General features: G+C 38.8%; 3 protein-coding genes across 7 annotated transcripts; 1 reads left to right on the top strand and 2 right to left on the bottom strand.

Annotated features, from left to right (window-relative positions):
- Window positions 1-7,127: 7,127 nt before the first annotated feature.
- Window positions 7,128-8,301, bottom strand: LOC119557964 (ras-related protein Rab-21). 2 transcript variants are annotated; one of them, XM_037871007.1, is made up of 2 exons: window positions 8,097-8,301; window positions 7,128-8,052 (listed from the first exon to the last, which is right to left on the bottom strand). In XM_037871007.1, exons 1-2 carry the CDS (start codon window positions 8,158-8,160, stop codon window positions 7,427-7,429), a joined length of 690 nt encoding a protein of 229 aa, XP_037726935.1. In that variant the 5' UTR covers window positions 8,161-8,301; the 3' UTR covers window positions 7,128-7,426. The 2 variants fall into 2 exon arrangements, with proteins under 2 accessions (XP_037726935.1, XP_037726936.1); XM_037871008.1 differs by having other exon boundaries at window positions 7,128-8,031; window positions 8,097-8,299.
- Window positions 8,302-11,140: 2,839 nt separating this feature from the next.
- Window positions 11,141-13,429, bottom strand: LOC119556207 (cytochrome c oxidase assembly factor 7 homolog). The gene is made up of 3 exons (XM_037868166.1): window positions 13,267-13,429; window positions 12,831-13,120; window positions 11,141-12,147 (listed from the first exon to the last, which is right to left on the bottom strand). Exons 1-3 carry the CDS (start codon window positions 13,364-13,366, stop codon window positions 11,740-11,742), a joined length of 798 nt encoding a protein of 265 aa, XP_037724094.1. The 5' UTR covers window positions 13,367-13,429; the 3' UTR covers window positions 11,141-11,739.
- Window positions 13,430-19,842: 6,413 nt separating this feature from the next.
- LOC119556205 (sodium/potassium/calcium exchanger 3-like) lies at window positions 19,843-105,786 on the top strand. 4 transcript variants are annotated; one of them, XM_037868163.1, is made up of 9 exons: window positions 19,843-20,084; window positions 29,021-29,419; window positions 76,094-76,267; window positions 76,337-76,524; window positions 76,596-76,782; window positions 95,423-95,503; window positions 95,642-96,157; window positions 104,832-104,933; window positions 104,990-105,786. In XM_037868163.1, exons 2-9 carry the CDS (start codon window positions 29,386-29,388, stop codon window positions 105,325-105,327), a joined length of 1,620 nt encoding a protein of 539 aa, XP_037724091.1. In that variant the 5' UTR covers window positions 19,843-20,084; window positions 29,021-29,385; the 3' UTR covers window positions 105,328-105,786. The 4 variants fall into 4 exon arrangements, with proteins under 4 accessions (XP_037724091.1, XP_037724090.1, XP_037724093.1 ...); XM_037868162.1 differs by having other exon boundaries at window positions 19,843-20,152; XM_037868164.1 differs by lacking the exons at window positions 19,843-20,084; window positions 29,021-29,419 and adding an exon at window positions 74,947-75,100.
- The last annotated feature ends 15,087 nt before the right edge of the window (window positions 105,787-120,873 follow it).

Genomic DNA, 120,873 nt, shown 5'->3' with positions numbered 1-120,873 from the left:
TTAATCTGCGACGGCTATAATTCTTTATATAAAAATATTAATGTTTTTACTCAAAATATTTTATTGGACGCTCACTGAAAAACATTTCAATTTAATTAAAAGGGTACAGGTAGTCTGCGCATTAACTAAAATTTAACATTTTCACAAAAAGAACAATACAAATGTGCTTAAACGTTTTTTTATTTTATTTCTTTTTAAAAATATGTATACCCTTGCAGAGTTTTTTATTATTTCCGTCAGAAGTTTGCAATGCAAACTATAAAGTTTACATACATATTCTTGATCTATCCATGTCCGGCCGTCTATACGTTTCTACATAACCTAGTCTCTTAGTTTTTAAGCTTTAGGGATAAAACCTTCTCAAAAGTATTTTTCTATTGAAAGTAGTTATAAGTCAGAAGAAGCAACTTTCAGGGGTGCCACAAAAATCGCAGAGAGCCCATTCAGCGTAAGTTTCATACGTGCATCAATATACATTTTACAGGACTTAGCGCTGAAGTAATTTTTGTTGCTGTTCAGTAAAAAAAAATTTTGTAGCATGAAAATTGTAGGCGCCACAGGCTTAGGTGGTTTGTGGGCGTGGCATATTCGCGTAAAAAAAACTGCGCTGCGCACAAGACTACGGAATCTAAACCTTAAATCCCAATTCTCTATCTTTGATAGTTTCCGAGATATCCGCGTTTATACTTACGATTTTTTAAAGTTTTTGGGCGGTATGTGGGCGTTAAAAAGGACGTGGGAAACTTTTTTTGGGTCAATCGATAGGTATTGATTACATTTATGAGTTAAAATTTTTATTCTAGCACTTAAACTGTAGGAGCCACAGGCTTGGGCGGTTTGTGGGCGTTAGAGTGGGCGTGGCACCATGCTGAAACAAACGTGCGCTGCGCAAGAAGCTCAGAAATCTACATGCCAAGTCCCAACTAGCTTTCGTAGTTTCCGAGATCTCAGCGGATAGACGGACAGACGAACATGGCTAGATCGACTCGGCTAGTGATCCTGATCAAGAATATATAATCTTTATAGGGTCGGAAACGCTTCCTTCTGCTTGTTACATAGTTTCCGACGAACCTAGTATACCCTTTTACTCTAGGAGTATATACGTTTTAAAAGAATTAGTTTTAGCACTAATATTGAATCAAACAAAAACACCTCTTAACGAGGTAAAAAGTAGTGGCGAACGCGCCCTTAAAAATTTCTGATATCAACAATTGTGACGAAAAATTATATTACATTCGATAAAATAAATAAACTATATTAAATTTATGATTTCGGCCCGCAACAGTAAATATTTATTTACCTACACTAAAATTTTCTGTTGCAGCGTGCCGAATACATAAATTTAATATAGTTTATTTATTTTATCGAATGTAATATCATTTTTCGTCACAATTGTTGATATCAGAAATTTTTGTTAAAGGCGCGTTCGCCACTACTTTTTACCTCTTTAAGAGGTGTTTTTGTTTGATATCAGAAGTTTTTTTTGCACAAGAGTTTAAGTACCCCAATACCATGACTAGGAGTCGTCCCCATATGGTTTGGCTATTGAAAAACCAAACACACAGATTCGACCCCTAATCTTAGCTGAACGCCACCTTAAATTAGGCACAACAAGTTTTATCGCTTCAATTACCTATTTCAACAGCACAAGTTTGGAATCTCAAGGGCTGTATAGTTTCAGATTCCAAAAGAAATCTGTCGTTTCTTACATTTCCCGCCGAACAAGCGGGGGGTTTCCAAAGTGGTAGAACAAATAGATCAAGTTTTCTATTTCGATTAGCTTCAAGCAAGTAAAGGACCCTAAAACCATAACTGATTTTCCGTGTTTTGAGTGTTTTGAATCAAAAGTTGAGGAATCTCAAGGGCTATATGATTTGAAATTTAAAAATAAATCGTTCGACTCAATTTTGAGAAAATAGTCATAAAGTGGTTTTAAAAAATAGCTTTTTGTCATAACTCTAAATCTATTATATTCAGACAATTTTAATATATAAAGAGTAATTAGCAAATTAAATAATCTTTTCAGAGATATATAGCACGTTTTTGTAGCGTTAGTTGTTTAGATACTATAAGCATTTTAATTCTGGCTTTTTTTCCGCTAATCTAGCGGGTTTTTCCAAAGGTCGTAGAACAAACGTTTTCTATTTCAAGCTACTTTATACACCCATAGGGTTTACAAAACCCTAAAACTAAGATGGGATGCATACAAACCCACAAGAAAATCTTGTTTTTTGAATTACTTTTGAACGGGACATCGGATTTCAACAAATAAGGTGTCATTCGACGCGTATTCTCAGTAAGAAACTAGCTAAACAGCTGGGGCTTTTATCCCCACCGTATCCAGAAGCTCCAATTTTCTAAATTTTTACTTTTACACTTTCACCGCTTTTTCTCCCAAACAAATCTATATTTTGAAAGTCTTGGTATGCAATCTTCTTAGTTTTTGCGATACCTTTTGATTGGGGTATCACTCGTTACGATCGGACCATAATGGCAGATTTTCAATACTGCGGCTATATATAGTAGTTGTCTTCGCACGCTCTCTTGCGCGCTTCGCCACTACGTGTACTGCCGTCCACAGTGATTTATTAGTATTAGCACTTTAAATCTAAGTCGTAATATAAATGTTTTCAGTGTATATTCAGCTCCCGATGTGGACCTTAATACGTTCGAGCTAAGCTTTATAAATATTCGAACTTTTGCTTCTTCATTAAACGGTGCTTCTTTGATAGGAGGTGATCTTAATGCTAAATCAATAGTTTGGGTAATCTTTTTAAAAGGGCTTTAGTAAACTCGGAATTTTCCTGTAACAATAATGGCTCGCCAGCTTTTTCAATACATCCCAACTATTCATCTGCTATTGATTTATCTTTAGTAAATAGAATCAACTACAGTTTTAATTGGTCCGCAATCAACACAAAAATAACAAATAGTATTAATTTCCCAATAATAATTGAAATTTTCAATAATAACTCCATTTCTGAACATAAAATTTTATATAAGAAAGTTATCGGATTTTTCGAAAATTCATCTCAACTCCTCACAACCTGTACAGTACAACTAAGAACATTGTTTCTAAAAACACCTTAGATATCACTGTGGATGGCAGTCCACATAGTGACGAAGCGCACCAGGAGGGCGGGCGAAGGCGACTACTATATATTTACATGAGTCGTTCTTCGCCCGAATAAAAAATCAGGAGATTTTTTATATTTGTTGGTTATTCTTTATTAGAACGTTGGAAAAAGACTAATTGTATGTTACAGAATTGGTTAGAATGAAACCTCGGTTTGCGTCTTAGAATTTACTGTTAGTGCATTAGGTGACGCAATCGCAAGTGGATGATGCGATCGCCACTTCTTTGTTTATGTTTACATAATTCGGTCTTATTAGATTTTGCGATCTTATTGGATTTTTACGTTTATGGAATTACGTCATTGTTCAAATTCGGACTTAATCAATTTTCTTTGTTTGTTTGCATTGCGGGATCTCGAGCTTCTGTATCGTTTTTAATCAAAGCCGAAATTGGCGATTCTGTTTTTTGCTGTAATCGTTAGAAGGGTATTTTGAAATACTTTGTACGCCTTTCTAAAAAAAATTGTCTAAATACCACCGTTTTGAAATTATGGGCCAACGTTTTTTTTATTTATATTTTTTAGCTTTTTTCTGATTTCTCAAAATCGGCTCTAACGATTTCAAATTAATATTTATATTTATTTATTTAGCCCTTGAGATTCCTCAACTTTTGACATACGACACATTGTTGTAAAAAGTTATTAATCAACAAAAACGACTTTTATTCCTTCTATGCGTTAAAAACTTTTGACGTAAACTAAGTTTGCACTCTTTTCAAACATCCGATTACACTGTGAAAAAATCTTTCAGTGTGCGCTCCTCAGAATTGCATGCGAAATCACAACCTTTACAGCGGAAGAAATTAATAATCACTATTGTATTCATTTTTAATTTAAACGTGACTTCTGATCATGGAATTGAGGTACACTAATGTGAAAACTTACATGACTGTGGACGGCAGTCCACTTTGTGACGAAGTCCACTTCATCACTGCTGTGGTACTACTAAGAAGTGGTACAACAATCATAAGATATTGCAAAACCTAAAAGGATTGCATACAAAGACTGTAACAATTTTAATTTGTTTGGGAAAAAGATCGGTGATAGTGTAAAAGTAAAAATTAAGAAAATTGAAGCTGTATGGAAATGAATTTTGTGATTGATGTTTAAACAAAAACTTCTGATATCAAACAAAAACACCTCTTAACGAGGAAAAAATCTAGATATTAACTTTTGTGACGAAAATGTATTATACGATCTACTAAATAAATACAATTTCCTAATTTTTTTAAATTCGGTACGCTGCTATTCAATATGCTTAGGTTTAGCTGTACGATTTTGATAAAGCGTGCCGAATGTAAAAAAATTAAGAAATTGTATTTATTTAGTAAATCGTAAAAGTTGATATCAGAACTTTTGTTTGCTGAAGGTGCGATCGTCACTAGATTTTTACCTCGTTAAGAGATGCTTTTGCATGATCTCCTTACACTTCTAAGAAATATTGGGATGAATCATGTGATAGATTATTTAGATTAAGAAACGCTAGTCGCCAAAATTATTTTAAAAAAAATCTTTTTTTAAACAACTATCTTTATAAAGTAAGGAAATTGAATATGAACGCTCTATCTGACGCTTTGTCTAATTCAACATCACCAAAAGATATGTGGCTAAAGATTAAAAACCTTAAAATGTATAAACAAATTAAACCGGTTAAAAGCTCTTGGAACGAAAGGAATTTTTGGAAGGAATTTTTTCATCAAATAGCAAATAATCCAAATACCTCAAATTGCGCTCAAACCACGACTCCAACAAGCTGGGATCTTCCTAATTTTAGTCTTAATTTTAATTTAGATGATCTTATTACTTTATTGAAATCTAGAAACCCTAATTCAGCTAAAGGATTGGACAACATTTTATACAAAATGATTTTGTATCTTCTAATAATCAATCAGAAAATGTATTATCTCTTTTAAATGAAATTTTAATTAGCGGAACTATCCCTGATAGTTTGCGAAAATTAAAAGTGTTTACAATGCCGAAAAAAAATTTAGACGCCTCTATTTTATCAAACAATAGACCGATTTGCCTTCTTAGTATTTTATTTAAGTGCTTAGAAGGTATGACTAAAGTGCGGCTTGAATCTTTTATTCATTTTAATCACCTGTTACCTAATAGATCTTACGCTTTCAGAAAAAATCATCCCACCTTGCAATGTATTAATGTCGTAATAAATAATAAAGCAAGTCTTTAAGCAAAAAATTAAAGATTTTTATTAAGTAATAACCAAGAAATAGTTGTAAACAAAGGTGTATGTCAAATAGTTTTCTGTGTCCCATTCTTTTTAATATATATACTATATATTTTCGTTCCATCAACGACGAAAACTGTATACTCTTTCAGTATGCAGATGATTTCTTTTAGTGCGTTATGATGACAGTTTGCAAAAGCTAGAGATATATTTTAGAACTTAAGTTAAATGCTTTCAATAACTTGTGCAATATCAGCAACCTTACTTTTAATTCCAATAAATCAGCAATCATACATTTCAATAGAAGAAGGCTGCCTGCAAACATAATCTGTGATATATAGCAATATCAGAAGTAGAAAAAGTCAATTTTAGGTAGAAGACATTGATCAGATTATTTCTAAAGCCAATAAAACTAATATGTTTCTGCAAATGCTCAGTGGATTTTTGTTTGGTGTTTACCCAAATAAATCGCTTTCATTTTATAAAACCTTTGTACCCTCTAAATTAGAGTATTCATGTTTGTCTTTTGCTAATATTTCTGCTGTTGTTTTTAAAAAGATAAAAGTGCATATAAATTTTTATTTACGACGTGCCCTTGGTTTTATAAAATCAACTCCTATAAATATAATTTATAATTTAGCGTCTGAACTCCCCTTGGAATTTAGACAAAAATTTATAACTGCTAAAGAGTTAGCCATAATTTTTGCCTATGGTTTACCAGCAGCATCTCTTTTTATACCCGTTACTCGTAGAGTAGAGTTTGTTTCAGCAGGCTGCCCAACCGCCCAAAGTTGAGAGTAACTTAATACCGAAAAAAAAATGTACAATGTTATAGGCTCAGATAAACTTTGCCGAAGATTTAAATATTATAATAAGGTAACAGTGTATAATTCGTTAAGTTTGCGTATAAGGATGTATCAAACAAAAACACCTCTAAACGAGGTAAAGGCTCGTGACGATCGCACCTTCAACATAACAAACTATTGATATCAAAATTTGTGACGAAAAATTATTATTATTATATCAGTAAAACAACGTTTTGGGACAAACTGACAAGCAAAATAAAATTTTAATTCTAAGAAGTCCCCCAAAGTCTTGTTTTGCGTATAACTTTTGAACGGAGCATCGGATTTGGTATCGGATCGGATGAGATGTCATTCGACACGTATTTTGAGTAAGAATACAACTAGACTAAAAAACTTGACCACTTTTCCCTTACGATCTCAACAGATCAAATTTTCTAAATCGTTTCTTTTAAATTTTCACCGCTCTTTCTCCCAAGCCAATTGGTTTTACTTAAGTCTTTTACGATACCTTTTGATTTATGTATAGCTTGTTACGATCGGACAATCACAGTGGATTTTCATTTTTTTCGTGTATCTACGGTAGTTGCTTTTGCACACTCTCCTGGTGCGCTTCGTCACTACGTGGTTTTTGAGAGTGATTTTTTCTCCAAGAAAAACAGTGCTTTTCATTCTCGTATGCACCGTTAGTTTGTTTGGCAATATTGTTCACAATCAATCCTTTAAAGATAACGTTCCCCCATACGGCTTGCCACTCTTTAGTCCCATACGAATCGACCCGCCCCAAAGTATAATTTTATTCTATTTATCTCAACAAAATTCATAATTTTGATATGCTCTTAAGTTGTAGGGAGTACTATGTATATAAATCAGTAATATTGACTACTATGAAAAAAGCTGTTTACATTGCTAAAAGGTGTAATCACTGGTGACTTATCACAATGTTGGTTGCAATTAGACATGCATCCTCCCGAAAAATTACCGCCCCAAAAACAAGATAAGTGCAATTACAAAATATTTTATTGCTTGGCGCACATAAAGAGCGAAAAAAATCAAATGTCGGAATGGGCGAACACTACATTTCATACACAAACTTGGTGCCGAAAAATCAAAACAAAAATGTCTGCGCAATTTGGACAACAATGAAGATCAACAAGAATACGTGGAGTCAGTTTGGGTTACTGGAGTTAATAACAGAAACACACGCACTATAAGTAAATATATAATATACATATACACAAAATGAACATCGGCTATAGGGTACTAGTAAATAATTATGATTATTATCACAATGGAGACGGCTAAATGCCACAGCAGGATCTCTGGCCCGCAGGATCGCCGGAATCCGGGACCTCGGAATCGTTGGAGCTGCGAAGGCCATCCGTATCCGCGTGCTCGAGGCGCAGTGGACTCGCATCCGGTTCACGTTGGCTGAGCTGCTCCAGCATTAGATGGGTCAGCAGATCAAAGAGCTCGGCCACGCCCTCGTTCTCCTTGGCCGAGGTTTCCACATACTGGGCGCCAACCGTGCGCGCATATTGGAGGGCCTCCTCGTGCGCCACCGCCCGCTGTTCACTTAAATCAGTCTTGTTGCCCACGATTATCAGGGCAATCTTCGTGCCGCGCATTTGCCGGAGTTCCCGCACCCAAGACTTGACCTTCTGGAACGAGTCCTGGTCGGTTATGTCGTAGACTAACAGGGCGCCATCGGACCCTCGGTAGTAAATGGGTCCGAGGGCATGGAATCGCTCCTGCCCAGCCGTGTCCCATATATTCAACTGAGCCTTCCTTCCGTCCTCCAGCGACACTTTGCGGGTCACAAAGGAGGCCTGTAGGGTGCTTAGGTGGTGAGCATTGAACCGGTCCTCCATGTAGCGCAGCACCAGCGACGTTTTGCCCACACAACCTGCAATTAAGGGATGCAATTCTACATAGCGTAATAGATTGGTTTATCAGGCCACCGAAACGCACCTTCGCCCAGAAGCACCGCCTTGAAATTTAGCGTTGGACTGCTCTTTGATCTGCGCGCGCTCATTGTGGGTCTCCGAGTTCTAGATGTCCTGTCTGGATGCACATCGGTTTTCAGAAGGGTCACGGAAAAACAAAAAAAAAAACAAGGAAATGCAAAATTTAGATTATATACGTCCGCCAGTGTGGCTGCCGTACAGCACTAATGGAATGGCACTTGGCGTTACTTTATGATAAATATGTTTGTCAAATTAACGTCGGCCAGTTAGCAACGAAAGTGGGATGGTGGAATTTGGAACATGGGGGCTCCTTTTTTTTAAATCTCATCTCTATTTAAGCCTAGTACTCACATCGACGAAAACCGCGAGCTAACCATAGGAGTGAGCGAGAGGCAAACAGGCGGCTAAAGGTTTTCGTCGGGTCTGTTTTTCAGCGTGGTACTCAGATGAGCTAAGAAAATACCAGAAAAAATACCAGATTTCCCGAGTGAATTTTCGATGAACGCCGTTAGCCGCGGCCCAAAGAATAAAGCCTAGTACTCAGATCGGCTAAGAGTTTCACTAGTCGAAAAATCTTATTCTTTGTAGTGTGACCGAAGTATTCAAAGTTCACCCGCAATGCACGTAGCATGGTCTTACTGTCAAGCGGCTGGGTTTGTTGCCAAACGGAAAACAAATCAATTGGAGAAATTTAAAAAGGAGGAGTCTGCTGGTAGACAAAGAAAGTAAAATAAAAATAAATGGAATGTTCAACGAATGTTTTTATTTATGTAAATTTGTAGTTTAAAGCTTCCTTAACGTCCCACGAATGCTTCGCCATCTTTCCCGCGCCACCGCTGTCCAGCTCCGAGTCCCAAAGGGCATATTGGACCTTGAGGAAGTCGGAGCCGGATTGGGAACGGGGTTGATCCGCTGATGCTGTAGAAAGTCGCCCAGCATCCTGGCCTGGCTTAGCGGGCGCCCTATTTTCCTCCTCCCTATAGAAGCCACCGCAGCCTCCAGCTCCGCTTAAGCTGCCAAGTAGCTGGTGGTGGTGGTGTACGGAGTCCTAATGGAGAGGACTTCGGAGATCATATTACTGGTGGTTCTGCTAAAAAGATCCTTCTATTAGTACAAGGCAACCAAATTACTTTGGCCAGATCTTACTTTCCTTGCGAAGACTCGCTCGGCAGGATGTTAATGTAGATAGCGAAGTCCCACTCGGCATGTTCCTTCCCACTGGGATTCTCTAGAGGATCTGCTTGGATTAGGCGTCCATTTTCATCTGCACTGACCTCCTTTAACCGTGTTTTGGGCTTTTCTTCCATTTACAATTATTAAATTCCCCACCGCTTCTGCACGAACACCGCCAAAGATTAAGTTTCTTATTCTTTGGGCCGCGGCTAACGGCGTTCATCGAAAATTCACTCTCGAAATCTGGTATTTTTTCTGGTATTTCCTTAGCTCATCTGAGTACCGCGCTGAAAAACAGACCCGACGAAAAGCTTTAGCCGCCTTTTTGCCTCTCGCTCACTCCTATGGTTAGCTCGAAGTTTTCGTCGATGTGAGTACTAGGCTTAAGAAATGTAATCTTTGGCGGTGTTCGTGCAGAAGCGGTGGGGAATTTAAAAATTTTAATTTATTTTTAATGAAAAAGGACGCATAATCCAAGCTGTTGCCCATTATTGTGGGACTTGACCGACAGGAAGCAATACCAGAACAGGGCAAATCCGCAGTGCTGGAGGAGATCCACCATGGAATCCCAGTGGGAAGGAACATGCCGAGTGGGCCTTCGCTCTCTACATGGACATCCTGCCGGGCGTGTCCTCGCAAAGAAAGTAAGATCTGGCCAAAATAATTTGGTTCGGACTCCGTACACCATAACCACCAGCTATTTGGCAGCTTAAGCGGAGCTGGAGGACGCGCTGGCTTCTACAGGGAGGAGGAAAATAGGGCGCCCGCTAAGGAACAGTTGGAGAAGCCATGTCCAGCCACTGCCAGGATGCTGGGCGACTTCCTGCAGCATCAGCGGATCAACCCTGTTCCCAATCCGGCTCCCACTTCCTCAAGGTCCAATATGCCCATTGGGACTCGGAGCTGGACTGCGGTGGCGCGGGAAAGATGGCGAAGCATCCGTGGAACGAAAAGGAAGCTATAAGCAACTAATTTACTTAAATAAAAACATTCGTTGAACATTCCATCTATTTTTAATTTAATTTCTTTGTGTACCAGCAGACTCCTCCTTTTTAAATTTCTCCAATTGATATGTTTTCCGTTTGGCAACAAACCCAGCTGCTTGTCAGTAAGACCATGCTACATGCATTGCTGGTGAACTTTGAAAACTTCGGTCACACTACAAAGAATAAGATTTTTTGACTAGTGAAACTCTTAGCCGATCTGAGTACTAGGCTTTATTCTTTGGGCCGCGGCTAACGGCGTTCATCGAAATTCACTCGCGAAATCTTGTATTTTTTCTGTTGTTTCCTTAGCTCATCTAAGAACCGCGCTGAAAAACATACCCGGCGAAAGGCGTAAGCCGCGTATCTTCATCTCGATCACTCCTATGGCTAGCTCGCGGTTTTCGTCGAAGTGAGTACTAGTCTTAAATGAGCAATTATGCGATGATTTTTGGAAAATATCACTGTAGGTTCAGTGATGCCAGCTCGATCCAATTAATTGGGCGCTCAATTTAAAATGAATGTTACACGGCACACATTTTTTGTTTTCCTCATAAAATATTAAGGAACAAACTTAATAAACACGAAAAAAGAATTTCAATGGCCTGTTTTCAAGATATAAGGAAAATAATCAACAGCATTTTGTTTCAAGAAATCTTTCTTGTCGCCAATTTTGTACTATTTGTTCGTAATCAGGACCTATGATAGGACTTAAGCGTTTCAGACGTTTATCCAAAATTAAATAATAAAATAAATTGGATATTTAATTATACATACACATATAAGAGGATATGCAATTAAATAACTTGACTTTTAAGCCCAAAAGGCACTGTACTCACGTATGCCTCTGCGGATATTACACTAAATGATGTATAAATTAAAACACATACAATTCGATTTTCGACACCGTACTATGGTCGGGCTGGTTTGTATTTTGTATATAAGGTATCAACAAAATGGCCGCGTTCAGCAGAACAACGCACATAATATATAGTCATGATGCAAAAAGTGTTACGCTTAAGTGACTCAAAAACTTAGGACATGACAAACTTAGAAGCATTTACACTTGTCTGGTGCAGTTTATAAAGTAACAAATTGTACTTTTTTGACGTCGTAACGTACTATGAGCGTTGAGCACAATAAACTTGGTTGCATAAAACTGATCCAACATTGATCAGTGATCATGTTGTTCTGCTGAACACGGCCAATGCTTTAAGGGTTTTTTACTTGTTACTTGATAACTTTAACAATTAAAACTAGAAATTTCTTTTCGTTACGCCTTTTCTCTCTCACTCCGCCGCATGTAAATGTCGGCTATGTACACAGAAATCACAAACAAATGTTAGTTAGTTTAACCACTAATGTTGGACCGACCGAAAAGGGGTAAATGGATACCTGACAAAGATACACGTGAATACAAAATATGAACATTGGACTAAGCGAAGGTGAGAAGCAGCAGTACATGGTAAAAGGAATCAAACAGAATCTAAATCAATTGGGCATTCCCACGCCCTGTTGGAAGCCTAGCGTCTCCTGCTGCTTCTTCACCTCGTCCTGCATCTCTAGAGCCAGCTTCTTGTACTTCTCCGCCTCCTTTTCGTTTTTCTCAATTCCATCGCCACGGGCGTACATCTGGCTGAGATTGGCGCAAGCATACATGTTGCGAAGCTCACACGCCTTATGAGCAAACTGGAAAGCCTTCTTCATGTCTTTAAGGACAATGTAGTCAGAGTCCTTTAATGGTGTCTTTCCGGCGGGCGGAGCTGGCTCATTTCCGGCCGATTCAGTCGCCGCGCTCTGATCCGGCTTCTTTTGCACTCCCGAGATATGCATGCCAGATAGATAAAAGCAGGCGGTAGCGTTGTTCATGTCGCAGCTCTTGGTCAGGAATTCCAAGCCCTGTGGAATGTAAAGAAAATTAGTATATCTACACTGTCGAAATTATGGCATGATAAACTTAGTCTTTTTTTAGGGAGAAATTGTTTTCATATAAAAAGTCAAATGGCAAATAAATCTCAAGTAATTTGAACTTGCAATTATTACCATCCATTTTGTTAGCAACTAAATGAGCAAAATGTAGATTACTTAACGCTGGTGGTGGTTCTTACTTTTTGACCAAGAGTCTCCTTGGGTTTAACTATTTGAACGCTAAATTCCAAAACCTAATTCATTTATACACTGAACTGCAGAATACTACTAAGATAAATAATGTTTGTATAGTGTTACTTTTCGTTTCCGTTCAATTTTGTTTATGACTGCAATACGAGTGAGATCGACAATGTTCTATGTATTTTAGTCGTTGGTTACGTTGCCTCGATTTTAATTATTTTGAACACAGTTGAGTATGTCTATGAACAGTTTTGGTGACTTTAAAAGGTAAGAAGTGAATATAAAAGGTCGCAAACCAAATGTTTAAACACTAAAAACATATGTACATATGTATGCCGGCAAAACAAACGAGGTATTCCGGTCATTATGATGAGTACGGTAATATTGGTTTATAAACATAATCGCCTGCTCCAAGAAATCACTCGTATTTAAATGGCGGTTTAAGACCGCGATCATCATCCTGCGGTCTTTACCTTGGGTACATTTCTGTCGATCTCCTTGGGCATGGACCTCGAGACGAGCAGCAGCCCGGAGTGGAGGCAGGCGTCCGAGTCGTTCAGGTTGCAGCCCTTCTCGTAGTACTCGTAGGCCACCCGGGGATCCCCTTTGCTCCCACTCTTTCCCTTGCCTAGGAAGCAGTAGTTTCCATACTTGTAGCAGGACTTTGCGTAACCGTAGTCGTCGCACGTCGATTTATACACCTTGGAGGCCTTCTCGAAGTCCTTCTTGATGCCCTCCAGGTAATCGCCCAGCAGGTGGCAGGCTGCAATGCGAAGCGGTAGTTAGCTATATCATATTTCGATTCCTTGTTATTTGTTTTGTAACGTTCTATTCCCTTCCCGCGCAACAGAGGTTATAGATCGCAATCGTTTTTGCCGCTGCCGGCGTCTCCGCCGACTGCGCACCCACCTTCCGGCTTCTTTTCGGAATAACAACCGAATCGGTACTCCACGCCCAACTTGTCCACGTACTCCTTTACGTCCGACTCCTTCTTCAGATCGTAAGCCATGACCAGCGATGTTTAATAGATAACAACCAAAAAGTATTATGTTATGCTTCTGCGTGCTACAGTGTTACCAGATAGTGCAATGACTTCCCCACAATTTTTTGCGATACTTATCGCCTAAAATTATTTCTACGATGATTTTAACATCGTCATTTGTAACCTCTTCCCACTATCCAAACATCCGTTCAAAAGATGGTGTATTCAAGTTTTGAGGTACGAAAATTTCCCAGTAATAGCCTGTTTGGACGGAAGAAGCTTCAGCAACAGCGCTAAAATTCCGCACCAGCGAATTTTGGTTCCATAATAAATGCAAGTGCTAGAAAGGGACAGAAGACGGTCGCTAAAATTCGAAGCAAATGTGCAAAAAATTCAGTATTTCAATTTAATTCATCATTTTTACGAGCTTAGGTTATTTCTGTACTTACCGTTTTTATACCCGTTACTCGTAGAGTAAAAGGGTATACTAGATTCGTCGGAAAGTATGTAACAGGCAGAAGGAAGCGTTTCCGACCCCATAAAGTATATATATTCTTGATCAGGATCACTAGCCGAGTCGATCTAGCCATGTCCGTCTGTCCGTCTGTCTGTCCGGATGAGATTTGGCGTACAGATTCCTGAGCTTCTTACGCAGCCCAAGTTTGTTTCAGTAGAGTGCCACGCCCACTCTAACGCCCACAAACCGCCCAAAACTGTGGCTCCTACAGTTTTGATGCTAGAATAAAAATTTAAACTGAAATGTATTGTTCTCATCAATACCTATCGATCATTTTTACGCCCACAAACCGCCCACAAACTTCAAGAAATCGTAAATATGAACGTGGATATCTCGGAAACTATCAATGATAGAGAATTGGGATCTCAGATTTAGATTCCGTAGCCTTGTGCGCAGCGCAAGTTTGTCACGCAAATATGCCACGCCCACTTTAACGCCCACAAGCCGCCCAAGTCTGTGGCGCCCACAATTTTCATGCTAGATACAAAATTTGAACTGAACTGTATTGGTCTCGTCAATACCTATCGATTGACCCAAAAAAAATTTGCCACGCACACTCTAACGCCCATAACGCTTAAATCTGTCTACCGCCGATAGGTGGCGCATTTCAATCTCGCTTTGCTGCTTGCATATCTCCATTTCCCTTTGGTCCCTTTAGCTGAGTAACGGGTATCTGATAGTCGAGGTACTCGACTATAGCGTTCTTCCTTGTTTGTATTTGTATTATTTGAAATAACGCTTATCAGTGATGAAGTTTGTACTGCTGAACGTTCATGATACATAACGACGTTAAAAAAGTAAAACATTTTAGCTGAAAAACTGCACTATGTATTTAAATGTCGTTTCGTCCTAGTGTAAGGGTTTGACAATCACTTTATAAATGTTGTAAAGAATATAAATTAGTTCATGGTTTTTTAAAAATATTTATGTTAATTCTTATCGATACTTCACTCATCTATGCACGCCAGCAACAATGTATCATGTATCACGAAAAGCTAGCGTACTATTTTTACGCTCCTTTTTTCTGATCATGATGCAAAAATTCTTGCAAAAATTCTTGCAACATGATTATTTATCATATGCGTTTAGCAGAACTATCGTAAGAATTCCATCAGTGATCAGGTATCATGTTGTTCTGCTGAACGCGTCCAATGCTATGGCATATATACTATATTTACTATAGCACTGCTGGGAGTACTTTTTACTATATAAATGCTTTGCTCCAAAAAAATATAGTTTTATATACGGCTAAGGCTTAGTTTAGCATTACGTTTCAAAATGCTTTGATCCAAGCTCCAAAGAAATTATTTCGGTCGCAGTAGTAAAATATTTTTGTAGTTACTTTCACTGCTACATTGTAGTGTTTTCAAAAAGTATTGCCAGCATAAACAAATACAGTAATCTACAACTCTTAAAAACCCGTTTAATTATGATTATAGGTTCAAACTTTTAGTTTACGTCATTGCGAATAGGACAAGACGTGTATGTCAAGAATTCATGGAAAAATAGATTTATTGTGAAATTATGGAATTATATTTTCTCGGTTTTTTTCGTTGAAAAATCTCCGAAATTAATTTTTATCCCAGGAGGCGACTTATATATTAAAATGAGTGTTGCTGGAAATCAGGTCAAAATAAACTAAAAGTAAATTAAAATGGCATTAAAAAGCTCGAAAAAAAATTAATCCAAAAAACCAATTTAATTGTTTAAGATAGCGTAAACAATTTTAAAACGCCTTCTTTATGATTATGTGTACTTTAAATAGGTACCATTCTTTCCTTTTTATTTTTTTAGTAATTTATGTACCTAGTCTTTTTCCCACCGGGAAATTTTTCTACAACTCGCTGCAGCTTGAAATGCGGTCCGCACACGCAAATCGATACAGTATTTTAGTGATTTATTCAGTATTTTTTTACGAGTCTTTGAATTCAATTCGGAATTCAGCAATTGATCTAATTTTGAAAATAAATATTGCTAGGTACTTTTTTAAGGAATGACCAACCTCCAGCTTATGTCCCTCTAGGCAGGACCTGGCACCTGTTAGACCAAAACGTGCATAATTTATTTAAAGAAAGCCCCATTTAAAGACGCATCACCCTCCCAAAATTGTTGTTTAAAATTGGATTTAGCAAAAAGACCGTATGCGAGGAAGGTGCTATAAATACTTAAAAGGGCCTAAACGGTTCTAACTTGTGAAAATTATCGTGGCGTTACTGTTGGCTCACAATAGTCCCTATTCATTTTAAAACGCTTGCCTGAATAGAAATCGAATCCTTTATAAATTTGCTAAAATAATATATTATCATTTGGAGCTGAAAACATTCCACATGCTAGCGTTCGAATTGTATTTAGTTTTGCGTTGTTTTGTATTTTTTCCGAGCAATTGAATTTGGGAGCTTCTCCCTTCGAATACGGTTTGCTTATGCCGATCAGCTGTTCGGTTCAGCGATTCTCTATGTAAACAGAAATCTGCTTAAAGCCTAGTACTCACATCGACGAGCTCACAGCCGCGAGCTTACCATAGGAGTGAGCGAGAGGCGAATACGCGGCTAACGAAAAGCGTTGGGTCTGTTTTTCACCACGGTACTCAGATGAGCTAAGGAAATACCAACAAAAAAAAACGCCGTTAGCCGCGGCCCAAAAAGTAAAAAATGTAATCTTTGGCGATGTTCGTGCAAAGGCGGTGTGGAAACTAAAAATTAAAAATGGAAGGAAACCCCCAAAATCGACTTCAGGAGGTCAGTGCAGATAAAATAGGACTCCTATTTCAAGCTGTTGCCCTTTTTTGTGGGATTTCACCGACAGGAAGCATAGTCAGCCACTGTAAGGTCAGCATAGTCAGCCTGCAGCATCAGCGGATCAACCCCGTTCCCAATCCGGCTCCCACTTCCTGAAGGTCCAATATGCCTATTGGGACTCGGAGCTGGACTGCGGTGGCGCGGGAAAGATGGCGAAGCATCCGTGGGACGAGAAGGAAGCTATAAACTACTAATTTACATAAAAAAACATTCGTTGAACATTCCATTTATTTTTATTTTAAATTCTTTGTGTACCAGCAGACTCCTCCCTTTTAAATTTCTCCAATTGATTAGACTTCCGTTTGGGAACAAACCCAGCTGCTTGCCAGTAAGACCATGCTACATGCATTGCGGCTGAACTTTGAAAACTTCGGTCACACTATAAAGAATAAGATTTTTCGGCTAGTGAAACTCTTAGCCGATCTGAGTACTAGGCCTAAAATTGCAACATCGATTTTAAGCGTCTGTGTGCAGAGGGCTTATGTGCGTTACTCTATCAAACAAATTTAAGAATTCAAAAATTTCGCATATATGTATATAACGGCTGGATTTGTTGACAAACAGGAAACAAATAAATTGGAGCATTTTAAAACGTCCAGTCTGCTGGTGTATAAAGAAATTAAGTTAAAAACAAGGAAGAACGCTATAGTCGAGTACCTTGACTATCAGATACCCGTTACTCAGCTAAAGGGACCAAAGGAAAATGGAGATATGGAAGCAGCAAAGCGAGATTGGAATGCGCCACCTACCGGCGGTAGACAGAATTAAGCGTTGTGGGCGTTAGAGTGGGTGTGGCAAAGTCTTGGATCAATCGATAGGAATAGACGAGACTAATACATTTCAGTTAAAATTTTGTATCTAGCATGAAAATTGTGGGCGCCACAGGCTTTCGCGGTTTGTGGGCGTTAGAGTGGGCGTGGCATAGTCGCGTAGCAAACTTGCGCTGCGCTTAAGCCTGCGGAATCTAAATCTGAAATCCCATTTCTCTATCTTTGATATTTTCCGAGATATCCGCGTTCATATTTACGATTTTTTGAAGTTTGTGGGCGTTAAAGTGGGCGTGCAACTATTATCTAAGCATTTTATAGTTATTATCCTTTTACCTGTTGCATACTTTTCGACGAATCTAGTATACCCTTTTAGTCTACGAGTAACGGATGTTTTACCAAGATCTAGGGTCACCAAAAAGAAAATTTAATAACAAATTAGTCTCGTTTTTACGTTTTTTAATCGTGCTGGCCAAACCGTAAAACCGTATTTAATTTCGATCTGTTTGACTCTAGCTCCATTCGTTTTGTAAATACCTTAAAATAAAAACGTATTTCTAAATTTTTGGTGAGATTCTATTCCTCGCAGATTTTGTAACTATTCGTATTATAAATAATTTAGTTTAACAACAACCAACTGCAATTTTCCTTCTTATTTGCCTTCTCCTGGACAGATTCCTAATAGGCAGATAAAATGTTAAAAAATCTAGAAAATAGTTCTGAAACATGGATCAACTTATAGTTCTGAATGGCACTGTCTTTACTGTGTCAGATCATCATGTTTAGTGCTTTGGTAATCGTCTGATCTGCCTATTTTAATAGACGGACGCTTAATTAAAAACGCTCTTGTCCAATTAGTGACTGTTTAGATAGATGATGATGCCCCCGCCCGCTCTAAATATATGTACTTATGTATTTGTGTTTGGCGGATAATTTTTGCGGATCTCGGAGAAATCTCGGCAAACAAAATAAAGTTGTCCACATGTCACTTAATCCGGAAATAAATTTTAAACAAATACCAAATTGTTTGAAGAACCCTTCTGATGGACTTCTGAGTAAGCTGTAAAGCTGTATGTAGAAAGGTTAATCAGAACGAATGATTTCAAAAGATGAAATAATTGTTTTATGTCAACGAAAGTAAGAAGAGGTTCTTCGATTTTAGTTACGTTACTTAGATGGATTCATTTACGTATTGTGTTTATATTATTAATATTTAATATTTCAGGTATGGTTTTCTTTTGATTGCAACCTTGTAAACGAGCATTCCTTTTTTTCGGTGTAGGACCAGGAAAATCTGGATGCGAAATTTATGGACAAGGTACCAAGCCCCGAAGCAATGGCACGAGTCTGTGCTTAACTCTAATTAGTTGATCGCTCTACCATGACTTGACCTTTGCCGATCGCCAATGCCCTCAAATAAAACCGACCAAATGAAAATAAAAAACGGGAAACTGAATAACTGAAACACTGACAAACAATGCACCCCACAACCAGCAAATACGATCTTTGAAAAAATAAAATACAGACACGCATACCAGACAGCAATTCGCCTTTGAATAACTGCTGGCATTAGTCTATAGTCAGTTAAACTGTATTATAGTGGTACACATAGTACCTACATATATAGACACACACGCTCGAATCCAGAGCCAAATCAAGCTCGGCAAAAAACATAAAATAAGAAAGAAAGCTAGCCTAGGCAAGCCAAAGTTTATATACTCTTGCAGATTAAAGAACATTAGGGTTTTAAGCCGTATTATTAAAATAAAAAATATATATGTGTTTTAATCAGATATTTTTCAAACTCTATAAAAAAATTATAATTTATATTAATATGCCAGTTTGTAAAAATGTTATTTTGTGGTCTGTTAGCTAAATTTGTTAAATTAAAAATTTAATTATAAAATATTAAAGAAATGTTACATATCGATTTATATACTTCTATGTGAAAAACAACCAATTCTGGCGATTAGTAGGAATACTGTATGCCTTAATTTTCCAATTTTGTATATGGCATTTATAAAAAATTTATTTTTTTAAACACTTTAATAAAATTCTTTAAATCTTAGAATATAAAAGAAGACCATGATAAAGCGATGTTTTAATATAATTCTGTTAGTTTTTCGACCAATAGGACATAGTTCTTTTATCCGGCTCGTTTCGACTTTAATACTTTCTCCTATAGAAATACGATTTTTCTGAAAATTTTATGCTGGTTAAAATTAAAGACTAGTTTCTGCAGAATCGGACAGACGGACATGGCTATACCAACTTGTCAAGTGACGCTAAACATGAATATATTCTTTTTATAGGGTCATTGCAAAATTATAATACTCTTTGTAAGGGTATAAAAATAGTGAGCTCGGTTTGGACTAAAACGCTTTAAGCACTGATTCAGAATCAGTTTAACGTCAACGTCGGCGGCATCAAGACAATATACACACAACCCCACAGGCCAATCCATATAAAAAAATTCCAAAAAAAACAGAAATATAGAGAAAGAGAACCAGATATATGTACCAATCAGAACATTTTAGACAACGATAAAGGAACGAGAACGGAAACGATTACGAAAAGATCGAGATTAATGTCAGCGAGTATAAAATCGCGAGTGAACGTGGAACCTAGCGAATCAAAACGGAACAAATCGGGGAAAACGCTACGTAACGGGATTCGCCTTAGTGTTTTTGTTGTTGTGCCATAACCTTTAAGTGAGAGTGTCAAGAGCAAGGTCCAAAAACAACATAGATACTGCAGTCGGACTCATACTGCTCGGTATCCCTAATATAAGACCTAATAATTCGCATTGTCGTTTACTATATTTCGAAAATATTTATTTAAAGAATCCTTAAACTCTATATAAAGGTTTCATAGCATTACAAATTTCAAATATTTAAAATCAACTTAGACTTTGGAATATTTGAGTTGAAAATCCATCCACTTTTTTCTTTTCCCCTTATACATTCATGAAAAATATAATAGACACGATCTGGTTTGGATTCGTTTTCTTTAAATATTTCGTAAAATCAACATTTTTAAAATTATTTGCTTTAATATGTGCATTTTACGTGTCCTTGAAAACAAAGTACAAAACCATTTTTAATTTAATTAAGTTTTCCATTGCAGGAAAAATAATATATGTATATTAATTATAAGACTGTTAGGACTCGACACTCAAGTTTGTTATTCCTCGGTGCCGCGCCAACTCTAAAGCCCCCAAACGCGAAAGCTCAAATTTTTTTGCCGCCCACATGTTTGATTTTGTAAAAGCTTAAAGAGGGTATTCCTGTCCAGCGGGATTATAAATATATATTTTTTTATTGTCCAATTTTGTTTATTATATGAGCAAAATATTTTTAAAATGCGCTTTTCTCGAAACCACGTTAAAAATAAAATCGGTTTCTTATTTTCAAGGGGCTGGGTCAAAAACTCGGGCCTCTTTGGAGTCCCCGAAATTTAATCTATTTTCTAAATCTTTTTAGATTTTTCAGCTATGTTCATTTTTGTGGGCTGTAGTAGCTTTTTTCATATGGAGCTAAGCCGTCATTTTGTTCTTTTTGTATATGGTGATCATTAGTTTAAAGGTGAATAACAGGAATGGTAACAAGAATATTCCAAAAAAAACCTTTGAAAGGAAGTTTCGATACCCTTGCCAGTCGTTCCCGTGGGAGTATTGTATACACAGAGCTTTCCGATTGTTAGTTTATAAAAAACTAAGTACAGAAATTGTAAGATAATGTTTCACTTTAATTTACTACAGTATATGTTAGTCGACAACGAAATATAACGGTCTTTGTATTATTTCGACATTAATTATCCGAACGTTTCTGTGGCAGCTATATGATAAATTCGAATTCGATTTATTCGCAGTTCTAAAATATTAAAAGATTGATATCCCCAAGAGTAGAAGTTAATATGTCAAAAATTACCGAAACTTAAAATTTTTTTAGAAATAGTTTCTTGATCATTCCTATGGGAGCCATAGGTTATAGTTGTCGGATCCGGCTTAAACTGAGAGACTAGTTTGCGTATAAACGGGCAGACGGACGGACAGACGGCGGAACCGACGGACGGACAGATGAACGGGCAGACGGATATGGCTAGATCGACTCGTCTAGTGATGCTGGTCAAGAATATGTATACGAAACGTCTCCTTCACTGCGTTGCAAGCTTCAAGTACAAATATTTAAATATTAAATATTTAGGTAGCTGGACGGGAATCCCCCTTAAATTGAATTTTGAAAACAGTCGATTTGCTGCTTGTCTTTCTACATATTTCCGTTGCATTCCCTTTAGATAAGTAGTAAGTATTTGATAGCACTAGTTTACAGCCAAAATTCCCCAAGAAGGAGGATGGTCGTTCTCGTTAGAGTTGGACCCCTTGATCACAAAAAAGAAGACTACAAAATTTTAAATGGATACGTTTTTTTAAAGATTTTAATAAGAAATGGGTTTTTGGTATCTCTGTGTTTATTATTATATATCGAGTTGCGCTTAAGAGACATAGGTAATTTATGATTTCGTTTACAATTATAATGTCACTGTATATTGTATATTGTGAGCTACAACTGGGACCACTTTGAATGTGTAAAATTTTCTTACAATTTAGTGACTGTAAGGCGTCTGTAGATATCGTAAAAGCTCGACCACTAATCGAGACGTGAAGCACTTTAAAGTTTCCGTTCATACGAACCAAACAAGCCATACTTTTACAAAATCCATGGTAAAATAAGTTACATTTTATTTTTCATTGCTTTGCATTGTTAGACCGATAATAGAATTGCGCCTGATATTAGAATTTTAGTATTGACTAACGTAAGGAGGTTCATAATAATCCTATAGGAAGTGCTGTGAAACTTTTGTTTTAACGTCACTAAAATCGACTAAAATCGGTAATTGATAAAAACTATTTAAGCAAGTAAACATATACGAATTAAATTAATATTATATAAGTATACATATACCGAAATTTATATAAAAAGTGAGTATTTGTAATTATTACATGTTTTTTTTATATTTTTACCAATATTTCCGATATTTCGTAAAAAAAAATGTTTCAAAACATTGCCTAAGGGAATAATATGAACCTCCCTACGTTGGTCAATACTGAAATTTAAATTTCTGCTATTTTAACATGGATTTTGTCCATACTTGGCTTGATTTGTTTGTATGGACGGTAATTTTAAAGTGGTGCACGTCTCGATTAGTGGTCAGATGTTTTTCGAGTTTCTACAATATCAGCAGACGCCTTACAGTCACTAAATTGTTAAAAAATTCTACATTTTCAAAGTATGCTGAGTTGTTGCACAAAATATACTCAATGTAGCCTATTCATATATTTGGCTAAATTAAAGGGTGGCATTATATTTGTAAACTTATTCATATATCACCTACATTTGATAAGCGCAACTGGAGATATAATTAACAAGAAAGGAAGTTAACTTCGGCAAGTCGAAGTTTGTATACTCTTGCAGTTATAAGAAATAATCAATGTTAGTAACACCATGTTACATTTTTAAGGATTGTTGCTAGCTTCATTGATATTTGTGTAAAATTAAAATTGTAATGCTGAAAAGTTAAAATATTCTATATCCCAGAGTAAAATAAATTACGATCAAAATCAACAAAGCAAAAATTTTTTTTAAAATTTTTATTTCATTATTTCTCTGACCGATTCTTTGACAGCTGTGTGTTAGAGTCGTCCGATTTTTATTAAATTTAATTCGAAATTCCCAAAAGTACATAAAATGATATTTTCAATAGTTTAAGATAATATGTCAAAAAACACCGAAGCTATAATTTGTATCATCTTATTTCCCCACCAATTTTCCGATCGTTCCTATGACAGCTATATGATATTGTCGTTCGATTTTGATAAAATTATATTTGAAATTCAGAACTAATTAAAAAATGTTATTTTCAAGCGTAGGAGGTTATATGTTAAAAAACACCAAAGATATAAAAAAAAAATTTTTTGTATACAATTTGCAAAAGAAATAAGACTTTTGGGAAAGTTTCAGCCCGATAGCTTTAAAACTGAGAGACTAGTTTGCGTAGAAACGGACGGACAGACGGACAAATGGACATGGCTAGATCGACTCGTTTAGTGATGCTGATCAAGAATATATATACTTTATGGGGTCGGCGTCTCCTTCACTGCGTTGCAAACTTCTGACTGAAATCATAATACCCTCTGCAAGGGTATAATAACACGTAGATACCAAAAAATTTTTATTAAAAAATCTTTTAAAAAACTTACTCATTTAAAATTTTTTTAGTCTTCTTTGTTCTGATCTAGAGGTTCAACTCTACCAGAAACTATCATCATCCTTCTTGGGTCAGTTTTAAAACATTATTTTGTAAGCTAGTGTAGTCGAGATACTCGACTTAGTGTTCACTCTTGTTATACCCATTACTCATTGAGGAAAAGGATATATTGTATTAGTATGTAACAGGCAGAAGAAAGCGTCTTCGACCCTATAAAGTATAAATATGGTTTATTAGGAGCATTAGTCGAGTCAGTCTAGCCATGTCCGTCTGTCGGTCTATCTGTCCGTATGAACGCTGACATCTCGAAATCTATAAAACCTGGAAAATTGGGATTAGGCTTACCGATTCTTGGTCAACATCGCAAGCTTGATTTAGCTAAACCCATAACGCAAAAGCCTGTGTGGCGCCCACATTTTAGAAAACTTTTTTAAAGTGTAAATGGGATTTGTTTCATTATCAAAAGCCACATACATGGCAAACATTTGTCAAATCGGACCATTTATTAAAAAGTTATAAGCAATTAAATTTTTACCACAAGGTAGAGCCAGTTCAGGAAATCGTAAACAGTGGCTTTGTCGCTTGCAAATCTATATCTCCGGCACACTCCCTATAGTGTTCCCTCTTCTTATACCCCTAAAGAGAGTGTTATAATTTCAGTCAGATGTTTGTAACGCAGTGAATATAAAGATTATATGCTTTTGATCAGTATCACTAGACGTCGGTCTAGTCTATGCGCAAAGTAGTCTTTCAGTTTTAAAGCTAGAGGGATGCAATTTTCTCAAAAGTTCTATTAATGTCGAAACGAGCCGGACCAGACAACTATATCCTAAAACTTTCATACAAACGACCTCAAAAAAATTAGAAAAAATGCCACATTTATCATGTACCCGTTTCTCAGATAAACAGTTTAACTTATTAACTAGTAGTCCGATTTAATCAACTTTTGGCACATCAAAAGATATTGAAAAATGAAGTGTTAATTAACACGGGAAATATATCTTTACAAATGTGGACGCCACAAACTTTTGCGATCTGTGAACGTTAATAGCGTTAGCCCATATAGTTTCCAAGATCACAGCGTTCACATGGAGAGACAGAGGGACATGGCTAGATTGACTTGGCTAGAAATCTCTATCAAGAATGTACATACATTTTATAGAGTCGGACACTTGTCCTTCTACCTTTTACATACTTTTTCCTATTACAATATACCTTTTTATCATATTGATCATATTCTGTTACATTGTGGGGCATCACGATTTCAGAATTTCAAAATTTTAAATGCAAAAATTATAGCTGACATAGGAACTATCGGTATGTTTATATACTAATTAAGGTTTAAGCTGCATGGCTTTATTAACTATATTGCTTGGTTATAACTTTTGAATGACTGGTCCGGACAGACGGACATTCTAGTATACCCTTTTACACTACGGGTAATGTGTATATAAAGCCTTTTACCTTTCATAACGCAGGCAAAAATTAGTTTTGCGTAAACCGAAGCACCAATTTAAGCATTTTGAAAAGTAAAACGAAAAAAAAATTGTGAAAGTAAATGCCGGAGCCCAGCTGTATATTATAAATTATTATTTAAACAATTTTAGTTAATTTAAGGCATGCAAATTTGATAAAAACGAATACGAACCAGATCACTTTTTTTTTATTTACTGTAGCCGAAGATTATTTTGGGACATTGATCGAGGGAATCAAACAAATTAGAAATTGTTATGTCTTACCCGCGCTTACGGTGCTCTATTATGCATTTAAGGCTTACCATAAGAACCGCATTGGTATCATATTTTATCACTGATACTTACTGTTGTCTTTAATCACAAGTTTATATTAAACTTCCCAAACATTTCTTATTTTGTCCTCCCTTTTTTTAACAATGAAAGCTAATTCAATCAGTGATTTAACCTTGTTAGAAACGGAAAATTCTAACTTGTTATATACACTTGTACCGCGGAAAACAGATTTCTGTATTTTTTTATATGGATGTAACGTTTTATTCAATTTAAATAATATATATAATATATACAATTTAAACATAATAATATAATAATAGTTTCAGTTTTTTTAAATAGAAAATATTGTAGTTGTAGAAACTGACCTTAAATAATTTCAAGTTCTCGCGACGGCCCCGATTCCCGGAGAACGGCTTATGCGAATCAAAAATGAACAACAAATTAGTTAGTCATTAATCCGTTACTCGTAGAGTAAATGGGCATTCTAGATTCGTCGGAAAGTATGTAACAGGTAGAAGGAAGCGTCTCCGAACCCATAAAGTGTATATACTTTTGGTCAGGATCACTAGCCGAGTCGATCTAGTCATGTCCGTCTGTCCGTACGTCCGTCTGTTCTTCTGTTCTTCTGTTCTTCAGTTCGTATGAAAGCTGAGATCGGAAATTATAAAAGCTATGATGTTGGGATTTGGCATGTAGATTCTTGGCTTCTTGTGCAGCGCAAGTTTGTTTCACCAGGGTGCCACTCCCACAAACGACCATAACACTAAAACCTTCTAGCGCCCACATTTTTTAATATTTTGTAAATGAGATTTGTTTCTTATTATCAAGACCCACCTACAAGCTAATTATTCAATGCGGACAATTCATTATAAAGTTATAACGAAATAATAATCAATATTTTGCAAATTCAATCGAGATTGCACGCTACGTGCAGCAAAACGCCTGTTTTTACTTATACGCCAACAAGCCGCTAGGGGCGCTATAGGCTAGTTGGCGTTATAGGCAAGGTGTCGCTATAGAAGAAAAAGATAGCTGGCGCTATAGGCTAGGTGTGCTAGTGAAAAAAGCAGAGTTGCTTTAAGCATATCTCCATCCCTCTCGCACTCCCTTAAGCTTAATAACGGGTATCTAATAGTCGAGGCCATTGACTATAGCGTTTTTTCTTGCTTTAAGTATCAAGTCACTGAACCAAGGAGTTTCGCATATTTTCGATACAGCGGAAATGGCGACGGTTTGAACAAAAAATTTATTTTTCAAAATAATCAAATATTAAAAAAATGAATAAGCCTTTGTTTTGCGATTAAATAGATCTTTATCTTATATGAAGCAAGGAAAAGCGATAAGACATACGCGGAATCGTGACCGTCGCAAAAACCATTTTCGGGAAAATACCTTTCCGAGACTATCGGGATTAATATGCCAGTCCTTAGGTAGCCAGAGCTTTTTATACCCGATGTTCGTAAAGTAAAAGGGTATTCTAGATTTGTCGGAAAGTATATAAAAAGTGGAAGGAAGCGTTTCCGATCCCATAAAGCCGAGTCGATCTAGCCATGTCCGTCTGTCTGTCCGTCCGTGTGAACGCTGTGATCTCCTAAACTATAAAACAGAGTTGAGAATATTAGATTTAGATTCCTTAGCTTCGTACACAGCGCAAGTTTGTAACCCGAATATGCCACGACCACTTTAATGCCTACAAGCCGCTCAAAACTGGCTCTTACAGTTTAAGTGCTAGAAAAAACGAACTTAAAATATTGAGTTCAACTTTTAAAAAATTGAGAGAGATATGACGATACTTGATAAAATCTTTATTATTTCTGCATTCATATAAGTAAATATTGTTATCTACCAAATCTACAATATTCTGTATGTATTTGTAGAATCTAGTTAAAGCATTCTTCAAGGGGTTACATGGGGTTTAAAAAAATAAGATTTTTGTGTTTTTCTACCCTTGCATATGATACCCTCTGATGATTTCAGTCAGAAGTTTGCAATGGAACGAACTGGGTCGTAACGAAATAATCGGAAAAGTAATGAAAAATATTTTCTTTTAATTATAGCTTCGGTGTTTTTTTGATATATTATCTTCTACGCTTAGAAATATCTCTGTAGGTCTGTATATACATTGTTCCCACAGGAACGACCTGCAAGGGTCGGCGCTAGATGAGTTTTATCGTTATGGTCGATTGGAAGCATTACAACATTCTAGCTCTTATAGTTTCCGAGATCTCAGCGGTCATACGGACAATCGGACATGGCTAGATTGACCGGCTAGTGATCCTGATCAAAAATATATATGTATATACTTAATGGGGTCGGAAGCGCTTGCTATAACATTCTTTCCGACGAATACAGAATTCCCTTTTACTCCACGAGTATCGAATGAATTTATATGTCATTCTACAGAATTGCTAGTTTAAAGATAGTCAAAAATCGATTTTTTATTCAGGAATAAATATTTTTCTTCCTGAAGCCAGCAACAAAAAGTTTTTGTATAAACATATATGTATATATATGTATATACTTTAGGGCGGTCAAAATTCTTGTTTTCACTTCTTCACATGGTTGAATAAAATTTGCAAAAAATGTATTCAATAATTACAATTTTTGGTTGTCTATGCTATGGGGAGTGCGAGAAGATGGAGATATGCAGAAAAGCGACCGTTCACAGTGGCACACCCCGCAACGATGCCACCTAGCGTCGATTTCCTTATATGCTTATAACTTTTTATTGGATGGTCCGATTTTAACATGAAGATAGATATTGATAATCAAAACAAAATGGTATTTACACTTTTACAGAAACCTTCAGCATGTGGGCACTAGACAGGTATTAGCGCAGGTTTATGGTCCTCTATGGGCGTTAGAGTGGGCGTGGCGTGCTGAATCAAACTTGCGTTGTTCCAGAACCTGAAGAATCTGCATGCCAAGTCCCAACTTTCTAGCTTTTGTACTCTCCGAGATATCAACATTCAAACGGACGGACAGACAGACAGTCGGACAGACGGACATGACTTCATCGACTCGGTTAGTGAACATGATCAAGAATATATGTTACATACTTCCCGACGAATCTAGTATAGCCTTTAACCCACGAGTAACGGGTATAAAAATTAACGACAAATACCGCATTCTTTTTTGGAGGGAAAACTGAAGTCAGAATTAGACACAACGGACTTTTCATCCAAGTCAAGGCCACAAGGCCATAACGCGTTTTTTTCAAAAAATTTCGTTTGGTATACCTCAAATTTCTCAATGCGCACCTTATAGGCGGATGAGAGTAGGACCTTAAAAATTTCCAAGCAAATATGTACCTACTCCTACATATGAATATTCCTTGTCTGAAAATTTATTTTCCTTTCCTTTAACAATATAGAAAAACATGAATTCGTATAGCGGAAAAAGAAAAAATGTACATATGCTACTTTTAGAATCTTAAATATAGGAATTATTAATTGACTTTATTGTTATTTTTTTAACGTGTTGTTTTCCCTTGGTTCTTGCCTTGTAAATGACAATTTTGAAAGATCAAAAAATTAAATGCATACGGTTTTCATAGATGCTTTAAAAAATACATATATCGCCAGATCGCCCGACTTTCGAACGGATCGAGATGCAGAAGCGTCTTGCCGAGGTGTAATAGTGTACGTGTTTGTGCGGTGTCCGTGCGTGGCAGTTTGTGTCTGGTCCTCAATTGCCTCCGTTTTGTCATCCGCCATCCAACACCCACAATTCCAACTACCAGGGGATTCTACGAGCCATTGTGAATCTGGATCTTTAGCGCAAATTGAGATAACTCTCGCCGTCTCACTTAAGCCGAGCTAAAAGAGACTAAAGGCAAAGAAAAGGAAAGAGAAAATCAACACCATTGAAGTGGGGATTGAGATTGCGCTTCATACAACGGCGCATCGCAGTTTACGAGTGTCCATCACCACTACAACACCGTGCAGCAATGGAAGACTATTGGGGTCTTAGCAGCACTACGGGTACATAATCACCAACCTAACAAGCTAAAGGCTAAGCTAGTAATAAGCTCCAAAATTGAGATAAGCTATGCCTATCATTCTACAATTATCCGCATAAAAGTGTGCCCTCTCAATCAATTAACCTGAAAAAAACACAAAAAAACAGAAACAAATCGTACCGAGAGGAAAAACAAAAGTTCAAAAACTATAGATAAGTTTAAAGTTTATGCCACAAGTGTCTCCTCAACTAATTTCCAAGAAAAAAACATCGATCGTAAATTATTCAAATTTTTTTCTGTTATTTTTATGTTTTGTGTGACGGCCCTACGGCGGCGACAAAAAGAGAGAAACAAATTTAATAAATCAATTAAGTCACGAATGAGATGGAATAATTTTAATGCAGTGCAATTAAGTGTGTGTGTGTGTGTGTGCGTATAATAACGTCATAGGTCCCATACTTACACAGGGCTAAGCCGAGGAAAACGGTTTTTTCTGCATAATTTTACTCATATATATATGTATGTGCGGATCTCTTTATGGCCCCGCGAGTGCATGTGTGTGAACATGAGTGTGTACGCGTAAACTAAGGCATATGGATCAATTGTCTAAATTGGCTCATTAAGTGATTTTAATGACATTTGCTATTCACACTGACAACCAAAACTATGTCTTGTTTGCTGTTTTTTTTCTTTTTTGCTTTTCTTTTATTAAGATTTTCTTTTAGGTGTACTTCCAAGTTAGTTTCAGTTTATTTATTTAATTTCTTTCCTTAAAATGACATGCTATGGGGCGCATGTGCAGTGTTAAATGTAACTATAAAATCGCGTGCACCATGAGGCGTATGCGCAATATCCCATAAGCAAGTAATCTAGAATAACGCTATAGTCGAGTGCATTCATGCCTCCAGGTAATAAAATGGTTGTCCGATCGAGCGAACATTAGGTAAGTCGAAGGAATTAAGAACATAAATAGTATTATTGTATATTTATTTCGCATAACACCTTACAAAATCTCGAGTTAATTTTGATTTCAAAACTATACTTTGATTAAAAGAAACCGGGAAAACCAAACCTACCTAAAGCGGAAAACATTTTTAATATATTTATTCGAAGAATTAAGAGGTATTGTATTTTATAAAACGTATGTAAAAGGTATGTGATATATATCTTAGTTCGGATCACTATATAGGACAAATTGACCATTTCCGTTGACTTAAAGTCTCGAACCCACCAGGTTGAATTTAACAAAAATATTTTTAAGAAATAGTGTCACTGTGGACGGCACTACACGTAGTTACGAAGCGCACAAGGAGAGTGTGCGAATATATACTATACATATATGTATATATTATTATATATAGACGAAGAAATTAAAATCTGCTATGAAGGTCCGACCGCGAAAATTAAAAGTATTGCATACCAAGACTTAAAAAATTGGCTTGGGAGAAAGAGCATTGAAAGTGTAAAGGGAAAGATTATGAAAAATTTGATCTGTCGATCTGATCCTTAAAATACAATGTCGAATGACACTTATATGCTAAAGTCCGAAGCACCTATCAAAAGTTACTCGCAAAACAAGATTTTGAATGACTTTTCAAAATGAAAATTTCTGTCCGTTTGCTTGTGGGTTTACATGAATCAAATCGCTGTTTCAGGTTCCTCAATTAATTTTGACTTCTTTATGTAACCCGAGATAAAACACTTTTGTTCTACGACTTTTTAAAAACAACGCTAGTTTAGCGGAAAATGTACATACAGCTGCGGCAACAAAAATAGCACCAATGTGTAGGCAATTCTTCTTTGTGCTACTAAATGGTCATATTTTGCAATATATTTATTCTGTTTGTAAGGGTAAGTAGGGTTACATATCTACTTACTAAAACAAAAGTGGTTACGCCCACAATGCGGACGGTTTTTAAAACTTCGATACATTTATCATAAAAGTAGCAAAATTATGCGGCAACAAAAATAGCACCACTTAAAGAAAAGGCTTAAAAACTTAAAAATAACCGCGATTTGAAAATTTTTTTTGATTGAAATGTATGATTTTATACATCCTAAGTTAAAAAAAATATTGTTCTAAAGCTTGGGCTTCAACAACAACAACAACAACGACCGACCTGACGTCACTAGACACCAGAACCTTTCCTTGGCAAAATTGTTGTTTGACTCTTTCAAAATAGCTCCAGGGCAGATTTTTTTCTTCAGTTTGGCATTAAAAACATAGTTTTTTAACATTTCTGCAAAGATTTTCGATTTATTTTAGTTCTGGGGCTTAAAAGGTCCCCATTATACCATTTAGCTTAAGGGTTTTGATACTTTAGACGACTTTCTATCAGATTTTTTTGGTTTATAATCGTGGTAAAGCTTCCAAAATAAAATAATTTTGTATTACGAATATAATTGCATCATAATTTCTGAGCTATCAAAGTTTACATGTTGATCCTGTATGGGCTTACATTATGACCTGGTACCATTATTATAGTACGAGTATATGCCCATACCATGATATTTGCTTCACCATTATTATTCTTTGCAAATGTGAATTGGGAACTCAATTTTTGATTTGTAGGTTATCTGAGGTGTATTTTAAGCCTTTTTCATCAAACATAAGCAATTTTCCGCCGCCAGACCATAAAAGAGTTTCCCTTTAATTGTGGGCCTTATTTAAGACTCGTACTTCAAATTCACCCATGCTCTGCAGTCTAGGGAGATTTTTTTTTTTGGACGTCAAGCGCATCATTTTTGTTTATGTACATTAAATCCAACTTTTTATGTACTTACAAATAATAAAAAAAAAATGCAACTTCATAGGCGGCTTAAACGGGTCCTACTTGCATTCATGCACATGACATTTTTACAGTTATGGGGTCATTGCGGCTTTCGCACTGCGTGCTATTCTTTTGTGTTCTTGTTTTAGGTAACTAAAAATCATTATTTTAAAGAATTCGACGATTCAACTAAACTTATCTTTTGCATTGCCTTTATAAATTGGCTTTTTGTACCAATACAGTGCGCTTAATCACCCATTGGGAACACTATTTTATTCAATATTTTACCAATTCACTTAGTAGTACTTATTCTTAATATAACAAAACGAAAAACATCCAAAAAAAATCTGAGCAAATGAAGTTTTAAGACGAAAACCGTTAATAGTGCTATTTTTGTTGCCGCATAATTTTGCTACTTTTATGATAAATGTATCGAAGTTTTAAAAACCATCCGCATTGTGGGCGTACCACTTTTGTTTTAGTTAGTAGATATGTAACCCTACTTACCCTTACAAACAGAATAAAAATATTGCAAAAAATGACCATTTAGTAGCTCAAAGAAGAATTGCCTACACATTGGTGCTATTATTGTTGCCGCAACTGTACATATATGTCGTTGAAGAGGTTTTTTAAAATGCTAATGACGATGCCTTTACTAAAATTGTCTAATTGCAATAGGCACAAACGGAAATAGCTAGAAAGTGTATTTACTTAGTAGATCGAATAAAACATTTTAAGGTTCCGACCGACAAAAACAGTTAACAACTCCAAAATCGCCCGTGATTTTAAAACGCGATAAACAAGAAAAATCGTTCTTGACATTAAAAAACGGGTCTTAGGCTTGCGAAATCTCGTCCTTAAAAATTTTGAGAATGAGAGCTAAAATATTTTTCTTAAACCAATGGCGCTTTTTTCTTGAAAATATATCGAACTCGCCTTTTGCTCTAGAAAAAATAATTCTTTTAAAAAAAATTAGTGGTATGTTTTGCCCTAAAAAAGAAATTCAAATCTAATTTACGTCGCGTTTTAATTTGTTAGTTTTTTATTTAAATAGTTTAGGATTGACCTAAAAAAGATTAACACGCCCACTCGAACGCCCATAACGCCAGAGCTTATCTGACGCCCACTTGACCAAATGTTGTAATCGGCGCTAGATGCCGCCATGCAATCTTGACCACGCTTTGCTGCTTGCATATCTATCTTCGCGCACCCTTTAGCTGAGTAACGGGTACATAATAGTTTAGTCACTCGACTATAGATTTCTCTTTAGTTATTAAACAAAAGCGAGTTGACGTTGGCGATGACTGATAAAATCTATGAAATGGTTAACGAGAAAGAGCTGCAATTGTGTGAAAGTAAAAATTATGAAAATTTATGCATTGTAGATATAGTGTTGCTAAAATTTCGCGCTTTATGACACCTCTTTTGCTTAGATCCGACGCTCCGTTAAAAAGTTACTCCATAAATAAGCTTTGGAGGAACTATTTTAAATGAACACTTGCGTCGGCTTGTTTGTCTGTCGCAAAAAGGTTTTTTTGGGTGCTGGAATTACTTTTAATGTGCCAAACAGCTAGATACAACAAATTTTAGTTCTATGACTTTTGGAAAACCCGCATACATAACGAGAAAGCAGAAGAAAAGACAATTTCGTTACAGCTTCAGCATTTAAACCCGAGCACGACATCAACAAATTACGCGGTGTTTCCTTTACTCGTTTCTTTTGTGCGTTGTTTTTAGGCGGTACCAAACATTAGATGCACCTGTTGCTTTGGTAAAATGTATACTTTGGTTAACAAAAGCAACTGTAAACTTTGATCTATATTCTTGCATGTTGTAATTCTTCTAAGTACATACATATGTGAGTTTTGCAGTGCCGATTTCCAGTCTATGTAGAGACAGAGCTATGGAATGCAAAACAAATATTGTGCGAGAACGCAGCGCATAAAAGCAAACTTTTGAGTGTTTCTCCTTACACCGCATACTTTTTTGCGTTGATTGTGCCTTACTCTCGAACGTTGCGGTGTTTTTAAAAATACGACTTCAATTCGTTTAGAACAAGTAACGCTGCCTGAGCATTAGATATCGTATGTGCGTATCCAAATTTTATATTAGGGTCATGAAATCACTTGAATTGTGTAAAGCAGCTCGATATAATAAACTTTAGTTTCACGAGTTTGTGAAACTAGCGATCATTTTCTGGTAAAATAACTATAAATAGCTTAATTTCACTCAAAGAAAAAAAACCGCGAAAATCGCCATTGTTTTTAGAAAATCGACTATGATTTAGCTTTAATGGCGACTTTATCTGTATTGAAGAAAGTAGGTTTTGGAAATCAAATGCGTTATTTTCTAAAAAAAACAGTAAAAAGTCTTGCAATTAAAAATTGTAACTGCTCTCAGAAAACAAAATCGGGCAGAATTTTAAAAAATCGGCATACTTTTGGTGCCACAGACAGCAAGCCTTGAATTGTAGAAAATGTAATTCTAAAAAACACTAACATTTTCTACAAATTTAAAAGGAAGAATTAATAAAAAACAAGAAAGGAAGTTAGCTTCGGCAAGCCGAAGCTTATATACCCTTGCAGCTATAATTATTAAATTTAAAAACACAAAAAATGATATTCCCAATAGTATAAGATAATATGTCAAAAAACACCGAAGCTATAATTTGTTTCATATTATTTTCCTACCAATTTTCCGATCCTTCCTATGGCAGCTATATGAAATAGTCGTCCGATTTTGATAAAATTTAATTCGAAATTCAGAACTAAATAAAAAATGTTATTTCCAAGCGTTAGAGGTTATATGTTGAAAAACACCGAAGCTATAATTTTTTTCATATATTTTTCCACAAATTTTCCGATCGTTCCTATGGCAGCTATATGATATAGTCGTCCGATTTCGATAAAATTTAATTCAAAATTCAAAATTATTTAAAAATTGTTATTTCCAAGCTTAGGAGGTTATATGCTAAAAAACACCAAAGTTATAATTTTTTTTCATTTATATGTCCGATTATACCTATGGGAGCTATAAGATATAGTTGTCCGATCCGGCTGGTTCCGACTTATATACTACCTGCAAAAGATATAAGACTTTTGGGAAAGTTTCAGCCCGATAGCTTTAAAACTGAGAGACTAGTTTGCGTAGAAACGGACGGACAGACGGACAGACGGACATGGCTAGATCGACTCGTCTAGTCATGCTGATCAAGAATATATATACTTTATGGGGTCGGAAACGTCTCCTTCACTGCGTTGCAAACTTCTGACTGAAATCAATATACCCTCTGCAAGGGTATAAAAAAAAGAAATTGGGAATCGGATTTATTCTGGTTGTTTTTCGTATATGGGCAAATCCGAAAAAATGGTCAGCCAGGACCGAAACAAAAAAAATATTCATAATTCTACCAAATCTCTTTATTACAATCTAATAAGAAGATAAAAATCCAAAGAGGGCAAAAAATTTTCAATTTACTGTTAATAAAACAACATGGAAAATTCGTACGTTCGCGACCGGTACTTAATTCAATAAAAAAATAACAAATGGAGATATTTCCTTGGGAACAGACTCGAATGAAAGCTACATGAATCCATTTTAAAAGTAAAGTTATTGCTTTAGAATATTCCGTCCCGATTCGCAGATATTTGCATTTTACTAGATTAAGCCAAAGTCGACTTCCATTTTGTGTACGTTCGCGACCGCATGTTTTTTGCCAATATTATGAAAATGATAGCTCATTAAATCCCATCATTTACACTAAGCTAAGGGCTAACAAAATGCTATCGAATAAAAAAAAAATTCAGAAAACGTTTATTTTCTTTTTTTATTTGCACTAAGTGCGTACGAACGTACGTTCGCGACCCCTGGAAATGCCCCTATGTGACCCCTGACGGTGATGTACGAGATTGCTTGATCTTGTTTGTCAGCTTATTTTTCTTTCCTTTTCTTAAACACGTGGATTCTGATGTGAACAAACTTTTAGATTTAAATTAGAACTGAAATAAGAACTGAAATAAATCTATTAATTACAAAATATAAATATAAAAACCAAGTAACTTAACTTCTGAAAGACGTCGTGGTCTCTCTTCTAGTTATTATCCCAATTTTTCCAATGAATTTTGTTTGGGAATATTTATTTTTTATTATTAATATTAAAAAAACCATACCTAATTTTTAAGGTTAAATGGTATTATAACAGTCATTTAATGTTTAAAATCAGATTAACTAAATCCCAACTTTTATCAAAATTAAAATATTAAGGAGCTAAGAAAAGAAAGACAACGAATTGTCCGCCTCGACGTGGGACTGATCCCACGCTTGCGGCAATAAGCTTACATAACATATGTATAATGCGCAGGCGTTAGACCCTTAGGTTACCACTTAGGGTTTTTTACTATTAAAGGCGATTTTCAAATTTAAATAAAATCGGACACCTCATCATATAGCTGCCATAGAACATTTCGGGCTTAACTTGAGAACATAAAAGTCTAAAAAAAAACGAGGCTTGTGTACATGATAGACCTTCTGGACGCCTGGTAGAGATTTATTTAATTTTCCACCATATGTTTTGTTATTGCTAGAATTTAATGTATTTTGGTTATTTTGCTGATGACAAAGAAGAAGTACATAGAAGTACATATAAATATTACAAATAATATTTTAATAAAACTTACAATTCACAACCGTCTTATCGCGGACTCGAACCTGTGCTACCATGTGCCAAAGGCGGACGCTGTAGCAGCTGGACCACCGAGCGAATTTTTCGGGTGCGGATAATCGGGACACTAGACCTACATACATGTTTTCATGAACGGTGTTGATGATTTAAGAACAGCGTTCTCCCCATTTCTGTCAAGGCATTATTCAGTGAAGCGTTCACAATTACACCAAAATGTTCATGATTTGACCACGCGGCGTTCGTGTTTTATGAACGGAACTTAGCGAACGTATTGTTGTCAAATCATGAAAAATGTTCTTGATTTTTTTCGTTCTTTTTTTCTGGGTGTAATTAGTTTAGTTTTTTAAAAATCGGAAAGCTCTGTACATACAATGCTCCCACGGGAACTAAAGGGTACAGAAACTACGGCGTGCCGAAGTTAGCTTCCTTTCTTGTTTCTTATTTTGTAAAAATATATTTCTGAAAAACTGATTTTTTTCTGTATGTTAAGGCTATTATCAAAGAATGGCGATTTACTAAAATTCAGGTGGATTTTTATTTGTAAAAACATAAGAAAATCGTATATTTAAAGAAAAAATGGTTTTTATATTTGTTCTATTTTTAAGAAAAAAATGTCTAAGAAATGCCGTTCTATGGTTAATTTTATTACAGTTCATTAAATGTTTATTAATTTTTTGAGTGTTTCTACACCTTTGAACAACTAAAGCTGCAGTTGTTGAAAAGGTATATTGAAATCTCATGCACGCCTTTTTAACGATTTCTTTTTAAAGTTATAGCCTTTAAGGTTCCTTATCTTTTGAAATATAACACATTGTTTTTAAAAGTCACATTCAAAAGTTATTAAGAAACACGAATAGCCTTACAGAGGGAATTATAGTTTCAGTAAGAAGTTTGCAACGCAGTGAAGCAGCCGTTTCCGACCACATAAAAATGATCCAAAAAAAACTTTGCCACGCCCACTATAACGCCCACAACGCTTAAATCTGTCTACCGCCGGTAGGTGGCGCATTTCAACCTCGCTTTGCTGCATATCTCCATTTTCCTTTGGTCCTTTTAGCTGAGTAACGGGTATCTGATAGTCGAGGTACTCGACTATAGCGTTCTTCCTTGTTTTTAGATTCGAAAGATATGTACTTATGTCCCCACCAAGGGGGTTCCGTGCCCCGTTCTGCCCCAAGACATTTATTTTAACTCAAAGTTGCACGGTGTTTCAAAAAAAATACGTTTTTATACCCGTTACTCGAAGAGTACTAGATTCGTCGGAAAGTATGTAACAGGCAGAAGGAAACGTTTCCGACCCCATAAAGTATTAATATTCTTGATCAGGGTCACTAGCCAAGTCGATCTAGCCATGTCCGTCTGTCTGTCCGTCCGGATGAACGCTGAGATCTCGTAAACTATAAGAGCTAGGCTATTGGGATTTGGCATGCAGATTCCTGAGCTTCTTACGCAGCGCAAGTTTGTATCAGCAGGGTGCCACGCCCACTCTAACGCCCACAAATCTCCCAAAACTGTGGCTCCTACAGTTTTGATGCTAGAAATAAAATTTTAGCTGAATTGTATTGGTCTAATCAACCCTTTTGATTGACCCAAAAAAAAAATTTGCCACGCCCACTTTAACGCCGCCAAACCGCCCACAAACTAAAAAAATCGTAAGTATGAACACGAATATCTCGGAAACTATCAAAGATAGAGAATTGGCATTTCAGATTTAGATTCCGTAGCCTTGTACGCAGCTCACGTTTCTTACGCAAATATGCCACGCCCACTTCAATGCCCACAAACCGCCTAAACCTGTGGCGCCCACAATTTTCATGCTAGAAAAAAATTATTTTTGTCAATACCTATCGATTGACCCAAAATAAAGTTTGCCACGACCACTCTAACGCCCATAACGCTTAAATCGGTCTACCGCCCACATAACTATATATTGAGGTCGCGGGTAGGTGACGAGTTTCAATCTCGCTTTGCTGCTTGCGTATCTCCATTTCCCTTTGGTCCTTTAAGCTGAGTAACGGGTATCTGATAGTCGAAGTAATCGACTATAGCGTTCTTCCTTGTTTTATTTTTGAATGTCAGGTGTTGGTAAGCTGATTCGGTCAGTTGTTTGGATCAGCTGTGTCGCTCATCTGCATCAGTCAGCTGTTTCGGTCAGCTGTTTTCGGCACTTGTGATTAATTAAACAAAGTAATTAGTCAAATTTAATCTCGGCTGCCGCAATCAAACTAAAGAAGAAATGGAAAACGAAGAACAGCGTATGGCGTATGTACTCTTATTTATAGGAAACGTCTTATTGTGAAATACGTCATTAGATAGATTATGTGTGTCTTTGTAATAATGTTTCAGGTCTTTAGTTAGAGTGATTGTTTGTTACCGGTAAATATGTATATGTTTAAACATATGTTTTTATAGATTTTTTCTGACCTTTGCCATTGCAATTTTTACGGCCACTATTTTAGAACTTTCAAATTCAACTGAATTCACTCGCCTTCAGCTATATAATGTAATGAATGACAGCGGTAAAACGACCTATAGCGAGAAGTTATCTTTTTATCTGGATATGTAAAGAATATTGTTAAGTCATCACATGAAGATATAGCAGAATTCGAGTGCGAAATTGATGACTTTATCCGTGGGCTTAAGTCTCGATGGTTGGGATCAAGTCGGACCCACAGTCGATTTGTTAATTCCTATCGGAATAGCTAAAGTCAAAGATTTCTATTAAGTCAAAAGAGTCGAAGCGCGGCCGAAGGGAACTTTCTTTAGAGGAATGTGGCGTAAATGTAAATTTAAAGAAAACCAAAACTTTAAGAGAGAGCACTCCTTTGCCGAAATTTGCTTATGCAACGCAACCCCAGTTGAGGAAATGTGGTAATATTAATGCGTCTAAAATAGTTAAAGCCGTGGCTGTTACTTCCCCAACAACTGCAACGTGCTACAAAAACATTGTTGATAAAAATTTGGAGATCACAATGCTGCCTAAGAAGACGCGTTGGCTGTGTTGGCTTATGCAAAGTTGTTCAGGCATCAATATAACATTATTCGAACCGCAGATCCACAAAAATTTCCATCCTACTAAGTAGTTTAAAAAGCAATGCAGGATTGTTATCCAAGGAAGTCAGACATAACCCTAAGCAAAACTGAAGCTAAAATAAAGCTACAAGCTCTTCTTTATATCACTGCCGAACGATTGGTCTTAATCCAGGATTGTGTTATCTTACACTCATATCAAAATGGGGGTTTGATGGCAGCTCGGCTCATAGCTCTTACAAGCAAGCATTTTAGGGTCCTGAATGTAACGATTCCTCAGTATTGATAACATTAATTGTACCTTGTGTACAAGAGCAAGGTGCTTTGGCAAAGTCCAAGACCATCTTCCACAAGGTTTTGCCGACCACTCAAAATTGCCTTCGTCAAGGAAACGAAAATTGTTTCGCAAGAAGAAACAGATAGAGTAATGAACACCTAACATTGTCAAAAATATCTTTTGGAGATAGGCATCTAGAGGTCAAACATGAGCTGATTCTTTCAATGATAGATGGAAAGGCTTGCAATGCTACAACGCACACCACTTCGACGAAAAAATGTTATTTGTGTGGTTCCATCAGCAAAGATTTCAATGATATTCATCGGATGATAAAAACGACAATTGTTACTGTGAACTTACATTATGGTATTTCAGTATTACATGGATGGATTCGAAATTGCAAGCAAAATTGGAAGAAGATAAAAATACTGTTCAGCTGACCAAAAAAAAAAACAAATGATGCTTAGTTCTGAGACGGGGTTAATAATAGATGTACCAAGGCCCGGTTTTGGAAGTTCCAATAATGGCAATACCGCGCGCCGATTTTATCAGAATGCCGAAGTTTCTGATAAAATAACTGGGGTTGATCTCCAGCTAATAAAAAGGTTCCACACCATAATGGCTGTCGCTTCATCAGGCCATGAGGTTAACATAAAACTATTCGAAGAATACGCTTATGAAACTGCTAGTTACGTTGCACACTTTTATCCGTGGTATTATATGCCACCAACGATAACCAAGTTCTTAATTCACGGTGCTGAAATTATTTCGAATCATTATTCAAGAAAAATGGATAGAGTGAAGAGCAATTAGGACATTTTGTATATGTTCTTGATTAGCTCTGATCCAATAATATCTACTAAACGGAAGTTGCCGAAAAAAAATGAACAACTTTCCGAAGGAAGCTTTAATTCTCTTAAAAGCAGTAGCAAGTGTGAGCGACAAGAGCGATAGCGAAGGCGAAACTGAGATGGAATCGAATCAATGCTTATATTATTTAAATCATTGATTTTCTTTTGAAATTATGGTTTTCACTAATAAATTCGAAGTTATACATATAAACTTTTTTATTGAATAAATACAAGCAATTCTTTCCCATTCTTAGCAAATTTTTTTTGGCTCATATTTACTATAAAGTCCGCCAATTCTTAGTATTCTTAATACTTGTAGATGTAGTCTAAATAAATATATTAAAGATTCGGGTAAAAATGATGTTGGCTGAGGTTGAATCCAGCGGGGTCAAATCGCGGCTGCGACACAATTTAGCCAAATGTTTTATTAAATATTTTGCGCGCTGGCAAAGTCATTCGAGCTGTCAAAGCCGAATTAATAGGTAATTCAAAAAGCAAAAGCTGGGCTACCCTGTGTATATATTCTCAATCAGGATCAGTAGCCGATTCCATCTTACCATTTGCGTCTGTCTCTCCATATTGTTATGTCAACGCTAGGATTTCGGAAACTATACGAGCTACACTCAAGGAAACATAAGAAAGGAAGTTAGCTTCGGCAAGTTGATGTTTGTATACCCTTGCAGTTATAATTATTAAATTTAATTCGAAGTTCTTAAAAAAATAAAATTATATTCCCAATAGTATAAAATAATATGTCAAGAAACACCGAAGTTATAATTTGTTTCATATTATTTTCCTACCATTTTTCCGATCGTGGCAGCTATATGATATAGTCGTCCGATTTTGATAAAATTAAATTCAAAACTCAGAACTAATTAAAAATGTTATTTCCAAGCGTAGGAGGCTATATGTAAAAAAACATAAATTTTTTTACATTTTACATTTTTTTTCCTATTATTCCTATGGGAGCTATAGGATATAGTTGTCCGATCCGGCTGGTTCCGACTTATAACCTTTCAGCAAAAGAAAGAAGACTTTTGGGAAAGTTTCAGCCCAACAGCTTTAAAACTGAGAGACTAGTTTGCGTAGAAACGGACGGACAGACGGACATGGCTAGATCGACTATATATATAACAAGCAAGACCGCTATAGTCGGGTACCCGACTATCAGATACCCGTTACTCAGCTAAAGGGACCAAAGGGAAATGGAGATATGCAAGCACCAAAGCGAGATTTAAATGCGCCACCTACCGGCTGTAGACAGATTTAAGCGTTATGGGCGTTAGAGTGGGCGTGGAATATTTTGGATCGATCGATAGGTATTGACGGGACCAATACATTTTAGTTAAAATTTTTTATCTAGCATGAAAATTGTGGGCGCCACAGGCTTGGGCGGTCTGTGGGCGTTAGAGTGGGCGTGGCAAACGTCAATCGATAGGTATTGATGAGAACAATACATTTCTGTCCGACCGGATGAACGCTGAGATCTCGGAAACCACAAAAGCTAGAAAGTTGGGATTTGGTATGTGGATTCCTGAGCTTATTGCGCAGCGCAAGTTCGTTTCAGCAGGGAGAAACACCCACTGAAACGCCCACAAGCCGCTTAAAACTGCGGCTCCTACAGTTTTGATGCTAAATAAACATTTTAATTGAAATGTATAGTTCTCATCAATACCTATCGATTGACCAAAAAAAAAGTTGACCTAAAATTTTGTCTATCATTTTTTTGGGTGTAGCAAGACCATGAAGCTAGGGAGTTGAAGTTTGACGCGATGAATTTACTAGTGCAACGTCCACTCTAAGGCACACAAATCACAGATGTGGCGCATAAGATATTATTATACCCTTGCAGAGGGTATAATGATTTCAGTAAGAAGTTTGCAACGCAGTGAAGGAGACGTTTCCGACCCAATTGATCAGCATCACTAGACGAGTCGGTCTAGCCATGTCCGTCTGTCCGCTTTTACGCAAACTAGTCTATCAGTTTTAAAGTATCGTAATACTATTGCAGGTAGTATATAAATCGGAACAAGCCGGTTTGCACATCTATATTCTATAGCTGGCATAGTAAGGATCAAAACATATTTTTTTATGTAAACAAATTATCTTTGTTTTTTTGACATATGTTATTATTCTACCTTTAGGATTATCATTCTCTTAATATTTCAAAATTCCAAAGAAAAATTGTTTAAATCGGACGACTTTATCATATAGCTGGCATAGAAACGCTCGGATAATTAATGTCAAAATAATACAAAGGCCGTTATATTTGGTTTACTTACGGTAGTAAATTAAAATGGAACATTGTCTTTATGTTTCTGTAATTAGTTTTTAGTTTTCATAAAATCGGAAAGCTCTGTACATACAATGCTCCCCCGGTAACGACCTGATAGAGTATAGAAACTTCGGCTTGCCGATCCTTTGCAACCCTTTAAGTTTTTGTGATACCTTTCGATCAGTGAATCATTCGTTAGGATCGGACCATCGCTGCAGATTTTCAAGTAAGTGCGCTTTGTCCCTACATGGACTGCCGTCCATAGTGATTAAGCCAAAAAGGAGGGAGATGTTGATATGGAAGCAGCATCGCGAAAGACCTCGCGAAGAAGTTATTTAAAAGAATTTCACAGTGTTAGATTTCTAACTAGTATAACTCAATATGTTTCGTCACAAAAGTTGATATCAGAATTTATGTACTCAGAAGGTGCGATCGTCACTTTGTTTAAGCCTCCATAAGAGATTTTTCTTTGATATATCAAAAGCTAAAGAATCTCAAAGGCTATATAGTTCCAAATACCAAATGAAATCAAGTTTTTTAATTACCGCCAAACTACCCGTTTTTTTCAAAAATTGGAACTAAATTTCGAGCAGTTTATTGCAATAATCCAGAGTCCAGACCCTAAAACCACAAGGGGGTTAAAAAAATCCAAGAAGAATTTTTGTTACCAAATTGGATTTGCATAGTTGTTTTTGCATCCAAATTTTCATGAAATGTTAGTTATACTGAACTACATCGGATTGCAGATTTTATTGTTTAATAACTGCCAATTGCTGATGACAATGTTTTATTTTTACGTTAGATTGGGCATGACAACTTTTTTAGGTCAATCGATAGGCATTTACGAGAGCAATACATTTCAGTTTCAGTTCTAGCTTTAAAACTGTTGGAGCCACAACTTTGGCCGGTTTGTGGGCCTTAGAGTGGGAGTGGCATATTCGTGTAACAAACTTGCGCTGCTTACAAAGCTAAGGAATCTAATCTGAAATCTCAACTCTCTAGCTCTTATAGTTTTCGAGATCACAGCGTTCACACGGACAGACGGGCATGGCGTGATCGACTCAGTTAGTGATCCTGATCAAGAACATTTATACTTTATGGGGTCGGAAACGTCTCCATCACTGCATTGCAAGCTTCTGACTGAAATCATTATATCCTCAGCAAGGGTATAAATATTTATAAAGGTCCGTCGTTTAGGTTGCTGGACGGGAATTCCCCTTAAATGGGACTCTGCCAAAAAAGATCGAGTGCAATTTTGGAAACAGTTGTCTATATACTTATTTTCCTTGCACTCCCTTTATATCAGTAGTAGGATTTTAATAGCATTACTTTACAACCGAAATTCCCCAAGAAGGAGAATGGTAGTTTCCGGTAGAGTTGGACCCCTATATCACAAAAAAAAAAGACTACAGCATTTTAAATGGATACGTTTTTTTTAAGAGTTTAATAAGAAAATGTTTTTCGTATCTCCTTGTTATACCCTTGCAGAGGGTATATTGATTTCAGTCAGAAGTTTGCAACGCAGTGAAGGAGACGTTTCCGACCCCATAATGTATATATATTCTTGATCAGCATGACTAGACGAGTCGATCTAGCCATGTCCGTCTGTCCGTCTGTCCGTCCGTTTCTACGCAAACTAGTCTCTCAGTTTTAAAGCTATCGGGCTGAAACTTTCCCAAAAGTCTTATATCTTTTGAAGGTAGTATATAAGTCGGAACCAGCCGGATCGGACAACTATATCTTATAGCTCCCATAGGAATAATCGGAAAAACAAATTTAAAAAAATTATATCTTTGGTGTTTTTTAACATATAACCTCCTACGCTTGGAAATAACATTTTTTAATTAGTTCTGAATTTCGAATTTAATTTTATCAAAATCGGACGACTATATCATATAGCTGCCATAGGAACGGTCGTAAAATTAGTCTTATATCTTTTGCAGGTAGTATATAAGTCGGAACCAGCCGGATCGGACAACTATATCTTATAGCTCCCATAGGAATAATCGGAAAAACAAATGTAAAAAAATTATATCTTTGGTGTTTTTTAACATATAACCTCCTACGCTTGGAAATAACATTTTTTAATTAGTTCTGAATTTCGAATTTAATTTTATCAAAATCGGACGACTATATAGCTGCCATAGGAACGATCGGAAAATTGGTAGGAAAATAATATGAAAAAAATTATAGCTTCGGTGTTTTTTAACATATAACCTCCTACGCTTGGAAATAAAATTTCTTAATTCATTCGGAATTTTGAATTTAATTTTATCAAAATCGGAAGACTATATCATATAGCTGCCATAGGAACGATCAGAAAATTGGTGGGAAAATAATATGAAACAAATTATAGCTTCGGTGTTTTTTGACATATTATGTTATACCATTGGGAATATAATTTTTTGTATTTTTAAATTTAATAATTATAGCTGCTTATAGGGTATATAAGCTTCGGCTTGCCGAAGCTAACTTCCTTTCTTGTTTTTAATGTATATCGAGTTGCGCTTAACAGAGTAACAGCTTAACAGTAATTTATGTTTTCGCTTACAACTATAATGTCACCCTTAAATTTTTCTGAATAAATTAATAGGATACATTGAGTATATTGTGAGCTATAAGTCGGCAAACTTTGGATGTGTGGAATTTTTTAACAATTAAGTGATTGTAAGGCGTCTGTTGATATCGTAAAAAATTGAAAAATCCGACAAAAAGCAGATACATGTACCATTCTAAAGTTAACGTCCAAACGAACCAAACATGTCATATTTGGACAAAATCTATGGTAAAATAGATTTAATTTTTTTTTTATGTCTTTGCACTGTTAGGCAGGTATAGGCTTTGCGCCTATAACTTGGATTTTAGTATTGACCAACGTAAGGAGGTTATTTTTGTTCCCTTAGGCAGTTTTGAGAAACTTTTGTTTTTAACGTTGTTAAATTCAACAGTCAACAATAATCGGTAATCGATCAAGACTATTTAATACCCTCTGCAAACAGCCGCTTAAAATCGCTATTCCAATTTATAGCGGATTCCTGTTCATATACAGAATCGCTGAAGTGATCGTTCCTATGGCAGCTATATGATATAGTCGACCGATTATGATAAAATTAATCTCGGAATTCAGAACTAATAAAAAAATGGTAAGCTATAATTTGTTTCATATTATTTTCCCACCATTTTTCCGATCGTTCCTATGGCAGCTATATGATATAGTCGTCCGATTTTGATAAAATTAAATTCAAAACTCAGAACTAATTAAAAAATTGTATTTCCAAGCGTAGGAGTATGTTAAGCAACACCAAGGAAAAAAAAAAACAAGAAAGGAAGTTAGCTTCGGCAAGCCGAAGCTTATATACCCTTGCAGCTATAATTATTAAATTTAAAAACAAAAAAAAATGATATTCCCAATAATATAAGATAATATGTCAAAAAACACCGAAGCTATAATTTGTTTCGTATTATTTTCCTACCAATTTTCCGATCGTTCCTATGGCAGCTATATTATATAGTCGTCCGATTTTGATAAAATTAAATTCGAAACTCAGAACTAATTAAAAAACGTTATTTCCAAGCGTAGGAGGTTATATGTTAAAAAACACCGAAGCTATAATTTGTTTTATATTATTTTCCTACCAATTTTGCGATCGTTCCTATGGCAGCTATATGACATAGTCGTCCGATTTTGATAAAATTTAATTCGAAATTCAGAACTAATTAAAAAATGTTATTTCCAAGCGTTGGAGGTTATATGTTGAAAAACACCGAAGCTATAATTTTTTTTATATTATTTTTCCACAAATTTTCCGATCGTTCCTATGGCAGCTATATGATATAGTCGTCCGATTTCGATAAAATTTAATTCAAAATTCAAAATTATTTAAAAATTGTTATTTCCAAGCTTAGGAGTTTATATGCTAAAAAACAACAAAGATATAATTTTTTTTCATTTTTTTGTCCGATTATTCCTATGGGAGCTATAAGATATAGTTGTCCGATCCGGCTGGTTTCGACTTATATACTACCTGCAAAAGATATAAGACTTTTGGGAAAGTTTCAGCCCGATAGCTTTAAAACTGAGAGACTAGTTTGCGTAGAAACGGACGGACAGACGGACAGACGGACAGACGGACAGACGGACAGACGGACATGGCTAGATCGACTCGTCTAGTCATGCTGATCAAGAATATATATACTTTATGGGGTCGGAAACGTCTCCTTCACTGCGTTGCAAACTTCTGACTGAAATCAATATACCCTCTGCAAGGGTATAAAAAAAAAATTTTTTTCGATTATTCCTATAGGAGCACACTTTTCATACTAGAAACAAAAAAAAGTTTGCCACGCCCACTTCAACGCCCACAAACTTCGAAAAATCGTAAATATGAACGCGGATATCTCGTAAACTATCAAAGATAGAGAATTCGGATTGGGAACTTTAGATTCCGTAGCTTTTTTCGCAGCGAAAGCTTGCTGCGCGAATATGCCACGGCCGCTCTAACGCCCACAAACCGCCCAATCCTGTGGCGCCAACAACTTTCATGCTAGAAAAAAATTTAACTGAAGTGTATTAGTCTCGATTACCAATCGATTGACCCAAAAAAGGTAAGCCACACCCACTTTAACGACCACAAACCGACCAAAACTGTGGCGCCCACAGTTTTTATGCTAAAAAAAAATTTAAGCTGAAATGTATTTGTTTCGTCAATACATATCCATTGACCAAAAAAAAGTATGCCACGCCCACCCTAACGCCCACAATGATTAAATCTGTCTGCCGTCCACATAACCATATATTGTGCCGTATTTCAATCTCGCTTTGCTGCTTGCATATCTTCATTTCCGGTATAAGCGGTATCCGATAGTCGAGGTACACGACTATAGCGTTCTTTCTTGTTTGGTTTGGACCATATGGTCCAGGGCTTTTGTATCTATCGAATGAGTAAATCGCCCATTGTATAATTTCTAGTACAATGATGTTGCCTGCATGCGTCCTTCTCTTCGCTTGGGCTCGTTGCTTTTTCGTTGAGATTGTCGGGATAGTGCGTATCAACGCGTGTGTATTTATTGTTTTGTATCTTTGATGTTTTAGCCCACAGATTAGACCTTCCTAGTCCATGGTTTCCGTAGCAGGTCGATGTCGATTTCTTTTACCGCAAGAAGAACGGCGAGATTTGCTGAACTTGCATTTGTTTTTGGCGAAGTGTCTCGGGTCCTGTCGTCGATGATCATGTCTTCCAACAGCTTGTTAGTGTCCTCGATCTTTTCCAGTATTTTGTTCGGTTTGGCTAAAAAGACCTTCAACCTTGCCTTCCTTATGCCAAATCGGACTTTGTGGTCTACCTTCTCTAGCTGCGGTAGGCGCCATTGATTTATAAAAAAAAAACGACTGGCTGGACTTTATTTTCATCTCCATCTTAAGGATGGCCCATTCCTTAGTATGGACATCTGGGTTCTGACCACTTAGACACGTCAAAACCTGCGCTAGATCAGTATGGCCCTTGGTCAACCAAATGCGTGCTCGGGCCTACTCGGTATTTCCCTGGCGTGGACAAGCCTGATACGAAGACCATCCAGGGCGTTCCCGGTCCTGGCAATACACTCCGCCAGGATGTCCCTCGAAAACCCAGCGCACCTTATGACCCTATGGCCTCTAACCATATCCGAGGAGTCGGAGGACCATCTTGGCCTCTATCCTCCCACTTCTCGGCGAGGAGGCGACCGTCATGATGGAGGTCGTCCACCAGAGACTGTCTTTGGCCACCTCGCTGTAAATTTTCCCCTGCTTGACGAAGAATGTTGGTCTCTCTTTTCCATGGGCATCCTTTTCCCTCTTTGGTGCGCTCTCGATAACCTCCTGCGTGCGCTCATGCTTCGATATCGACTTGAACGCCTCCGGGTCCTTCTTCTTATATTTCTCATAGCCGGCGATTCCCGCCAGGCATCTGGCTTTGTCCTCGGTGTCTCTAGGGTGCGTCTTACCCACCTCCTCGTTCTTGGCAATCTTGGGTAAGGGTTTCTTTCTTATCCTTCGTGGCGTCTGGTTGCATGGCTTTTTCCGGCTGGGACTGGTCAACTGCTAAGTTCCGTCGGGAGAACCGGAGCCTCGACAGCCTTGCGAGGTATCGTCTGCCCCATCTCGCCTTGGAGTTTCACCTCCTGCGTGATGTCCAAAGCTTTGGTCGACAAGGCATGCGCGGCGGCCGCGACAAGGCCACTCATGACCCGTGGTTGCCTGGCCACCGGAAACAACTCAATTTACCCCTCAGTTGGGAACAGAAAGTCAGCGGGCACGGGTCGCTAGACACGCCTGACTTGAGGAGACGTAGTTCTAGGAACTACCCAGATCCGCCCTGCCTTCGTCAGCATCCGTAACCCTCCACGCCCTCGCGTGGAGAGTATAGTCGCACTACCAATGGTAGTACAATACCGTTGTATGCACAGATACGGCACGTAACACGATATCCATTTATCCCCTGTGCACCCATTGGCTGACGGCACAGTTTTAACAGTAGAGCCCAAAAATTCTAAGAGCTGAATATATTCACTGGTCACAACACAAGCATACAACTTGTCGATGTGCGTGTGTACCGCTCTCCCCTTTAAAACGTTCCAAAAAATTATTTAAAATAAAAGACTTTATAGATTTAACAGCCAAGCTAGATATTTTAACCCAGAATTGCATCCTAATTGTAAAGTTTTGGTGAGTCTGTCTAATTTTTTCTTACAAATGACTGCGTCTGCTGGCGTCATTTTCGTGGGTGTTTGATTCGAAAATCGTTCCGTTTGTCGGAACTGACAAAGCAAATAAAAAACAAGGAAGAACGCTATAGTCGAGTACCTCGACTATCAGATACCCGTTACTCAGCTAAAGGGACCAAAGGAAAATGGAGATATGCAAGCAGCAAAGCGAGATTGAAATGCGCCACCTACCGGCGGTAGACAGATTTAAGCGTTGTGGGCGCTAGAGTGGGCGTGGCATTTGAATCAATCGATAAGTATTGACGAGACCAATACATTTCAGTTAAAATTTTTTATCTAGCATGAAAATTGTGGGCGCCACAGGCTTGGGCGGCTTGTGGGCGTTAGAGTGGGCGTGGCATACGGAATCTAAATCTGGAATCCCATTTCTCTATCTTTGATATTTTCCGAGATATTCGCGTTCATATTTACGATTTTTTGAAGAATGTGGGCGGCTTGTGGGCGTTAAAGTGGGCGTGGCACTCTACTGAAACAAACTTGCGCTGCGTAAGAAGCTCAGGAATCTGCACGCCAAATCTCAATAGCCTAGCTCTTATAGTTTCCGAGATCTCAGCGTTCATCCGGACGGACAGACAGACGGACAGACGGACATGGCTAGATCGACTCGGCTAGTGATCCTGATCAAGAATATATATACTTTATGGGCTCGGAAACGCTTCCTTCTGCCTGTTACATACTTTCCGACGAATCTAGTATACCCTTTTCCTCTACGAGTAACGGGTACAGTTACACCCAAAAAAAATCTTCGAGTGTCAATTTGATAAGTGTGGGTGAAAATGACACTACACCTAGGATCAAATTTTTGGGATCAATTTGATCCTAAGTGAGTGTCAAAAGTATACTACATTGTATTAAAAATCTTTTTGATCCTAGTTAGTGTCATTTTGACCAAATCCAGGGCCTCGTCGATACCAATAATTGTATTTTTATTTTCGAAATTCGAACTGCGCCTATCGTGCAAGCAAGCGCAGTTATCGATAAATCATTGTGAGCTCGACATTGCGTAAAAGAGACAAATATTTCAGTGCAAGGTGCTAGTGTTTATTGAATCAGGTAAGTACATTCCTAATAATATAATATGTAATATGTAATGTAGTTTGCGGTTACATACATACTTATTTACGCAGGAATGTGTATCTCTTCGTTAAAGCGATCTTCAATTCATAGATACACACTGCACATATATATATATGTAAGCATGTAAGCACTGACGGTGACATCGCTTGCAATTTTTGAATGCAATATTTTTTTTTCTCATTTAAGTTCACTACGGAGGACAACGTTTCTATGCAGATGGCCCGCCTATCCACGTATGTACACTTGGTCGACGGCAGCAAATTTATAAAATTAAAAATATACATATAACTTCAATAAAAAAGCCAAATTTGTATTAAAAAAATGAAATAAATTATTGGTCTTTTTTTGGGTGTGAAATCAACAATTTATTCGTTTCATATTGATACTAAAATCGTATCAAGTTGACCCTAAAAATGGCCCTTTTTTACCCCGAATGAGTATCAAATTACTGCGAAATATTGTCAATGTGACCTTTTGACACCAAAAAGTGTCAAATTGATATTTTCGAAAATATCAAAGTGACACCAAAATAGTGTCAATTAGATGTGCTTCGTATCAGAGATTTTTTGACACTCAATAGTACCACATTGACACCTAAATAATGGCATATTGATGACGATTTTTTTTTGGGTGTAAATAAAGTGCTGCCAAATGGTCCCCCAGATCCGATGGCACGATCGACTAAGAAAAAAAAGGGCAGGAACAAGAACAGGATGTCGATTGGGGCTCATCAGCGGAGGCCTTAAAAAACGAATGAGTAGAGCGTGAAAGAAAACATTTTGCTGTTTCGGGTAAAAAACGCTAACATAACTTATTGAACCATTTTTTTATTTATTACTTCTATTATTTTTTGCTTTATTACTACTACTTCTTATTAGGGAGACCAACAATAGGTATATCGAATCTTACAGCAATTCTATCTAATAAAGCTGCCAAGCTATCGATACTGACTAAATTCAAGGGCATTTAAACTTCGGCTTGCCGACGTTAACTCCCTTTCTTCTTTTTCAATCATTTCTAAAGGAACTATTGGATATAGTCGCTTAATACAGCTCCTTCCGACTTATATACTTTCTTCAAATACATTTTATTGCATTCAATATGTCTCAGCCCAGGTTATTCGCCTGCCAAGGTGCATACTGAGATTTTTTACATCCTTGTACTTTTTAATGTAGAGCAGGTCATCCGCTGTCGGAATTGTTCAACGAAGGAGCGGATCGCACCTTTATCTGTTGAGGGTAATTGATATGTACTTAAACTTTTGCTATTTTTTTTTAAATCTGCCAGTCTGATAGCTACTACTTAAAAAACAAAAAAAACAGTATTTGAGTTCACTATTTTTATCATTACAAATAATAAAAGGGGTAAGTTGGCTTTCATTTGATCATTCTAATTGGATCAGTTTTAGAAGCTGTAAAAAGTACAGTGATTAGAAAAAACATGTATTTCAGACAAACCTATTTAAAGTTATTTTACTCAGTACTGCGCGCTCGGAAAATGGTAAGCCTTTACTTTTCAGTTTTTTTATTTTGGGGCTGCTCGATTATTTCAGGGTCTTGGTGAAGATTTATTAAAACGGTCGAGTGGTCTGTTTTCTGTCGCGGCACAATCAATTAGCTCTAAAAGCTTTCTGGGGTCAGCTGTCCAATATGTTGGAGTGCTGGGGGAAACATAGTCCAGCCTGTTGCTTCATTTAATTATTGCGCTGTATAGTTGTCTTCCTCTGGAGGTCCAAAGGCCAGATCTCCTGTGTGTGTGTGCTTGCCATTGTAGTCCTCTGCTGCTATGAAGCGGTCCCCAAGAGAATTGTAAAAGACCATGAAGTGTCCTCCGGAGATAGAAAAGTTTCGAAAAAATCCAGCGATTTGGTATACAATTCGCCATTTGTTAAGAAAAATTCATGGAGTCTTGATGTTTGGTTGGGTGTCTTATGAGAAATAGAGAGAATAAAGAAATAGAAAGGGTTTTTAAATGTTAGGAACATGTTGGACATGAATTCATAGCTCCATTAAGCCAAAAACAAAATTCAAACAAGAAACGAAGTTAGCTTCGGCAAGCCGAAGCTTAAATACCCTTGCAGCTATACTTATTAAATTTAAAAACACAAAAAATTATATTCCCAATGGTATGTCAAAAAACACCGAAGCTATAATTTGTTTCATATTATTTTCCTACCAATTTTCCGATCGTTCCTATGGCAGCTATATGATATAGTCTTCCGATTTTGATAAAATTAAATTCAAAATTCAGAACTAATTAAAAAATGTTATTTTCAAGCGTAGGAGGTTATATGTTAAAAAACACCGAAGCTATAATTTGTTTCATATTATTTTCCTACCAATTTTCCGATCGTTCCTATGGCAGCTATATGATATAGTCGTCCGATTTTGATAAAATTAAATTCGAAATTCAGAACTAATTAAAAAATGTTATTTTCAAACGTTGTAGGTTATATGTTGAAAAACACCGAAGCTATAATTTGTTTCATATTATTTTTCCACCAATTTTCCGATCGTTCCTATGGCAGCTATATGATATAGTCGTCCGATTTTGATAAAATTAAAATCAAAATTCAGAACTAATTAAAAAATGTTATTTCCAAGCGTAGGAGGTTATATGTTAAAAAACACCGAAGCTATAATTTGTTTCATATTATTTTCCCACCAATTTTATGGCAGCTTTATGATATAGTCGTCCGATTTTGATAAAATTAAATTCGAAATTCAGAACTAATTAAAAAATGTTATTTCCAAGCGTAGGAGGTTATATGTTAAAAAACACCGAAGCTATAATTTGTTTCATATTATTTTACCACCAATTTTACGACCGTTCCTATGGCAGCAATATGATATAGTCTTTCGATTTTGATAAAATTTAATTCGAAATTCAAAACTATTTAAAAAATGTTATTTCCAAGCTTAGGAGGTTATATGCTAAAAAACACCAAAGATATAATTTTTTAAATTTGTTTTTCCGATTATTCCTATGGGAGCTATAAGATATAGTTATCCGATCCGGCTGGTTCCGACTTATATACTACCTGCAAAAGATATAAGACTTTTGGGAAAGTTTCATCCCGATAGCTTTAAAATTGAGAGACTAGTTTGCGTAGGAACGGACGGACAGACGGACAGACGGACATGGCTAGATCGACTCGTCTAGTCATGCTGATCAAGAATATATATACTTTATGGGGTCGGAAACGTCTCCTTCACTGCGTCGCAAACTTCTGACTGAAATCAATATACCCTCTGCAAGGGTATAAAAAAGTATTTTTTTGTATAGCAAGTCGTAAAGGCCTACTTGATTTTTATAGTAATACACTCAAAATCGTAGAAAAGGCTTCTTAGTTTTTATAGCAAAGCAGGCAACTTAGAAATTCAATTACAAGAAAACCAACCACTTCCGCAGAAATGTGGAAGTAATAAGTATGAAGAGCAATTTGTTCGCGATTTTTAAGGCCAGGCCCCTGTTCTAGAGTATTACCAACAAAAGTCAACGCTATATTAAAATGCCCGACAATAATCAATATTTAGATTGTGACGACAGTGATAATAATTCGCCTGACTGCGACAAAGACAACGGTCATGAAAATTATTACATTGAATTAAATGCACAGATAATTTGATTACAAAATGAAATTTTATATTTTTATCATAAATATGTAATGGTGGTGGGAGGCGGTGGGGCCGTAACGACCCAGGGTTTCTCTCGCGTGATTATATATACCACTGTGATAAGGTCTATAAATTTCAAACCAAAATATATATTTTTGCGACATAGCTACATATATAAACAAGAAAGAACGCTATAGTCGACGGCCTCGACTATGAGATACTCGTTACACAGCTAAAGAAAGTGCGAGGGAGATGGAGATATGTATGCAGGAAATCGGCTGTTTCCGAAATTGCACATTATTTGCTTAAAACTTTTAATAAATGGTCAGACTTAAACATTTTTCGGCAAGTAGGTTGACATGGAAAATGAGAAAAGTACCATTTAAATTTTTACGGAATTAAGGACATGGCTAGATCGACTCGGTTATATATAGAGTAGAAGAGAGTATGATCAGAAATAGCGAAGATAGACTTTTGTTCCATTATTTTTCCCATCATTCCTATGGGAGTTATACGATTTTGTTGTCCGATCTGGCTTGATCCGCCTTACATACCACAATAAAAAAAAGACTTTTGGGACGGATTCATTCCGGTAGCTCAAAAACTGTGATGCTGATCAAGAATATATATGCTTTGCAGGGTCGGGGACGTCTCCTTCACTGCGTTACAAATTTCTGAGTGAAATCATAATATCCTCTACATGGGTATACAAATTCCACCTAAGGGTGAGATAAAGGGCGAAGGCTCTAATATTATTAAGGATTCAGCTCCTTGTTTATGACTACGTCATTTGGCTAACACTCCGTTAAACAAAATATTTAAGTTACCTGGTGTTTGATACTAGAAAGATAAGGAGTTGCACATGTCACATGTCACAACCAATAAACACAATTTTTCAACTTTGCCGTTGGTTTCCTCAGAATCCTTGTGTAAGGGAATATTTTATAGATATGGGTTTTTATATATGGTCGTGAACACTTTTGAGAATGACCCAGCAAAGCCAATAGAATCCTTAAGCACTCATCGAATTATTTTTGAAAAGTCTTAAAAAAGTCAATTTTCTTGTATTCCTTTTTTCTGCCAGGATTAATTATACCCGTTACTCGTAGAATAAAAGGGTATATTGTATTTAGGGAAAAGTGTGTAACAGGTAGAAGAAAGCGATTCCGACCCCATAAAGTATATTCATTATTAGTCAGGATCACTAGCCAGCAATCGTTTTTAGATCAATCGATAGGTATTGACAAAACCAATATATTTCAGTTAAAATTAGTTATAGAACTAGAAGGAGCCATAGTTTTGGGCACATTAGTGTAACAAACGTGCGCTGCTTACGAAGGTAAGAAATCGGAGTCAGAATTCATTACTCACTACCTTTAACTTTTTATACCCGTTACTCGTAGAGTAAAAGGGTTTACTAGATTCGTCGGAAAGTATGTAACAGGCAGAAGTAAGCGTTTCCGACCCCATAAAGTATATATATTCTTGATCAGGATCACTAGCCAAGTCGATCAAGCCATGACCGTCTGTCCGTCTGTCTGTCTGTCCGGATGAACGCTGAGGTCTCGGAAACTAAAGGAGCTAGGCGATTGAGATTTGGCGTGCAGATTCCTGAGATTCTTACGCAGCGCAAGTTGATTTCAGCAGAGTGCCACGCCCACTCTAACGCCCACAAACCGCCCAAGTCTGTGGCTCCTACAGTTTTGATGCTAGAATAAAAATGTTAACTGAAATGTATTGCTCTCGTCAATACCTATCGATTGACCCAAAAAAAAGTGACACGCCCACTTTAACGCCCACAAACCGTCCACAAACTTCAAAAAATCGTAAATATGAACGTGGATATCTCAGAAACTAATGATAGAGAATTGAATTCTCAGATTTAAGCTCCGTAGCCTTGTACGCAGCGCAAATTTGTTACGCGAATATGCCACGCCCACAAACCGCCCAAACCTGTGGCGCCCACAATTTTTATGCTAGATAAAATATTTTAACTGAAATGTATTGGTCTAGTCCATACTTATCGATTGATCCGAAAAAAAATTTGCCACGCCCACTCTAACGCTCATAACGCTTAAATCTGTCTACTGCCGGTAGGTGGCGCATTTTAATCTCGCTTTGCTGCTTGCATATCTCCATTTCCCTTTGGTCCCTTTAGCTGAGTAACGGGTATCTGATAGTCGAGGTACTCGACTATAGCGTTCTTCGTTGTTTTTTTTAATTTTGTGGGCGGTCCGTGGGCATTAGAGTGGGCGTGGCAACATTTTTCAAAGTCTGTTGTCAACCGATAGGTATTTACGAGAGCAATACATTTCAGTTAAAATTTGTTTAAAGTAAGCGTGGCATATTCGCGTCGCAAAGGAATCTAAATCTGAAATGTCAACTCTCTAGCTCTTATAGTTTACGAGATCACGGCGTTCACACGGACGGACGGACATGGCTAGATCGACTCAGCTATTGATCCTGATCAAGAATACATATATATACTTTATGGGGTCTGAAACGCTTTTTTCCTCCTGTTACATATTTTTTTCACAATAGAATACGAGTAAGGGATATAAAAATCACGTCACCACGACAAGATTACAATCCATGAGGGCGAGTGACATTTTTAGAATACGAGTAAGGGGTATAAAGATCACGTCACCACGACAGGATTACAATCCATGAGGGCGATTGACATTTTTATTTACTAGAATATTGCACTTGGCGATTATAAAATTGTTCTAACTGCGTAGATTTAAAAAATCTAGATATTATACAATTAAACAAGTTATATAAAATGAATAACGTAATTATTACAAAATAACATATCTCGAGTTTTATGAGGATTTCAGTGGCGGATCCTGGATTTCGTTGTGTGAAGAAGGGGGTTTCTCAGAACATATTTGTTGCATACTTTTTTAATGCCATAATGGCTTTCATTTCCACCAGAGAGGGGAGATTTATCCCCGAAATTTGATTATAAATGTCTGACCATCCATTAAAATGTTATAAGTTAGTTGCTGCTGGCATATCTCCATATCCCTCCCACTCCCCTTAGCTGACTTACAATTATGTTATGTCGACTATGGCGCTCTCTCTTATTTTTAATTTGAAACAGAGTAACTGGTATCTAAAGTCAAAGCAGCAGACAAAAGCTCTTCTTCTTGTTTTGACATTAATTTTCTGATCCTTTCTAGCTATATGATATAGTAGTCCGATTTTCATAATATTTAATACGTAAATCTCAAATATTAAAACAATTATATATACCGGAAGTTGAAGATCAAAAATAACGAAGCAATAATTATTTTCCTTTTGTTTTCCCATAGATTATCAGATCGTTTCTATGGCATATAATAAAAACGACTAATTTTTCTAAAATTTAATTCGAAATTTTGAAATTTAAAAAAATGATAGTCTTAAGAGAAAAGATAGGAATAGATAGGAAGGACTAGAGATAAGATAGGAAGGAAATATTTAATACAAACTCCAAAGATATAATTACAACCTTTTTATACCCCTTACTTGTAGAGTAAGAGCGTATACCAGATTCGTCGGAAAGTATGTAACAGGCACAAGGAAGCGTTTCCGACTCCATAAAGTATATATATTCTTGATCAGAATCTCTAAACGAGTTGATCTAGCCATGTCCATCTGTCTGTCTGACCGTCTGTATGTATGAACGCTGAGGTACAGGAAACTATATGAGCGAGAGTGTTGGGACTTGGTATGCTGATTCTTGGGCATCCTGAAGCATCTAACACCCTAGTGAAAAAATCAGAGTTGCTTTAAGCATATCTCCATCCCCCTCGCACTCCCTTAAGCTGAGCAACGGGTATCTAACAGTCGAGGCCATCGACTATAGCGTTTTCTCTCGTTTTTCATTATTTTTCCGATCATTCCTATGGGAGCTATAGGACTTTTGCCTTAGAAAGATGGTAAAAGTAAGTCCAAATGGGCTTAAGAGTGGAATGGCAGAGCAAAACCTTAAAAACCAGACACAGTGGTGATTGTGAGATTATAATACAGCGGATGCTGCTAGCTTTCAGTTTGAGATGTGCCTCCGCCAGGCTAGACGAGATAGGTTACATCGCTTGCTTGGGGGATCTGCTTACTATTAAAGGTTAGCGTGTGGCACGATTGTCTCTAAGGGAAAACGGTATACATACGTTTACACTTTTGTTCGTTGAATATAATTCGCCAGTCTATAAGCCATTATTCAACTGCTGCCAGTTGGGTTCTTGCGCTAGTTGGCACCTCGACCGACTTAGGGTCGCGGTGTAGTCAGCAAATGTGGACATAGGCAGCCTCTCGTGTATAGGACAAACAGAATAGGCCCCGGTGCGCTACCTTGTGGAGCACGAGCTTCGATATTGTACTCGCCAAATGTGGTTGTATTGCATATCGCTGCGAAGACTCTGTTGTAGAGGTACGACTCAGGTAACTTACGGGTGTTTTCTGGCAGTATTGTTTGGATTTTAAGCATAGGATCTTCAGGCCACACTCAGCTTTACGAATTTCTGATGATATCCCGTTACCATCAGGTATATGGCTTTATTTTATTCGAATAGGAGTGATTGTTTCGATCATAAAGCTTAAATTTGGATAAGCCCTCCACAAGATATGCTTTGTACTAGTTGTCAATAGTTCTCAATGTACCGGCGCAGAGCAATCTCTTCTTCTGCTTTAATGTTTTGATAAGTCTGCATTTGGCCTTTTAATCAGTTGCTATGATTGCCAAGGCCGTCGCAGACATTGAACATTACCAAACAAGCTGTTCGATTCGCAGATTACGTTTGTGTTGGTTGCATTGAAACTCGACATTTGCGGAGTTGAGATTTTTGCTGCTGGGACGAGTACAAATTCTAAGGCATCAGCAAAGCAGTCGATGTCGTCATCGATATACATCTGTGGGGTTAGATCAATATAGGAACTTACATTCTTATTTTACACCCTGGTGCATAACTACACACTGAAAGATTATAGACAACATTTTAGGTCATGCATGATCTAAAAAATTAAAAATGGACTAAAAGTTCATTTTTAGGTTATGCACTGCCTAAGAATTCAAAATTTTTGACTTTTTGCCCTACTACCTAATAATTTAGTCCAGCGTGGACCCTAAAACTATTCATTTTACCTAACAATATTTCACAGCTAAAAACCTTTTGAACTAAATATGTCTGTTATATTTGGATGTTGGCGCTAACCAAATAATAAGTGTATTGGGATTACTCGTGCAGAGGCATTATTAAAGAAACCAACGTCTCGATTTGTGGTCGGATTTATTTTGAAATTTTTATGACGCTTTACAGTCACTAAATTGTTAAAAGACTCAAAATTTTTAAAGTTTTCCGAGTTGTAGCTTACATATACTCAATGTAATCTGTTCATTTATTCGACAAAATTTAAGGGTGACATAACTTAACTAAACAAAATCATATATTGCCTACACTGGTCGGCATATGTATTTTGACAAAACAAAAGTTAAATATACTCATTATTTGAATTTACTTCTTGTAAACTATTGACATCAATGGAAGGTAATTTAAATGCCGTTTGAATGATACAATACATTTCTTAACCCATTCAGTATTTATTGAAAAGGACGAATTTGTGTAAATCTACTTAAAAAATTTTTTTTTTAACTTTTTTCCTCGACTTGAAAACTCAAATTTTTTGATGCAAAAAGTTTCTTCAAACAAAAATAATAGTAACTGCAAAAATTATGCTTAAAAATTTTACCTAAAATGTATTGGTTTCGTTAGTACCTATCGATTGACCGAAAAAGTTTGCTACGCCAACTCTAACGCCCAAACACGACCATAATGCTAAACGACCACACGCAAATGACCAAGTGTTGTAATGGCCGCTAGGTGGCGCCTTGCACTCTCGAAAAAAGTCAATTTGCTGCTTACATATCTCCATCTTCCATGCGCACTTTAGCTGAGTAACGGGTATCTTATATAAAGCGTTCTTCCTTGTTTTTTTTAATATTTTCCTATGACACTTTTCTGTTATAAGTTAATTTTAAAAATTTATCTTAGGGCAAACCCGACCATAGCAGTACTTACTTTTTTTTTAATTCAGACCCCCTTACTAAATCCCCGATTGTTTCCAATTCCGCTTTGGAGACCTTCGTCTCGCTCTGACGTGGTCACAGCCGTATGGTATGTTTACTACAGCATGTCAGTGTACATAATGTTTGAGTATGGTTGGGAGAGGGAATTTCGGTAGCGGTTTTTAGAAAAAGTTCGCCTTAAAATCATTTTTTTTTTACATCTTAATTAATGGTGAAGAAGGCCTATATTAATTAAATCCAAGTGTTTTTCGTTTTTCAAAGGCTTATCGATTTTTGTTATATTGGGTCGCAATTAACTGTATCATTTTAGATAGAAAGAGGTGTAGGGAAAGAGGAAACTTCTAAAGTAAAAGTTCGTCCTAAAATGGTTTTTTATTCTGCTCTACAGTGTGACAGTATATGGGGTTGAAAATACCACATTCACAACACCGTCAGAATGGTTTTTTGTTTTTGTTTTTTCAACACTGGTAAAGCTTGGTTTATTAAATGGTTGACCTTTTTTTGATAGCCAATGCAGCTCCTTATTTCTGGCTGAATTATTAGCTTAGGTGCAAGTAATACCGCTTCCAGAATATACGTGGACAGCACCAAGTAAGACTAACTAACTACAAATGGGGATATACACACACAAAAGCCATAAAGCTGAGTTCGTTCTAAAAATGTTTCTTTAAACGAAACACAAAAGTCATATTAAAACGCATTGTCACACTGATTTTTCTTACTTATGGTCCGAAATGAACTTACATATGGGTACACACATGAATTGTACCGATCTCTTTGTGTATGTTGAGTGGGGATGGGCTTTAAGTCTTTCTATAAAACAATTGTCACAACAAGGCGGATACGTAATAAGCAGGTTCTCAGCCACAGTGACATGTTACACTTTGTTCTTCTTATTTATCTAAAAAATTACGTCGGTATTTCATTGTTCCTGACATTTATTATTTGAAAAATAAATAAAACAAGAAACGAAGCTAATTTCGGCAAGCCGAAGTTTCTACACCCTTGCAGTTCGTTCCCGTGGGGGAATTGTATGTACAGAGCTTTCCGATTTTTAGAAAACTAAAAACTAATCACAGAAATTATAAGATAAAGATCCATTTCAATTTACTACCGTATATGTTTACCGAAAATGAAATATAACGGTCTTTGTATTATTTTGACATTTTTATTTATTTTAGTTATTTTTAATTTTTTTTTAATTTTATTCAAAATTCTGAAGTATTAAAAGAATGATATTCCCAAGAGTAGAAGTTAATATGTCAAAAGCCACCGACTTTTGGAAAGCTTGGAATTCCAGTTTCCAGTTTCCAGAATTCCATTCCAGTTTTTCTTTCTTGTTGATGTTTTTGGTTAAAAATATTCCTATCACCATATTAAACGGTATAAAAAAATGATTAGCTTTATATTAAGTTAAACATATAAAAGCAAGGAAGAACGCTATAGTCGAGTGCTTCGACTATCAGATTCCTGTTACTCAGCTAAAGGCACCAAGGGGAAAGAGATATACAAGCAGCACAGCGAGATTCTAGTGCGCCACCTACCCGCGATCTCAATATATGGTTATATGGGTGGCAGACAGTTTTTATGGGTTATATTTCAATAGGTATTGACGAGAGAAAAACATTTTGGGCGGCTTGTGGGCGTTGCACCCTGACATACTTGCTCTGAGCAGGAAGCCCAAGAATCTGCATGGCAAGTCACAACAATCTAGCTCTTATAGTTTCCAAGATCTCAGCGTTCCTACGGACAGACTGGCAGACGGACAGGCGGACAGACGGACGTGGCTAGATCGACTCGGCTAGTGATGCTGATCAAGAATATACATATATACTTTATGGGGTCGGAAACGCTTCCTTCTACCTGATACATTCTTTCCGAAGAATCTAGTATACCCTTTTAGTCTACAAGTAACCGGTATAAAAATGAAAGCTTTTCGAAAAGATAAAATAATAATTCACCCGTGAATAACCTTGCGAATTATCAGTGACGTGTCAGCTGTTACGCGTGACACACCATATAGACATATATATAGATATATGGGATGTCCGCTTTTTCACTCGTGACAGCTAATAAGAAAATTTATCGAAGTCACATCTAATTTCACCAGTGCCACCAGATATACGTATTTGTCGTTAGGATGTCACCTCGTGACATGTCCTTGGTGATTTGCTGTCATCGATAAAAATGGTACAAAAAGCTTATAACATAAAATAAATATTTTATTTGTACACATTTATTTTATAATTCTTATTGCGGTGTTTAATATTTTTGGTTTTTTACTTATTTATCTTGAATTTATTGGATCGGCTTGCGATAACATTTGTTAGGGTCGTCTAATAATACTGAAAATAAATATAAGTTTTTATCATATTTTAGTTATATATTACTTTTGTTCCACGCGCTGCGGTAAAGGGCGAAACAATAAAAACTTTAAATAAAAAATTTACATATTTTAGTTGCTTGTAATTTATTAATTATAGTATCACTTACCTGATTTAAACTTATAAACTTATAAACTTATAAACGCATTTGTAAACGTAAAATTGGCGACCCACTTACAAAACGCTTGTTTTCCGTCGGTTAACGCAGCAAGAACGAGCGATGTCAAGCCTTTTCTCCCACTCCAGTACGCTTTTTTTTTGTTTTGTTTGGCTTTCCTAAGGCGTATTAGCAAGGGGGGAGAATAGCGGAAACACTGAATGTCGACTATGCGAGCGCCGATTAAAGGCACATAGCACTAGATTTTAAGACAAAGAAAGAGAGGGAAGTCGACGAATAACTGCCTCTCTATCTTGCCCAACCGTTTTCGTCGGCAGTCTTCTAAGCTGTGCCGACTTCTCTGCTGACGTTGACAGCGGATAGAGCTTTCGCCTTTAGAGAAAAAACGGAGTGAAGGCTAGTCCTCATTTCCTTCCCCCGCATTTCTAATTATACCCGTTACTCGTAGAGTAAAAGGGTATACTAGATTCGTCGGAAAGTATGTAACAGGCAGAAGGAAGCGTTTCCGACCCCATAAAGTATATATATTCTTGATCAGGATCACTAGCCGAGTGGATCTAGCCATGTCCGTCTGTCCGTCTGACCGTCTGTCCGTCTGTCTGTCTGTCCGGATGAACGCTGAGATCTCGGAAACTATAAGAGCTAGGCTATTGAGATTTGGCGTACAGATTTCTGAGCTTCTTACGCAGCGCAAGTTTTTTTCAGCAGAGTGCCACGCCCACTTTAACGCCCACAAACCGCCCAAAACTGTGGCTCCTACAGTTTTGATGCTAGAGAAAAATTTTTAACTGAAATGTATTGCTCTCGGCAATACCTATCGATTGACCCAAAAAAAAAAGTTTGCCACGCCCACTTTAACGCCCACAAACTTCAAAAAATCGTAAATATGAACGTGAATATCTCGGAAACTATCAAAGATAGAGAATTGGAATCTCAGATTTAGATTCCGTAGCCTTGTACGGAGCGCAAGTTTGTTACGCAAATATGCCACGCCCACTCTAACGCCCACAAACCGCCCAAGCCTGTGGCGCCCACAATTTTCATGCTAGATAAAAAACTGAAATGTATTGGTCTCGTCAATACCTATCGATTGATCAAAGAAAAAAATTTGCCACGCCCACTCTAACGCCCATAACGCTTAAATCTGTCTACCGCCGCTAGGTGGCTTATTTCAATCTCGCTTTGCTGCTTGCATATCTCCATTTCCTTTTGGTCTCTTTAGCTGAGTAACGGGTATCTAATAGTCGAAGTACTCGTTCTTTCTTGTTTATAACTACAGTTGCCAAAACGAGTTCGTAACGAGAAGCATGTTAAACGGTTCTCAACTAATGAGAAAACCTTGCCGTTCGGCGAAAAACGTATTATCCCAACAAGATGATCTTATTGTCTTTATTCTTAATAATGCTGTAACAACATTAGCTATTACAACATTAGTTTCTATTCTTTCTATCAATTTGGTTAACATTTGTGCATTTGGTCTTAGCCAGCGTCACCGAATTCTTAAACACGAATATTACCACATTAATCAATAGTGAACACTCAACAAATAATTGGCTGAAAATATTATTTTTTTTTTACACTTTTTTTGGGTTGATACTTGGATTACCCAAAAATAATACTCTAAAATATAGAAAATATAAAATTTTCTGTGTAAAATTCACCATAGAACTGCATTTTCTAGCCACTTTTTCTAAAAAATATAGATAACGCCTTTTTCCATAATTAACTATAAAGTTTTCTAATTTATTCTGCCTTTTTTTTATTCAAGGGTGAAAATCGCCTTTTAGGAAAAAATTCTTAACTTAAAAAGAGTTTGTTGATTGTAGGAATATAGTTTTTTTTGCTAAAAAACAGAAAAATAGTTTAGCAATCTAGAAATTTTTTACAACACTCACAATCAAAAATCGCCATGACTCTTGAAAATCGCCATACTTTGAAAACCTTTTTAAGATTCATAACAAAATTGTATTTTAATTTTGATAAACCTTTTGATTTAATTTGAAACATTAAGTCACTGGTGTAATACTATCAAACAAAATCACTTCTTAATGAGGCAAATCGTCGTGACGCTCGCCCCTTCAACATACAAAACTACTGTAATCAAATTTTGTGACGATATCAACTAAATAAATACACAGGATGATTTAGTTGTTCTGAACTGGTAAAAGTGGACATTTTTGTTGATTAACAACTTTCAAGCGTATCTTTTTACAACAATGTGTTGTGCGTAAAAAGTTATATATATAGTTATTATATACAGTCTAAAGTTTAAACTGAAATCGTTAGAGCCGTTTTTGAAAAGTAAGAAAAAAAAAACCCTAGAAACGTCATAAGAAAAACTTTTCCACATAATTTTTAAAGTATGGCATATAGACAAATCATTCTGGAATGGCGTACACAACATTTCCAAATACCTTTCCAACGACATTAGGACAAGGCAAGACTTCCCAAGTAGTTCACAAGTTACGGCGTACGAAACGTTGCTGTTATCGCTGTTTCCCCCCAATCTAGCGAGTTTTTCCAAAGGTGGTAGAACTAAAGTTTCTTACATTAAGCATTTTTCATTTTAAATTTTGAGGACCCTTAAACAACGTAAGGGGACAATTGGACCATCACAGTAGATTTTCATTTGTTTGTGCATATGTATATAGTAGTCGCCTTCGCACACTCTCCTGGTGCGCTTCGTCACTATGTGGACTGCCGTCCAAAGTGATTTAACCATAATAAGACATTACGATTTTTACGATATTTATATGAATCAATATATATTCACGAACAACAATCAATGGACAAATAGGGGGAATAACTAAAAGAGAGCCAGATCATATTAATAAACAAGGAAGAACGTTATAGTCGAGTACCTCGACTATTAGATACCCGTTACTCAGCTAAAGGGACCAAAGGGAAAGGGAGATATGCAAGCAGCAAAGCGAGACTGAAATGCGCCACCTACCGGCGGTAGACAGACTTAAGCGTTCTGGGCGTTAGAGTGGGCGTGGCAATTTTTTTTTTTGATCAATCGATAGATATTGACGAGACCAATACATTTCAGTCAACATTTTATATCTAGTATGAAAATTGTGGGCGCCACAGGCTTGGGCGGTTTGTGGGCGTTAGAATGGGCTTGGCATATTTGCGTGACAAACTTGCGCTCCGTACAAGGCTACGGAATCTAAATCTGAGATCTCAATTCTCTGTCTTTGAAAGTTTCCGAGATATTCACGTTCATACTTACGATTTTTTGAAGTTTGTGGGCGCCTTGTGGGCGTTAAAGTGGGCGTGGCAAACTTTTTTTGGGTCAATCGATAGGTATTGCCCAGAGCAACACATTTCAGTTAAAATTTTTTCTCTAGCATCAAAACTGTAGGAGCCACAGTTTTGGGCGGTTTGTGGGCGTAAGAGTGGGCGTGGCACTCTGCTAAAACAAACTTGCGCTGTGTAAGAAGCTCAGGAATCTGCACGCCAAATCTCAATAGCCTAGCTGTTATAGCTCTTGGTCCTAGCTCTTGGTCGCCCGCGAAGTCGAACCCCTTGCCTCACACATTCACATTTTGTTCTCTTGGGTTCTTGGCTCATACTCTAATTATACCAGTTACTCGTAGAGTAAAGGGTATACTAGATTCGTCGGAAAGTATGTATGTAACAGGCAGAAGGAAGCGTTTCCGACCCCATAAAGTATATACATATATTCTTGATCAGGATCACTAGCCGAGTCGATCTAGCCATGTCCGTCTGTCCTTCTGTCTGTCCTTCTGTCTGTCAGGATGAACGCTGAGATCTCGGAAACTATGAGCTAGGCTATTGAGATTTGTCATGCAGATTCCTGAGCTTCTTACGCAGCGCAAGTTTATTTCAGCACACGCCCACTCTTACGCCCACAAACCTCCCAAAACTGTGGCTCCTACAGTTTTGATGCTAGAATAAAAATTTTAGCTGAAATGTGTTGTTCTCATCAGTACCTATCGATTGACCCAAAAAAAGTTTGCCACAACCTTTTTAACGCCCACAAACCGCCCACAAACTTCAAAAAATCGTAAATATGAACGTGGATATATAGGAAACTATCAAAGATAGAGAATTGAGATCTCAGATTTAGATTTCGTAGCCTTGTACGCAGCGCAAGTTTGTTACGCGAATATGCCACGCCCAGTCTTACGCCCACAAACCGCCCAAACCTATGACGCCCACAATTTTCATACTAGATACAAAATTTAAACTGAAATGTATTGGTCTCGTCAATACATATCGATTGATCCAAAAAAAAAATTGCCAAGCCCACTCTAACGCCCATAACGCTTAAATCTATCTACCGCCGGTAGGTGGCGCATTTTTATATCGCTTTGCTGCTAGCATATCTCAATTTCCCTTTGGTCCCTTTAGCTGAGTAACGGGTATCTGACAGTCGAGGTACTCGACTACAGCGTTTGTCCTTGTTTATTAATCAATAATATATTATAACTTTTTAATGAATTTTCCGATTTGAATAAAAAATAAAAAAATAAAAATAAAAACTAAATCCTATTTGAATTTTAACAAAATATTAAAAGTGTGGGAGCTAGACAAGTTTTAGCGTTACAAACAAAATTTCGCTGCGCATGAAGCCCAAGAATCTGTAGCCTAGTGGCAACATTCTAGCTTTTAAAGTTTCCGAGATCTTAGTGTTCACACGGACAGACGGAAACGCTTTCTTCTACCTGGTACATCCTTTAGGACGGATCTAGTGTTAAGTTAAGAAGTATTAGAGCAGTGAAGTTTAAAAACAAGACAGAATGCTATAGTCGAGTGTCTTGACCCGTTACTCAGCTTTTAAATTGAAAAATGATTAAAATCAAGTTAAAATGTTAAGATGACCGCTTTAAAATTGGAATACTCTTTGAAAAAATCGCAATAGGCACACGGGTTTCGCAATACGAGAGTTAGTCGTAGACTAATGGGAAAACATAGCGCTGTTACGTGCACAAATTTTCAGTCCTTTGACTGCCTTTTAGTGCTTCGGGTAACTGGGTGCACTGGGTAAACGATCTTCCTTATCTTTCTTTTTCGCTTATGTGAATGCACTGCAGGCCAGAACAGAGAGAGGGGTTCCCATCAATACCTATCGATTGACCTAAAAGAAGTATGCCACGCCCACTTTAACGCCCACAAACCGTCCACAAGCTTCAAAAAATCGTAAATATGAGCGCGGATATCTCGGAAAGATAAAGATTCGGAATTTCAGATTTAGAGTCCGTAGCCTTGTGCGCAGCGCAATTTTTTTACGCGAATATGCCACGCCCACTTCAACGTCCACAAGCCGCCCAAATCTGTTGCGCCCACACTTTTCATGCTAGATAAACAATTTTAACTGAAGTGTATTAGTCTCAGCAATATATCACTTTAACGCCCACAAGCCGCCCACAAACTTCAAAAAATCGTAAATATGAACGTGGATATCTCGGAAACTAACAAATAACCAATTTGCTACGCCCACTCTTACGCCCAAAAACCACCCAAACCTATGACGCCCACAATTTTCATGCTAGATAAAAAATTGTAACTGAAATGTATTGGTCTCGTCAATACCTATCGATTGATCAAAAAAAAGTTTGCCGCGCCCACTCTAAGGCCCATAACGCATAAATCTGCATACCGCCGGTAGGTGGCGCATTTCAATCTCGCTTTGCTGCTAACATATCTCAATTTCCCTTTGGTCCCTTTGGCTGAGTAACGGGTATCTGATAGTCGAGGTACTCGACTATAGCGTTCTTCCTTGTTTTATCTGTAAACTTAGTGCTATCGACTCGGATGCTCATCGAGGCTTCGAGCTGTGGAAATGCACTCGCGGGCTTAAGCAACAGGCTCTCCAAAAGTTTCCTTTGCTTTGTTCGGACGGTATTTGGGAAAATAAAGGTGATAAAATAGCTAAGAAATTCGGTGATTCTTTGGAAAACTTCTGCCTATTAATGCAGAAGAAGGTAAAGACCAAATTAAGCGACTAAAGCCGAACAAGGCCCCTGGGCATGACAGTGTTGACGGGAAAGTGGCTAAAGCTCTGCCAGTAGCAGCTATTTCGTTCCTTACGCGTATCTTCAATGCTATAATTTGAGACGATAAAGTATTGTTGCGGAGTATTTTTAGATGGCAAGAAAGACTTTGATCGAGTCTGGCATTGCGTCTTACTCTTTAAGCCTAAGCCCATTCTTTCCCCGACCCACTTCGATCTCCTCCGCTCATTTCTAATTGGTAGAACCTTCCGTGCGGATTTTAGAGGATCTAAGTCTGCTTCAAGGCCTATACTTGCTGTGGTACCTTAATATATATATACCATATTCACCTCGGACCTTCCTTCGCCCATAAGCAGGAATGTTCTAATAGCTTTTTATGCAGATGACACTGCATTCAGGCTTAACACTAATCGCCTCACCCTGGACGGGACTTTTATAAAGCACTCCTACACGGTTAAGTACCTTGGACGTACTCTGGACAGGCGGCTTACCTGGAAGGAGCACATTGTGACTACCTGTGCTTACACAAGGCAAGTTGCGAAGAAAATGAGATGGCTCCTTCGTCCAGGCAGTGGACTGTCGATCATGGCAAAACTCGGCTCTTCAAAGCTATTTTAATGCCTAGTCTATATTGGGGTATACACTTTTGGGGCTCTACCTGTAACACGTATATAAAAAAAAATTAATTCGTGCCAAGCCAACATTTTACGACAAATGATTAACGCCCTATGCTATACAAGAAACACTAACATTGAGAGATCTGAAAATTGGTTCTGATTGTACATTTATCACTAACACTGCCACTCGCTACAGATCAAGACTAGTCTCTCACACAAACAGACTTGCTCTCTTACGTTCCAGACCTATTAACAAAAGAAGACTAAAAAGAGTGCACCTATCAGACAATTGGATACTTGGACGGCCCGCAAGTGGTAGACTCATTCCAGACTTAGACGCATAGACTTCCACTCTGCCCAATTTTTGTGATGCTCTGTTTTTTTATTGCACAACATCTTGAATTTACTAGGGTGAATATGAATGTGAAAACACACATAAATAAAACTTATTGTTCGCTTAGTAAAAAAAATCCAAGGAAACAATTTTCTTGCTTAATTATACCCGGTACTCGTAGAGTAGATTCATCGGAAAGCATGCAACAGGTAGAAAGAAGCGTTTCCGATCCCATAAAGTATATATATTCTTGATCAGGATCGCTAGCCGAGTCGATTTAGCCATGTCCGTCTGTCCGCCTGTCCGTATAAACGCTGAGATATCGAAAACTATAAGAGCTAGAATGTTGGGATTTTGCAGTAAAGTAAAGCGCAAGTTTGTTTCAGCAGGGATCCACGCCCACTCAAATGCCCACACTCGCACATAACGCTAAAACCCGTCTAGCGGCCACATTTTTTAGAATTTTTTGAAAATTATATACATATTCTTAAACAGCATCACTAGCCGAGTCGATCTAGTCATGTCCGTTTGTCCGTCTGTCCGTGTGAACGCTGTGATCTCGGAAACTATAAGAGTTAGAGAATTGAGATTTCAGATGTAGATTCCTTAGCTTCTTACGCAGCGCAAGCACGGCTAATCAAACGCCCATAAGCCACCTAACGGCTTCTACAGTTTTGAGGTCAGAAAAAAAGTAAACTGAAATGTTTTGCTGTCGTAAATACCTATCGATTGACTTAAAAAAGTTTGCCACGCCCACTCTTACGCCCAAAAAGCTTAAATCTGCCATTAGTAACGGATATCTGATAGTCGAGGCACTCAACTTTAGCGTTCTTGTTCTCCCCTTGCAGAGGGTATAATGATTTTAGTCAGAAGATTGCAAAGCAGTGAAGGAGCCGTTTCCGACCACATAGAATGTATGTATTCTTAATTAACATCACGAGACGAGTCGATCTAGCCATGTTCGTCTGTTCCCGTCTGTCCGATTCTACGCAAACTAGTCTACAAGGTCAAAAGCTATCGGCATAAAGTCTTCCCAAAAGTCTTATTTCTATAACAGGTAGTATATAAGTCAGAACGAGCCGGATCGGACATCTATATCTTATAGCTCCGAGGAGAATAATCGGAAAAATAATGAAAAACATTTTTTTTATCAGATGGTGTGACGTTTTGAGAGGGATCTTTAAGCACCTGCTTTGAGCTGGGTATAAAACGGTGGAGAAGCGACTGCTAATTTTTATTTTAAACGTCTGAAAAAACGCTCGTTTTACTCTTTTCTTTTAAATAAATCAACACATTTGGAAAACAAATTTAATTTAAAAAGTACATTTACATTTTTGGAAAATATTCTAGAATTTAGGTTAAAGCGGCTTTGCTCTTTTTAACTTCGGTTATTTAAGCCGATTTTAGTTTTCAAATTTATATGAGTAATGTATCATTTCTTTTTGAATTGAGAAGCATATAATTTCAAAGACCCGAGATTTAATAATGAAGCCGTTGCTCAAAGATTATATTTATTTCATTTATGTTCAAAGTTTCAATTCATAATTTTTTTCCCACATTTAGAGAGTTAAATTTCCCGAAACTCCAGGAATTCGATATGGTATTACCGTTAATGCGTCGGACATTCAATTAAAGTTAACTTAATTGACTGTGATTCTATGTTTTTCTGATTGTTATCCACGCTTAATTGATTATCATAAACGTTCCTCTTTTTCTTCTGCTCCCTTGTAGCTGGGTCATTACCTATAACTAGGGAACGCTGTAAATGTTTATTAAGCATCATTTCATTATGCGGGTTGACGGTTTCAAAATGCGTTTGTCTCAATTGACCCCGGACTCTGACTTTCTGTATCCCACAATCTTCGTCTGCATATGCGTTTTCATTTCGTTTTATAGCTATATTTATACACTCAAAATAAAATTAGTCCTCTATTATAGAAAGTCGACATAAAGATTATTTTTTCTAAAGACAAAAAAAAAATTTCCTTGTATGTTTAGCGAAAACGAAATATAACGAAATTGATCAGGATCACTAGCCGAGTTGATCTAGCCATGCCCGTCTGTCCGTATAAACGCTGAGATCTCGAAAAATGTCAGAGCTACAATGTTAGAATTAAGCATATCGATTCTTCGGCTTCCTGAGCAGCGCAATGTCTAGCGTTCCAATTATTGAAGATTTTTTAGCTTAAATTAAAATTAGTTTTATTGACAGGTATTCGTCTAATTCTTGGTCACATAGAGAATCGCTGAGGCGAACAGCTGATTGGCATAAGCAACCAGTATCCGAAGGGAGAGGACGTGTAAATTCATTTGCTCCAAAAAAATGGAAAAGAACGCAAAACTAAATACAATTTGAGCGCTAGCATGTGGAATTTCTTCAGCGCCAAATTATTATTTCATTGCTATTAGCAAACTGATCAAAGATGAGATTTCCATACAGGCAAGAAAATTGAATAGGGACTAACAGTGCACAATGGGCAATTTTACCCCTTTTTGGCCAAAAGTCGTTAGATATTTTTTTTAATAACTAGGAGTCATCGCTGTTAAATCGCCTATTTTTCTTTAAAGTAAAAATTGTCATCAGGTGTAAAAGTAAACAAAACAGTTCAGTTTTTGAGATAAAGTCCAATCAGAGGGGATTGTAACTTGTGTTTGTGACCTTGATATTGTATTTATTGATCTCGTATAGTCGTATGTAAGTTCTAACTTCAAAAAAACTAAAAACTTGTATTGAATTTTAATTTTTAATTTTTTTCTTGTAAAGTTTTAAATTCTCATTAAACTCACTTAGTATAAAAGTGAAGTTTTGTGGACTTTTTCTGAAATTTAATTTTTAAGACCTCTACCTTAAAATGCATAATTCCCGTATTTTTTCTTGTAAATTTCAGTTTCGATGTAATCTTACAAAAAAAGTATTTATTTTGGTTATTAAATATTTAAAAACTGTGTTTCAATACACTTTTACTTATTTAACGTTGATATAAGGTTTTTGTTTAGTTTTGTATTAAGAATTATAATGGTAATTGCGTTTTTCTTTCTTTCATTTAAACAATTTTTGACCTATAATGTCAATCGCTTAACCCATGTGTTAATCGACAAGAAAAAAAACAACAATCCGATGATTTTTATTGAACAATACGAGAAAAGCACAATTTGTTTGATTAGTTCAGACGTATAAAAGCTTTTCATATGCTTGACTGATTACTGGCTTGGGCCAACTAATTACACTGTTACTTACTTACATTTACATTTGCTTCTTAATTTCGATGTGGATTCTGGAAGATCTTATTAGATTTATAGCTACATACATAGGTTCGACTTACACTATTGTTGTAGGAATTGCATAAAAATGTTTTTTGTTATAGAAACTGCTTACAAAAGTTCTTTTTTCTGCACTGTGCTTCTTTATATGTGTATATGTCGACCTACGGTCACCCAGTACCTATATATGTCCCTATCTTGCTCGACCTGTCTGTGACTATGTCTATGTCTCTATCAACTTATGCCGCTCAATCGATTGATATTATGAGTGTTTTTGTAAATGCCTTTTCCCGTTGGGTTTGGTCAGCTTTTATTGTTTCAATTTGTGACTTTAAGTCGGTCCATCCCATCTTGTTTTTGGCACGGGGTCCCAACTCAGGTGCTCTGCACAAAAAAAAATTCACTTGTAAAATGAGAAGCCAAATGATGGCGATGATCTAAACTTAAAGCTCAAAATCAAATTAAAATTCCTAACACTTTCCGTAAACTTTTATAAATTTAAAATAGTTTTTAAGCATTTCATTATATTTTTAAATCGAAATTTAAAAGTTTTTGTTATTTTATAAAAGTCATATTGACACCCCATCGATAAATTTATAAAAGCTATTTTCGTAATATCAATAATAATGACAAAAGTTAATATACCCTCTAAAAAAGTACACAAACTAAAAAGATTTTTTAATATTTAGTTGTATGGCAGTATCATTTTAATTAGCTTCAAATCCCAAAAATTGATTAAATCTTCACTTTCGATAGATTACCTATAAATTGTTTAATCGTTTATATGGCAACTAAATGATATAGTCGTCCGATTTTGATACAATTTAAAATTCATTGATGAAATTGTACATCATATATCTCTGTGTTCATGTATGCATTTTGACATCTTAGTTAAAATGGGAGATATATAAATAGGAACTACAAGCTACTATTGACTTGGAATTTAATCTCCGATTTTTTTCTGTGTTGATGGGCTTTTAATTTTTCGCTTGAGGATCTGTTTTTAGCACTTGACATAATTTTCGGTTTTAATTTCAGTTCGAGCTTCGGATGGGGTTTCAGCGTGCGGCTTCAGCTTTGTTGTTTTGCAATTAAATTTGATGACATCAAAGGCGTATTTATCGTTTCCGCTGCCGATCGTCGCATACTTGATCGATAATCAAGCACATCGTATCATAGATAATAAGACAGTGAGGCTTCGGCTTCTGTTTCGGTTCTAATTCGGCTTATGTTACGGCCCAACAGATGTATCTGTATCTGTCGCCTGTTGCTCTGGTTGCATCTGTATTGGTATCTCGTGTAATTGTGCCTGTATCTCGTGCAGTTCCCATTACGGTTCATGTTTTGATTCGATTCCTGGGGTGAGGGGTACGGGGTACTGGGTGTCAGGTTCTAGGTTCAAATCGCCAGTCTTGTGGTCTTTCTTGCAGCTCTGCTGGTTTAGTTCATTACCGACGCTTGAGACTCCGACTTGTGATAGACAGAAAAAGAAAGACGAGGCTCTCGGGAAAATTCGGCGATTCGGAGACTCTTGTTCCCCCATTGATTGAAATTCATTTTTGTGGGGTTAAACATTGTGGCGTTAGCAGCATGAAAAGTGCGCAAAACAAGTGAAATTTATACCTTTTCAAATATTAACTATACATACCCTTAAAAAAATAGATTATATATACAAATCTTATAAAGAAGCTCCAAAACGTATATTTTGAAATCATTTATGAGTTATCTATAATCAGTAATAAAATAAAACTCAGAACTATTATTATCATTTGAAACTGTGTTGCGAAATACGTTAAGGCCCTAATTCTCAAAGTTTTGTTAACTTTTGTCATTGTGTTTAATTCCGAAACTGCGGAAAAAAAAATTATTTTTCAATAATATAGGAGGTTGCATCTACTTAAAAACTATTAACTGAAACAATAGTTCTATTTACACTGAAAACGACAATTTTAGAACAAATTTTCCATGGAACTGTATTATAACAGAAACTGTACAGATTTTTCGTTCGTAAAATATGTAACTTCTGACATAAAATAAACTAAATAAAATATTCGACCCTGAGAGTGTTAGTAAAAACCCAAAAAAATTATTTGTGTTTGTAAGAACGTTCTTTATTGAAGAGATTACTTAATAAAAGAGATGAGAAAAGAAAATCAAATGGAAACTTATTTGGTAAATACAAGTTTAAGAATTTTAAACCTGAATTATTGATCCTGGGATTATTTTTTTTAAGTTAATATGCATAAAAAGATACTTAAGAGGTCAAATCTTTTACTTTGTGAACTGTATATATGTATAATAAGAAAAAAGATGCAAATGTGTACCTTTTTATTACCCATTTGCGAAGCTTAGTGACTTTAAAATTAGCAAATTACCTATGTATATTATTATGCTCTACGTTGTAAGAGGATTAGACTGGTATGAAATTAATTAGAAAACTTAATTAGGACTACGTACGATATTTAAGTATACTACAAAATTAAGTTATAGATGGTTAAGTTATAAAATTATGAATAAAAATTAAACACCCTACAAATTGCGATCAAGTTAACCATCAATAACATACATTTTATATTGTAATATCTCGCAGATATCAATTGCACTCAGCCCGCCATCGATGATTTCCCCAGAGACCTGTTCTCGGAGGCGCAAAGGCAGTCCGGTGCTGTTGTACTTCATGTTATAGCCAGTTTATATTTATTTGTAGCCTTAGCCGTAGTGTGTGATGAGTACTTTGTGCCAGCAGTTGAGAAAATATGTGCAGGTGGGTCAGCCGGGTTCCTTAGGACTCCTATGAATATTTATATTTTATATATTTTAACCAATTAACTAGCACTCAACATGTCCAATGATGTGGCGGGGGCCACGTTCATGGCTGCGGCCACCTCCGCTCCAGAGCTGTTTGTTAACGTGATAGGCACCTTCATCACGGAGGGCGATATCGGAGTGGGCACGATCGTCGGATCGGCGGTATTTAACATCTTGGCGGTGGCCGCCTGTTGCGGCATCGGAGCTGGAATGGTAGGTGTAGTCCTCTTTCGGTGCCCAAGACGGCTAATCGCATAATCCTCTAATCGTCCCCACACATCCAGACCATACCCCTGGACTGGTGGCCACTGACACGGGACAGCATTGCCTACGGAGTCACAGTGGCCATTCTCATCTGTGTTATGCACGACGAGCGCGTCGAGTGGTACGAGGCACTCATCCTGGTTTCCCTTTACGCCGTCTACCTGGCGGTCATGTATTTCGACAAAACATTCCAAAAGTGCGCCAAAGGTAAGTGTTATTTCTTATTCCAAGCCCCTTGATAATAAATGTCAACTTCAGCCGCAGCAATTTGGGAATATTAAGAAATAATATTTGGTAGTGGCTACGTGCTTTTAAGGGGTTATATACACTTGAACCAGTACAACAAGCAAGATTTCTACGATTTTTATATAAAAACAAATATTTATTATTTTGTGTATTAAAGTACAAAATTTCAATCTTTTTCTGAATTTCAAAATTTTTTGCGACAACATAATTATTTATTTTAATAAGTAGCAAGAAAATTGAAACCAATCGGACTCATAGTTTTTCCGATATCATGTCTACCGTAAAGCCATTTTTTTAAAAACACTGTTGTGATATAACCGCGTTTAAAGTTTCCTGTTTTGGTACCCCGAGTATAAAATGGTATATCTCTGGTTTTAACTATTAAATCGGTATACTATTGATCCAAAAAATTGGTGGTTATTAAAGAATATATTTTTCTTATTGCCGGTTAGTTACAAGGGCTGCTATTTAAGTCTCTGGCCTAGGTCACTTCTACACCCAGAAAAAAATCCGTTCGAAACGTTCAAAAATCAAGCCCGAACGTGGTCAAACAGTGCGTAAGCCCTTTTGGTGACAATTCATGTTCATAAAATTTGACCGAAACTTCTAAAGTTGGGTTTGAGGTACATGCTAGTTTTTCTGGACGCCTGGTAGAGATTTATTTAATTTATTTACATTTGTTTTGGTATTGTTAGAACTTAATGTATTTTGGATATTTTGTTGATTACAAAGACTCTATTTATTATTAAAAGTAAATATAAGCATTAGAAATAATATTTTAATAAAACTTACAATTCAAAACCCTGTTCTCACGGACTCGAACCTACCATGTGTCAAAAGCGGACGCTCTAGCAGCTGGACCACCAAGCGAATTTTTCATATACGGACAATCGGGACACTTGACCTACATACATGTTTTTATGAACGGTGTTAATAATCTAAGAACGGTGTTTTCCCCATTTCTGTATTAGGACCAATTAGCCTTTTTCCATAAAATTTGACCGAAACTTCTAAAGTTGGGTTTGAGGTACATGCTAGTTTTTCTGGACGCCTGGTAGAGATTTATTTAATTTATTTACATTTGTTTTGGTATTGTTAGAACTTAATGTATTTTGGATATTTTGTTGATTACAAAGACTCTATTTATTATTAAAAGTAAATATAAGCATTAGAAATAATATTTTAATAAAACTTACAATTCAAAACCGTCTTCTCACGGACTCGAAACTACCATGTGTCAAAGGCGGACGCTCTAGCAGCTGGACCACCAAGCGAATTTTTCATATACGGACAATCGGGACACTTGACCTACATACATGTTTTTATGAACGGTGTTAATAATCTAAGAACGGTGTTTTCCCCATTTCTGTATTAGGACCAATAAGCCTTTTTCCAAAATAAGTTTGGACTTAGGTTAGGTTAGAGCGGCTGCCGGACTATAGTCTGACACACTTAGACCTATATGGGTCCATTGTGATACCGCATGATCTCGTTTTTCCTTCTCTAGGGTCCCATTTCTTATATGATTCAACCTGTGTTAAGTTGATCAGCATGTCTTCCACCCGGAAGATTTCATCAAAGCGCTTATGTTTTTAAATTAATCTCCGATATTTCGGTAAGATCGTTTATGAAGGGGTTTCCTAAGTGTTTCAGTCTAAGTCTGAAGCAGAGAAGGTGTTCTACCGTTTCCTCTTCTTCTTCATCCCTGCAGCTTCTACAAATGTCATTTTTTGGGGCTTTTAGCCTGCCGGCTTGTGTGCGACATTCTCCTTTCCTGGGAGGAGAGGCATGATGGTGACCTGCCAGGCTAACTCGTCCGCTATGCAGTTGCCTACGATATCCCGGTGACCCGGAACTCATATTAGGCGGCAAGTAAACTGACAAGCCATCTTGTGGAGAGATCTGCGACAGTCTGCTATTGTTCGGGAGTTGGTGTTTGTCGAGTAGATCGATTTAATAGCCGCTTGGCTGTCACTATATATATTTAGGTGTCCTCTTTGGAGGCTTATGGTCCCTAAACAGTTAATTGCTTCCTTTATAGCGTGGACCTCCGCTAAATGACTTTCTGATATTTAATTGTTCGGAGTATACACCTCCGCCAACGTGTTCTTCTGATTCGGAGCCATCTGTATAGAAGCAGATTGCGTCCGTCGTGCCCGGTCGGCCCTGCTCCCATTCCTTTCTACCTGGAATCAGGGCCTTAAAGGGTGTGTGACTGTATTCAAGGGATTTGCACAGATCCGTTTTTTTTCGGAATCGATTTATTATGCTGGAGAATTTTAGCATGGCCATAAAATTGGGTTTTCCACTGTCCGGTATCCCTCAGTTGAATAGCTGCCGATTTGGCCCTTTCCATGCCTGCTAAGTCCAGGCTAGGGAGGTTCGCATTCAGCGCTTCATTCGGGGTGGTTCGAAGGACTCCACTAATACACAAAGCCGCCATTCGCTGTACTTTGTTTAGAGGAGTCAGTATGCAGAGCGTTCACCACAGAGCCACTCCGTATAGTAGGATGGGCTTGACTACCGCTGTGTTTATCCAGTTGACTATTCTAGGGGACATGCCCCATCCTAGCCTGATTGCTTTTTTACAGGAGTAAAGTGCGTGATCTGGCGTGATCGCTAAAGGAGAGATTACAATTGCTTAGAACAGGTGGGTTGAGTTGTGGGATTTTGTATCTATTTGTAAATAGAACAAGTTCCGTTTTTGAGGGACTTACCCGAAGTCCGTTCTTTATCGTCCATTCTGATAGTAATTTTAGTTTAGCGCTCATAAGATCGCAAAGTGTTTGTGGATATTTTCCATTAAATATTATAGCGACATCGTCTGCGTATGCCACTACCTTACAGCTTCCTACCTCCAGAATCCGCAGTTGTTTATTTACTGCGATATTCCACAGGAGGGGTGATGGTACACCTCCTTGCGGGGTGCCTCTGTTCACTAGTCTAGTCTGGGTTGAGGTCCTTAGTGTGGCTGTGACCATTCTGTTTATCAGCAATTTATGGATCAGCCCCACCATTGGCGGCTCAACCCCTAGTTCTGTGAGAGATTCTGTTACAGCTATGGGAAGCACATTATTGAAGGCTCCCTCAATGTCAAGGAAGCCGAACAGTGTGTATTTCTTGATGCTGAGTGAATTATCGATGCTGCTTACCACCAAGTGTAGTGCCGATTCGGTTGACTTACCTTTGATATAAGCGTGTTGTACCTCTGATATTTGTGTCGGATCGATAGTGGCTCTTATGTGTAGGCTTATTATTTTTTCAAAGCTCTTTTGCAGGAATGGTGTTAGACTTATTGGCCTAAAATCCATCGCTGTGGTGTGAGTGGCCTTGCCTTGGTTGGTAGTTCTCCTACCGCCAGGATGTTGTGAAAGAATTTTTTTAGCCAGTTTATAGCTAGTTGTCCTGCTTGTTGGATATGTGCCGGTGTTATCCCGTCCGGCCCGGCGATTTGTATGGTTTGAAACTCTAAATGGACCATTTCATGTTGCGGTCTGATAGGAGATCTAATTCGATACCTTCTCCGGCACTTCTTTCTGGAGGGTGACCTGTTTGTTGGCTCCCTGAAAAATGAGCGTCTTGGAGCGGGTCAAAGGACTCTCTACTGGAGTCTGACCATGATCCATTTGCCTTCCGAAGATAGCCCAAAGGCGCGGCTGTCTTAGAGAGCATTTTCCTGAGCCTTGCGGCATCAGTCGTTTTTTCTATATCAGAGCAGAAAGTCTTCCATGCAGTTTGTTTCGCTCTTCTAATGGCCTTTTTGTAAGAGGCTAGTTCATGCTAGTAGTTCTGCCAGTTAGTGTCCTCATTTCCCGCCTTTGCTCTGTTAAACAGGCCTCTGCAGTTGGTTCTGAGGATTGATAATGGTTGGGTCCCTGTGGGGCATGCAACTTTAAAGGCAATGTTGCATGCTAATGTGAATTTATCTACTGTTCTGTCCAGCTCCTGTGGGTCTGTACTGCTTTCTGGCGGTTCCATGGGGAGGATATTCGTCAGAACTTCTTTGTACCTGTGCCAGTCCGCTCGTCTGCGGTTAGCGAAACTGACCGGCAAGGGCGAGTTAATGGACAATATTGTTTCTATGAATCTATGGTCTGAAAAAGAGTGCGCCTACGAGTGAGTCCAACTTTGGCAAGTTTTGGTTAGGAAGGTAGGGGCATTGCCCCTATTACATAAGAAAAGGTTTGAATTTAGAATAAAATCAAATAGAGACTCATCTCTGTCGATATTGTTTGGGCAACCCCACTGGGTATGATGGGCGTTGGCGTCACAGCCTATTACCAAAGACCATAGAATAACAAGATGCGTAACAGCCATACAACTGAATGTACGGCAAAATTGTTGGTGTGGATTTTCGTGTGGATTTTCGATTTTGCTAGTGTACGTTGTCCGTGTAAAGCTCTTTGGTTGTGTTAGTGGTGAATCATTTCGTGTGGTCTGCTGCAAAAAGGGCTCAATCTCGCATTTAACTAACGCAATTTGTCAAAGGCCTCTAGGCCAGGGGTCTAGTCGCTCAACCGCGGGAATTGCAGGTCGGAGTTCAACCCCGACTGGCAACAATTTTTTTTTATGCAATCGGTTTTTTTTTAAACAATTATTGAAAATGATGAGTGCTATTCACATAAAAAGCTAATGTTAGATAAATTGATTAGTTTTGCTGTACAAAACTTGTAAGTGGCAAGACTCCCCAGACAAATGTAAGAGGAGCAATAAGCTAAATATACTTCGTCATAAATAAATAAATATCTGGGGATCTTTGAACAGTAAAGCTTTAATCTATTTATCGAACATTTGCATTTTATACACATTACGCTTTGATTCAAAGTGAATTGCTTATTGTGTTCATGTTTTTATTGTTATTAGATATTTTATTAAAACCTTTGATATGTAATTTACACAAAATAAAATATATCTATAGGAGCGATTAATTCCTAAAGTCCCAGTTGGTACATCTAAAAAACATAAAAAAAACTTAAAAAAGGTAAGAAAAACTAAAAAAAATAAAAAAAAAACTAAAAAATCTATTTGTGAAAAACTAAAACAAATTAAAAAAACAAAAAATAAATAAAAAAAAACTAAAAAATCTATCAAAAATATTAAAAAAAAAAATTTCAAAAAAGTACAGCTAAAAAAATATTAAAATAAAAAAAATATAAAAAAATATTAAGTTGAATCCAGCCTCAGAGTGGATTCGAACATGGAACTCAAATCCATTATCCACGGATCACCAACATACTCAGAGCGCCACAGCCCGCTTATAAATCGCTTGAGCAATGCGTCTTTTAGATCGATTCCTATTCGTCAACATAATTCAAGAATCGACAATTGAGACAAAAATTGGAAATTGACTTTTTCACAGCGCGGAGTGTCGTGAGCGAGATAGCAAGAGAGAGGGAGAGAGAAGGAAGCAAAGCAACGGCATTCTAAAAGTAGATTCCTATACGTGTAAGGGTTGCTTTGCAAAAATGAGGCCGCCTGTGTACATTTTCTTACTCCTAGTTACGCATCTTGTTATTCTATGGTCTTTGCTATTACCAAACCTTTCCTGAGCTTCTCGCATTCCTCTGCCAGTCCTCTGACCAACGCATCTGGGGTGTTTTTCTTTTCAAAGGCCAAGTAGGCCGAAAGTATCCTTATAGAGCCACTCCAGGCTTACTGCGGTGTTATCTCCGTTACTGTAATTGCGAAGCAGAAATATACTAAGATGCCTTTTGACTAATATGCAGATTCGAATTTTGCCTTCTTTGGGTTCAAGCATAAGCTTGTATTCCTTTGTTCCTAGTCCAGCAACCTTGCCTCCTACTACCCAAGGTTCCTGTACTAGGACTAGTTCGGCTCCGCCTTCGGTCAGGCGAAGCAAAAGTGCAGCAGACGCTGCTTTACTGTGGTGTAGGTTGATTTGTAGAAGTCTTATTAACATATACAGCTGCAACTTTCACCACAGTGACTTCGGCCTCCTCTGTGTCACTCAGGTCCACGTCCTTGATTGCCGGTCCAAGCGCTCGCATCTCTCTGCTCAGCAACGAATCGGTAGAGTACCCGTCCTTCCGCCCACCAGGTGCCTCCAACTTCTCAGCAAGCACCTGCTCGGCTGGGTTACCGGCAGAGCTTCCAGCGACGTTGGAGTCGCCCTTGTATATCTTGTTGTAGATGGCACTAAACCCGAAGTTCAGCACTCCTCGAGCAGTCTCGATTGGAGCACCGCCTGGTTGACATCCCCTTCATGCTCCTCCACCTTGACGACATTCCAGTCCTTCGTGGGGAGGTGCGGGTTGCATTCCTGCAACATGTAGAGGATGTCCTCCGGCGCCTTGATCGCTGCTGGGAGCCAAATCCGAGCTCGGGGCCTACTGGGGACATCACACAAGTCTAGTGCGACAATGTTCGCCCCTTCGTAGACCTCACCGAGCTTGCTCGTCGCCTGTTTGTATAGGTCGGCCGACCGCTGACTATCGCAGGCCACCACCTTGACGCTGCCCTGGTACCAGCCCGCGTCCATGCAGCAGGGCGATGTACCTGGCTTCTCCCGCACCATGCGCAGGCAAATGAGGGAAAGCTGGGACTTCACTGCCTTCCACTTGTTCCTGGTAATGCTGCCTTTGTCTATAAGACCGAGTAAGCCCCGGTCTTTGGTGATTTCGGCGAAAGAGACCGATGGCTGGATCTTGGATCTCTTCGCCGATGGTCCGGGTAGATCTGGGATCGCTGCCTTTTCGCCTGAGCCCCATCTTGGGTGGGCTTATCCTGCCCGTAATTAGGAAGCACCTTCCTTGCCCATTCCACCTCCTTCAGCCATTCAGGCGAAGGTGTGGCAATATTGCTCATGTCATGAGAGCGCAGAGTCTGGGCGGCAGTTCGCCTTTCTGCGTAAGTAAATTTATTGGCGCAAGCGGGTGGCCCGAGCGCCTTGGCTATGCCTACCGCCGTTTTAGGCGCAGAAACGCCCGTGGCGGAGGCGTTCGCGGCTGGCTTTCTGCCACCCGTCATCCCCAGTTTGGGATGCGGCCCTTTCGGGACCGTGCTGGTGCTAATGTTGGAACCAGTGATCCGCGTTTGCGTGGGTTTTTTGAAAGTTCCCGTCTCTGTGTTTTGTTTTTCACGAGTTGCGGAGAAGGGGAAAGGTCCGCGATGCGATAGTTAGAACAGGGGGTCGGTATATCCCTGAGCACACCGTTCGAGACTGGGCTAGTTTTTGATCCGGGCCCCCAGCCAGACTGACTCTTGGCACGGTCCGTAATTACATCGTAGTCCGGCCCGGAGTGAGATGTTGTTTTGGGAGGGGAGGTGGGTAGGTGATGTGTTGGATAATCAATTCTGTCTGAAGTTTTCGGAGAAATTCGAAAACGGAACAAGATAAAATGGATCATTGTGCACCATGACAATGCGAGCTCCAACACATCAGCTCAAACCAGCGCCTTCTTGACCGGGCAAAACGTCGAATTGATGGGTCATCCGCCGTACAGTCCTGACTTAGCACCCAATGACATATTTTTATTCCCGTACATCAACAGAAAACTGAGTCTTCAACGATTTTCGTCGCCAGAAGATGCTGTTGAAGCGTTCAAAAACCATGTTTTGGAGGTGTCTCAGTCGGAGTGGAAAAAGTGCTTTGACAATCGGGTTGATTGAATACTTTGAATAACAATAAACCATTTTTGATGATGAGTATTCGCATTTTCAATAGTAGGCCAGAAATGTATAAAGCAATCCTCGTATTTGGTCAACACAGCCTGAAGATCCTTAAGAATGTGTTATGATATTCCTAAGAGTGGAAGATAATATGCCGGAGGGGACCGAAACTATCATTTTTTTATTTATTTGTTCATTGTTTTTTGATTACTCCTATGGGAGCTATAAGATATAGTTATCCGATCCCGTTCGATCCGATTTATATACAACCTGCAATAAAAAAATGTTTGGGAAGTTTTAATCCCGATAGCTTAATAGAGGGACTAGTTAGCCTAGAAACAGACAGACGGACATGGCTATTTCGACTTGTCTAGTGATACTGATTAAGAATATATTTAGGGGAGTGTAGGATAAGGTGACGAACTTTCTGATTTGACGTCACGTCGAAAATTCCAAATAAATGAAGTCGATTTCTCTGATCGTTCCGACAATGTATTTACTACAGCGGTCAGTACACACATACGGGGTAACGACATAATTTCGCCGACATAATTCCGCCGTTTTAAAACGACATAATTTTTCGCGTGATTTTATGACGTTTGAGAACGCCATAAGACCGCCGCAGAAAAAACGGCATTATTTCGCCAGCCGCGGAATTATGTCGCTGCTAACCGACACAAGTTCGCGCGAAATTATGACTTTTAAAAACTACTTGTGGCGGACTTATGTCGTTTTCATACATACAATCTATGCAAGTATTTAATTTGATTTGCATGGCTCCCCTGCAGTACTGTTTATATATGTATATATATATTTACAGCTGCGAAAAAAAAATAGCACCACATACTCGAGCAATGTTTGGATAGCCACCCTACCTAAATTTTTAGCTCTGTCAAAACATGCAATACCTTTTTGGAATCGAATTGCAACATAGAATCAGAAAATGAAAAATTAATGTAGATTTTTTTTTTAGTTTTTAAATTATTTAAGAAACTTTATAAAAACTCGAAAAACTTAACAAAAAAAAAATAACACCACTTTTCAAAAATGGGTTTAAAATTATAGGAACTACCAATATTCATGAGTTAACAATATGGAACTATTAAATCGATGCTTATATTCTTCATTTAATACTTTGTGGTGTATCCTTTATTGGAAATAACAGCTGCGCAGCGTTTTGGGATGGAGTCAACTAGGTCCTGGCATCGCTTTATGGAAATTTGAGTCCAGGACTCCTTAATTACTCCGCAAAGGGATCCCATGGATGTTTGTTTTGATGCAGCGACTGCCTTCTTGACGTCCGACCACAGATTCTCTATTGGATTAAGGTCTGGAGACTGCGGAGGCCACTCCATAACGTTTACAGAGTTGTCCCCAAACCATTTCTTTGCCTTCTTGCTGCTATGTTTTTGGTCATTACCTTGTTGGAAGCGAGCGGCATTTCATACTCTACGAAAGGTAGCATAATGGTATCCATGATATCCACGTATACGTGCTGATCCATGATGGCCTTGATCCACTGTATCGGGCCTACTCCGTAATAGGAAAAGCAGGCCCATACCATCACACTACGCCCTACAAGCTTTATGGTCTACTGGGGCTTAAATTCCGAGTTCTTTGGACGTCAGACACACGATCCTGATCCTTTTCCACCAAACATAATCAAATAATCACCTTGCTCTGACCTAACCATAAAATATTCCTCCACTGTTTGGGTGACCAATTTGCATGGTCCTTGGCAAACTTCATTCTGCAGGCTTTTAGGTTATATTCCCTGAGATATGTACGCACAGTTTGCACCGTCGCATTTATTTTAAGCTCCTTTTTAAGCTCAGTAGTAGATTTAAAAGGATCCTTCTTGTTCTGACGAATCAATCGATTGACGTGAAGGGGGGTCATAGATAGTTTTCGTCATCGTGTTTCAGGTTTTTCTTTAAAGTTTAGAGCGTTCTTAATCATTTTATTTAAATATCCGACCAATCGACCAACTTCTCTGTAAGATTTTCCATCCTTTATCGACTTTTGGATGATATCACGCTTTTTCTCAGTGCATTGCCTTCCACGCCCCATTTTAATGGTATTATCAAACTTTTTATGTTCAAAATATTTAAATTATAGATAAATCTAATTGACCCGTGCTTTGTTTTAAGGCTATTCGGCAAAATATGGGGTTTTTGCTAATAAATGTGGAAGTGGTGCTATTTTATTTTTCTCCATTTTTTTTTAATCAAACACTTAAAAATAAATTTATAGGAAGGATTTAAAAACAGGGAAACACATTTTTTGGTTAGAAAGAATACTAAAGAGTACAAAAAAATTTTGTGTTGAAAATAAACAAACACTGAAAACATTTTTATGTTACCCAGAAGAAAATGTATTGAAGTGGTGCTATTATTTTTTTCGCCACTGTATATATATATATATTATAAATAACTTTGAAACGACATTACTTCGCGTGAACTTATGTTGTTTAGCAGCGAAATTATGTCGTTTTTTCCTCGGCGGACTTATGTCACTTTAAAACAGGGGTCGGCAGCGGCCTATCTAGTGAGCATAGGGAAGTGTTCTGCCCATCCTCTGCTCGCTCACGTATAATGTAGATGTTCGTATGACTGCGGCATGGGTCTTCGGGTCTTTTTTCTATCAGCTTCGGCGCGCTTTTCTGCTGCTGCGGCAAAGATTCTCAGTGCAAAACAGAGAAACGTCAGGCTGCGCGCCAACTTCGTGTTTTTACATTCACATTAATGCAAGGCGAACTTGTGATGGTATGTGTGTGTCGGCCCGCAACAGTAAATATTTATTTAAATTAAATTTTCTGTTGTAGCGTGCCGAATACATAAATTTAATATAGTTTATTTATTTTACCGAATGTAATATCATTTTTCGTCACAATTGTTGATATCAGAAATTTTTGTTAAAGGCGCGTTCGCCACTACTTTTTACCTCGTTAAGAGGTGTTTTTGTTTGATATCAGAAGTTTTTTTTTGCACAAGAGTTTAAGTACCCCAATACCATGACTAGGAGTCGTCCCCATGAATATTAAACTTTTTAATAACAAGTTTTATCGCTTCAATTACATATTTTAATAGCACAAGTTTGGAATCTCAAGGGCTGTATAGTTTCAGATTCCAAGAGAAACCTGCCGTCGCTTATATTTCCCGCCGAACTAGCGGGTTTTTCCAAAGTGGTAGAACAAATAGATCAAGTTTCCTATTTCAATTAGCTTAATGCAAGTAAAGGACCCTAAAACCATAACAGATTTTCCGTTTGAAAAAATCTAATAAGAATATTTTTCATCAAATTGGTTTTTTTCTTGTTTATTCCAATAAGTATGAAATATTTCGTATACGGAGCTGAAACGAGTTGCACTTTTTATCGCTTAATATCTTTCAAACGGTAATTTTTAGGGCAAAAAGTGTTTTAAATTGAAAGTTGAGGAATCTTAAGGGCTATATGATTTAAAATTTTAAAAGAAATCGTCCGACTCAATTTTGAGAAAATAGTCAAAAAGTGGTTTTAAAAAATAACTTCTTGTCATAACTCTAAATCTATTATATGCAGACAACTTTATTATATAAAGGGTATTTAGCAAATAAAATTATCTTTTCAGAGATATAAAGCACGTTTCTGTAGCATTAGTTGTTTAGATACTATAAGCATTTTAAATCTGGCTTTTTTTTTTGGATTTTCCGCTAAACTAGCGTGTTTTTCCAAAAGTCGTAGAACAAACGTTTTCTATGTCAAGCTACTTTATACACCCATAGGGTTTCCAAAACCCTAAAACTAAGATGGGATGCATACAAACCCACAAACAAAGCGACAAACATTTTCATTTTGGGAAGAAGAAGAAAATCTTGATTTTTGAATTACTTTTGAACGGAACATCAGATTTCAACAAATGAGATGTCATTCGACGCGTATTCTCAGTAAGAATAAAACTAGCTAAACAGCCGGGGGCTTTTATCCCCACCGTATCCAGCAGATCCAATTTTCTAAATTTTTACTATCACACTTTCACCGCTTTTTCTCCCAATCAAATCTATATTTCGAAAGTCTTGGTATGTAATCTTTTTAGTTTTTGCAATACCTTTCGATACCTTTGATACACCAATCACTCGTTGCGATCGGACCATAATTGCAGATTTTCAATTCAGCGGCTATATATACACCACAGTGATAGTAGTTGTCTTCGCACGCTCTCTTGCGCGCTTCGCCACTACGTGTACTGCCGTCCACAGTGATATCTATCAACATGCCAAACATTATTAAATCCGATCAGTCAACCAAATAATAGTTGTCGCTATTGACTAAATGTTTTAGTGAAAAAGGCAGATTTGCTTTAAGCGTGTCTGCATCCCTCTCGCACTCCCTTAAGCTAAGTAACGGGTATCTAATAGTCTAGGCCATCGACTATAGCGTTTTCTCTTGGTTTCTTTTGTGCCTTAAGCCTAGTGCTCAGATCGGCTAAGAGTTTCACTAGTCGTCACTAGTCTTATTCTTTGTAGTGTGACCGAACTTTTCAAAGTTCACCCGCAATGCATGTAGCATGGTCTTACTGACAGGTAGCTGGGTTAGTTGCCAAAGGAAAACAAATCAAGCACAAAGAAATTAAAATACAAATAAATGAAATATTCAACAAATTTTTATACCCGTTACTGGTAGAGTAAAAGGGTATACTAGATTCGTAGAAAAGTATGTAACAGGCAGAATGAAGCGTTTCCGGCCCCATAGGCATAGCCATAGCGATCTAGCCATGTCCGTCTGTCCCTATGAACGCTGAGATCTCGGAAACTATAAAAGCTACAATACTGGGATTAGGCATGCAGACTCCTGAGGTTCCTGCGCAGCGCAAGTTTGTTTCAGCAGAGTGCCACGCCCACTCTAACGCCCACTCTAACGCCCACAAACCGCCCAAAACTGTGGCTCCTATAGTTTGGATGCTTGAATACAAATTTTTACTGAAATGTGTTGTCCTCATCAATACCTATCGATTGACCAAAAAAAAAAATTGCAACGCCCACTTTAACGCCCACAAACTTCAAAAAATCGTAATTACACCAGTTTACAAAAAAAAATTTATGAAATACGCCTTCAATGAAACCTTTGTTTTCCGGTAAGGTACATCTCCCTGATTAAGAAAAGGGCACTTAACATTTTTTCTATGGTACCAATTTTTTTTTAAGTGTAAAAACGTTATTCGCACTTTTTTTATTTTCTAACTCGAGTTCTGATAAACCGAATTCGGTCATCAAAGACTCATTTTACAGGTAATAGAATTGAGTTCCATTCATTAGTTTAGAAGCTACAATTCGTCAAAGTTGAACAAGTTGGAAAAAATGCAAAAACGCTGGCATAAATGGCTTCTTTAAAAATACACGCCTAAAAACCGAAATTAGTTTTATATTGTTTTCTTGAAGGCTGAACCTTAACGGAGAATATGCGCCATTGATCACGACAATCCGTTGGTAAATCGATTTTTTACAGATTTTTAAAGGTATATACCCAAGTTCAGTATTCGGGTGCAGCGGCCGTTAAACATTATTTTAAATTTTCAGTGTTGGGGAACGTAAGAATTTGGTGCAAGTTGCAATGCATAACGTCAGTTTCCTTGCTATTAGTTCTGGGCAAGCTAAAAAGTATGCGACTGCAGTTACGAGGAAATCATTTTCATATATTTTAAGCAAGGAAATAGCTATTTTCTTGCGTTCCCCTACACTGAAAATTTAAAATAATGTTTAACGGCCGCTGCTCCTGAATACTGAACTATACGAGTATACGTTTAAAAATCTGTAAAATTAATTAATTAATTATTTCAGTGTTTGTTTATTTTCAACACAAAATTTTTTTGTACTCTTTAGTATTCTTTCTAACCAAAAAATGTGTTTCCCTGTTTTTAAATCCTTCCTATAAATTTATTTTTAAGTGTTTGATTAAAAAAAAATGGAGAAAAATAAAATAGCACCACTTCCACATTTATTAGCAAAAACCCCATATTTTGCCGAATAGCCTTAAAACAAAGCACGGGTCAATTAGATTTATCTATAATTTAAATATTTTGAACATAAAAAGTTTGATAATACCATTAAAATGGGGCGTGGAAGGCAATGCACTGAGAAAAAGCGTGATATCATCCAAAAGTCGATAAAGGATGGAAAATCTTACAGAGAAGTTGGTCGATTGGTCGGATATTTAAATAAAATGATTAAGAACGCTCTAAACTTTAAAGAAAAACCTGAAACACGATGACGAAAACTATCTATGACCCCCCTTCACGTCAATCGATTGATTCGTCAGAACAAGAAGGATCCTTTTAAATCTACTACTGAGCTTAAAAAGGAGCTTAAAATAAATGCGACGGTGCAAACTGTGCGTACATATCTCAGGGAATATAACCTAAAAGCCTGCAGAATGAAGTTTGCCAAGGACCATGCAAATTGGTCACCCAAACAGTGGAGGAATATTTTATGGTTAGGTCAGAGCAAGGTGATTATTTGATTATGTTTGGTGGAAAAGGATCAGGATCGTGTGTCTGACGTCCAAAGAACTCGGAATTTAAGCCCCAGTAGACCATAAAGCTTGTAGGGCGTAGTGTGATGGTATGGGCCTGCTTTTCCTATTACGGAGTAGGCCCGATACAGTGGATCAAGGCCATCATGGATCAGCACGTATACGTGGATATCATGGATACCATTATGCTACCTTTCGTAGAGTATGAAATGCCGCTCGCTTCCAACAAGGTAATGACCAAAAACATAGCAGCAAGAAGGCAAAGAAATGGTTTGGGGACAACTCTGTAAACGTTATGGAGTGGCCTCCGCAGTCTCCAGACCTTAATCCAATAGAGAATCTGTGGTCGGACGTCAAGAAGGCAGTCGCTGCATCAAAACAAACATCCATGGGATCCCTTTGCGGAGTAATTAAGGAGTCCTGGACTCAAATTTCCATAAAGCGATGCCAGGACCTAGTTGACTCCATCCCAAAACGCTGCGCAGCTGTTATTTCCAATAAAGGATACACCACAAAGTATTAAATGAAGAATATAAGCATCGATTTAATAGTTCCATATTGTTAACTCATGAATATTGGTAGTTCCTATAATTTTAAACCCATTTTTGAAAAGTGGTGTTATTTTTTTTTTGTTAAGTTTTTCGAGTTTTTATAAAGTTTCTTAAATAATTTAAAAACTAAAAAAAAAATCTACATTAATTTTTCATTTTCTGATTCTATGTTGCAATTCGATTCCAAAAAGGTATTGCATGTTTTGACAGAGCTAAAAATTTAGGTAGGGTGGCTATCCAAACATTGCTCGAGTATGTGGTGCTATTTTTTTTTCGCAGCTGTAAATATATATATACATATATAAACAGTACTGCAGGGGAGCCATGCAAATCAAATTAAATACTTGCATAGATTGTATGTATGAAAACGACATAAGTCCGCCACAAGTAGTTTTTAAAAGTCATAATTTCGCGCGAACTTGTGTCGGTTAGCAGCGACATAATTCCGCGGCTGGCGAAATAATGCCGTTTTTTCTGCGGCGGTCTTATGGCGTTCTCAAACGTCATAAAATCACGCGAAAAATTATGTCGTTTTAAAACGGCGGAATTATGTCGGCGAAATTATGTCGTTACCCCGTATGTGTGTACTGACCGCTGTAGTAAATACATTGTCGGAACGATCAGAGAAATCGACTTCATTTATTTGGAATTTTCGACGTGACGTCAAATCAGAAAGTTCGTCACCTTATCCTACACTCCCCTAAATATATTCTTAATCAGTATCACTAGACAAGTCGAAATAGCCATGTCCGTCTGTCTGTTTCTAGGCTAACTAGTCCCTCTATTAAGCTATCGGGATTAAAACTTCCCAAACATTTTTTTATTGCAGGTTGTATATAAATCGGATCGAACGGGATCGGATAACTATATCTTATAGCTCCCATAGGAGTAATCAAAAAACAATGAACAAATAAATAAAAAAATGATAGTTTCGGTCCCCTCCGGCATATTATCTTCCACTCTTAGGAATATCATAACACATTCTTAAGGATCTTCAGGCTGTGTTGACCAAATACGAGGATTGCTTTATACATTTCTGGCCTACTATTGAAAATGCGAATACTCATCATCAAAAATGGTTTATTGTTATTCAAAGTATTCCAGCAGATTTATACACTTTTGCATGCGCTTAACCCGATTGTCAAAGCACTTTTTCCACTCCGATTGAGACACCTCCAAAACATGGTTTTTGAACGCTTCAACAGCATCTTCTGGCGACGAAAATCGTTGAAGACTCAGTTTTCTGTTGATGTACGGGAATAAAAATATGTCATTGGGTGCTAAGTCAGGACTGTACGGCGGATGAAATTAATTAATTAATTACAGATTTTTAAAATTAATTAATTAATTTTATTTTAAAAATAAAAAAAAATTCCAATTCCAACCAAGTTCCAATTCCAATATATATAAAACAATAATATAAAATTTGTAGTCAAAAATTTATATTTATTTTGGTCTGTGTAATAGCTATGTGTACTAGCTTCTTATGTTTTACCTTTTTTCCCTACGTTGCTTTTGTGAAGTGCTTTATAGAAATTTCTAACCTCAAAGTAGTAACAAAAAGATAAAAAGTTAGTTGAATTTCCACGATTTTTGTAGATATCAGCGCAGTGTTTTTTTAAGAATATTTAACTCCTTGTTTTTCCCGTAAGAGTGCACACAACCACCCTTGCTTAGATTATAACGAAGGAAGTGCGCGTTTTCAAGAAAACTCTCTATGAACAGTGCTGCATAAACAGCGGCTTACACGTTCAGAAGTTATAGCTTCTCGAAGATTTTCGGCCGACATATTATAAGGTGTCATCCCCACATGTTTGGTTTGATGTGCACTAACACTTAAAAAACTGCGAAAAATATGGCATAAAAAATGCAGTTTTGGCAGGTTTTCAAGAGATTGCGGCCAAAAGTCTTTTATTTCAGCTGTTTGTTTCCAAGCCAGAAATTGAAATATTCTTGAAAAGGCAAAACTTATTTCAAATGACTAAAATATTTGTATTGCTTTTAACTTGAATTGCATTCAAATTGTTTGAACAATCATAATACTACACATTATTACAATACTGCACATAAATATGTGTAGTAATTTTCATGGATTTATTTTGGGCATGTCTCATACATTAACAATAGGTATAATATAAATCATTTTCCTAAGAAAAAACAAGAGAAAACGCTACAGTCGATGACCTCGACTATTAAACACCTGTTACTTAGCTAAGTGCGAGAGCGATGGAGACTCTCTGCCTTTTTCAATAACACACCTAGCCTACACCGCCCCCTAGCGCCACCTAGCCTATAACGTCACCTAGCCTATAGCGTCACCTAGCCTATAGCGCCAACTAGCTTATAGCGCCCCTAGCGGCTTGGTCGCCTATAAGTGAAAACAGCTGATTTGCTACGTGTGGTGTACAATCTCCATTGAATTGCAAAAAATTGATTATTATATGGTTATATCTTTTGAATGACTCGTCCCATTTAAATAATTTTGGCATGTAGATGGGTATTGATAATAAAAACAAATTCTTATTTGAGTTTTTACAAAATATTAAGAAATGTGGGGCTTTAGTGTTATGGTCGTATGTTGAAGTTAGAGTGGGCGTGGCATCCTGCTGAAACAAATTTGCGCTGTTCAAGAATCTACATGCCAAATCCCAACTTTCTAGCTTTTATAGTTTCCGAGATTTCAGCGTTCATACGAACGGACGAACGGACATGGCTCGATCGACTCGGCTAGTGATCCTGAGGGTTGGAAACGCTTCATTCTACCTGTTATATACGAGTAACGGGTATAAATATGCACCAGAGTCAACAGGGCAAAGGCAATGGAGAAAGTGGACAAAAGCGCAAGGTTGAAAAGGCGTAACGGGGAATAGGGGCAACAGAAAATTAGGGCAATTATCAACAGAGTTGCACGTTATATGTAGTCGATACACCTCTCCAATTTTAAACAAGGAAGAACGCTAAAGTCGAGTACCTCGACTATTAGATACCCGTTACTCAGCTAAAGGGACCAAAGGGAAATGGAGATATGCAAGCAGCAAAGCGATTTTGACCAATCGATAGGTATTGACTAGACCAATACATTTTAGTTAAAATTTTTTATTTAGCATGGAAATTGTGGGCGCCACAGGTTTGGGCGGCATGTGGGCGTTAGAGTGGGCGTGGCATATTTGCGTAACAAACTTGCGCTGCGTACAAGGCTACGGAATTTAAATTTGAGATCCCAATTCTCTATCTTTGATAGTTTCCGAGATATCCACGTTCATATTTACGATTTTTTGAAGTTTGTGGGCGTTAAAGTGGGCGTGGCAAAATTTTTTTTGGGTCAATCGATAGGTATTGCCGAGAGCAATACATTTCAGTTAAATTTTTTCTCTAGCATCAAAACTGTAGGAGCCACAGTTTTGGGCGGTTTGCGGGCGTTAGAGTGGGCGTGGCACTCTGCTGAAGCAAACTTGCGCTGCGTAAGAAGCTCAGGAATCTGCACGCCAAATCTCAATAGCCTAGCTCTTATACTTGTAGTTTCCAAGATCTCAGCGTTCATCCGGACAGACGGACCGACGGACATGGCTAGATCGACTCGGCTAGTGATCCTGATCAAGAATATATATACTTTATGGGGTCGGAAACGCTTCCTTCTGCCTGTTACATACTTTCCGACAAATCTAGTATACCCTTTTACTCTACGAGTAACGGGTATAAAAAATGTTGTTTAATTTTTTTATGTATGTAAAGTTTTGATAGCTCTGCTGAAAAATAGACCTGTCCAATTTAAAAAAAAATGTTGTTTCAAATTTTTATGCATGTAGATTTTTGTTAGCTCTGCTGAAAAATGTTAAGCATTTTCAAGCGCGGGCAAAGTCACGCCAGGAATAGCATTTATATTCGTTTTACCTTACTCTCACAATACTACACAGGTGGCGTTAAGCAGGCTCGTTCGCGCAGCAGGTCCTCCAACTGCAGCATACACACAAAGAACAGCAATGAGAAGGAACCAGGTACACAAGAAACCACCATATCCACACCAGTCAACACCTAACACCTACTACATCTGTCCCCTATCTTCAGACCCATGGTCCCGCTGTTTAACTATATTAATAGCTTATTTCGATTTTCTTTAAAACCCACTCTCATAGAGCTCGTAGAAAATCGCATTTGCCAAAACATGGCCAACATTCAGCTGAATGGAGGACTCAACAATGACCAGGCAAAGGCTACGGGTGCCACCAGTGGCGGCACCAACACTATTTCATTCACCACCTCAACCATGACCACCACGATGGGCACCACGACCCATAGTGCCGGAGCAAGCGGAGGAGGAGGTGAGGCAGGTGATGTGCCGTCAGGACCAGGGGTTATTGCCCAGATGGCAACACTTGACGGTGGGGAGGCAGAATCACAGCAAGCTGTGACAGCCGCCGGCGAGGATCGCGAGGAAGAGGGCTACTCCCTGCTCACTTACCCGAAGGAGAAGAGCTGTTTCGCCCAGTTCACCTGGCTCATCATCTGGCCGATCCACCTGCTATTTCGCATCGCCATCCCTGACTGCAAGAAGGCCAAGAACAACAAGATTTTTCCGCTTACCTTCATCATGTGCATCGTCTGGATCGGATCGCTGTCCTATGTGGTTGCGTGGATGATAACCATTATCGGTGAGACATATATATATTATTCCTAAAGAAAATATACGTATTTTGTGGTTTATACCAGCAAAGAAATATTGAAACGAAAAAATTAGTAACTTTCACAACGAACAAATTTTCGTTTCTGAATTAATCAACGAAGCACAATATAGTCGAGTGCCTCGACTATCAAATACCCGTTACTCAGCTGAACGGAGCAATAGGAAGATATACAAGCGGCAAAGCGATATTGTAAAGCGCCACCTACCCGCGATTTAAATATTGGATTATATGGGCGGCAGACAGACTTAAGCGTTTAGTGCGATTGTGGGCGTTAGAGTGGACGTGTTAAACTTGTTTCAAGTTAATCGATAGGTATTGACGAAAGTTATATATATCAGTTAAAATTTTTTATAGCACTAAAACTTTAGGAGAGACAGTTTTAGGCGGTTTGTGGGCGTGGCACGTTCGCGGGAGAAACTTGCGCTGCGTACGAAGCTATGAAATCTTAATCAGAAATCTGAACTCTCCAGCTTTGATAGTTTTCGAGATATCAGCGTTCATATGGATAATTTTTTGAAGGTTGTGAGCGTTGGCGTGGGCGTGACAAACTTTTTTTTAGGTCAATCGATAGGTATTGACGAGAAAGATACATTTCAGTTAAAATGTTGCTTGTAGCTTTAAAACTGTTATAGGCACAGTCTTGTGCAGTTTGTGGGCGTTAGAGTGGGCGTTGCACATTCGCGTGACAAATTTGCGCTGCGTACAAAGCTAAGGAATATAAATCTGAAATCTCAACTCTTTAGCTTTTATAGTTACCGAGATCATAGTGTTCACACGGACAAACGGATAGACGGACATGGATAGATCGACTCGGATTGTGAAGCTGACCAAGAATGTATATACTTTATGGGGTCGGAGGCGCTTCCTTTTACCTGTTACATTTTTATCCCTGAATACAATATACCCTTTACACTACGTATAAAAATATATACATGAGTTTACTATTAAAGTATGAAACTAGTTTATTATTCGAATCGAAAAATCACCTTCTACCAAGGTAAAACAAGAAAGGAAGTTAACTTCGGCAAACCGAAGTTTGTATACCCTTGCAGTTGTAATTATTAAATTTAATTCGAAATTCTTAAAAAAACATGATATTCCCGATAGTATATAATAGCATGTCAAAAAACACCGAAGCTATAATTTGCTTCATATTATTTTCCCACCAATTTTATTTATTTATTTATTTATTTACTTATCGCCAATGGATGAATCCTTATCTGGCTACATACGATTACCTTAAATCTATTATTGAAAATTACTTAAAAAATATTCCCTAAGGGTTTGCCTTAGTATATCTTTATTGGCCCCCCAGCTGAATCTAATGCTAGAAGGCAAAGAATTAAATATTCTAAGAGCCCTTAGTAGTGGCTCATTGCGAGCATAATTAGTCCTGACAGCACGGTCCAGGAATGGAACCATGGTACGGAGATTCCTGGCAGGAACATTAAAATTGATGCATCCCAACAGGCAAGGACAATCCATATTTCCTATTAGCAGATCATTCAGAAAGAGAAGGCCAGCAGTTGCACGGCGATCCTTCAAGGAACAAGTGTGAAGCACGGAACACTGACTATCATAGGGCGGTGCCGGTTCAGTAAAATGCAAGGATTGCAATGCAAACTTCAAAAACCTTTTCTGCAACCTCTCAATCCTATTGATCTGGACACTTCCCGAGGGATTCCAAACAAAGGAAGCATATTCAACCCTAGAACGGACAAAAGCAGAGTATACAGACAATCTGGAATACAGGTCTTTGAATAATAAAGTGTTTCTCTTCACAAAGCCGAACATTGCATAAGCCTTTGGTAATATAAAATTCAGGTGCTCATTAAACAGAAATTTGTCATCAAATAATACCCCCAGATCAACTATTTCATTCAAAACAGAGAGAGGGTAGTTATTGATGTGATAAGTGGATGGAATAGTTACAGAACGTTTCGCATAACGAACGTTGTGGCATTTGTTAAGGTTTAAAGGCAAACTATTCTTGGAACACCAACTGCCGATACTATCTAGGTCAGATTGGAGCAATATCGAATCATTTATGTTACTGACAGTCCTATAAATCTTTAGGTCATCCGCATATAAAAGGAAGCTAGAAAAATGGATACAGGCACAAATGTCATTTATAAAAATAATGAAAAGTAAAGGGTGGGATAATGCACCACCTACTTCAACATGATAGCGTCGGTTATCCAAATACGATGCTATCCAGTTAAGAAAAGAGGAGTGAAAGCCAAGTTTGGAAAGTTTAGCCTTTAGGGCAGAGTGACAAACCTTGTCAAAAGCTTTGGCAAAGTCTGTGTAAATCGTGTCCATCTGAAAAGGATCAAGAAAAAGGATCACCTCAAATGCATTTATACAGTGATTGGTAAAGACAGCCAAGTTGGTCATCGTAGATCGACCGGGCATGAAGCCATGTTGATAAGGTTCGATGTAAGACTTTATTAAGAAAGATAATTTTTTGAAAATTATTCTTTCGAACAATTTAGCTATGTTGCTGATCTTAGCAATTGGCCTATAGTTAGAAATATCAAATTTACTTCCTCCTTTATGGACCGGCGTGACTCTAGAAATTTTCCATCTAACTGGGAATCTTCCTTGAGACACGGAAGAAGAGAACAGAATTTGCAGGGGTAGGTAAAAACTGGCAATACAATTCTTAAGGAAGAATGAAGAAGTTCCATCAAAGTCTAGTCTTGGGGAATCATCAAAATAACTAATTGCTTCAGAAATGTCATCATACGATATGTCCAGGCTCCCAATGTTGCAAATTTCTGCAATTGAATTAAAAGTTTCCAGGTCATACCAATCATCGGAAGGTTCCATGTTCGAGGAAAAAAAGGCAGCAAACAAATTTGCGATATCGGCCTCAGTGGAAGCAACATTTTTTTGAGTTAACAATGCGTTAAAACGCCTTAGGGTTGGCCTTCAATCTGTGCTTAACTTCACAAATGTATTGGTTATATAGAAATTTATTAAGAAACTCAAACTCACGTTTGTGTTGCCTATATATTTCACCATCGGCCGGGTTATATGTTTTTGAAAATTTTTTGTAATATTTGTTCCTAAGGTTTTTGAGTTTTTGTAGTCCCTTGGTATACCAAGGAAGCCTGTAGGAACCCCGTACCTTGGAACGGACTATGCTGGCAAGACTATTTCTAATCGTTGAAAGAAAGGTTTTATAATTAGTTTCAATGCAAGGGTCTGATAGCAAATCACCCCAATTTAAGGATAGCAGGCAATCCCTTAGGGAACTTAAAATTCAAAAATTCGATGTTTAAGCACAAGGGTTTGTGATGTACAACACAATTTGAAATCGTAAATTCAGCCAGAGTTAGGTAAGAGTGAACAATAGAATTAATGAAGATTAAATCAAGCAGCTTATGCAAATCATTGAAAACATTATTAATTTGGGTGAGGCCCATACTAAAACAGTCATCAATGACAATTATTTCATGTGAATGATGAACATTTCCGGGCACCATAGCAGATGCTTGTGGGTCCCACGTTCAGAAAACAGAGCTGAGGTTGAAGTCTCCAGCCACACATATGCCATCAGAGTCCTCCAAGCTGGCATGTATGTTAGAGATGTTGTCTAAGTGAGCCTGGTAAAGCCCAGAATCACTGCCAGGTGGAACATAGGAAGCCACAATCGATATCTTCCCGGATGAGCCAGACACCGCCACCGCCAATTGGTCCAGAAGGGAGTCATCATTAAGGAGTCGAATTACAGTGCAACAGAATTTACGGCTAACAGCCACGATGACACCACCTCCTCTCTCGCACTGCATTCTGCCGAAGTCTCTATCTTTACGGAAACTTGGAATAATTTAGGATCGAAGAATTCATTCGAACTAAAGTTAAAATTTAGCCAAGTCTCAACCAGTGTGATAATGTCATAGTCACTGTTGGAAGTATTCATAAAGACAGACTGCGTTTTAGTTCTCATGCCGGATATGTTTTGAAAGTATATTTTCAGGCCATTATTTCCTGAATGATGGCTATTTGAGTTTACTGCAGGCAAGCCCCTAGCAGGTTGCCAGTCAGCGCATATTGTTGAAGAGGAATTCTCAACATCCAAATTAGATGTCGGCCTCGCATGATCATAAGTACTATTAAGTACCTTGCGCAACGTAACCGTACGTATTTTTATAGGCAGGTTGAGATCGTCGTTCCATGGAATAATAGTGCAGTCAAATTGAGAATATGTAAATGATTTTCTTACGGACGCATGCCTATTCTGTGACGGCCATCCAATGAGCGTAGAAGAAATTGCATCAATGGAGAGAGGCGATGAAGAGCACAGTGAAGAGTGTATCCGACTACTCATAAAAGAGAGCGCTATCCCAAAAGGCGCGCTGAGCTCAATAGTATCAGAATCCGAAGATAGCAGCATCCGATGTTGGTTTAACTCCAGCGGCGAATATGTAGAGAACATATTTTCAATGAGCGGGTTCCAACCTAATGAAGAGTAAGAATCCAGTCAATGTTCTAGGTACTTCGTTAGAGAGGCGCAAGATGATGAGAGCGCAACTCCGAGGAGCGCGCTTAGAGCGGGAATCTTGATGAAATATGATGAGAGCAGCTCTCCAGAGAGCGTTTGACAAAAGTCGCGCGAAATAGACAACGACAAATCCAGCTGTTGCAGATGTTGTTTTGAATGTGATGAGTGCACATCTCCGAAGAGCGCGCTTAGAGCGGGAATCTTAATGGAATCTGGTGACAACGCCTCTCCAGTGAGCGTTTGATGAACGTTAGACAGAACAAAAAAGGAAAAATCCAGCTGATGATGTTTTTGATTTGGGAGTGACGGGCGCCCAACACTTAAGAGTGCACTGGGAGCGGCGTATGAGAGAGTAATGGTAGCAGCTAGCGATATCGAAACCAGCGGACGTTGACATTGCGAATAAGTAGCATGAAGATGAGGAAGAGGATCATAAAAATTTGCCGTAGTCAAATCGACACCAGAGGCGCCGATTATTGGGGGTTTTTTGAGTCCGATGTATGATGATTGTGCAAATCCAGAACGTTTCCATCAACAATAGGCCTATCCCTGTGGATGAATCGACTGACCTTGATTGGATTGGGCCAGACCGCATCACTAAACACAGTCTGAAAGTGCTGCTCAGGTATTCCTAATTTGAAATTGACGAATTCCAGTGTAGCAACATCTACACCATTTTTGACTAAGGGCTTGCAAATTATCGTGGCGGTATACACACCTAGCTTATTTGCAACATATTCACACACAGAATCAGATTTTACGTGCGCTCTGAATCTACCAATATGAAGGAATTTATTGCTCGGCACAACTTCGAGTAGTTCACAACTAGGAGCTTGACCAACTATTCGCCTCTTGTTCCTGTTATTCCTTGCATGGTTCCTGGCGGCAGTAGAAACTGGTGCAGGGGGTATCAGGTCTGCATGTTTGGCTTGACGACCAATTGAAGAAGCTGGAGCCAATGGTTTCACCACTTTTTTACGCTGACTGACATTGCTATTGTCAGTGGTAGAATTGGGAAAAGCCTTCAGAGACTTTGAGTTTAAATCCATGTATAGACTCTTCAGGTCATGAAGTTCTTCCATTACTTCATCGATTTTGGAGTGTGAATCATTACTCACAACACAGCGATCACACTGCCAGAGTAGATTCGGCATATTTGTTAATAATCTAATAGCATCCTCCGGGAGATCAACACATGCAGTGTGAAAAGTACAACGACAAAGCGATGTGCAACGAACCGCTTCAAAACCGCGAAGCTGCGCTGCTGTAACCTCAGCATTGCATTCGGAGCACGAATAAGAATTCATAGCGAAAAGAAAACACGTCTGACAACAACGAATGCTAATCAGAGACTAATTTTCCGATCGTTCCTATGACAGTTATATAATATAAGCCTCCGATTTTGATAAAATTAAATTCGAAATTAAGAGTTAATTAAAAAATGTTATTTCCAAGCGTAGGAGGTTATATGTTAAAAAACACCGAAGCTATAATTTGTTTCCTATTATTTTCTCACCAATTTTCCGATCGTTCTTATGGCAGCTTTATGATATAGTCGTTCGATCTTGATAAAATTTAATTCGAAATTCAAAACTTATTAAAAAATGTTATTTCCAAGCATTGGAGGATATATGTAAGAAAACATCAAAGCAATAATTTGTTTTAGTTATTTTTTTTTTTTTTTTTTCGATTATTCCTATGGGAGCTATAAGATATAGTTGTCCGATCCGGCTGGTTCCGACTTATATACTACCTGCAAAAGAAATAAAACTTTTGGGAAAGTTTCAGCCCGATAGCTTAAAAACTGAGAGACAAGTTTGCGTAGAAACGGACGGACAGACGGACATGGCTAGATCGACTCGTCTAGTCATGCCGATGAAGACTATATATACTTTATGTGGTCGGAAGCGTCTCCTTCACTGCGTTGCAAGCTTCTGACTGAAGTCAATATACCCTCTGCAAGGGTATAATGTTGTGACAATATCTTGTCACGCAAATAATTTTACATTCCGCTAAGTAAATACACTATCTAAAACGTTATTTTTCGTGCCGTTTCAGCATACTGTTTAGCTTATAAAAGGCATTTATTGAGTCGAATGAAATAACAACTCTATAGTCGAGTGTCTCGACTATCAGATTCCCGTTACTCAGCTAAAAGGACTGGGAAAGAGATGGAGATATGCGAGAACCAAAGCGACCGTTCTTTAACGAGCTCCACCTAGCGGAGATTCCGTTATATGCTTTTCAGTGACTTGTCAAATTTCCGGCATGTAGGTTAATATTGATATTCAAAACGAAATCCCTTTACACCTTGACAACTTCATAAATATTTTTAGTTTTCAAAAAACCTATATGTGCAAGTGGGCGCCAGTCAGGTTGTAGCGTTATGGCATTTGATGTCGCTAGAGTGAGCGTGGCACTTGTCTGTAACAAACTTACGCTGCGCAGGAATCACAAGCCGAGTCGATCTAGCCATGCCCGTCCGTATGAATGCTGTGATCGCGCAAACTAAAAAAGCTAAAACTTTTAGCAAAACTAATGATAGTGGAAAAATATTTCATTACAATTGAAAAGTGTAATGCTAATGAGTATTTTCCATTGCAAAATATAATTCTATTGAAAAATTGTATAATTAAATACATAATTAATTAAATTTAGCTTGGGGGTCAATTAAATCTGAAGATATGACCAATTTAATCCAATCCAATTTAAATAAAATTGCTACCGCACATAAGGCACGGCACCTTGGCCCTCTTAAGAATTCGCGGTTTTTCGTTATCCACCACTAAAGTGCCCCATAAAGAACTGGATCGCACTTCCTGCGCTTCCTGCGCAGCGATAGTTTGTTTCAGCAGGGTGCCACGTCCACCCTAACGCCCACAATCGCACATAACGCTAAAACCCGTCTAGCGCCCACATTTGATAATATTTTGTTAAAATTTAAATGAGATTTTTTGTTATTATCAATACCCATATACCCATGCCAAAAATTTTTCAAATCGGACTCATTAAAAAGTTATAACCAAATAATAATTAATAATTTGCAAACTCAATAGTGTACGATATATTTATAATGAAAATCGGCTGCTTATGAAATTTCACTAGTGCCACCTAGGTTTCACGTTATGTTGCGCTTTAGTGATATCTCGTAAACAGCCGATAGGAATAGACGATAGGTGGCGCTTTTTTGTTAGCTGAGTAACGTGTAGTCGAGGTTTTCTCTTGTTTTTCACTAGCATTACTTTGTCAAAAGTATTTAATTATTTAACATAACGTTTTCAAAATAATTTAAAAAGTAATGATAATGCTTAAACACACAACACCGCTAGCTACCTATCTACAAATTGTTCAACTCGGGTCATAAAATTATGACCAAATATCTTAATCGCCGCTAGGTGGCGCATATTCTCCATTTCCCTTGCGCTCCCTTAAGCTGAGTAACGGATATCTGATAGGATAGGTACTCGACAATAGCGTTCTTCCTTCTTTTTAAATGGGACGATTGAATTATATATTTTCCATGAGAGCGGTTTGGAAAGTTAAAAGAAAAATCAATGGAAAATATACATACAAATATGTTTTGCTTTGTTGGCAGAAGTTTGCAGCGCAGAGAAGAAGGCATTTTCAATTCCATATAATACTTTAGTCACGTCCTTCCGCGTTTCTGTCCATGTCTTATAATATAGTTTTTAATAGACAATAGTCTCACATAATTAAGATTTCACAATTAAGATTTCACAAATACTAATAATATTTGATTTAAATCGGACGACCTAACCATATAGCTGACATGTGAACGATGGAAAAGTTAATGGGAAAATAACAGAAAACAAATTATTTCTTTGATGTATTTGGACCTATTCTTCTCTGCTCTGCGGTACAGCATTCTTCAAATATTTAGGAATAATTAACTTATTTAATATTTTGTAACAGTAATTGTTTTCTGTACCTATATTAAAATTATCTGAATATTAAAGAAACTCTTTTATGTGAAGAGCAACTTCTAGCTGGTATAACAGTATGCGCAAACTGAAAAAGAATTCCTGCGGTCTTATATTTTATGGATTGACTTTTGTGCGCGGACCAGTAACTCATATTTAAATGTCTTCCTATCATTTTTATTCTCCGTAGGTGACACACTTAAGATACCTGATTCGGTGATGGGGATTACGTTCCTGGCGGCTGGAACCAGTGTTCCTGAAGCGGTGTCCAGTGTGATCGTGGCGAAACGCGGTAAGTGTTTAAAAATCGATATCAGAGAATGTGTGGAATTCAAGAATCTGCCACAGGTCACGGATCGATGGGGATCTGCAACTCGATTGGGTCGAACACCTTCGACATCCTGCTGTGCCTGGGGGTGCCATGGCTGATCAAGGCTGTCTTCTTCCCGATCCAGCCGGGCCAGAACTACGTGGCAATAAATTCGGCCGGATTGGAGTACTCGGCGATCACTTTGCTGTCGACGCTGTTCTTGCTTTACCTTACCTTCTCTACGAACAAGTTCAAGCTGGATAAGAAGGTGGGGACCGCCTGCCTAGTGATGTATCTGGTCTTTATGGTTTTCGCCTCCCTCATTGAACTCAATGTGTTCTTTCGCGTCAACCTGCCCACCTGCGGTCGATCATGAGATGGATTGGCGTTCGATAACTGCGCGATATACGAAGGCCGACTTGTGAAGTATGATGTGTGGATGAACGATATACCATTTTGGATGAATGGATGGTGTGGAGAAAGACCAGGCATTTAGTGCTGGTTTAGTTTTCCGTTTCAGCGTCCGGCAGCTGGCTGGAGAACCCTGAGTGCAGTCGTTTAATTAATTAAAATGTATTTTCTGTTCTATTCTATCTACCATGATAGTTGAGTTACGGTATACGTTATGCTGTTATTGTAATAATACTTTTTTTTTATTATTATTATTATTAAAGTAGACTCATTTACGACCTTCGGTTAAAAACCAAACGAAAAATTCAAAATAGATGAGAAGAAATGAAAAGAATAACACAGTAAACGAAGGGAAAAACAAAAACCAAAACCAAACTAAAAAATTTAATAATGTATTTATATGATTAATATATATGAGATTTAACAAAGAGTCGTATGAATGATGGCAAATATTATTGATGGAATCACTTTGGTTTGTGGTAGGATGGTATCCAATAAGAATACCTACTTCATTTATTTTTACTTTTGTAGTTAGGTAGGTTAAAGTGGTGAGACCTCTAATTTGGGAAGCTTAGAAGACCCGCAATTGCAACTTCTCCTACTGCCCCAAGAGACGTGGTTGAGCGCTGGGCAGTAGCACCGTAGATGTTCCGGTGTTTCCTGTTCTGTAGAATCCCTGCAGTTTCTGGAGCAGTTGTTGTAAGGCAGTCCCACCTTACTGGCTTGCGTGCCTATGGGCCATTGGCCCGTTGTTACTGCTGTTATCCTACTAATTTTCCATTTGCTTTCGGCAACTTGTTCCTGTGTGTGTCTTGTGTGCTGTTTTGGTAAGCAAAGTTTTGATCTTCTGCGTAGAAGAAAGTGTTAATCGCTTAAAAAGTGTTAATCGAGATTGATATCTGTATTATGTTGTCGCTCTCAGCAGAGCAGGTAAGCTCGTCCGTTTACAAATGTTATACAGTTTGATTTCCGTCAAAAATTAGCAACTTAGTACGTAACATTTACTTTTGGTCACACTAGCTTACAATTTTTGAGTCTTTGTGTCGGTCAATGGTAAAAACTAGATGTTATTACAAGCAACAAAATTTATTTGGTCAAATTGACCAATACGAAAGTTTATGTAACTATATTAAATATTATTTTATTATTAAATATACAATATCAGTTGTGGTTGCTTGGCTTACTATTAAAAAGTAAAACTTCTATTAAGACAGAAACGCTTACCTGATGTGTGTATTTTTATTTTCAAAAAAATCAAATCAAAAACAAGAAAGGAAGTTAACTTCGGCAATCCGAAGCTTGTATACCCTTGCAGCTATAATTATTAAATTTAAAAACACAAAAAATGATATTCCCAATAGTATAAGATAATATGTCAAAAAACACCTAAGCTATAATTTGTTTCATATTATTTTCCTACCAATTTTCCGATCGTTCCTATGGCAGCTATATGATATAGTCGTCCGATTTTGATAAAATTAAATTCGAAATTCAGAACTAATTAAAAAATGATATTTCCAAGCGAAGGAGGTTATATGCTAAAAAAACACCAAAGATATAATTTTTTCAATTTTTTTTTTCCGATTATTCCTATGGGAGCTATAAGATATAGTTGTCCGATCCGGCTGGTTCCGACTTATATACTACTTTCAAAAGATATAAGACTTTTGGGAAAGTTTCAGCCCGATAGCTTTAAAACTGAGAGACTAGTTTGCGTAGAAACGGATGGACAGACGGATCGACTCGTCTAGTCATGCTGATCAAGAATATATATACTTTATGGGGTCGGAAACGTCTCCTTCACTGCGTTGCAAGCTTCTGACTGAAATCAATATATCCTCTGCAAGGGTATAACAAGAAAGTAAGCTAACTGCGGCAAGCTTAATTTTCTATACCCTTGCAGGTCGTTTCCGTCGGAGCATTGTATGCACAGAACTTTTCGATTTTTACAAGTAATAACATTTGATTTCCAATTTTAAATATAACGAAAAACCGTATTTGCCAATCAAATATCGATAATTAAGTAAGAATTAAGGTTTCGTCAATGGAGGGAGTCTGGTGCTTGCTTATGAAAAAAAGTCGCCGCCAAGAGAATCTACAGGGTGTAATGAAAAAAAATTTTTTGCAATTGGACTCGATAATGGGAGGGACTCTATCGATAGGTTAGGATAATAGGGCGATAGTTGCAGCAGCGGGATGAATCTGGCCGGTTCGCTCAGAGATTACCTTAAATGGCAAAAAAGTGCCCAATACCCCAATTTTGGGAGAGGCTATGTAGTATGGCGGGGGAGGAACAATGATGATCGGCAGATATTGGGATAGTCGCAGCCATATTGTCCAAGCAGACAGATGCAGTGGGAGTTTCCAAAATAAGTGCTTGTGCCTAAAAACTTAATAAAGTTGAGTGATAGAAAATGTATGTTAGTGGTAGTAGCTTATGCATTTATTTTTAAATAATTATCCGTAGGGCAACCGGGGTTCCCCGGGATATTTATTTGGGAGTTCCACGGTCGTATGCACAGATTCGCCGTACCTGAGAGCCACGATTTGGTGATGTAACCTGTGTCCGTTCGACCCGCTTAGAAGTACATGGACCAGGTAACGTCTCCTTGCTTGGTTGCCGCCGACGCCATCCAACATTTCCCGGTGAGTCCGTTCCGGACTATTATGTCCACCTCATCTTGGGAACATCTGGTCGTCGTAACGCGCGGCGTTGAGAGGTTCCGCCATTTTTATTCGGGCGGCCGAACTTTCTTCTGGTCTTGCCGCAACTCACCGTAGTGCGCCAGTTTTCCTTTTCGGCCCTTCATCGCCACTGGCCTTAGACGTAAGGCGCAAACGGTCGTGGTCGAAAAGCGGTGAAGCGGCCCAGAGGGTGGCCAAGCCTGGATTAACGGCCAGGAAAGTTCTTCTGTGTGTTTGGTGGGATTGTCAGGGAATCATCCACTATGAGCTGCCCTATGGCCAAACGCTCAATTCGGCCTGTACTGCCAACAACTGGACTGCTTGAAGCCAGCACTCATGCAGAAGAGGCCATCTTTGATCAACTGAGGCCGAATTGTCTGTCATCAGGACAACGCCAGGCCACACACATCTTTGGTGACACGCCCGAAGCTACGGGAGCTCGGATGGGAGGTTATTTTGCATCCACCGTATCGTCCGGATCTCGCATCAAGTGATTACCACCTGTTTCTGTCCATGGCGAACGCGCTTGGTAGTCTGAAGTTGGCCACAAGAGAGTCCTGTGAAAATTTGCTCTCCGAAATTTTTGCCAATAAGGAAGCGAACTTCTATAAGAGGGGCATTATTAAGTAAGCATCTCGGTGGGAACGCGTTATCGAACAAAACGGCGCATATTTGACTTGAATCGCTTAATTGTAACCTATTTTAAGAACAATTGAAAATTCAATAAAAAATACCGCTGGACTTTTTTGACAACCTAATATTAAAATAAATTGAATGTTCAACGAATGTTTTTATTTATGTAAACTAGTAGTTTAAAGCTTCCATCTCGTCCCACGGAGGCTTCTCCATCTTTCCCGCGCCATCTGTGGTCCAGCTCCGAGTCCCATTAGGCATATTGGCCCTTGAGGAAGAGGGAGATGAAACTCGCCCAGCATCCTGGTAATGGCTCTTCCAGCTGACCCTTAGCGGGCCCTCTTTTTTCCTCCTCCCTATAGAACCCAGCGCGTCCTCCATCTCCGCATTAGCTGCCAAGTAGCTGGTGGTGGAGAAAGATACTGCTATTAGTAGACGACACCCCAGGCAAAATGTCCATGTAGGGGGCGAAGTCCCACTCGGCATGTTCCTTCCCACTCGGATTCTCTAGTAGATCTCCTCCAGCACTTCAACTATTCTGCGGATTTAGTCAGTTGTGGTATTGCTTTCTGTCTGTGAAGTCCCACAATAATAGGCAACAGCTTGGATTAGGCGTCCTATTTCATCTGCACTGACCTCCCCAGTCGGTGTTTGATTGCTCGCGAGAACAGACGTGTTTTTCCGTACGCTCCGCGAGTAAAGTGCATTTAGGCAGTAATACCTGAGATACAAAGTGCAAAATAGTACGAAAATTCGTGTTTCGTGCTATAGAACACAGTGTGCGTGTTTTCCGGTGAAAATATTGCGAAAATCGGGCGTAATTCGTGTTTTCGTTTTGGAAATTTTCCATTCAAGCACGTGCGTCGCGAGAGAGGCGCTCTCTCGAGAGAGGCGTTTGCCTAATTTAGGCACATTTAGTCGGCCACAACTGTGCGGTTCGTGTCTCCGCTGAGCTTAAGTCAGCTGATCAGCTGATCGAGCTTTTTTTTTTGTGGACCAGCTGATAGCAAAGGGTAAGTCTCGGCTACCGAAGAACTTAAGAAGTAGGGCCGATAACCGGCAGATGGCGCCACCCAAAATGGAGGGTGTGGAGTCCGGGAGCGAAAGTGCGAGCAGCCGTGGAAGCAGCTCGGGCAGAGGGCGCTCCAGAGGCAAGCGCAACAAAGCGCCGCTGAGGGAAGCCTCGAGGTGTAAAATGTTGGCGCTGGATGCAACCGCCGCTGACCTTACCGCCGCTGCCCCTGCCGCTGCCCCCGCCGCTGCCGCTGCCGCAGTCGCAGCCGCTGCCGCTGCCGCAGCCGCTGCCCCCGCCGCTGCCGCAGTCGCAGCCGCTGCCGCTGCCGCAGCCGCTGCCCCCGCCGCTGCCCCCGCCGACGCTGCCGCAGTCGCAGCCGCTGCTGATGGAGGGACCTTCGTCGTGCCAGCCAGCCCAGAGAAATCCTTCTCGGACAGGGAATGGAGGGGAAATGGAGCCGTTGCTGCCGAGATGGGCGACATCCGTGCGGATATCATGAGGATGTCCCACGTAGCAAGCCCTACCGTGAGCATCAAGACGCAACTATTGGCAAACCGCTACGAGGAGGTCGTCGGAGCCCTGCTGGTCCGCATTGGAGTGCTGGAGGACCGACTGAGGAGGCAGACACCGGTCGCCTCGGCCGCCTCATACGCAGCCACTGCTGCTAGAGGTGCGCATCACGTGGCCTCACCTGCTGCCCCTGTTGCCCCCCTTGCCCCCGTACCCGCACCGCGGAAGATTCGGGAGACATGGTCGGCTGTCGTTGCGTGCGACGACCCGGCCCTGTCAGGCAGGCAGATCGCGGAGAAGATTCGCAAGGAAATAGCGCCCGCTCTGGGCGTACGAGTGCATGAGGTGCGTATTCGCACGCCGTCGCAGGCGGAGATGTCGAAGGTCGTTGCCTCCGCAAAGTTCGCCGAGGTGGGCCTGAAGGTGTCGAGGAACACCGCTGCGAAGCCGCGTGTTACGGTCCAGGATGTGGACACCTCCGTGGGACCGGACGAGTTCATGATGGAGCTCAGGGAGAAAAACTTCGAGGAAATGAGCCTCAGAGAGTTTCAAAAGGCGGTAGTCCTGGCGACCAAGCCCTGGTCAGCTGCAGACGGTGCCACAGTCAATGTGACGCTGAAGGTAGACGACCAGGCGCTGGCCGTTCTCGAGGGCGGGAGAGTGTATATCAAGTGGTTTTCGTACCGCTGCCGGTCACAGGTGCGCACCTACGCCTGCCACCGATGCCTCGGATTTGACCACAAGGTCAGCGAGTGCAGATACCCCCGAGAGAAACAGGTCTGCCGCCAGTGCGGACAGAACGACCACGTCGCGGCGAAGTGCAGAAATGCGGTGGACTGCCGCAACTGCCGTCACAAGGGTATGCCCTCGGGGCATTATATGCTTTCGGGTGGCTGCCCGATATACGGCGCGCTGCTAGCCAGGGTGCAAGCTAGACATTGATAATGTTTAGCTTCATCCAAGCGAATTGTGGTCGAGGCCGTTGCGCTGTCATCGAGCTTGCCAAGCAGATGAGAGATGCTGGCCACCTGTTCGCACTAGTCCAGGAGCCCTATGTGGACGCGGGCAAGCGACTCACTGGACTGCCTGGAGGAATGAGGATCTTCGCCGATAGGAGGAAGAAAGCTGCCATCATCGTGGACGACCCATCTGCCATCTGCATGCCCATCGAGGCTTTGACGACGGACTACGGAGTGTGCGTGAGTGTCACAGGAAGATATGGCACCATCTTTCTGGCCTCCGTATACTGCCAGCATCTAGCTGCTCTGGAGCCCTACACTGATTACCTGGATACGGTTCTGCTATTAGCTAGCAGAACACCGACAATCCTCGGACTTGATGTCAACGCAGTCTCCCCTATGTGGTTCAGCAAATCCCCAGACAACTCTGGAGACCGCCTGAACCGCGAACGGGGACAGCTCATGAACGAGTGGATAATCGCAAGCGGTGCCAGTGTACTGAATACGGCCAGCCAGGTGTTCACGTTCGATAATCACCGCTCTAGAAGTGATATCGACGTGACCTTCGCCAACGAAGCGGCGCGAGTATGGGCAACCTACGATTGGAGAGTTGACTTCTGGGAGCTGAGTGACCACAACATTATCACTGTTGAGGTTACTCCAGATCCGAGCAGTACCGTTGAGAGCCTAGCTCCGGTACCGCAATGGAAGCTCTCCAATGCAAGTTGGCGAAGATTCAGTGTAGAGTTAAGGAGTGCAGCACAGAGTCTCGAGGAACTGGAGGAATCGCCGTTGGACGACCATGTGTCTGCCCTTCGCTCCATCGTACACGATGTGTGCGACAGGGTGATAGGGCGCAGGATACCTGCAGCGAGGGGAAACGTAATATGGTGGAATCCTGAGCTGAGTACCAAGCGCCAAGAGGTCCGGAGACTGAGGCGTAGGCTGCAGGCAGCTCGCCGGAGTGGCACCGGCGATGCTGAGCAACTTGCCGCTGGGCTGAGATTTGCCTCAGGCCAGTACAAGAAGCTTATCTTGACGACAAAGGAGCAAAACTGGCGGGACTTCGTGGGACGGCACAAGGATGATCCATGGGGGCACGTATACCGAATATGCCGAGGCCGGAAGAAGACAGCCGATCTCGGATGTCTCCGGTCGAACGGCGCGCTTTCCGTAACCTGGCACGACTGCGCAAGTGTGCTCCTCCGCAACTTTTTCCCTGTTGCGGAGTCGACGACACGAGAAGACATACCCCCTGGTGCCCCACCGATCCTCGAAGCCTTCGAGGTGGCAACCAGCGCACTATGGGGACTTTGACCTGTTTTTTTGGCATAAATTAATAACTTTTGAACTACGCAAGATATCTTGATCATTTTTTTTCTAGTGGTAGGCACATCATCAGATTCAATTTGGAAAAGTGGGCGTGCCGCCCAACACCCGCCCCCCCCCCAAAAAAAATTTTTATTTTTTTCGTTTTGTTATTCAATATGTTCTTCATTTTCGATTTCAATATTATAAGAGAAGTCATAATCGTCTTCTTCATGATCATCTGCACCGTCTACAAAATCCTCTGCAGGTTTGAAGTCGCATGCTAGCAATGCTATTACTTCATGCGGAAGAGGAAGTCGCTTATGTTTTTGAATGCGCCTATTTAAATTTATAGATGAAATTATTGGATCGGAAGTCTCCATAGCTCTATGAAAGACATCTGTGAATCCACAAATTCTGTTGTGCTTCCTTGTGTGATGAAGTCTTTCGGACTTATAAATTTTATTCCTCGCTTCTGCTGCCTCCTCTCCAAAATACCCGGCTGGAAGAACTGTGTTTTCTAATAACTGTTTAGAGTGCACTAAAATTTTGTGTACGGTCGCTGTCATTGGAAGCCAGGCATAATTGTCCACAATGAGTTTTCCAGTTCTATGGCAAAGCTCTTCAAATTTGTCTAGGTTTAGTGGCAATTGACATGATAAACTAATGAGGATTGTCCTCATGTTCAAAAGTATTTGGATGTCAACGCCTGTTATTTCTGAAAAAACTTCTTAGTTATTGAATGATCGGCGAGCAGTATTTCCAACATTTGTGCTTCCGAATCCGCCTTGTTTTGGCTGATCCACCTTTAACGCAAGTCTCTCCCAAAACATTTTCTGGATGTACTTCTTTCGTTCGGAAACCAGAATTTCATCCTCTGGACTCGTAATTCTCCACTTTCTTACGCTGATTTTGTAACCAGTATGGAGTACAAATTCGAAAAATCGAATCCAGGAGTGCAACGGACTTACCCCATGTTTTAAATTGTCCAAAAAAGGTACGAACTGAAAGCATTTAAAATTTTTGTTCATCAAAAAATCTTTTGGTGTCGCATTGCAAATGGGGCAGGCTCGGAATGATTTTGTATTCGTTAATGCATTAAGTACTTTGCCGTCAATCACTGTTAGATACTGTGTTTCTGCGCCGTTGAGAGGGCTGCTGCATCCTTCCTCTGGCCTCTTGTACCCTTTAAAGAGAATGTAATCTTTGGGCGTCCAGCTAATTTTCTTTTCGGCTTTGCTATGCTTTTGTTTCCAATTAAATCTAAGCTTAGATTGCCTTCCATCCAATAAGCATATTTTTCTGTGAACTTGTCGATTTTTTTATGGCATTTTTGCCATAGTACCGATAAATTTATCGAAAACATTCGTGCTTTCTCTTTTAGACGAGTTTCATTAATTTGAAGGAAACTGTCGTTGATGTACTGACAAATAAAAGAGAATACGGCACTCTGCTTGTCACGGCCGCACTTTTGCTTGCGCCAAACATCTAACAGGGCCGCATTGCCAATCGAGAGGTTGCTACCTACAAATTTAATTTTCGCGAAAAGTCGCGAAAAGCGCAGTTTGAGTCTAGATTCTTTTTAATAGAAATTAATCAGTCTACAACATGGACTAGGACACTTACTCAACAAATCTCAACATATTTTGTAAACTCTCTTCTAAGTTGAAATTTTGTTCCAAAAGTTATACGAAGACTTCACTCGCTAAATTATTAAATTGTTTGAAAAATACACACAAAATAAGCAGTATGTTAGTTATAACACATAGTACACACCTGAAGAATGAATGTTCATTTTAAATTTCAACGATTTACGAGCTGTCGTTCAAAAGATATGTATTTAACTTTTCACTCAAAAACAAGGAAGAACGCTATAGTCGAGTACCTCGACTATGAGATACCCGTTACTCAGCTAAAGGGACCAAAGGAAAATGGAGATATGCAAGCAGCAAAGCGAGATTGAAATGCGCCACCTACCGGCGGTAGACAGATTTAAGCGTTGTGGGCGTTAGAGTGGGCGTGGCAAAGTTTTTTTTGAATCAATCGATAGGTATTGACAAGACCAATACATTTCAGTTAAAATTTCTTATCTAGCATGGAAATTGTGGGCGCCACAGGCTTGGGGGGTTTGTGGGCGTTAGAGTGGGCGTGGCATATTCGCGTGACAAATTTGCGCTGCGCTCAAGCCTACGGAATCTAAATCTGAAATCCCATTTACTTATCTTTGATATTTTCCGAGATATCCGCGTTCATATTTACGATTTTTTGAAGTTTGTGGGCGGTTGGTGGGCGTAAAAGTGGGCGTGGCAAACTTTTTTTGGGTCAATCGATAGGTATTGATGAGAATAATACATTTTAGTTAAAATTTTTATTCTAGCATGAAAACTGCAGGAGCCACAGTTTTGGGCGGTTTGTGGGCGTTAGAGTGGGCGTGGCACTCTGCTGAAACAAACTTGCGCTGCGTAAGAAGCTCAGGAATCTGCACGCCTAATCTCAATAGCCTAGCTCTTATAGTTTCCAAGATCTCAGCGTTCATCCGGACGGACAGACAGACGGACAGACGGACAGACGGACAGACGGACATGGCTAGATCGACTCGGCTAGTGATCCTGATCAAGAATATATATACTTTATGGGGTCGGAAACGCTTCCTTCTGCCTGTTACATACTTTCCGACGAATCTAGTATACCCTTTTACTCTACGAGTAACGGGTATAATTAGCCCCAACGTAAACATGTGCTTTCCGCTTGCAGCAGCTGAGTTTGACAGCTGTTATTTTAACAGTGGGCTGTTAAATTAACATTTCTGTTATGTAACATGACATTTTGATCTGTTCTTAATTCGATAACATCAATATATCGAAATTTGAAATACTTGTGAAAAACACATTTATGCCAAAAAAACGGGTCAAAGTCCCCATAGTGCAGCGTCGCGAGGCTGAGAAGCCGGTGATCGCCGGGTATGGATGGCATCACGGGCGGTATTGTCAAGGAGGTATGGCGTGCCATCCCTCAGCACCTGACGAAGCTGTACTCTCGGTGCATCTCGGAAGGATACTTTCCGGCCGAGTGGAAGCACCCGAGAGTGATACCGCTGGTAAAGGGGCCAGATAAGGACAGGAGCGATCCTGCCTCTTATCGCGGCATATGCCTTTTGCCAGTGTTCGGAAAGGCGCTTGAGGGAATCATGGTGAATCGGCTGAAGGATGTGCTACCGGATGGCTGCAGATGGCAATCCGGATTCAGGCCTGGACGCTGCGTGGAGGATGCGTGGAAGCACGCCAAAAACACCGTCGCCAACAGTCGCGAGAGGAGGGTCCTTGGAATCTTTGTCGATTTCAAGGGAGCCTTCGACAACGTGGAGTGGAGTGCGGTGCTGGATCGGCTTGTCGACGTAGGCTGTCGAGAAATCGACTTGTGGAAAAGCTATTTTTCCGGCCGTAGCGCAAGCATCATCAGCAGGTATGAAGCAGCCACAGTTGCGGTTACACGGGGCTGCCCGCAAGGGTCCGTCAGTGGTCCATTTATTTGGAATTTACTGATGGATGTGCTGCTTCAGCGCTTGGAGCCACATTGTGCTCTGAGCGCGTTTGCAGATGATCTTCTGCTTTTCGTCGACGGGAATTCCCGTGCCGATCTGGAGCGGAAGGGCGAGCAGTTGATGGACATCGTGGGAGCCTGGGGAGCTGAGGTTGGAGTGAGTGTGTCAACCAGCAAGACGGCAATAATGTTGCTGAAAGGACAGCTTTCATGCACGAGAAGACCGACGGTACGGTTTGCTGGAGCAAGCCTGCCTTACGTCACCAAATGCCGGTACCTTGGCATCTTAGTCGGCGAGCGGTTGAGTTTTCTCCCGCATATCTCTGCTCTCAGAGATCGGCTGGCTGGAGTTGCCGGAGGGCTAGCGCGGGTGCTTCGAGTCGATTGGGGGCTCAGCTCCCGTGCTAAGAGGACGATTTACAGCGGACTCATGGTCCCCTGTGCACTCTTTGGTGCCTCGGTCTGGTACAAGGCGGCGAGTAGGGGCAAGTCCCTTAAACTCCTCACCTCGTGCCAGAGGTCCATCCTTTTAGGATGCCTACCGGTATGCCGCACAGTGTCCACGGTGGCACTGCAGGTGCTTGCTGGTGCTCCTCCAACGGATCTGGATGCTCACAGGATCGCCGTGAAGTTCAAGCTGAGGAAGGATGTCCCCCTGGATGAGAGCGACTGGCTCCACGGACAGGACCTGTCCGTGTTGGACTGGAAAGCTAAGATGGCGCTGCTAGACGAACGTCTGCTAAATGAGTGGCAACTCAGATGGGATCGCGCGGAACACGGCTCCGTGACTCGCGAGTTTTTCCCAGAGGCAGCGTTCTTCTACAAGAGGAAAGACTTTGTCTTTACCCTCAAAGCCGGATTCTTGCTGACAGGACACGGGTCGATGAACGCATTTCTGCAAGGCAGGACCCTCAGCACCACGACCGCATGCTCATGTGGCGTGGCAAGAGAGGACTGGCGCCACATACTGTGTGAATGCCGCCTGTATAACGATTTGCGGGACCTGGATGCCCTTGGAGTCGTTCGAGACCAGGGAAGATGGATCGTCGCGGGAGAAGTCGAGACCCCAGAACGGATGCGTCTCCTAGGAGTTTTTGCCGATGCTGCCTTCTCGAGGCGAAGGATGGATGCGACGAGGGAGGAACCACAGGCGCCGGGACGTTAGTCCCACCCCTCTTTTGCCGTGTGGTAGCGGCGAAGAATACTGCCACAGCCTGTCATAGCTTTTCGTAGGAGGCGACTAATATGGCAATGGTTGCCCCATCCGAGCTTGTCGGAGCTGAAGGGGTGAGGCTCACCGAGCCTGTAATTTCGGTACCGCGGGTTGAGCAGCTCCAAGGCTGCTCATTGAGGTTGGCCCCCTCGCGGGTAGAGTCCTCGGGCTCGACGTGGATGTTGCGTTATACAACTGGGGTGCTGTGACCCACAGAACGGTAGAGATTTTAGGTAGATCTCGCCCCTACGCAAGGGGGAGTGCTTGCCCGACAAGTAAGTACTCGAATTGCTACTGGGATGGTTGCTATGTACATAGCTATAGCTTCTAGTCCGGGGCGTTGGTCTGGCGCTTAACCTAGACCCGTGCATTATATACTCACTTGTGGGTATATTAGAATGCCGTGGTTGTAATCCCTTCATTGTGGAACACACCACGTAAAATAAGTTCGGAGGGATCCGAGACACACCCTGCACTGACCTCCTGCAGACGTTTTTGGTTTTCCTTCCATTTTTAATTTTGAGTTTCCACACCGCTATTGCACGAACACCGCCATAGATTAAATTTCTTATTCTTTGGGCCGCGGCTAACGGCGTTTATCGAAATTCACTCGCTAAATCAGGTATTATTTCTGGTATTTCTTTAGCTCATCTGAGTACCGCGCTGAAAAAAAATACCCGACGAAAAGCGGTAGCCGCGTATTCGCCTTTCGCCTTAGCTAGCGGTTTTCGTCGATGTCAGTAATAGCCCTGCAGTTCCACAATTGAGTATAAGCGCCCAACGGCGACGTCGGCAGAGTAGCCAGCGACGCCTGAAGAGCTGAGCGCAACGGCGGCAAAGAGACGCGCTCTCAGTCGGGGTCCGCAAAGAGAAATGGAGATATGCAAGCAGCAAAGCAATATTTAAATGCGCCACCTACCGGCGGTAGACAGATTTAAGCGTTATGGGCGTTAGAGCGGGCGTGGCATATTCGCGTAACAAACTTGCACATTGCTGAAACAAACTTGCGCTGCGTAAGAAGCTCAGGAATCTGCATACCAAATCTCAATAGCCTAGCTCTTATAGTTAACGAGATCTCAGCGCTTATCCGGACAGACGGACATGGCTAGATCGACTCGGCTAGTGATCCTGATCAAGATCGCCCTTGTGGGCGTGGCACTCTGCTGAAACAAACTTGCGCTGCGTAAGAAGCTCAGGAATCTGCACGCCAATCTCTATAGCCGGACATGGCTAGATCGACTCGGCTAGTGATCCTGATCAAGAATATATATACCTTATGGTGTCGGAAACGCTTCCTTCTGCCTGTTACATACTTTCCGACGAATCTAGTATACCCTTTTACTCTACGAGTAACGGGTATAAATAAATAATTAATTATAAAATTTTTGTTTTGAGCAATTCACTTATCTCGATTCTAATATCTCGTTACTACATTATATATATTTATTATAACTATTTTATTATTATTTATTATTCATAAATATAACGGTTTACCGAAGCTTACCTCCTTAGCTTTGGTAAACTGAAGTTTGTATACCCTTGCAGTTTTAAGAAATAATCAATGTTAGTAACACCATTGGTGTGGAATAAAAACGTGTTATTTCCCAATTTGAGTGGACTGTATTTCAATTATTAATTTGTCACATTTTTTGTGTGTCCGATGCTTTCCGTTGTAGTCTTAACACTTAGTCCTAAAAAATCTCTATAGTGTGACGCAGCACCAAAATATATTAAAAGGGCAAAGTAAGTATTTCATATACCAAAAAGAGAATCAGATTAAAATAAAAAATTAATAAAAAATTAAATAACGGGCCGCCCTGAAACAATGTTTCAGAATTAGGCAGAACAGCTAACTTGGTGATGGGCCGGGTCATCTCCACAGCAGACGTCTTAAGTTTCACAGCGCGTACAAGTCCATCTGGTCCAGGATGAGCTTCCACTTCACGGGCTAGTATCCAAGCTGCTGGAGGGAGATTGAGTCCTTGACGAGGACTACATTGTCTACCGCGATGTTGCGCTCCTTGTGGCTCCACTTTTGGCGTTGCTGCAGGGATGTTAAATACTCGTGGTGCCAGCATTTCCAAAACCCTCGATACATCGATTGCAAGTGCTGCCAATAGTCCAGACGATTGATCGGCAAATGAGTCAGATCTCCCTCTGGAACAGTTGTGAATGGGCGTCCAATTAAAAAATGGGCCGGAGACAAGTAGGTAAGGTCAGTGTCAGGTGTATAGCATAACTGTCGCGAGTTCTCTACTACACTGATCTGAGCAATCAGAGTTTGCATTTGTTTAAAGGTTAGAACAGTTTTTCCGACAACTCGACGCAGACGTAGTTTGACGTAACGTACTGATGACTCCCACTTTCCTCCCCAATGTGGCGAATAGGGAGGTATAAAGCTCCACTTAATTCCATCATTGGCCAGCGATTGTGTTAGATTGCGTTGATGCTCCTGCGAAGATACAAATTGCTGCATCTCATCTAATGCCCGTTTGGCACCAACAATATTCGTCCCGTTGTCGCTGAAGATCTGTGAGCATTTTCCTCGAAGGGACATGAAACGCCGAAGACATGCCAGGAATGTGTCTGTGCTAAGCTCGGTGGCCAGTTCCAAATGTATGGTTGATGTTACAAGGCAAACAAAAAGGCATATGTAGCCCTTAGTTTTTCGGGGATTACGCCCTCTCCTTTCCTTTAGTATAAATGGACCAGCGTAGTCACAGCCTGAGTGCTGGAAGGGTAAAGCTTCTGTTATACGGATGCCTCGTAGATCGGCCATGAATTGGTGCTCCGTGAGTTTACGGAAACATTTGATGCAGTTGTGAACCAGATTTCTTATCAGGTTACGAGCACCAAAGATTCAGTACTTTTGACGCGCAATTACAAAAAGTGCAGAAACTCCTGGATGAAGATTTGTCGTATGCTCGTGTTCCAAAATCATTCTTGTGATGCGGTTCGACTTCAGAAGCAGTATTGGGTGTTTTACATCAGCTGGTAATTGTGAATTGTCCAGTCGTCCACCAACTCGAAGAAGGCCATCCTTCGAAGGCGAGAGCTTCAGCAAATGGGAGCGGCTGTGAAGTGGCTTGTTTTCCGTCAGTAGATTGCGGTCTTCCATGAAACATTTCTGAGCCTCTTGCAGGCAAAGAATGCGAGCAGCCTGAATCTTCTCAAAGGTGAGCATCTTTACCTTTACCAGCGATACAGATTTAATGGCCTTTGTCTTTTGGATGAAGCGTAAGGCGTAAGCTACAACGCGTACCAGCTTTATCCGATTGGTGACAATGAGCATCTTTCCTGTGCGGTTAATACGGTGGTCTTCACTCCTGCTCTTCCATGGTTTTCTGGAAGGGAAGAATATAACTTTTTACAGCTCAACTTTACCGCTAGCATTTCTGGATCTTGCAGCCATGAAGGTCCCATCTACCATAAGTCGAAATGGAGAAGGTCCGAAGCAAGCATTCCTCGTGTGGCACAGTCCGCCGGATTCTCCTTTTTGTTTACATGATGCATGCGTTGCGCGGTAAGGCTTCGAGTATTTCTTAGGTTCTGTTGGCTACAAATGTTTTAAGCTTAGATGGTGGATGTGAAAGCCAAGCCAAGACTATGGTTGAGTCATACCATGCATGTACTTCAATGTCCTTGTGT

Source organism: Drosophila subpulchrella, chromosome X (assembly GCF_014743375.2).
Source record: "Drosophila subpulchrella strain 33 F10 #4 breed RU33 chromosome X, RU_Dsub_v1.1 Primary Assembly, whole genome shotgun sequence".
NCBI classification, from domain to species: Eukaryota; Metazoa; Arthropoda; class Insecta; order Diptera; family Drosophilidae; genus Drosophila; species Drosophila subpulchrella.
The sequence above is the reverse complement of the archived record's forward strand: the minus strand, read 5'-3'. Positions and strand labels throughout refer to the sequence as shown.

What these genes read in the sequence shown, in the direction of transcription:
- LOC119556205 (XM_037868163.1), top strand. Translation starts at nt 29,386, where the DNA reads ATGGAAGACTATTGGGGTCTTAGCAGCACTACGG. An exon ending in GTGGATGATAACCATTATCG is followed by an intron (nt 96,158 to 104,831) that starts GTGAGACATATA and finishes TATTCTCCGTAG; the next exon opens with GTGACACACTTAAGATACCT. An exon ending in TGTGATCGTGGCGAAACGCG is followed by an intron (nt 104,934 to 104,989) that starts GTAAGTGTTTAA and finishes AATCTGCCACAG; the next exon opens with GTCACGGATCGATGGGGATC.
- LOC119556207 (XM_037868166.1), bottom strand. Translation starts at nt 13,366, where the DNA reads ATGGCTTACGATCTGAAGAAGGAGTCGGACGTAAAGGAGTACGTGGAC. An exon ending in TTCCGAAAAGAAGCCGGAAG is followed by an intron (nt 13,121 to 13,266) that starts GTGGGTGCGCAG and finishes TTCGCATTGCAG; the next exon opens with CCTGCCACCTGCTGGGCGAT. An exon ending in TCGACAGAAATGTACCCAAG is followed by an intron (nt 12,148 to 12,830) that starts GTAAAGACCGCA and finishes TACATTCCACAG; the next exon opens with GGCTTGGAATTCCTGACCAA.
- LOC119557964 (XM_037871007.1), bottom strand. Translation starts at nt 8,160, where the DNA reads ATGAGCGCGCGCAGATCAAAGAGCAGTCCAACGCTAAATTTCAAGGCG. An exon ending in GGCGGTGCTTCTGGGCGAAG is followed by an intron (nt 8,053 to 8,096) that starts GTGCGTTTCGGT and finishes TACGCTATGTAG; the next exon opens with AATTGCATCCCTTAATTGCA.